The sequence below is a fragment of the Garra rufa genome, chromosome 8 (genome assembly GCF_049309525.1).
Source record: "Garra rufa chromosome 8, GarRuf1.0, whole genome shotgun sequence".
Classification (NCBI taxonomy): Eukaryota; Metazoa; Chordata; class Actinopteri; order Cypriniformes; family Cyprinidae; genus Garra; species Garra rufa.
In genome coordinates this window covers 41,691,014-41,835,192 of record NC_133368.1, presented here as the reverse complement: position 1 = coordinate 41,835,192, position 144,179 = coordinate 41,691,014, and the positions used below count along the sequence as shown (strand labels likewise).

The window sequence follows — 144,179 nt, the reverse complement described above, 5'->3', positions numbered from 1 at the left end:
GAATGTATGTGGGTAACCTACTTTAATGGTGACATTTATGTGAAGTCTATAATAATTCAATTTCAAGAAAATGGAAGGAAAACAAACTCTTCAAAAGAAACCGCAGGAGCAAAGAATGCTGCCGAAATGACACTTCAAGATTATTTGCAGTCACATTACGTCAGAAGTGACAGCTTACGTGGACACAATAGACAGAAAATAATGACTACAAAGGGATAATGTTGCACTTTATAACCCTCACAAAATAGTCTGATATTTGCTCTGCTTTATTTCAAAAACTACACACAACTGATACAAACTTGCAATTTTGACTTTTCTCTCGCAATTATGAGTTTATATCTCGCAATTCAGACTTTTTTCTTGCAATTACTTTTCTTGCAAGTTTTATCTCGCAGTTCAGACTTTTTTCTCACAAATGTGAGTTTATATCTCGCAATTCTGACTTTTTTCTTATAATTGATACAACTCTCAATTCTGACTTTTTTCTCTCGCAATTCTGAGAAAAAGTCAGAATTGTGAGTTTATTTCACACAATTCCAAGAAAAAAGTCAGTGTTGTGAGTTTATATCTTACAATTCTGAACTCGCAATTTCAAGAAAAATTCAAAATTTTGATTTTATATCACGCAATACTATTTGCGCAATTCTGACTTTATAACTTCCAATTGCGAGTTTATATCACAATTCTGAGTCAGAAGTCAGAATTGCGAGTTATAAAGTCAAATTTTGAGGGGGAACTGATATGTTCTCAGAATTGCGAGTTTCTTAGATTTTGACCTAATAACTCGTAATTGCATGTTGTAAAGTCAGAATATCGCAATTTCAAGAAAAAAGTCAGAATTGCAAGTTTATTTCACGTAATACTGACTCTATTTCTCAGAACTGCGAGTTTGTCTCACAATTCTGACTTTAATACTCATAATTTAATACTTGTAATTGGTCTCAGAATTATATATTATATATAGTTTATATCTCACAATTCTGACTCAATAACTCACAATTGCGTGTTATAAAGTCAGAATTGCGAGATATAATAGATATAAGTTTGTGTCTCGCAATTCTGACTTTATAACTTGCAAGTTTATATCACAATTCTAAGAAAAAAGTCAGAATTGTGAAATATAAACTCACAATTGCGAGTTATAAAGAAATGGGTCTTTGCAGTGCAGCACGTTTTATAAAGGTAAACATGAATCAAAAACATTTTTTTAATTATATTAACTACATTTATTATGGAGGGTGCAGGTATGTGAATTTAATACTTGTTGAAGATCAGAACTACTCACTTCAATTGCGTCTCGGCAGGGTTAAAGGAAGCCTTTGGCGTGCCTAAGGGAGTGAAGCAGTGAAGGAGAGAGGACTTGGCATCACACCGGCAGAACATAGAGCAACACTGCTTGGCAAGGCGCTGCTCTTTCGGGGGCAATGAAAAATAATTTCCTCCTGAAAAAGCAGCACGAGGGAAGACTTCTTGGACTGGACACGAAGAATATGAGCCATGCCGAAAGAATGCGCGCATGACTGTGACCGCCAGACTTAAATGTCAAAGACAGACGGCAATACTGCACACGCATGCCATGAAATGTTTACTCAACCTTGATTAGCATATGAAGCATTCCTCTTCACCAGCTTGCACACAGAGTCAGTGCATCTCAATGGCTGTCAGCCTGAAATACAGGAAGGATATTAAAAAAAAAAATCTCAGAAATATACCATATATTTATGCATATTTAACCTGTGACCTTCCCTTCCCAAACTACTTATATTTTAAGGAGTTTTGCTAGTGTTTTTGTCTCATATTCTTATCTGGATTGTACGGAAGCCTGTTTCTGCCACTGAATAAAAATAAAAAAGGTAATTGTGACTTTTTTCTCAAAATTGTGAGATATAAATTGGCAACTGCGAGTTATAAAGTCAGAATTTTGAGACAAACTAAAAAAAAAAAAAAAAATCTGAAAAAAAAAACCGATACAAGCTCGCAATTGCGAGAATAAAGTCAAAATTGCAAGTTTTTATCTTGCAATTCTGACTTTATTTCTCATAACTGTAAGTTTATATCAAGCAATTCTAAGAAAAAATTCAATTGCGAGAAAAAATTCAGAAACAAACATACTCGCATTTGCAAAAAGAAGTCAGAACTGCGAGTTTTTATCTTGCAATTCTCTTTATTTCTCAAACTTTTGAGCTTATATCAAGCAATTTTGAGATAAAGTCCGAATTCTGAGAAAAGTCAGAATTGTGAGATACAAACTGGCAATTGTGAGAAAAAAATCTGAATTGCGAGATACAAACTCGTCAGAATGGCGCATTTTTATCTTGAATTATGAGGAAAAAAAGATAAAAACTTGCAATTGCGATAAAGTCAGAATTGCAAGTTGTTTTATCTTGAAATTCTCTTTATTTCTTGCAATTGTTCGTTTATATCAAGCAATTCTGAAAAAAGTCATAATTATGAGAAAAAATGTCAGAATTGCGAGATAAAAACTCGCAATTGCAAAAAGTCAGAATTGCGAGTTTTTATCTTGAAATTCTCTTTTCTCGCAACTGTAAGATTATATCAAGCAATTCAGAGAAAAAGTCAGAATTGAATTGCGAGTTTTTATCTTGAAATTCTCTTTTCTCGCAATTGTAAGATTATATCAAGCAATTCAGAGAAAAAGTCAAAATTATGAGAAAAAAGTCAGAATTGCAAGATAAAAACTTGTAATTGCGATTAAAAAAGTCAGACTGCAAGATACAAACTCGCAATTGCAAATAAGTCAGAATTGCAAGTTTTTATCTTGAAATTCTCTTTATTTCTCTCAATTGTGAGTTTATATCAAGAAATTCTGAGAAAAAGTCAGTATTCCGAGAAAAAACGTCAGAGTTGCGAGATACAAACTCGCAACTGTGAGAAAAAAGTCAGAATTACGAGTTTTAATCTTGCAATTCTGACATTATTTCTCGCAATCGTGAGTTTATATAAAGCAATTCTAAGAAAAAAAGTCAGAATTGTAACTTTATATCTCGCAATTACAAGTTTATATCTCACAATTCTGACTTAACACAATTGTTAGTTTTTATAATTAAAAAGTTGTATCACACAATTCTGAGAAAAAAATGTGCAATTACCTATTTTTTATATAATTACCTATATTTTTAACCTTTGGTCACACTGCATAAGTAAAAAAGTAAAAAAAAATTTTTTTTTAATATTTTTCTTATAATATCTTTTTTTTTTTTTTTTTTTTTTTTTTTTAATAAAACCAGTTAAATAAGGACCAGTTAAATCATTATAGAGGCAGGTTTCTCTATTTTATTCTCTGTTTTAAAGTGACAGATGTAGTTTTCTTTTGGTTAAAAAGTCAGAATTAAACTCAGAATTGTGGGAAAAAAAGTCACAATTGCAAGACATACACTCAAAAATCTTCAGAGTTACATTTCGCAATTTTGACTTTTTTCTTTTTTTCTTAATTCTTGAGTTTAATTCTGACTTTTTGACAAGAAAAATCTAAATTGTGACATATAAACACATAACTGGGAGAATAAAAGTCAGAATTGTGAGATAAAAAAGTGGAAATATGTATTTTTTGTGTTCCACAGGAGAAAAAAATGTCATTTGGAATAACAAAAATTAGATTTTTTTTGGGTGCACTCAGAATTTACATCTTCCGAGTTCCGCAATTCAGACTTATTTTCTCTAAATTATCAGTTTGTGTCTTGTTATTCCGTTTTTTTTTTTCCATTACAGAATAAAAAAGGTATAGTAATTGCAACTTTTTATCTCACAATTCCAACTTTTCTTCTTAGTTTATATATGCAATTCTGACATTATTTCTTGCAATTGTGAGTTTCTCCTGTAGACTTTGTTTTGTATGGAAGCTCATTTCTACCATTTTAGCTCACAATTCTGACTTTATTCTCCCAGTTCTATATTTGTATCTCACAATTCAGATTTTTCCAAGTTTTTTCAATTAAATTCTGACTTTCAATTTTCTGAATTTTGAATTTAAGACATACACTCTGAATTTACATCTTCCGCAATTCTGACTTATTTTCTCTGAATTATCAGTTTGTGTCTTGTTATTCTGTTTTTTTTCTATCACAGAATAAAAAACGGTATAGTAATTGAAACTTTTTAATCTCACAATTCCAACTTTTCTTCTCTATCTTAAAATTCTGACTTTTTCAGAATTGCGAGGAACAAAAATCCAAATTGTAAGACTGCAGAATTTTAAAACTTTTTCCAGTTCTGTATTTTATATCTCACAACTTTAATTTAATTTAATTCTGGTTGCAAAAAGTAAGAATTAAGAAAAAAGTCAAATTTGTGAAATGTAAACTCGGAAGATGTAAACTTTTTGCAAATGTCTTGCAATTGTGACTTTTTTCCACAATTCTGAGTTTAACTCTGACTTTTTGACCAAAAAAACAACAAAAAAAACATACACTTAGAATTTACATCTTCCAGGTAATTCAGTTTTTTTTTCCATCACAGAATAAAAACAACGAATAGTAATTGATTGCAACTTTTCTTCTCAGAACTGTGAGTTTATATCTTAAAATTCTGACTTTATATTTCAGAATTGAAAAAAATCCTAATTGTAAGATATAAACTGCAGAATTGCGAGATAAAAAGACCCACTTTTTCATGGCGGAATCAAGCCTTTGTAATGGTGCAAATCATCCAAACTTCTAGAAAAAACTCCTCCACATGCTTTTGTTCTAGTGTCTTTATTCTTTGGTCTTATATGTAAAAGCTAACGCTTAACTTTAATATCTGGTAATAGTATCTTGCTTTATGTTTCTGAGTTATGCTAGATTTTCCTAGTGTTGAGCAATTGTTATGTTATATAAAACCGCTGCACTCGAGTTCTCCATCTCTGTGCTGGAGCATTACATTACAATCATGTCATCGGTTGTTATTAAGTCAGAGTTGGATCAAAGTCTTTGTATCTTGTCAAGACTAAAAGTTTTTGATGTGAACCATAGGCTTTGGTGCAATCAGCCCATCCAGGAGAAAAGAAGGCACACATTTAAGACAAACACACACACATACACATACACATACACACTCCACCTGAAATTGTCATTTGAGAGTCTTCTGGGAGCTGGGCTGCCCTCACCCACATACAGAAGAATATTAAAAGCATTGACCTCCGCCTGCCCTCCCTTCCCCTTAACATTCAGCAAATGCTGCTTTCTCTCATGTCCTGGGCTTCTTTTGAGGGCCGTATTTCTAACCTAAATGATCTTGTATGGAAATACATCTGTCTGAAGTAGCAGACCTGTCTGTGATGCTAACTGGCTTTGACAGAGCAGATTCGAACGCCTGGTAGAGTCTCAAAAGTTTGCTGCAGTTAAATCAGATGGACCCTTTAATGCCAGAAAATCGTGGAAAGATATTCCGCAACATTTTATAAACGACTCATCCGTGCTCTCTGGAAGGACAGCGGTGTGTCACCAGAGCGTGACTTTGAGAAATTGGAAAAACGGGAAAGCAGATTGTCCTCGTTGATCGTTGACCACGTACGAGCTTTGGTGCGAAAGGACCCTGACCCTACAAAACCAACGCTGTTTCTCAGAACCTGTACAACCACGCAACATTCCCAGACGCTCAAAGCCCGTATAATGTCACAGACTTCAAAAGCGACATGAAAGGTGTAGATATCTTCTCAACTGCAGTCCCTGCCAGGATAGAGGGAAAACGGGGCAATCTGGTTCGTATTATTTGATAAGCATCCCATTTTCAGAGGTATTTTAATAGCTGAGAACTATTTCTTTTCAAGGCTGGGATGTTAACTCCATACGGCTGCAAAGGGGGCCCCGGCACGGCAAAGTTTGCAGGGGTCACTGTATCTTTTATTATGTAACGACACCACTCAGCAGGAAACCTGGTTGACGCTTTGTGCCACTGCCATGGCTAGGCAGGTTCAGCTTTTTTTCCTATAGTATTGCTGGTGTTCATTACACCGTCTCCTTTCAGCACTCTGTTAGGAGGTCAGTGACAAATACACAAGTCTGAAATGAAAGTCTGAAACCAGATTTTTTATGTTTTTTTAAAGAAGACTCTCCTGCTCACCAAGCCTTCATTTATTTGATCTAAAGTACAGCAAAAACAGTAAAATTCTGAAATATTTGTACTATTTAAAATATTTTTTTCTATTTGAATATATTTTAAAATGTAATTTCTTTCTGAGGTTTCAAAGCTGAATTTTTAGCATCATTACTCCAGTCACATGATCCTTCAGAAACTATTCTAATATTCTGATTTGCTGCTCAAAAAACAATTATTTTGATTATTATGTTGAAAACAGCTGAGTAGAATTTTTCAGGTCTCTTTGATTAATAAAAATAATAAAAATAGAAACATTTTGTAACATATATGTCTTTATCATCCCCTTTGATCGATTTAAAGCATCCTTGCTAAATACAAAATGTATACTGACTCCAAGCTAAGTGTATAATGTTACAAAAGCTATTTATTTCAGATAAATGTTGACCCATGGATCCTTCTATTCATCAAAGACTCCTGAAAAAAAAAATACTTAACTGTTTTAAAATAATTAAAAAACACTGGAGTAATAATGCTGAAAATTTTGCTTTGATCACAGGAATAAATTACATTCTAAAATATATTAAAACAGAAAGAAGTTATTTTAAATAGTAAAAATATTTCACAATATTACTGCTTTTGCTGTATTTTGGATTAAAAAAATGCAGGCTTGATGAGCAGAAGAGACTTCTTTAAAAACATTTAAAATTGTACTGTTCAAACACTTTTGATATGTATATTTATATATATTAAAAATGTTGAAATGTAATATCTATAAAGTAAAAAACAGTATCTAAAATGATGAAAAATTCAGTTAAATGTAATCTTAAAAAAATAAAAATCTTAAAATATATATATATATAACATGAATATCATTACTTTTTGGGTGATTATTTAACATTTGAACAAAAAGTCACATTTTCTGGAAAAAAAAGCACTGACCTTGACATAGATAAAGAGGGTCTTCTTTATTATGTAATTATTAACAAATAAGAACAAAAATGCTTCCTGCACACACAATTTGTTGATGTTTTTATATAGAATATGTAATATTTAATATGATGTAAAAATATTACAATATTTAATAATAATAATAATAATTATTATTCTATTAAATTTAACACAAAATAATTACAATTTAGAATAACTTTTTTCTATTTTTATATATTTTAAAATATAATTTATTCCTGTGATGCAAAGCTGAATTTTCAGCATCATTACTCCAGTCTTCAGTGTCAAATGATCCTTCAGAAATCATTCTAATATGCTGATTTGCTGCTCAAAAACATTATTAAATGCTAAAAAAGTTGTGCTTTTTATAGAAATCAAGAATTGCTATGATGAATCAAAAATTCAAAAGTTGTCAATTTATTTGAAATCATTTTTTTTTGTAACATTACAAATGTATTTATTGCCACTTTAACACATAACTGCTGAATAAAAGTAATGATTTCTTTCTAAATAAAATAAATAAAACAAACCCTGATTGTCAATCATTCAGTGAATTCTCATTCAGTGCTAAAAATAGTTATTTTAAATTGTAATAATTTTTCACATTTCACTCAGATTTGTACTGCATTTTTGATTAAATAAATGCATCCTTTGGGAGCATAAGAGAATGTTTCTTTCAAGAACATTACGAGAAACATTTCATCTGTAGTGTACATGCAATATGATGAGCAAACTAGCATAATAATGCCTATTAAAAACAGTAGTAGACATTCTACAGTGCTGAGTTTTCAGTAAGTAGTATAAAATGAGGCTGTGAAGTAGAAGCTGTAATATGAAGCCTTTTCTGAACCCCTGCACTCTGTGTGTTTAGTCAATGGAGGATCTGCGCAACCAAGATCCATCATCACATTGTGGCAACACCGATCAAAATATATCAGCATCAACCACGCCACTCTGACAATGGCCCATCTTTATTACCGGCCTACTATTTCAATGAAACGCCTGGCTTTTCTCATCCACTTTGATGCACAAGGCCTCTTTGAGCATGTACTGTCACAACAGGTCAAACTAGGCGCTGTTGTGCTCAGGGACAAACCACAAACCAAACGCCCGCTTTATTTTTTGCCCCAAATCATAAGTCTTTGGATCATTTACCGACATCAGAGTTTGTTTGCCGGATGAGTTATTGACTTACCCCACGGGTATGTCCTTTGTGGTAATTACAAAGTCTTTGTGTGTGGAAACTGTCGCACAGTGCCTCTTTTGTGTTTCGGCAGCAATCGAGGGCTTGGGAAATAAACTTGTGTCAATTCTCAGCTCGTACGAAGTCAAACAATCAGTCGAGTTTACAATACGACAACTCTGGAATATGTATCGCCCATTACGTTAATGTGTTTTTGTTGAACGGAGGGTTCGGAGATTCATTGTCCTCTTTGGGGAAAGTTAGTCATCGTGCGGTTTAGGAGAAAAAAAAAATAAAAACCTGATATCTTTGATCCTGTGTAAAATAAATCTAAAGCTATCCGTGTCTAGCTACGCTTAATCTGTCGGATTTTCGCTTTTTCTTCTTCTACAAAGACGATCTGTTGTGAAACTCTGTCAATCGAGTGTAAAACGACAGCGCTTTGCGAATTACGAGCACAGATGCATCACCCTGCAAGTATGCGCTGCGTGCAAAGTGCAGCTCCGGTCCAGATTTACCCAGAATCCTCTGACGACGCGTGGCGGATGTCTATGATGGAAAAGACCTCACCCTTCGGTAGGATAACGGCTGTCTGCTCAGCTGTGAGGCTAAATGAAGCAGGTTATGTCAGTCCCTCGCGCTCTTTCGCAGCTGCGCTGAAGGATAGCCTCGCAATGGTCACCAAATGTTCTTGCCCGGGCTGCGACGCCTTGAGAGCATTACCGACTTCCTGGTGGCCTGGGCTTTATAATCGTTTATACGTCCGTGCCAACATCTGTCTTCGAGACCCCCATCTATACATGCATAAACACACACATACGTATTTCCCTAAAGGCTTGATAACAGCGAGTTATGAAAACGGCCCCATGCACGTTCGCTCCGTAGGAAAGAGCGCAGAGGCGCGAGGCGAGGCCTGCCAACAGCGTCCGCTCCATCAATCCGGCGCAGGCACGCGTTTGCCAGTGATCCGTTCCATGAGATATGTAGTCGGGATGTGGGATTTCTTTTCATTTTTTTTTTTTTATGAAAGGCTCTTTACCCAGAAGGAATGGATTTGCAGGCCTGCTTTGATCCCTCCTTTATGATTCTTTTATTTGTTTTAGCCACATCCCCTCTCTAAGCCGCACTTGGTGAAATGTGCTTTGAATTAGGAGTTGGGGGAAGCGGGGCGTGCAGCATTTTCACTCCGCCGCAGGAGGCAATGTGGTGGGCTGGGGTGCAACTGATCGCCACGCTAGACTGATCAACTACATATTAAATTAAAAAAAAGTTATTAATATGTGATATTTTATATTTTTAATGCTGGCACTATATATATATATATATATATATATATATATATATATATATATATATATATATATATATAATATATATTTTTTTATATCCTTCGTTTTAGGCATAAATATTGACAAATAATTTTTGGGGGGATTTTCCAACATCTGAAAAAAATTTCTGGGAAAAAAAAAAACAAAACAAAAAAAACACTGACCTTGACACAAGATCAAGAGGGTCTTCTTGGCAATGTAATTTCCTGTTTTTTGGTTTTATTAACAAATTAGAACAAAAAGGTTTCCTGCACACAGAATTGTTGATTGTTGATTTTTTTTGTTGTTGAAATGATATAAAATATTATAAAATGTTCATCAGTGAGAAATATATTTTTAATGTTTGGATTTTATATTTAAAATATATTAAATAATTCTATAGACAGTTGAGGTCAAAACATACACCTTGCAGAATCTGCAAAATGTTGATTATTTGACCAAATTAAGAGGGATCATGCAAAATGCATGTTACTTTTTTATTTAGTACTGACCTGAATAAAATACTTCACATAAAGACATTAACATATAGTACACAAGAGAAAATAAAAGCTGAATTTAGAAAAATGACCCCGTTCAAAAGTTTACATACACTTGATTCTTAATACCATGTTGTTACCTTTTTTGTCCCTTGTTTATCCTTAAACTGCCCACTGTTCTTCAGAAAATTCTTTCAGGTCCCAAACTGCTTTTTCAACATTTTTGTGTATTTGAACCCAACAATGACTATATGATTTTAAGATCCATCTTTTCACGCTGAGAACAGCTGAGGGACTCATATGCAACTATTGCAGGAGGTTTAAACACTCATCGATGCTCCAGAAGTAAAAACGATGCTATGCTGGGGTTGTAAACTTTTGAACAAAATTAAGATGTGTTCATTTTTCTTATTTTGACTTTTTATTTTTATTTTTATTTAGTAGTGCCCTTCTGAAGCTACAGAAGACACTTACATGTTTCACAGAAGACAAAATAAGTTACACTTACCCTGATCTTCAAATTCAAAAAGTTTTCACCCCCGGCTCTTAATGCATCATTTGTTTATTTATTTTTTTCTTCTGGAGCATCAGTGAGCATTTGAACCTTCTGTAATAGTTGCATATGAGTCCCTCAGTTGTCCTCAAAAACCAAATGCTGAAAAACCAAAGAATTTGTGAGACCTAAAGGATTTTTCTGAAGAACGGTGGGCAGTTTTACTGTTTAGGACAAACAAGGGGCTCATGAACAACTATCACTAAACAAACAAAAAAAAAAAAAAAACAGCTGTGGATCATTCAGGTATAACACAGTATTAAGAATCAAGTGTATGTAAGTGTATGTAAACTTTTGAACAGGGTCATTTATATGAATTCAACTATTATTTTCTCCTGTGGACTATATGTAGTCATCTTTTATGAGAAATATCTTATTCAGGTCAGTACTAAATAAAAAATATCACGTATTTTGTATGATCGTTCAGAAATCATTCCAATTTGCTGTTCAAGAAACATTTTTTATTATTATCAATATGAGTTGAGTACATTTTTTCAGGATTCTTTGATGAATAAAAGATCCAAAGATCAGCATTTATCTGAAATTAAAAAGCTTTTGTAACATTATACACTATACCAGGGGTGCCCAACCCTGTTCCTGGAGATCTACCTTTCTGCTCCAACCCTGATCAATTACATTTTAAAATACATTCATATAGAAAAATATAAAATATTTCAGAATTTTACTATTTTGCTGTACTTTGGATCAAATAAATGCAGGCTTGGTGAGCAGAAGAGACTTCTTCAAAAAAACATAAAAGATCTTAGTGTCCAAAATTTTTTGACTGGTAGTGTAGATGAACTTGACTTGAAAACAAAAAGGAAAACTTATTTGCAATTAAACATTCTGTACTGTCTTTACTGTCAATTTAATGCACAATTGCTGTTTAAAAGTAATGCTTAAAAAAATATACATTTTTAAAAGGTACATCAAAATGATTTTTAAAAACAGTAAATCATCTCTTTAGGATGAATTACTTGTGCATTCAAGTTTCTAATAAATTATTGTAAATATAAATAAAAATGATAAATTTATTAAAATGTCAAACATGAGTTTGATCCTGGGTTGATCCTATTTATTTTATTTTAAAAAGAAAATATATTTCTTATTTTACAGTATTTCCCAGATTTTCTAGTCAAAACATCTATTTTTAAATATACAAAAATATATAAATGTATCAATAATATATATTTACTATGTGTATTTTTTCAAAAGAAGTCAATTTATTAATGTCTTTACTGTCACTTTAATGCACATTTGCTGAAAATGAATGAATGAATGAATGAATAAATAAATAATAAATAAATAAATAAACCTTACAGTGCACAAACTTTTGACTGCTAGTGTAGATGAACTTGACTTGAAAACAAAAATAAAAACTTATTTACAATGAAACACTCTGTAACACTTCAACACTGTTCCTTTCTAAGAAAAACAAGTTAAAAAGGACCACATTTCAGCTTTGTTATTGATGAATTTGTACTTGAGCCACACTGATGGATCTGTGGGCATACAAGGTTGGAAAACACTTCATTAAAAAAAAAAAAAAAAAGCCTAGCAGCTAGCTGGTGTTCAGTTCATGCCCCTGTTTGACACGTGTCAGGCCTTTCTGTAATCGCTCCCATCTTAGGAAGTGGTTTGCCATCAGAGAGAGCGGCGTGTTTGCCTGTGCATGTGTGTGTTTACTTCAAAACTGCCCTGTAAACAAAATCATTTCTCAGCGGAAGTGAGCCTCTGGTGGATACTGTACAGACTAAAGAAGTAAATAAACAAACTGCGTGTATACACAGACCAAGAAAATAAACCTTACCAAAGAAACACACCGCATCACAACATCTGCCCTTTGTCTCCGGCTGGCGTCCAGACTGTTGGGGTAAATGGGAGCATGTTGGATGTCACTCCTGGGAGGAAGCCAAGGCCTCCATCGCTCGTCTATGGTTTCCACCGTCTACACCGGGAGAGCTATGAAGTCAGAAAAAGACAAAATGTCATGAGATGATGCTTTTATCATGGCCTGCTGGGCTTCCAGGCTTTGATGAAGCTGTGCTTTATGACACTGTCAGTACGCCACATTCTCCAGTGACTAAAATGGAAGAGTTTTAGAACTGGAGGTAAAGCACTTCAGTGGTTTTTGGCAGGACGTAAATATCAGTTTAAGTAGGTACTGTTATCCATTGTGGTTCTACGCTCAGCGGTACGTAAGCATGGCAAGTTCAAATTACGTCATTCAATATTACATCCTGATTATATCAGTCAGCTATAACCTTAACCATCTACATTTAAAGGGGTCATCGGATGCCCATTTTCCACAAGTTCATATTATTCTTTAGGGTCTTAATGGAAAGTCTATATTATACTTTGGTTAAAAATTCTCAATAGCAGTGTAAAAAACACCCTTTCACCTTGTCAAAATCAGCTCTGTAAAACCTCATTTTATTGCATGGTCCCTTTAAATGCAAATGAGCTCTGCTTGCCCTGCCCCTCTCTGTCTGGGATGATGAGCCGTAATGTTTACTTTGGCCGCATTAAGTCGCATTTAGCATCGAAACTTGCCAACAAACACATTATTAAAGGGGTCATCGGATGCCCATTTTCCACAAGTTCATATGATTCTTTAGGGTCTTAATGGAAAGTCTATATAATATACTTTGGTATAAAATTCTTAATAGCAGTGTAAAAAACACCCTTTTACCTTGTCAAAATCAGCTTTGCAAAAACTCAACTAATTTTATTGCATTGTCCCTTTAAATGCAAATGAGCTCTGCTCACCCCACCTCTCTCTGCCTGGGATGATGAGCCGTAATGTTTACTTTAGCCATATTAAGTTGCATTTAGCATCGAAACCTGCCAACAAGCACATTATTAAAGGGGTCATTGGATGCCCATTTTCCACAAGTTTATATGATTCTTTAGGGTCTCAATAAAAAGTCTATAATATACTTTGGTATAAAATTCTTAATAGCAGTGTAAAAAACACCCTTTTACCTTGTCAAAATCAGCTTTGCAAAAACTCAACTCATTTTATTGCATGGTCCCTTTAAATGCAAATAAGCTCTGCTCACCCCACCCCTCTCTGCCTGGGATGATGAGCCGTAATGTTTACTTTAGCCATATTAAGTTGCATTTAGCATCGAAACCTGCCAACAAGCACATTATTAAAGGGGTCATTGGATGCCCATTTTCCACAAGTTTATATGATTCTTTAGGGTCTTAATGAAAAGTTTCTAATATACTTTGGTTAAAAATTCTCAATAGTAGTTTAAAAAAAACACCCTTTTACCTTGTCAAAATCAGCTCTGCAAAAACTCAACTCATTTTATGGTCCCTTTAAATGCAAATGAGCTCTGCTTGCCCCGCCCATCTCTGCCTGGAATGATGAGCAGTAATGTTTACTTTAGCCACATTTAGCATCAAAACCTGCCAACAAGCACACTATTAAGAAAGGCCATTTGCAAAGATGCATAAAAAACCCTTATACTTATTTCTGCTGTGGGTGAAGCTGCATCAGGAACGATTCGCACGAACATAGACGCATATGTAGATCGGGATCGGCGCTTCTCTTTCAAAAACGAAAGTAACGTAATCTTCTGCGTCTTCAGCGGCTCAGATGTCGGGAGTAAATGACTACTGCTATGTTCATTATTACATCCGACAACAGATCGGAGCCGGACTGTTTCAGCTCGGTGAGGGCGGGTCTAAGGTAAGACGCTCATGTCAATCAACTATCGTGGGAGCGGCCTCTGTTGGTGAGCCTGTGCCCTCACAATGACAAGAAGCTGAGAATGATCTGATTTTAAAAAGGGGATATTACTTTAAAAGATGGGTGGATTTTTATCATTGTAGGGTGGATGTGTACACAAACTGCCAACACACATTAATGTTCAAACAACATGTAAAAGTGAGTTTGGCATCCGAAGACCCCTTTAAGATGTAGAAACATTCTCTATGAAGAACAGACTGATTTAGCAGATGCTGATATATGAATAAATCTAATAATTAAAGCCAAATCTTACCTCATGACGTTCCTGATGGAGCTGAAAGGAAAAAGGACACAGCTGCAGCAATTATTCCATTAAGGTGAAATGACGATCTCTTCAATTGGGAAGTATGTGTAAACACTGACAAATTAAAACTTGGGAAATTCTTGTTAACTTCAGAGAAGAGCTTATTTGTGGCTTCTAAACCTGAAATGAGGTCTCTGTTCATCAAGGCTGTTTATTTAAACATGTAAAAACAGTAAAATTGTGAAATATTAATACAATTTTAAATTACATTAAATTTTAAAATGAAATTTATTCTTGTGATCATCTTGGCATCATTACTTGTCTTCAGATTTGATGCTTCAGAAATCATTTTAATATAGTGATTTGCTGTTCGAGAAACATTTATTATTATCAAATGTTGAAAAAGTTGTGCTTTTTATGGAAATGTGATATATTTTTTAAGAGTTTGTCCAATTAAACATTCAAAAGAAGCCAATTAATTTAAAAAAATTGTAACATTATTAATGGCTTTATTGTCACTTTAATGCATCAAACACGAGTTTGACATATTAATATTTTGTATTTATTATTACTATCTTACCCTTTTTGTCTTAAATTTCCTTCTTTATTATGCTATAAATAAAAAGAATAATGTATTTGTTTTTTACAGTACTTTCCAGGTTTCCAGTCAATTTATTTAAAAATATTTTTTGTAACATTATTAATGTCTTTACTGTCAGTTTAATGCACCATTGCTGTTTAAAAGTTATGATTTCTTTAAAAAATAAAAATAAAAAATAAAAATAAACTTTTAAAAGGAACATTAAAATGATCTCGGGAGTAAAAACATTAAAACGTCTCTTTAGGATGAATCACTTGTGCATTCAAGTTGCTAATAGATTATTGTAAATATAAATAGAAATTATACATTTATTAAAATGTCAAACATGAGTTTAATCCTGGGTTGCAACTTGTAATTTATTTATTTTTGTTTAATTATTTATTTATTATTTTTAACTCTTTATTTTCTACAATTTCCTTCTCTGCTATGCTATAAATAAAAATAATAATGTATTTATTTTTTACAGTATTTTCAAGTCAAAATATCTTTTTTAAATATATAAAAATATATAAATGTCAAGAATCAAGAAGCCAATTTATTAAAAAACAACAACATTTTTTATAACATTATTAATGTGTTTACTGTCACTTCAATGCACCAGTGCTGAATAAAAATAATAATTTCTTTCAAAAATAAAATAAATAAATAATCTTACTGACTTTTAAAAGATACATTAAAATGATCTGGGGAGTTTTAAAAACATTAAAACATCTCTTTAGGATGAATCACTTGTGCATTCAAGTTGCTAATAAATTTATGTAAATATAAATATAAATGATAAAATTATTAAATGTAAAACACGAGTTTGATCCTGGGTTTGCAACATTAATTTTTTTTGCTGCACTTTTTTCCCTGCAATTTCCTTCTTTACTTTTCTATAAACAAAAAGAATAATGTATTTATTTTTTACAGTATTTCCCAGGTTTTCCAGTAAAAATATATTTTTAAATATACAAAAATATATAACTGTATCAATAATATATATTTAATTTTTTTTGCAACATTCTTAATGTCGTTACTTATTTTTAAAATAATATATATATTTTTTTTAAATAAATAAATAAATAAATAAAATAATATATATACTTTATTTATTAATATTTGTACTTTTCCCCTACAATTTCCTTCTTTACTATACTATAAATAAAAATTAGAATGTATTTATTTTTTTTACAGTATTTTCCAGAATATATTTTTTAAATATACAAAAATATATAAAAATATAATTTTAATGTTCTTATTGTCATATATATATATATACATACATAAGAAATTGCATAAAATAATATATAAATAAGCAATATATATGCACATAAAAAGTATGCTTTAAAAATCTTAATTTTTTATTTATTTTTATTTATTATTTTTACTCTTTATTTCTACAATTTCCTTCTATACTATGCTATAAATAAAAAGAATAATGTATTTAGTTTTTTATTTGTTTTCATTTTCTATCATCTATCTATCTTTCTATCTATTTATAAGTATATGGGTTTAAAAGCAACATGAGGGAGAGTAAATAATGACAGAATTTTCATCTTTGCATGAATTATTCCTTTAAAACTCTGTCACTTTTTTCTCTACAATTTCCTTCTTTACTATGCTATAAATAAAAAGAATAATGTATTTATTTTTTAAAAGTATTTCCAGTCAAAATATCTTTTTTAAATATACAAAAATATATAAATGATCAATAATATATATATATATTTTTTAATTTGCAACATTATTTATGTCTTTACTTATTTTTTAAATGATGATTTCTTTAAAAATTAAATAAATAAATAAAATAATATTTTTATTTATTTATTATTATTTGTACTTTTTCCCCTACAATTTCCTTCTTCACAATACTATAAATAAAAATAATAATGTATTTATTTTTTACAGTATTTTCCAGAATATCGTTTTTAAATATACAAAAATATATAAATGTATTTTTTCCTTTTTTTAATTTTCTTATTGTCATATATATAAATAACATATATAAATATAAGAAATTGCATAAAATAATATATAAATAAACAATATACATGCACATAAAAAAGTATGCTTTAAAAATCTTAATTTTTATTTATTTTTATTTATTATTTGTACTCTTTATTTCTACAATTTCCTTCTATACTATGCTATAAATAAAAAGAATAATATATTTATTTTTATTTATTTTCTCTATCTATCTATCTATCTATCTATCTATCTATCTATCTATCTATCTATCTATCTATCTATCTATCTATCTATCTATCTAAAGTATATGGGTTTAATAGCAATATGAGGGAGAGTAAATAATGACAGAATTTTCATCTTGAATGAATCATTCCTTTAAAAGTCAGTCAATTCTATATTTAAAGCATATTGTTTAGTTTTTAACTGTTGTACACAACTGACGCCCACATACACAATCCCACTCTACCTTAAAATAGCACTATCACCACCGAAGCGGATGATGCATGAACTTCCCTAGAGCCTGTCCATATAAATCACACTGGGATCTCCATTAGCTCCCTGGCACAGAGCTGTCCACTTAGCTTTTGTGTATCAAAATAAATCCATACTGAACTAATGAATGAAAGCTGGTTGGAAATGGTCTGTAAAAGTACTTGAGCACCACAAAGCAGGTGCAGCGCACTGGCGAGGAGGAGTGAGACAGGCTGATTACTCCTGTCTGCCATCAGGATGCTCTCCGCGAGAGAGAAAGAGACGGAGCCCAAGCAGACCTGAGCCTACATGTGGTACGCATTTGACACTATAAACACACACACGAGCTCTCTGGCAAAGCTCCCACCCATCAAACACCGAGAGAAGAATAACAGTGCAGAGTGGCCTGTTGCATGCAAAGCACACCCCACCTACACCCCGGCCCTCTTTCTCGCCCACTCGCTTTTATCAAAGCAACATGCCGCTCATTCGCAGAGGATGTGGAAGTGCGCTGCGATAAATAAAACGGCATCAGGGGTTGAAATGTTTATGCACAGAGTTTGGCTAGTTTAGATGGGCCAGACCACAGTTAACGCTTCACCAAACTGTCAGCTCTGACAAAGAAAAAAGAAAGAAATAACACACAAAAGCTCCAATAGGTCAAGAAAATGAACACAATGCTCCAGTTAAAAAAAATAAAAATCATACAAAATAAAAAAAGTTTGGAATTGAATAATATATTAAAACCCTGTTTCATATATATATATATAGTACTATGTGAAATTAAATGCATTAGGCAGAAACAAACATTTAACAATAGTACGCTTTATATTGTCACATGAAATAATTATATGTGAAATAATGCATGTGAAATAATTTATATTGTCACATTTTATTTTTATTCTTTTTTCTCTCTAAATACTATGAAATTAAATGCATTAAGCAGTAACAAACATTTAACAATAGTACGCTTTATATTGTCACAAGAAATAATTATAAATTAAAATTGTAAATTAATTAAATAAAATTTTAATTATTTAATTAAAAAATGGTGAAAAACAGACTAAAATTTACAAAAATTTTAAATAAAAAAAATACAAAAACTTTAAATTTTAATACAATTTTTGTCTTTAAAAAATCTTTTAAAAGATACATTAAAATGATTTGGGGAGTTTTAAAAACATTAAATCATCTCTTTAGAATGAATCATTGGTGCATTCAAGTTGCTAATAAATTAATGTAAATATAAATAAAAATGATAAAATAATTAAATTTAAACAACAAGTTTGATCCTGGGTTGCAAAATGTAACTTATTTATTTATTAATATTTGTACTTTTTTCCCTAAAATTTCCTTCTTTACTGTGTTATAAATAAAAAGAATAATGTCTTTATTTTTTACAGTATTTCCCAGGTTTTTCAGTCAAAACATCTTTTTTTAAATATACAAAAATATATAAATGTATAAAGAAGCCATTTTATTTAAAAATAAATTTTATAACATTATTAATGTCTTTACTGTCACTTTAATGCACCATCTAAAGTAGAAAAGAGACATGAAAGATTGCAGTGAAGAATTCTGTCTTTATTGTTTGATGGTTCAACAAGAAAACAAACTACAGATGAGACACATCTGCAAACTTTCATGTCGCTTTTCTACTTTAGAATAGGGAACATAATCTGAAGTAATACTGAATGTATTAGTGAGAAATTTGCCTGTTAGCTATAAATAAATTCAGGGAATGGGGAATATTTAGTTTTTAAATCATTTGTTAGTATGGAACAACTGCTAGAAAGACTGCTTTTGTGTAAAAGCGTTTTTCTGTTATTTGAAATGTCTGTGATGAAATGCCTACTCTATATTTATTTTATACTTATAAGCTACACATTCACATAGTGTATTGAGAACTTATAAAGTGTGTAATTCACACAATACAAGCTATTAATTTGTTTTATGTTTAGCTAATTAGTACACTGTTAGGACAGAAACAAGTATAAAGGGTCTATAAGACAAAAAAAGACCAATAAAGGCCTTATAAATAGCTTGTAATGGTATACAAGTCCATAACTAGTCACTTACAAATGCAGTTATTAGTCATTAATTACTGTCTAATTCCTGATCCTTAAAATAAAGTGTTACCAGTAGTTTTAATTTTAGTAACAATTTTCATTTTTTTTTTTTACACAAAACAGTTTTACGTTTTTATGAAATATGAGCTGGTCAAAACCTGACCTAAAAATTGGTGAAAAAATTACTACAAATGTTTTTTAACAGCAAATCAGAATATTAGAATGATTTCTGAAGGATCACATGGCTGAAGTAATAATGTAATAATTCAGCTTTGAAATCACAGGAATAAATTACATTTTAAAAGATATTCAAATAGGAAACAGTTATTTTAAATAGTAAAAATATTTAAACATTTTACTGTTTTTGCTGTTCTTTGATCAAATAAATACAGGCTTGGTGAGCAAAAGAGACTTCTTTAAAAGACATTAAAAATCTTACTGTTCAATCTGAAAACCACAGGGAACCCCATTTTAAAACCTGAGCCACATATGAGTTACAATATTGTTTTGTCCACTGAATGGCTCTCCGCTCTCATTATGCCCCATAAAGCAGCTCTGCAAATACACAAAAACACATAAAGTCAAGCTTGAGTGGATACAACTTTATAAAAGGTCTGCATGATGTGAGCTGTTTGGACTTGCTCCTGATCATCAGCTTGATTTAGTGATGAGCGAAAAGTCAGATGCTGTTTCGCCACGTCAAGGGACGTCCATCGTGCGAATGAGATCACAGGCCTGTGACCAGCTGTTTCTCTAGTTCCTGAAGAGCTGTCTTCACTTCCTGCTGGAGCCTGTAATGCACAGAGCAGACGGCCCACAGCTTCAGCAAGGCTGCGTTGAAAACAAGCAAACAAACACATCAAATATCAGATCCTCCTGAGGGGTAATCAGAGGAAGTCCCGTCAATCAATTCACATTTGCTGCGCACTGCTGACATCCTCCTGACGCTCAGGCCATCACTCAGCCTCAAAAGACTTTCAATAAGGAATGCATGGTCTGAAACAATTACTTTTGAGAATGTAGGCACTATCTTTGCTGACAAAAATGCAGTTTTTCCCTTTTTTTTTACACTTACTGCCATAGACAAAAGAAAAGCTGATCAGAAATGTTATTTAATAGGTCTCATGAAATATGAGCTAGTCGAAACCTGACCTAAAATTGTGTGTTATATATTTATATATGTATATATATGTATATGTATACTTATATATATTTATTTATTTTTTTTTATTTTTTTTTGCTTTGTCACATGGTCACAAAAATAAAAAATAAAATATAGCACAAAATAGTAATATAATTATTACAAATAAAATAAAATGACATTTTAAAATAAAATACTTCATACATTTATTTTAAGTAGCCAAACAGACAAAAATATTATAATATAAAAAATTATATTATAAACAAATTATTATTATTATAAATCAAAATGAATCATTCTTTTTGCTTACTGCCTCAGACAAAATAAGAGATTACCTAAAAAAGTTTTCATTTGATAATTCTCATGAAATATGAGCTAGTCAAATCCTCACCTAAAATTGTGTATTATACAAATGTTATATAACTAAAATCTGTATAATATAATATTTGTTTTGTGACATGCTCAATACTTTTTAATACTTTTTATTTTATTTTAAGTAGCCAAACAAGCAAAAATATTATCGAATTATTACATATTGTATAAACAAATTATTATTATTCAAAATGTATCATTCTTTACTTACTACCATAGACAAAATAACAGATGACAATTTTTTTTTTTTATCAAAGTCATTTTTTTTCAGTCAGGTCTTAAGGTTCATGATGGCAAATAGATGCAGACAGAATTTAATTTTATTGAAGATGATGTAGAGGCATGACTCAACTGGCAACAGGCAATAGTCATGCTAATTGGTGTAATTACGAAAGACAAAAAAGTTTTAAACGCTGCATTCGAAATCCACTTTTTTGACTTAAAAGTTTAAATAGACATGAATCTCCTGGATGAGAATGAGTTAAATGATAGTTTATGATAGTTTATAGTTTGGTTTTAGACGAGGCCATTTTCAGGCCATCCCGACACCTGTCATCTTTTGTTGAAAGTTCAAGAAGTTTACACACATTGCCAATAAAATACAAGCCAGGAGATGACAAGCAAAACCAGCTCAGTTAAGCCGTGGATGCTGCCCTCTTGATGAGCAAATTACAGAGGATGTGGATACTAATGAGAGTATGAGCTTTTGACGAGAGGGAGGCGCAAATCAGGGATGAAACATTAGAGGTTTGGCGCGACCAAGTCATAAAAAAGTGGTTGTTAGTCTCTCCATGTGCAACTGCCTAGGGCATTCAGGCGAGATACTCATCCACAACCAATCAGGGTGAGTTGGTTCTTCATTAATCATACGCTACGGAGTTTCCCTCACCACTTTGGCTGGGCTCTATGCTTACTTTTCTGTTTAGAAGCACTTGTGTTCCTAACTTAAAAAAAATTTAGCAGCACAGTCAAAATTTCAGGAGAACCTTCTAATCAATAATCAAAAAATCTGATCAAAAATTTGCCTTCCCATTATGTGGTGATATTTGACTCAAAGTGAATTAAAGCAGAATTTAGTTTTTACCTTTGTAATGGCATTTTTGGCAACTTTATTAAAAGTATTTTAATCACCTTTTATGTCATCGGATTTTCCACAAGTTGATATGATTCTTTAAGGTCTTAGCGAAAAGTCTATAGCATACTTTGGTTAAAATTTCTCAATGGTGGTGTAAAAAACACTCTTTTTACCTTGTCAAAATCAGTTCTTTTTAGAGCAAGCTATTCTCTTGCATGTTCCTTTAAATGCTAATGAGCTCTGCTCGCCCCACCCCTCTCTGCCGTGGGATGATGAGCCGTAATGTTTACTTTAGCCGCATTTAGCTGTGAAACTTGCTAACTAGCACATTATTAAGAAAGGCCATTTGCAAAGATGTGTAAAAATCCTTATACTCACTTCTGCTGTGGGTGATCACGAATGATTCGCAGGAACATAGACGCATATGTAGATCGGGATCGGCACTTTCCTTTCAAAAAACGGACAAGAAGCTGAGAATGACCTGATTTTAAAAAGGGGATATTATTTTTAAAGATTAAAAATACCACTGGGTGGATTTTTATCATTGTAGGGTGGTTGTGTACACAAATTGCAAACACACATTAATGTTCAAACAACATGTAAAAGTGTGTTTTGCATCCGATGACCCCTTTTTTAAATTTCCAAGTAGAATAATAATAAGTTACCAATCAAATTTGATCAGTATTAACCAAATGTATTTGTACTAGAGGTGGTGCAGAAGAACACAAAAGTGGCTTGTAGGTGTATTTTCATATGATTAATGAGACTCAGAGGTTGCATGCATGCAATCAAATTCATAAATTCATGTTGAGATTAATTAATTGACAAAAATTTTGAATACAGAAATATTAAATGGTTTAAATAAATGAAAAGATACTTTAAAAATCAAACTAAATCTGCCAGTAGGTGGCGGCAAGTCACTGATGTAATTTCTTATAATTTTTTCCTCTTGCAACATGTCTTGGAAACAGATTTTTGAGGGATTTTGGCTATATTTAATCAAATGTGACCTGTAAATACAGAAAAAAAAACATTTCCATTGCTGCTTTGCGAAATATTCCTTTTTGGAATTGCCTGAAAAACCACCTCATGCGAGCATAAAAACTTTTTTGCGATATATGGGAGTTTTTGTGCAATTGACACGTTTCCATTAGGCGTATTTTCAGTTCGGGTCAGTCCCACATGGTCCTCCTAAATATTTTTTCAAAGTCGCAAATGCAACTGAAAAGGTTGCACTGTAGAGCCCTGTTTGGCCCAAGCCCAATGAAGCTGAATTAAAGTCAAATTCTGCTGTGTAAAAAAAAATGATTATTTCACAAAACTGCGATGGAAACATTTTTTTTTCGAATTTACAGGTCACAGGCGTATATAAAAAGTCATATGATCATTCTTCAATGTACTATAACCTCCAAGAAACTCTTCTTACATGGCTGCTTTCAAAAAATTACGTTTTAGCCACATTACAGCGGTTAATGGAAACGCCGTCATTTCGCACAAAAAAAAAAAACTTTTTAATCGACATTTATAACATAGCGCCAAGTTTTGAACAAATCTGTAATGCTCAGATTGAGGTGTTCTGTTGTTGGATATAATAATGAACATAGCATTAGTCATTTACTCCTGTCATCTGAGTTGCTGAAGACGCAAATGTTATTTTCGCTTTTAAAAAGGAAAGCGCCGATCCCGGTCTACATATGCGTCTTTGTTTGTGTGAATCATTCCTGATGCAGCTTCGCCCACAGCAGAAGTGAGTATAAGGTTTTTGTATGCATCTTTGCAAACAGCCTTTCTTAATCATGTGCTTGTTGGCAAGTTTCGCCACTAAACACGGCTAAATGCGGCTAAAGTAAACATTACGGCTCATAATCCCACAGCAGAGAGGGGCATTTAAAGGGACCATGCAATAAAATGAGTTGATTTTTTGCAGAGCTGATTTTGACAAGGTAAAAGGGTGTTTTTTTTACACTACTGTTGAGGAAATTTAACCAAAGTATATTATAGACTTTTCATTAAGACCCTAAAGAATCATATGAACTTGTGGAAAATGGGTATCCGATGAACCCTTTAAAAATTCAAAAGATTCCCTTTAAAAGCTGTCACTCATCTTAGTTTATCGCGATCTCACAAAGTTCCATTATAATCAGCGAAGCTCTCAAAGCTGCACAATGAATAACTTATTTACAATCTCCCTACACTTTGTTTTATAAAAAGATCAGTGAGATATGTCCATGATACATTACATAATGTTGAAAAAACACATAGAAACCTATTAATCTCCCTTGAGCGCAAACACAAATATGCTGATCGGGTCAATCCCACATGGTCCTCCTAAATATTTTTTCATAGTCGCAAATGCAACTGAAATGGTCGCACTGTAGAGCCCTGTTTGGCCAAAGCCCAATGAAGCTGAATTAAAGTCAAATTCTGTTGTGATTATAACAGCACAACCTTTATAGACCCAAAAGCTTTGTTGAAGACTCAACGCGCCCATTTCTACAGGAAGCATTCATGTCGAATGGACTTGGAACGCTGGGTCTGTCTCAGCGGAGAGTCATTGTGAAGGATGACATCTGAGATTATAAATCAACAAGCCTCACCATGACTTCAGAAAGCATCTGAAACCACAAGAGCAATATACTTCATGATGGAATCCACCAAGGACCGGATCCTCACTGCGCTGTCACGCGATGCTGACGAGATCCAGCGAGAGATTGCGAGCGGTCTTAACACACCTAGCAATCACTGCTGCAAATAAACATTCCATGTGGAAATTCATGCAACTACTACATTCAACCGTCACGGGCTCTGCACTTCGTAGTTTAGCACAGCCACCCAAGATAAATGTACCCTGCACTGTTTCAAAACAGGAATGTCAGGTATCTCCTGATTAAACTGGACGTGTTTAGCCAAAAAATGAGCCTTGTGATAATATTTGGGTGTCAGGTAAAAGCGGCATCAGGCACACACCTGTCTCTTCTGCTTAATGTCAGAAAAAACTAGAAGCAGGCAGGAAATGCATGATCCTGACAGGAAGCTAAAGGGGTAAGGGCAGTCAGAGGCCTTTAGAGATGGAACCGAGGTAAACGAGTGTGCCTGAACCGGGCCTCCGCTCCGCTCTGGGAGTATCGGGTTCTGCCACTCGGGTCAGCTAAGTCGAGTTGTGTGTACCTTTCTTTTCATGTGCTGACTCTTCACATTTAGAGGTTCGTCACGGCTATCGATCCGATCCATCTGAGTTTACTCGCAGGCTCCTGGGTCTTAGGATGCATCCAATTGCTTCTCTGGAAAAAGCGAGTGCATCTGGTTAAAAAACAAGCACAAGCATGACATAGACTCTTAAAAATAAAGTTGTTTTTTTTCGCAGTGATGTCATTGAAGGACCATTTTTGGTTCTACAAGAACCTTTAAGTTTCACTGTTTTTAAAATGACCAAACTAACCATCATTTTTTCTTTTATGCCAAAAAGCATTAGGATATTAAGTAAAGATCATGTTTCATGAACATATTTTGTAAATTTCCTACCGTAAATATATCAAAACTTTATTTCTGATTAGTAATATGCATTTGCCTTTAAAGTTGTCATTTGGACAACTTTCCATTATAAAGAACCTTTTGTGGAATGAAAAGATTCCATGAATGTTAAATGTTTTCATGACGAACACAACATGTAAGAATCGTAAACATTTGTTGGTCACAGAGCTTATTTTCTGCAATAATAATTCAAAAGACAATAGAAAAAAATCCTACTGGGTTTTATGGGTTGGCCAGCGCATATAATTAATTTCTTTTTAGTCAATCAAAAACATGCAGTGTCACCAAAGTTGAAGTCTCGCGTAGCCAGACCTTCAGACTGACGGCTGAAGGTCTGGAATTCATGGCAGCTTTCATTTGCCAAGGCCCGCCCATAAGACCGTTTGATCGACATGTCAAACAACCAATCACAGTTCGTTTCGTTCAGCGTCACGTTTCGGCGCGTGGCAACGCCCCCACAACAACAGACTGGCGTGCAACAAGTCAGTCATGGAAATAACCAGCATTGAAAGATAACGAAGAAGAGGGAGAACAAGCAGTAAGTCAGTAATTTGTTCACGAACATCACAAATGTGTATAACAACAATGGCGTCTGCATAAGCACCTTTTAGCAAAATGCCCAGTAAATCAGTCTGTGCTTTGTTTCCCGGTCTGTGCATCTTACTAATCAAAAATTAAGTATTGATATATTTAGAGTAGGAAATTTACAAAATCTTCATGGAACAAGATTTTTTGTTATTATCCTAATGATTTTTGGAATAAAAGAAAAATTGCTACAGATACACCCGTGCTACTTAAGACTGGGTTTGAGGTCCAGGCTCACAAATAGTTTTAATCAGTAACATGGTGGACATTATAACTGAAACATACCAAATTAAATTTGTAATCATATTGAACCTGACAATTCCCTGACAAGTCAAAAACCACTCTTGTAAATGAAGACGGCTGAAGCATTTGTGTCAGATTTGGATGAACGCCTCTCGATGCTGAAGACGAAACACGAGAGGCCTTAGTGGGAAGGAACAACGGTGGCCAAAATCATCCTCCACCAGGATTGATCTTCTCAACATCTCTCTTCCTCCTTATTGGAGATCTGGGAAGCTCGTCTGAGCCATCTTATCATGGGAGGAAATGGTTGATTTGATGTGGCGTTGGGCCGTGGGCTTGGATCCTTTCCCACCCTCTGTCAGAAGGGTCACACTAAGAGGAAGAGCCAAGGGAATCGCTGCAATGAGACACCCCGTATCTTCCTTCCACACTCCGAATCGCAGAAAGCGACACCCCCTGTGTCTGTGAATGTGCTCAGAGTTACGTAACAGCATGATTCAGAAATCTAAAAGCATGCGGTGGATTTGGGTTTGGGATTTAGGGGGTTTCGTGACACATGATGATGCAATCCCGTGACTCGACCCGTTCTCAGCATGCATGGCGTCCACAGGCCTCTGGGAAGGCCGCTTTCCACTCGTTTCTGTGCCTGCAGGTTTAACTGTGGGATTCCGGACTGCAGGAAAACACATTTTACTGCATTCCCATAGTGGTCGTGGAATTGTTATTTTCCTCTTCTTTTCCAGGGTTCCTGCTGATGCTGTTGTCTGATGGCGGTTTGTCAGTCGAGTGACAATTCCTGCTTAATTTCCAGAGGAAGCCCGAATGCCCTCAAACATGTCTGCTGATCGCTTTGTTCCTTGGCCAAGAGCAAACCGTTCAGCTCAGCTGTGGAGCTGCTCCCTAGAGCCAAAAGCTTCACAGAAGCAATTAACCATGGGTAGTTTGGCTTAATGAATACTATCAATTACAAAGCCTCTGTACTTACAGAGCTGGAAAAACTCTGGGACTGTGTGGTATTTCAGAGGAGGAAAAAAACGCATGTAAAACATTCATATCGAGATTATTTTTAGGAGTTTTGTGTGCCTCGAGATTGATGCCTAGTAATAAAACAGCAATCTACAGCTAATCTCTAAGGTTAATGAGCACAAACCCAAGGCTGTTGACCTGCAAAACGAGTTGGCAAGTTCTCTCAAAGATGTTTTCTGTTTGTTTAGTTTGCTTTTTGATTAGTTTCAGATCGAGTCTGGAACATTCATTTGCGATTCTATCTTCCGCTGTTCGCCGCAATTCACAACTGCCGGTGCTGTTGGGAAAAAAAAGTCAAATTAAGTGGCATTAAGCAATTTTGGTTTCCTAATTAAAACTGATTTATTGGTAAATTTTCTCCATTCAATATTTCCTGTCTTAAACCAAGCCTCTGAGATCAGACACGCAAATGGACGTTTGAGGAGAGCTGCACCGGAAATACTTTAGTAATTGATTTTGCATGTGTATGACACAGAAATGAAAAATTACCAATATTTATTTAATCGCTACCCTTCATGTTATATTGACCTGACGCGAAACGAGCAAAAACACTGTTTTACTTGGACTGCATATCAATAGCATATCAATTTAGTCTAGCGTGTTTTTCTGGCATGGCTTAAATGATACCTGATCTAAATCACATGTGATACACAAATCAGAAAAGCAAAAATGCGTTCTCTCTTTCCTTTATATGAAATACCCCGCAGTATGAGAGGAAAAGAGCTATGAGATCAGCGTTCCAAAAAAATGCAATTAAAGAGGGAAAATAAAATAAGAGCGCAAGTGCAAATTAGTCTGATAGAAGAGGAGATGCGAGATTAAAATGAACTAAACAACATGCAGCTGTTACTCAATTTAAACAAAAAGGGAAAAAGTAATTTTATACCCGACACAAGCACACATGCGCTTTTATAAGCTCATATAAAGTCTTAAGATGCAGTTAATTGCATTTCCGTTAAAACCAAAATTAAATGCATGAGGAAATTGTCTGTTTGGTTGGAAACTTGAGATGTTGACAAGAATGCAATTAGTGGCATCATAAAACAACAGAAAAACTACAACTACAGCTGATCGCTTTGGAGGAAAAACTATTAAAAATAACAGGAAATAAATCAAACAACACTTTCAAATATCTGACTGATTCTGTTGTGTCTGCTAATGTACAAAACTGCTGTAATATCAGCACAGAAACTTACATTTGGAAATTGGCAATGCAAAAGAGAGCTGAGGCATTGAGCCCTATAGCTAAATAAAAAGACTAAATATGTCAGAAAATAACCAAATAAATAAATACAATCAACAGCCATGAGTAAATGTTTGTTGTAAATTCTTTTTGGTCTCTGTGGAGAGAACAAAGTCATGAGATGGTGAGGCTTCACATGAAGATAGTGCCATCTAGAGCCATCCTTCAGACAGCACTGAATCAATACAAATCCATTAAACTGAAAGTACTACAGACAAACAGAGCAGACATCATGTTAGGACGTGTGCAGTGCAGTTTAATCTTGACTGTACAAGTAAAAAGTCTGGATTTAACATCACTATACACCAAATGTCACAAAACCAGTCATTATTTTCTGCAATAATAATTCAAAAGACAATGGAAAAAATACTTCTGGGTTTTATATGTTTGGCCAATGCATATGATTTAATTCTTTTTAGTCAATCAAAAACATGCAGTGTCACCAAAGTTGACAATTCCCAACAAGTTGTTTTCATAAATGTGACCCTGATCCACAAAACATCAAATATGTGGACCACACATTTTTTTTTTAAATGTATACTTAAATCTATTGATGTATAGCTTTCCATTGATGTATGGTTTGTTAGGATAGGACAATATTTGGTCGAGATACAACTGTTTGAAAATCTGAGGGTACAAAAAAATAAAAAATACTGAGAAAACAACAAGTTTCCAAATGAAGTTCTTAGCAATGCATATTAATAATCAAAAATTAAGTTTTGATATATTTATGGTAGGAAATGTATAAAATATTTCTCGGTTTGCTGACAACACCCTCCGATTCGGAGAAATCTAGCATTACATCACTTGCACACCACTGCAGTGAATGGGTGCCGTCAGAATAAGAGTCCAAACAGCTGATAAAAACATCACAGTAATCCACAAAACTCCAGTCCATCAGTTTAAGTCTACGAAGTGAAAGGTTGTGTCGCTTCTGGACAAAATAGCAATTCATATCCATAATAACTCTTCCTCCAGTAAAGAAGTCCATACTCTGTTGTCCTCTCACATCAAAATCCACTGAAATATTTGTTTAGAAAAGTTTTGGACTGTAAATGGAGCTTGACCTGTGCATATTTCTCTCCTGATTCAGACTACAGTACATTATCACTGGAGAAAGCAATATTATGGATGGAGGACTTTCAATATTTTTATTAATTGATGGAGTCTTGTGTATTATTGTTTTATCAGCTGTTCCTGTCTCTGCCTTGGGAGATGTCCAATCACAGATTAGACTTTTGAGCTGACACCTGGACTGGCCAATCAAACTTAAGTGATTTAGTACCCACCCATCTGGACACTCATCCTACTCTTGGAGTTCTGGGGTTGCTAAGTGGCCTCCTTCCAAATCCACTGTTGAAAACAATCGGAAAAAGATGACAGTCAAGATCTGCTGCTGACATATTGACATTAAACACAGGGAGCTTTGATCAAAGTTTCGATGGCAGCGTAACAGCTAAAAATTACATTATTACAGGGTACCCACGAACAAGAGTGCACATAGTAGTGTGTGAACCCACCTTTCCCCCAGATGCAGATAGAGGGACTGCAGTTCTCTATGAGTCCACTGGCGATTCGCTGGCAGAGTCCGGCCTTTCCCAGGCTTTGCTTTTTCCACAGTTTGTGGTTTTCAACAAGATGTGGTTTTAATGTCACAGCACACTAAAGTCTGACAAGGAAAAAAGGCAGTTGTACCCAGAGAGTGATCCTGATGGATGAAGCCTGGGAAATCTGCGATATGGTTGAAAACCTCAGTGGAATCAGTGCACATCAGGGGCTATTATATGATGGTGAGATCTGATAGCTTAACATGATATCTACTAAGATCCCTGAGAAACCTGTGGGCAGGGCCTCTGTGAAGACAAGCTCAGTCTTACAGGAAGTATAAATCACTTCCTGCGCTGAATGATAATTAGGTTTTTTTAATCGTGAGCTTTAGCAATAATTTAAATGCTGAGAGTGAAAAACAACAATGACCCCTTAGGGTAAAGAAAAAAACATACAGCTAAATACAAACAATAAAGCCAATGGGAAGAGCTGTGTGCAATATGGCTTTCCCATATCAGCATTTATAAATAAAAGATACCACATCAATAAATTACTTAGGTTATATTTTAATGAATGAATTTTACTTAAAGGAGAAGTTCACTTCCAGGATGAAAATTTCCTGATGATTTACTCACCCCCATGTCATCCAGGATGTTCATGTCTTTCTTTAATCAACAAGAAATTAAGGTTTTTGAGGAAAACCTTCCAGGATTTTTCTCTTTTCTTTTTTTAAGAAAATGACATTGTTTCACTAGATAAGACCCTTATGTAGAGCCCTTTGAAGCTGCATTGAAACTGCAATTTGGACCTTCAACCTGTTGGCTCCCATTGAAGTCCACTATTTGGACAAAAATTCTGGAATGTTTTCCTCAAAAACCTTAATTTCTTACTCTGAAGAAAGAAAGACATGAACATCTTGGATGAGATGGGGGTAAGTTAATTTTCAGGAAATTTTCATTCTGGAAGTAAACTGCTCCTTCAAGTAAAACATAATAATATATATATATATATATATATATATATATATATATATTTTAAATTGTACACAATGAAATGAAAAAGTAAAAATGTAAATCAATTTAAATAAATAAATATTTTTATTGAGCAAGGATGCATTAAATTGACTTAAAGTAACTGAAGATGTTTGTAACATTTCTAAATATTTCTATTTCTCCACTCTTCACACTTCTTTAAATAATGAAAACATTTTAATCAGGGTTATTAATATCAAGACAATCAGAATCGATTAAAGAAAAAACTATTTATCTGGAAAAAAATTTGAAGCGAGGTAAACAAAAAAGTTGCAACAAACCGAAATATTCAAGGAAAGTCTAAGCTACTTCAATAAAGTACAGAAATACACATTCTTTACACTGTCAATATTGCAAAAAATATATTCAGAGAATATGTAAGGCAACTTTCAGCAATATAATCAAATGTAGGTGATATAAGAACATATCACCAATAACATATCTATCATAACTAATAATATTAAATAGTCTGTATATTACTGTAGTGCTGTAACAGCTGTTTGCACAAGCTAACATAACAAAAAAAAGTTTAAAATTAAGATCTCAATATAAGTGGTGTTCAATATTGACCTCCTTTAAAGCAATAAGCCACAAAAGGCAGTGCGTTACAGTGATTTTACTACAGGTAAGCATGTTCTTTGGCACAGTGCAAACTAAAATCTTAAACTGGCAGCAGCAGCGCATATATTAAACATTTTTGCTAATATGCTTACGTATTCTACTCACAATAAGTGTGCAGTACTCTCAGCTTCATTCCACAGATTTCCCCCCAAAATCAACACAAAAAAACCATTACCTTGCCTTCACAGCTTCCAGTCTTGTGGAAGTCATTGGTTTCTATGTAAGTAGTGTTAGATAGTGAGTGGCCACTCGCAACTTTAAGTTAACTTTGAGTTACATGCAGAAGCAGAGTTGCGTCAGTCCTTGTGAAACATAAATTTTATGACCGTTTCAGGCAGCGGAAGGGAAGAGATACACGATAGACGCTTCTTGCCCATGATTTTCCGGATCGTAATGCGGCACAGTTTCATCAGTCTCCTCGGGTTTTCTGTGTTGGAAAACAAAATTAGCGAGCACAGGTCAGGCCTCAAAGAAAGTCATGAAAAGATCATTTTTGAAGTTATACCGAACAATCAACCCAACTAATTTGATGTGCTTTTGCCATTTTGACAGTAATAGTTGCCATTTTGTTATACCAGTCAAAAGATTTTTAATGTTTTTTAAAGAATTCCCTTTTGCTCGCCAAGCCTGCATTCATTTGATCCAAAATACAGCATAATCAGTAATATTATGAAATATTTTTACTATTTAAAAAATAACTGCTTTCTATTTGAATATATTTTCAAATGTAATTTATTCCTGTGATCAAAACTGAATTTTCAGCATCATTAATCCAGTCTTCAGTGTCACATGATCCTTCAGAAATCATTCTAATACGCTGATTTGCTGTTCAAGAAACATTTTTATTGTTAAATTATTATTATTATTATTATTATTATTATCAATATTTGAAACAGTAATTTTTTTCAGGATTCTTTGATGAATAGAAAGATCCAAAGATCCACATTTATCTTAAATAAAAAGCTTTTGTAGTGTTATACACTATACCATCCAAAAGCTAGAAGTCAATACATATTTTTTGGGGAAAGAGATAGAAAATAATAGTTTTATTTAGCAAGGAGGCTTTAAATTGATTAAAAGTGATGATAAAGATTTACAATGTTACAAAAGATTTCTATTTCAGATAAATGCTGTTCTTTTGAACTTTCTATTTTTTAAAGAAACCTAAAAAAAATTGTACTCAGCTGTTTTCAACATAATAATAATAAAGCAAATCAGAATATTAGAATGATTTCTGAACAATCATGTGACACTACAGACTGGAGTAACGATGTTAAAAACTTGCTAAAAAAGCTTTAAAATCACAGGAATAAATTACATTTTAAAATATATAATTAAATAGAAACCAGTTATTTTAAATAGTAATTTAAAAAAAAAAAATACTGTTTTTGCTTGTACTTTGGATCTAAAACATGCAAGCTTGGTGAGCAGAAGTGATTCTTTAAAAAACATTAAAAATCTCACTGTTCAAAAACTTTTGACTGGAAGTGTAAATTTTTTTCCCAGTTTTAAATGTAATTATTTCTACAAACTTATTTCAAATTTTTTTTTTTTTTTTTTTTTTTACATTTAAGTTTTTCCTTTAATATTTATTTATTTAATTTAATTTTATCTTTATTTAAATTACCAAAAACTAACATTAACAACATCGTTTCAAAGAATTTGAATAAAGAAATAAAAGATTAATTAATAAAAAAAAGTTTAATAAACTTCCAGAATTAAAAGTGAACAGCATATGACTAAAATCCACTGAACATGTAAAATGTTCACCTACCTCTGATACTGAAAAACGAACTTTCCGTGTTTAAAAATTGTGAGCTTGTTTCTTTGTTATAAAACCTTCCATGTATTTCCAGGTTTTGATGAAAAAAGATATATATTTTTGGAATTTTCACTATAAAAAACATTTGCACTGCATAATAGAAGTGACCCAATAACATCATGACATCAAGAACACCTTACTTTTGGCCTCCTGGTAAACATGAAGAGCTTCAGCGTTGACCCTTATGCGAACCATGGTGTCAGGATCAAGCTCGTCCCAGGTGACCAGATACGGGTCAGCTCCGTGATCCAGCAGCAAGCTAACGAAAGCCGGTTCACATCCGAGTTTCAGAACTGCATCCAGCATACAGGAGGCTCGGCCCTTGAGCAGCACTTCCATGTTTATGGGGCCATTGTAGTTGTAGTTGGGGTTGGCACCGGCATTCAGAATCATCCGGAAGCAGGGGAGGTGGTGATATGCAGCGCTGATGAAAAGCGGACAGGGTGCCAGAGTTGTCAAAGTGCGGGCGCCGAACATAGACCTCTGATCCAGCCGGTGGTCAATATCAATGTCAGCATTGAACCTGTGTGTATTTCAGGGGAATCAGCGTTATCATAACACACAAACACGGCAGTCAAAAGTCTGAAATAATTCATATAATTTTGTATTATTTTATGTACAGCTGAGGTCAAAAGTTTACATACACCTTGTGGAATCTGCAAAATGTTAATTCCTTTTACAAAATATGCATGCTATTTTTTATTTAGTATGACCTGAATAAGATATTTCACATAAGAGATTTACATAAAATCCACAAGAGAAAATAATAGTGGAATTTATCAAAATTACCCTGTTCAAAAGTACATGCACTTGATTCCTAATACTGCTGTTACCAGAATTATCCACAGCTGTTTTTTTTTTGTTTAGTGATAGTTGTTCATGAGTCCCTTTTGTGTCCTGAACTGCCCGCTGTTCTTCAGAAAAGTCCCACAAATTCTTTGTTTTTTCAGCATTTTTGCATATTTGAACCCTTTCCAACAATGACTGTATGATTTTGAGAACCATCTTTTCACACTGAGGACAACTGAGGGACTCATATGCAACTATTACAGAAGGTTTAACACTCACTGAAGCTTCAGAAGGAAACACAATGCATTAAGGGGTGAAAACTTTTTGAATTTGAAGATTAGGGTAAATTATACTTATTTTGTCTTCTGGGAAACATGTATGTATGTTCTGTAGCTTCTGAAGGGTAGTACTAAATGAAAAAAAAAAAAAGATTTTTAGGCAAAATAAAAAAGTACACATCTTCATTCTGTTCAAAAGTTTTCACCCCCCAGATCTTAATGCATCGTTTTTCCTTCTGAAGCATCAGTGAGCGTTTGAACCTTCTGTAATAGTTAGTAATGTCCTCAGTGTGAAAAGATGGATCTCAAAATCATACAGTCATTGTTGGAAAGGGTTCAAATACACAAAAATGCGGTAAAACCAAAGAATCTGTGGGACCTGAAGGATTTTTCAGTTTGAACTGTTCAGGAGAAACAAGAGACTTTTTGACTAAACAACAAAAAATCATAGCTTTGGATCCTTCAGGAAAGAACACAGTATTAAGAACTTTTGAACAGGGTAATTTTTTTATAAATTCAACTATTATTTTCTCTTGTGGACTATATAGTATGTTAACATCCTTTATGTGAACTGTCTTATTCAGGTCAGTACTAAATAAAAAACAACATGCATTTTGTATGATCCCTCTTATTGCGGTAAAATAATTCTGCAAGATGTATGTAAACTTTTTTTTAGAGATATCCCCACCTGATCAGCTCTTGTATAATGTCTACTCGGCCCACTTGTGCAGCATGGTATATTGGGGTGCTCCGGTGATGAAAGCTGCCGTTTGGATCAGCACCGGCTTTCAGGAGGATCTTCACACAGTCCAGGTGTCCATTAACCACAGCCATGTATAGAGCAGTCTGACCCTTCACATCCACCAGGTCCACTGCAGCTCCCTGAGAGATCAAGTACTCCACACACTCTCTGTGGCCCATCATGGCAGCAATACGCAGTGGCGTGCACGGCAGCAAACCACAGGACCAAATCAACTTCTCATTGATCCGCCTAAAAATAATACAATGTTACACACTGAAAAAAGATGTATGATATTTTTTTTATTAAACAGTACAAGGTCAAAAAATATATATGCATGGATGAAATGGTTACAATATAATCTATTCACCTTATTATTGCCGTAAGAACGGGCACAACCATTTGTAAATTTTATGGGTCTAGCTTCCAGTCTCATCCGCATCCAGCTATTTTTAGCTTTACAAAACTGCTTGTTTTGCTGCTTGATACTGCAAATTGGTATGTCTTACCATGTTATTTTAATGTATTATCTTAATTCTAAACACACTTCTATAATGAAAAGGAAGTCTAGCCCATAAGCTTACTTCTACGTTTAAGAATAAAGGTGGATAACATGCATTTAGAAAACAGGCCAATGTTAATGAATCATTCAGAGAAAAACCCTCACAGTTTGAAGCCGTCTTCTTGCAGGAGGGTCTTAAGAGTGTCTAGATCTCCTACATGGGCAGCATTATGTAGACTCATGTCCTCACACGGTTCCAGAGGCTTGTCACCGAACTGCTCCTGAAGCCATCCTCTCAGGTTACGGCCTAACAGAGAGACACAGACCAGATCAAGTCAATTACATAATCAATGTTTGATGCTTGTGAGAACAAGATTCATCAGGCATGTGATTGGCTAAGGACAAAAAAGCAGGAAAATATACTAAGACAACCCCCCGCCCCCCATATAATGATTTGCGGTTGTCGGTTGGGAAAATTAACCGAAATGAGCATCCCTAATAGCTAGCAAATACAAGTAAGTTAATGTTAATGCAGCTTAAACATCCTGCCATAGTGGAAAATCACTCAAAACAATTATATATAAAAAACTTTTTTTTTTTTTTTTTTTGCGAGACCAGGGTATCTGCAGCATATTTTATCTTAAATTCTAGACATTTAAATACTTTTTTAAAGACCTGAACAAAATTTAATTAATAAATAAATAAATTATTAAAATGACTGTAAAAAGCATGATTTACAATTGAGATGCAGATTTCACAAAACAAAAAAGATTTCTTAAATTATAAAATTCACATTCCAGCCTTCAAGAGTAAAAAGTATCAATTCTTATATTAATTTAAACAATTATTGTCAATCAAGTATTATATTAATTAACATATATTTTATTGCCTTAATTGTTTAAATTTGTATAACACATGATCTTGTCGATCCATCAGATAACATTTACAACTCTACGTGTTTGGTGCTTAAAACCATGGACTGATTTGTTTACATTGGTCTTTTTGACAACAGCCGACGTACGAGCTGATTAAAAATGTCAGATCATTCTCTTCCAGCAGGAGGCGCTATCAGAATGATACACAAAACAAGCTCCGCAGCTGACTTTGAAAAGCGCAGCGCTCATATTTATTCAATGGATAACCTTATAAAGTTTCATCGCAATTATTGCCTTTTAGTCCCCACATTTAAGACCACCGGAAATAATTAAGTCTTTCTTAACCCTTAATAACACTACAGTAATCAATAAAAATTAAGAGCTTTATTTCAAGAACCGACTTTCAAAAACAATTAGCCTACACAAAATACGTTTCTTTTTATTTTGCACAAGAGAAATATTAGGTAAGTAAATTAATATCAGCATATGAAGTATATTCGTCTATCATTGTCTCTTAGAGAATGTGCACATTAGATGCTGAAAGCGCTGTTTTTACTTTCACTTTAACATATGCAATTTTCACGTTGCTTGTGTGATATCCATTGGCTCACCGTCGTGGTTTAAAATATAAATATGTATAAAAATACAGTATAAAAAGATATATTTACAATATTTTGCGACGTAACCCCAAAATAATGCATTTCCCATCAACGTTTTTCTACATCTACATCTGTCTGCCGATCTTTGCTCTCCTCACAGCACGGAAGATTGCACCCAAACGCTGAACCTAGTGTGCTTGAAATGTATTTATTAGAAATAGCGTTTGGCATTTTTTTTTTATTATGTCAAAAGCTTTCACGGTCCGCATGGACGCATCTTGCGGTCCGGAATCATACTTCGCCATCCGCCATTTGCGAACGGTCGCAAATAAGTGACATAGAGGTCACATTTTCAGGTCGAAAAATCCGGAATTCCGGATTAATCCGGAAAAATCACATCCCTGATTCATATTTATGCACTTAGAGACACCATAGAGGTACATTGCTGAAACTAAATCCACACAGTTGTATCTAAACGTGTCTTAAATGGTTAGTTCACCCAGATATAAAATTTCTATCATTGATTATTCACCCTCATGTTGTTCCAAGCCCATAAGACTTTTGTTCATATTCGAAACACAAATTAAGATTTTTTGAATGAAATACAAGAGCTTTCTGACCTTGCATAGAAAACAATGCAACTGAAATGTTCAAACAACCTAGTAAAGACATCATTAATATAGTCCATGTGACATCAGTGGTTGAAACTTAATGTCATGATGCTACGTGAACACTTTATTTATTTTATTCAACAATTTCTTCTCTTATGCGTCAGTCTCTCCTGCCATTCATGGGAGTACCAAGACGCACCTTCTGAATATGAATGTCTTGTGGGTTTGGAATGACATGAGGGTAATGAGTAATTAATGACAGAATTTTAATTTTTGGGTAAACTGTAATCTGTAGGCGTCAAAGCTCTCATAGGGTAAACACACAAGCCACTACTAGTGGTGAACTGTCTTGTTCCAAAGTATAAGACTCTTTTGGTCAGTCTGTTTTCTCTGTGAAGGGGCCAGAACTTTGGAATGCCTTACCTACGAATTTAAAATGAGAAAACCATGGGAATACTTTTAATAGAGGACTCAAACAATGGTTAAAAACAAAACAGCAATGCTTAGTACATAAACAGTCTATTATTAGGTTATTGGTTGATCATGTTGCCTTTGCTTTACAGCTTGTGTATGTAAATATAATTTTTCTGTTTGTGTTGCTATTAATATTTGTATTGTTATTTTTATTTTTCATAATTATTATTATTGGGTTTTTTTTTGTTTGTTTTGTTTTTTAACAACTAGCCTCCCTTGGACAGGTGTTGAAAATTAGCATGTGTGCCTAAACACTTAAGCAAATACATATGGTTTGTCCAATGTAATTGTGATATCCATGCCAAATAATAATAATAACTATCCATTTAAGATACATAACTTCCGACTTTTCTCATATTGAGTGTTTTCACAACGTGTTATCGATCGGCCTTGTTGGCGGCACTGACTGTAAACAATGCCACTAAACTGAAGGAAATTTGAATAATTTGCCGATTAATGCTACTGAAAATGATAAATTATTGTCATGTTTTGGCTGTACTAATCAGTCAGACCAGGAAAAACACTTGGAGTACTATAGACTGCCAGAAGTTATAACAAATCAAGGAGAAAATTGCAAAAAACTGTCTAAGAAACAAAAGGTGTTTGTGGTTGGCCAAACTCAACCAGGATTTCCAGGGCAAGAATCGTGACAACATTCATGTTTGTTCTAATCATTTCTGGTCAGGTAGGTGAAATATTAGGCTAATATCTTTATTAATACCGCTCACACTTATTTTTACCACCTATTAACTTTAGTTGGTCAAAATATTGCACCCTTTCCGTCCTTCTCTATACGATTTAGCTACTTTCACACGTTTTTTCCATGGTTTAGACAACATCAATTATCAGAGCAACATATTCAGTAGTAGCTACATTAACCGAGCAAACCTTGCTGTTGTTTACATCCGAGTATCGCCAATATGGCCGCGCATCCGGGTAACTAACCAGACCGTTCTATAAAGATATTTCCGACATCAACTACTATTTTCTTAATAAAATGTTTGAAAAAGATTACCATTTTTGCACGTGATAACCAGAAACACTTTTCCTAGGTTGTGCAGCTACAGTGCCTGTATGTGCAAGAATAAAATTAATAACAAGCCTAACTAAAAACAAGTCTTATTTTCATAATTGCTTTTGCGTTTTGCGAGAAACTACTCGCAAAACTTTTACGCAAAAACGCTAACGTTCTGTGAGAGCCGACAAGTTTAGATAATAAATTTAGTTTCAGTAATTTAAGTGTTTTGAATATGAATCTCTAGCTAGTGTTTAAGATGTTTTATATGGTTTACAGAGTCCCTAATTGATCTGCATCTGGCTTTGAAACCTGATATGAATGTTTTCCGGCCATTCAGATCACACAGGTATAATGACATAACATACCAGCTGCAGTAGTGTTTGGGAGCTGTGGTTCAGGGACCGATGGGACTTCATCAGCATCCCCTTCAAAAACATCCTCACCATCAGCCATCATGTCTTGTAAGCCTACTTTGAATAAAAGTCTGCCCCAGGTGTGATAAACCACACTAAATCACCGAAACTACTACTACAAAAAGTATCTGTGTTGTTATCTTAATGTTGTTTTTAGCAGCGGCATGGACTCTGGGCTGCATGACTGTATGAGCCGCTCTGATTGGCTGACTGGCAGTTGTCTATGACAGCCTCATCTGGATTTAAGGTGGACTGAGACAAGACAAGTTAAGGTGATTTTCTAAGTGTGGATAAGTGCATTCTAACATGCTTCTTTGATCCCAAGTGATTTACAAATTATAATAAAACAACCAGAAGTAATTTATTAAAGGGGATACCAATGAAAAGATGTCTGAATGGTGAAAGTGTGGATTTGTGCACATTTCTTTTGTAAGTTTTGGAATATTTGTCCTCTCCCTAAATGTGTCAACTACTGAAACACAGCGATATACAACTTAATAAGAAGGGTTATACTTACCTATAAAGATTTTGGGTCCCACTTTACATTAGGTCGCCTTCACTACTATGTGCTTACATTTTAATTCATCATTTGATACACTGGACTTATTGTGTAAATACATGTTTTTACATTGTACTTATCCTTTTTAATAAACGTATATGTAATTACATTTGTAATTAATTTCCGTAATTACCACTGTTGACCCATCCCTTACACCCTAACCCATACCACCAAGCCTGTCCCTAACCTTACCCATATCCCACCTTAAAGCAACACTAAGTAACTTTTCCCTCAACGCTCCCTCTACAGGTTGGAAGCGGAATTGTCAACACTAAAGAGTTGTTTTTACCTTAAAATAATGTTTCCGAACTCGTGTCAGTGGTTCATCAACTCATAACAGGGTGAAACGGCACTTCCGTATTCGCTTAGCGACCCTCTATCGGCCATAACTGCACTATGTAAGTTTGGGTCGTCGGGTCGCGGTTATGTAGTTCAAATGAGACTACAAATGCGACTTGCTTTACGGCAGGCTTCACAAAAGGTTTTCATACTTTTATAAAGTCATACAACATACTCTACCTTGTCACTGGACATCGTTATTTCCAAAGCCGGTCCTGGATAGCCTCCAAACAAATAACGTGCATGTGACGCGACGGTAGGCTAAATTATTTACGACAGCGGTAATGGACAATTCCGCTTCCAACCTGTAGGGGAGCGTTGAGGGAAAAGTTACTTAGTGTTGCTTTAATAGAAGCAAATGTGTTTTGCAATGCAATATGACCACATTAAGTACATTTCACTTATTTTTTTGATGTAAGTACTGTGGCCGGGCGGGGAACAGCACGACAAGACAAGACTTTTAGTTGAGCCCCGGAGGGTGAGTTTATTGAACAGACTTAAGTGAAACGGTGAAGTGGCAGGTGAATGTGCGTCGGTGCTCCGTGAGAGGTGAAGTCCTTGTCGTGCAGAATTCCCCAGGAAGGTGCAAGCAAACGGGTAGGTGCTTGAAGGTGAGTTCGCGGTGGTGGCGGTGTCCAGAAGTGACGGTGGCCAATCGTTCACGGCGAATCTGTAGGGGGAAATGAGAGCAGAGAGCAGGTAAGCTTCAACCTCATCGGAGATAGTTTCTCAGTGATCTGTGGTGAGCAACCGGCTTTTGTAGGGGCGGCGTCCGTGAACGATTGGTCCGTGGTGATGAGGTCCAGGTGTTTGGCGTGAGTTGCCAGGGCGACGCTGATTGTGCCTCGGGACTCCCGCCACACTCCCCCCCCCAAGCGACGTCCTGGTCCTGGTGGCAGAAACAAAAGGGGAGACAGGGGGTGGGAGGGGAATGACCCCTGACAGACCTGCATACGCTGCCCAAGACCGAGAGAGTCCGTCAGCGTTGGAGTTGCTGGATCCGGCCCGGTGGCGCACATCGAAGTGGAAGTCCTGGAGCGAGAGGAACCACCTCGTGACCCGGGCGTTAGTGTCTTTGGCCCGGGCCATCCACTGTAGCGGTGCATGATCTGTAAACAGTGTAAAATGTCGACCTAATAAATAGTACCTCAGCTCCAGGACTGCCCACTTGATGGCGAGAGCTTCTTTCTCTACCGCGGCGTAGTTGCGCTCGGCCTTGGACAGCTTCCGGCTGATGTACACAATCGGATGCTCCTCTCCCTCCTGGACCTGGGAGAGCACGGCCCCCAATCCCGTGTCGGAGGCATCCGTTTGGAGCAGGAAGGGACAGTTGAAGTCTGGGGCACGCAGGACGGGCTCGGTGGTCAGGGCCTCCTTGATGCGCCGGAAGGCCTCCTCGGTTTCCCCAGACCAACGGATCCGCTCTGGCTGTCCCTTCCTGGTCAGGTCTGTCAGAGGGGCGGCTATAGAGGAAAAGCCGGGGATAAAGCACCGATAATAACCCGCCAACCCCAAGAAGGCACGTACCTGCGACTTGGTGGATGGCTTAGGGGCATCCATAATGGCTTTGACCTTGTCCTCCTGAGGCCGGATGAGTCCTCTTCCCACTTTGAAGCCGAGGTACCTGCCTTCGTTCATGGCTAGGTGGCATTTGCGGGGGTTGGCGGTTAGTCCAGCCCGGCGAAGCTCCAACAGCACCCTGCGCAGCCGCTCCAGGTGGTCTTCCCACGCCTCCGAGTGGATGACCACGTCGTCGAGGTACGCTGCGGCATAGGCCTGATGGGGACGGAGGATTACATCCATTAGTCGTTGAAAGGTGGCGGGGGCCCCATGCAGGCCAAAGGGGAGAACCCGGTACTGCCAGTGCCCCGAGGGCGTCGAGAAGGCCGTTTTGGGCTTGGCGTCGGCCGAGAGGGGGACTTGCCAGTAGCCTTTGGTGAGGTCGAGTGTTGTGATGTACCGAGCCCTCCCCAACCGTTCCAGGAGCTCATCCACTCGGGGCATGGGGTAGCTGTCAAAGTCGGAGACGTCGTTTAGGCGTCGGTAGTCATTACAGAACCTCAGGGTGCCGTCGGGCTTCGGGACCAGGACAATCGGGCTGGACCACGGGCTCCGTGATGGTTCTATTACCCCCAGCTTGAGCATCTTTTGGACTTCCGCCTCTATAGCCTGCCGGCGGGCCTCTGGGACTCGGTAGGGCCGTTGCCGGACGAGGACGCCCGGAGGGGTGCAGATGTCGTGGCTTAGGACATTAGTCTGGCCGGGGCTGTCGGAGAAGACGTCCAGGAACTGACCGACCAGGTGCCGCAGCTCCGTCTTCTGTGTGGCTGACAGGTTGGGATTGACATCTACAACCGCGGGATCTTGGGAGGCGAGGGCGGCGAGCTGGTCCCGGTCCCCGATCCACTTCTTCAACAGGTTAACGTGATATAATTGGTTTACTCTTCTTCGGCCGGGTTGTCTTACCCGGTAGTTAACTGGGCCCACTCGCTCCTCAACCGTGTAGGGCCCCTGCCACTGGGCCAAGAACTTGCAGGCTGCGTTGGGGACCAGGACCATCACCCTATCTCCAGGTTGGAACTCCCGCGGTTGGGCCGCCCGGTTGTAGAGACGTTGCTGGGCCTGTTGGGATTTCACCAGGTGTTCCCGGACTAACGGCATGACCCGGTCGATCTTCTCCCGCATGTCTCGGACGTGCTCGACGACGGTCCGGTAGACTGCCGGCTGCTGCTCCCAGGCTTCTCGGGCTACGTCGAGGAGGCCACGGGGTTGCCGGCCGAAGAGGAGTTCGAAGGGAGTGAACCCTGTGGAGGCCTGTGGTACCTCCCGGATGCCGAACAGCACATAAGGCAAGAGCAGATCCCAGTCCTTTTTGTCTTCGGCGGCCACCCGTCGCAACATCTGTTTTAAGGTCTGGTTGAACCTCTCGACGAGCCCGTCGGTCTGGGGGTGGTAGACCGAGGTCCTCACTTGCTTTACCTTCAGCAGCCGGCAGAGGTCAGCCATTAGCCGGGACATAAAGGGGGTTCCCTGGTCGGTCAGTATCTCCGACGGTAGACCCACCCGGCTGGAGAGCAGGAACAGCTCGCGAGCGATGGCTTTGGCGGTGGCTTGGCGGAGGGGGACTGCTTCTGGGTACCGGGTGGCGTAGTCCACGATAACGAGGATGTGCTCGTGTCCCCGGCCAGACCTCGGCAACGGCCCCACGATGTCCATCCCGATTCGCTCAAAGGGCACCCCGATGATGGGTAATGGAATCAGCGGGCTGGGGGGAGGTTTTCTGGGTGACGTGCGCTGGCACGTAGGGCAGGCCTGGCAAAACCTCCTGACCTCGGCCTCCAGGCCGGGCCAGTGGAATCGATCCCGAATCCGTTGCGTCGTGTTTTGGGCTCCCAGGTGACCAGCCATGGGGTGCGAATGTGCCAACTCTAGGACCAGCTCCGTCTTGGTCTTTGGGACGACCAGCAGGTGTTTGACCTCCCCCCGTCGCTCCGCGACGCAGTATAGCAGACCGTTCTGGACGACGAAATATGGGAGAGGGTGAGGTGCCGGGAGGACTTCCTTTCCCTCCAGGATGCGGACCTGTCGCCAACAGTGCTTCAGCCGGTCGTCCTCCTTCTGGGCGCGGCCAAAGTCTCCCCCGCCCGTAACCTGCCGGAAGACATCATGGAAGAGGTTAGTATTACGGGAGGGGGACTCACCATCTCTCCCACTGTCGGTTGTCAACAGGTTGGTATGGCCTCGAGATCCCCGCGACGGCGGCCGATGCTGGTGGTGCCGAGGACGAGGGGACCGGGCAGCTTCGGCGAGGGCAGCCTCCAACCCCGGCCAGTCGCGCCCCAACAGCAATGGGACCGGCAGGTCGCTTACGACTCCGACTTCCAGGGTCCAGGCTTTTCCATCCCTACGAAAGGTAAGTAGACTTGTAGGTACCTGACGGGTGTCACCGTGGACACACGTGATAGGCATCGTTGACTTGGGGGCTGGCCGGGGTTCTAGGGGTCCGGGCCTGGCGAGGGAGACTGAACTTCCGGAGTCGAGGAGGGCCCGATACCGTCGTCCTCGAATCATGACGAAGGTCGTGGGGGCTCCTGGTGGCGTTTCCCGGTGCACCACGCAGCCGGTCATCCAGGCTTTGGGGGTCGGTGATGGTGGATCGGTGGGCATTGGCTCGTCGCGGGGACTGGGCGGTCTGTATACTGCGCGGGGGTGCGCCTCTGGCGTGCGTCGCTCCTGGTTCACCCTCCGGGGGAAAGGCGGCGCTCGCTCCCCGGCCTCCCGGTGGAAGGCTGCGTCCGCCAGCTCCACGGCGTCAACCAGCTCGGCTAGAGTTCTTGGACCCTTCATCCCGGCCGCCTGCTTCATTGAACGCGGTAGCGCTCTCAGCACCCGGTCGACTACTACTTTCTCGACTACCTGGGCCGGAGATGGCGAGTTCTCTAGTAACCAATGCTCTGCTAACCGCATCAGATCGGCTATTTGAGCGCGAATTGGCAACCGTGCTTTAAACTCCCAGTCATGAAAACGCTGTGCAGCCGCAACGGCTGAAAGCCCCAAACGCCCTAAAATTTCTCTCTTTAATTCACTATAGTTATTTTGTGCTGCTGCTGGCAATGAAAAATACGCCCGTTGGGCCTCACCAGAAAGCAGCGGTGCCAATATCTCCGCCCAAATTCCTCTCGCCCAACCCTCTGTGCGAGCGACAGACTCAAACATTTTGAGGTAAGCCTCAATATCATCATCTGCGGTCAGTTTAGGTAGTAGTCGAGCGGCGGCGGCGCGGGGGTCCGGCAGCGGGACGGTGTGAGCAGCCGGGGCACGTAGTTCTGCCAAATATCCTTGAATCTGTCCATGTTGCTCCGTCAACAGTTCAAAGCATTGCTGCTGGCGGACGCTAACCTCGGTGAGTTGTTTGACCAGTTCTTCCATGATCTCGGGGAGCGGCGCGCCCTGAAAAAAACAGAACCGGAAGTGAATGGGGGCAAGATGGCGGTGTAAACAAACAGTGAGTCTTGCTCGTCGGTGTTCTCAGGCCCGGAAACTTGCCCGCATTCTCCACCACCTTGTGGCCGGGCGGGGAACAGCACGACAAGACAAGACTTTTAGTTGAGCCCCGGAGGGTGAGTTTATTGAACAGACTTAAGTGAAACGGTGAAGTGGCAGGTGAATGTGCGTCGGTGCTCCGTGAGAGGTGAAGTCCTTGTCGTGCAGAATTCCCCAGGAAGGTGCAAGCAAACGGGTAGGTGCTTGAAGGTGAGTTCGCGGTGGTGGCGGTGTCCAGAAGTGACGGTGGCCAATCGTTCACGGCGAATCTGTAGGGGGAAATGAGAGCAGAGAGCAGGTAAGCTTCAACCTCATCGGAGATAGTTTCTCAGTGATCTGTGGTGAGCAACCGGCTTTTGTAGGGGCGGCGTCCGTGAACGATTGGTCCGTGGTGATGAGGTCCAGGTGTTTGGCGTGAGTTGCCAGGGCGACGCTGATTGTGCCTCGGGACTCCCGCCACAGTACATAATAGTTAAGGCCACCTAATATAAAGTGTGACCAGACTTTGTTTACATCCAACTTGTAAATATATAGTTTTTCTATTTCATTTTAATTTTTTAGAGGTAAATCAATAACAATTACAATTTTAACAATATTTCAAGAGTGATTTACAAGATTTGCTCTGTTTGTAAATCCATATTTTCTTTGTAAAAGGCATAATTTATACTGAACCAAACACTATCATAACATCTTAGGTGATATACTTTATTTTTGAAAAAACATCCCATGTTTCGGTCGTGTTTGTAGCTATGAGATCAGGAATATTTCCTGATCATAAATGTAGGGGTTTAGTTAAAACCAGTCTTAGCCAATGGACTAAACATACACTGTTTTGGAAGTAACATGATGGGACACTTTTTTTTTTTTTTACCTAAAGTTTCATGATATACAAAGAAAATTATTTTAAAGTTTAAATTTAGGGTTTATGGTTCAGGACAGCCACCTCCCAATTGAAAGTACCCATTAAATGATGGTTTTATATATATTAAGCTTACTGATATAAGCTCAGTATATCAGTATAATAGAAGGATCTTAGTCATCTAAGAGTTGCATACCTAAACGCTTTTTAAATGTGTTTTTTGGTTGTGGGACAGCAGTTTGCACCAATTCTGTAGAAAGGCAGAGATTATGCATTTTAGGTTTAGAAGTGGGATAGCTGAACATAAAACATGAACACACTTTTGACAGTTTTCCTGTGTTGCATCCATATACTCACAGACCTTCTGCTCGTTCATTCAGAGACACGAGGAGCCCCAGAGCAAAGCAGATGAGTGTAGAACTCAGTCCAGTACAGCCTCTTGTGGTTGAAGACAAAGCTTGAATGTCTTTAACTGTGGTAGGTGACTTAAGTCTGTCATTGTTGGAAGTTTATACTGAAGAGCCGCAGACGCATGCCTTATTGCTGCCTGACGACAGCTGAACCATGAACACTGGCCTACAGGCCTGAAAAATAAACAGCGAGCCTGACGACCTCATGTGTCTCTGAAGAGAAAGGGACCGCAGGGAGATACAACACTCAACTCTCTAAAAAGTGACTTTAACAATATGTTTTGGGTGATTTTTAACATGTACAGTTAAAGTCAAATCTTGCGGAATCCCCAAAATGTTAATTATTTTTACCAAAATAAAAGAGATCATACAAAATGCATGTTAGTTTTTATTTAGTACTGACCCGAATAAGATACTTCACATAAAAGACATTTACGTAAGGTCCACAAAAGAAAATAGTAGTTGAATTTATAAAAATGACCTTGTTCTAAAGTTTACATACACTTGATTCTTAATACTGTGTTGTTACCTGAATCATCCACTGTGATTTTTTGTTTAGTGATAGTTGTTCATAAGTCCCTTGTTTGTCCTGAACAGTTAAACTGCCCACTGTTCTTCAGAAAAATCCTTTAGGTCCCACAAATTTGGCATTTTGTGTATTTGAATCCTTTCCATCAATGACTGTATGATTTAGAGATCCATCTTTTCACACTGAGGACAACTGAGGGACTCATATGCAACTATTACAGAAGATTCAAATGCTTAGTGATTCTCCAGAAGGAATCACGATGCATTAAGAGCCAAGGGGTGAAAACTTTTGAACAGAATGAATATGTGCACATTTTTCTTATTTTGCCTAAATATCATATTTATTTCATTTAGTACTGCCCCTCAGAAGCTACTTACAAGTTTCCCAGAAGACAAAATAAGTTACATTTACCCTGATCTTCAAATTCAAAGTTTTCACCTCCCGGCTCTTAATGCATTGTGTTTCTTTCTAAAGCATCAGTGAGTGTTTGAACCTTCTGTAATAGTTGCATTTGAGTCCCTGAGTGTTGAAAGATGGATCTCAAAATCATACAGTCATTGTTGGAAAGGGTTCAAACGCACAAAAATGCTGGAAAACCAAAGAATTTGTGCGACCTGAAGGATTATTTTTAGGAACAGCAGGCAGTTTAACTGTTCAGGACAAACAAGGGAACAACTATCACTAATCACACTGCAAAAAAAGCATTTCTTACTTAGATTTTTTGGTCTTGTTTTCAGCCAAAATATCTAAACATTCTTAAATCAAGAAGGGTTTTCTAGTGGAGTAAAAATTATAGCAAAATAGCAAAATAATCTGCCAATGGGGTAAGAAAAAAAATGTTATTTCAAACAGAAAACAAGATTATTTTTCTTACCCCATTGGCAGATTATTTTGCTTGTTTCAAGCAAAAACACACTTAATTTTGACTTGTTTTTTTCTGAAACAAGAATAGTTTTTACTCGTCCTTTTTTATTTAAGAATTTTTGGGAACAATGTCTGGAAACAATACAACAAATCTAAGTAAGAAAAGCATTTTTTGCAGTACAAAAAATCATTTAGGTAACAAAACAGTATTAAGAATCAAGTGCATGTAAATTTTTGAACTATTATTTTCTCCAGTTGGCTATATGTCAGTACTAAATATAAAAAAACAACATGCATTTTGTATGATCTCTCTTATTTTGCTAAAAACATTTAGCAGATTCCGCAAGGTGTATGTAAACTTTTGACTTCAACTGTAGCTTGGTCTGCCAAGTCAGTGATAACTTAAAAGTAACATCACACCTCTTTTGAACATGCTGAGTTGCATGCCAAAGCTTAATACTTTTGGTTAGTGGTTTGTTTAAACATAGTAATAATGAATTGAGGTTTACTTTTCAGAATGATCCTTTGTTAATAGCATTTTAATGATGGACTGGCTTTTCCTGGAGGTCAATCACTGTAGCGTTTCCCTTGCTGGTTATGGTGCATTGAGTTCCTTTTGACCATAAGCCCCATTAATAAGGCATAAAATCAAAAAAGGACTTATTTCGATGTAGGAAACCAAAGAACACGAGTTCCACCTGTTCGCTGGTCTTCTAGCTAAAGCGGCACAATGATGTCTGACAGTCCCAAGGACCCTCCGGCTGGGGTTTTCTCCAGAGCCCACAGCAGGAGAGCACTTGGATAAAAGAGCCCCGCAGGGCACGCGGCCTGTTCGCTCTGACCTAATCCAAACGTTCGCTCAGGGATCTCAGGCAGGTGCCCAGGTTTTCAAGGGTTTCCAAATCTTGATCTTAAACGGCCCGGTCGACTGTTACTCAATAGCGCTGGAGTGTGTGCGTGTGAGCCTGCGGTGCAGCTGTTTCAAGCTCTGCCAGAATCAAAATCAAAACTGATGTGCCGATACAGGACTTTAAAATGTTTTTCAATGTTTGCGCTGCGTCCCACCGGGTCAGCTTTCCAGAGCGCGGCGTGTGACACGTTAAACACGTCCAGGCTTCATCAGAAACATTCACTTGGCATGTTTATCGCTGCTCTGAAATGCAATTCAAAACAGTCATTAAAATGTCGCAATGTTTACTCAATGGTGACGTGTGTAATTTTTGTGTCGCTGGCGCCACCAAACAAAATAGGAAAAATAATGACTGTGTTTTAACAGAAATGTAACTGTTTATTAGACTTCACTACAAAATTAATATTCATTTGTGAGCTATGATACAAACAACATATACACAAAATGTACAGCAAGAACAGTGTAAATGGTCGGCTCTTTTACAAAGTAAATGGAAATATATTTTAGCGACGTTTAAGTTGTTTGGTCTTTAAATAAATAGCATGTATTTTGTGTCATGGTGCACAGCTGATAATACTGATATAAGCTGTATATCGAAGTCTGATTCTACTGACATTCACGCTGTGTGGTTTAGATGTGAAGTTCATCTAAACACTGGTACTGGATATACATGCTGAAGATTTTCTAAACGTTGTGCTTGACCAGCGGATCAACTTTGCTTGTTATTGCTTCATCTAACACAGTTTTTCCTGTCAACCTTATCAAAATAGAAATTTTCTATGTAACAATTGCTTCACGGATCTCATTTCGCAGTAGAAAACTTCAACAGCCCTCTAAAAAGTGTCTTAGAAAGTTTTTCAGTCCTGTTTTCTCAAATGAAATATCATTATTGATATGAATTTGAAACATACACATATACATTTCTTGATTTTTGTACATTAAATTGACTTAAAAGACATTTATGTAATCTCATCTCGTTTCTTTGAACATATATTAAGCTAAGCGAGAGGTTTTTGATGTGTACTGGTAAATGACGTGCCGTTTTACAGTCTCGTTCATCAAAGTGCAGAGGTGCGCGTGTAGTGTGTCTCCAATTTTTGGCAATTCTAATGCTCATCTGTAAATTCTATTGCATACTAACAGCTTTAGAACGTTGCATTAAAATATATTTATATATTTTGTATTGATATATGTCATAGTATATTTCTATGAAAGCTTGTTTTTGTTACAGCATAAATAAAGAAAAAAATAAATGTGACTTTTTATTTCAAATTTGAGAATTTTGAGAATTGTATTTTGAGAATTGTTCAGAATTTAGACTTTTTATCTGAATTTTAAACGTTTTTTAGATTTTTTTTTCCAAAGGCAATGACTTCAAAGTTCAAAGTTCAAACTGTGGCATAAAAAAATTATTACACTATCAGTTAAAGGTTTTTGAACAGTAAGATTTTTAATGTTTTTTAAAAGTTCTTTTACTCACCAAGCCTGCATTTATTTGATCCAAAGTATGGCAAAAACAGTAAAATTTTGAAACATTTTTACTATTTAAAATAACTGTTTTCTATTTGAATATATGTTAAAATGTCATTTATTCTTGTGATTTCAATGCTGAATTTTAGCATCATTACTCCAGTCACATGATCCTACAGAAATCATTCTAATATTCTGATTTGCTGCTCAAAAAACATTATTATTATATGTGACCCTGGACCACAAAACCAGTCATAAGGTTAAATTTGACAAAACTGAGATGTATACATCATATGAAAGCTCAATAAATAAGCTTTCTATTGATGTATGGTTTGTTAGGATAGGACAATATTTGGCTGAGATACATCTATTTGAAATCAGAAATCTGAGGATGCAAAAAAATCAAAAAGACTGAGAAAATCACCTTTAAAGTTGTCCAAATTAGGTTCTTAACAATGCAAATTACAAATCAAAAATTACATTTTGATATGTTTACAGTAGGAATTTTACAAAAAATCTTCATGGAACATGAACTTTACTTAATTTCTTAATGATTTTTGGCATAAAAGAAAAATCTAAATTTTTGACCCATGCAATGTATTTTTGGCTATTACTACAAATATACCCCAGCGACTTAAGACTGGTTTTGTGGTCCAGGGTCACATATGTTAAAAACAGTTCAGTAGAATTTTTCAGGTTTCTTCAATGAATAGAAAGATTCAAATATCAGCATTTATCCGAAATAAAAAGCTACTGTAACATTATCCACTCTTGGACACTATACCATAAAAAGCTTGGAGTCAGTATTTTCTTTTTTGTAAAAGAAAATTATAGAAACTAATACTTTTATTTAGCAAAGATGCTTTAAATTGATCAAAATTGATGATAGAGACATTTATAATATTACTTTCTATTTCTATTTCAGAAAAATGCTGTTCTATTGAACTTTCTATTAATCAAAGAAACCTGAAATTGTCAACTTAACAATAATAATAATAATAATAATAATAATAATAATAATAAATAATAATAAATGTTTTTTGAGCAGCAAATCTGGACATTAGAATGATTTCTGAAGGATCATGTGACTAGAGAAATGGTGCTAAAAACAGAGCTTTGATAAATTACATTTTGAAATATATTTAAACAGAAAACAGATATTTTAAATAGTAAATATATTTCAGAATTGTACTGTTTTTGCTGTACTTTGGATCAAATAAATGCAGGCTTGGTGAGCAGAAGAGACTTTAAAAAACTTAAACATCTTACACTGACTGGTAGTGTATGTCATAGTATATTTCTATAAAAGCTTGTTTCTGCCATAGCATAAATAAATAAAAAAATATGACTTTTTAATCTCACAATTTGGAGAATTGTAAAATAAAAATCTAGATTTCTGAATTTCTTTTTTTTTTCACCAGTCTGAGTTTACTTGGCTTTCAGAATTCTGACTTTTTAATCTGAATTCTAAATTTATAATTTGCAACTGATCTAAATAAAAAAGAAAATTGTGACATTTTTGCACAATTCAGATTTTTTTTCTTGCAATTGCAAGTTTACATCTCACATTCTGACTTCCCATCTTAGAATTTGATCAAAAAAGTCCAAACTGTGAGATAAAAAGTCATGATTAACTTTTTATTATTTAATCCCAGAAATAAAAAAGGCAGAAACAAGCTTCCATAGTTTTCTATGCACATATACATAAATATTTAAATATTATATATACATAGATGATATATTGCCAATGTTCTTTTGTGAGACCAAAACACCTGTCAGTCTGAATGGAAAAAATTAAAATAAAATAAAATAAACCAGTAAGTCAGTTTTCCTAAGAGAACATGGAGATCAATAGAAGTCCTATTTGAAAAATACAGGACACATCAGAATGGTGACCACACACATTTATCTTTCAAGCAAGTGACGAGTGCAAATCTACCGCGGCGTATGAGTGAGTTTGAGAATCCCGACGGACCAGCGCAAACAGATCCTGGGTCTTACAGAAGGCACCTTACATGAAGGGGGCTTGAGGAGAGTGACTCCTGACTGTACCTGCACCTTCTGAATTCTCTCAGTGCTGCTCAAAGACATCAGGTCTGTTAAACAGGAGCTCTCCCTGCCGCTCAGTGCTTCAGGTTTCTTTTGGGATGTGCTGGTATTCACGTCTGCGAGGAGAAGCTAATGCTGGACACCATCTTCTGGATCTTCTCCTCGTTCTTTAGGATGTTGGACTTGACTGTGCAGATCTTGTCCTGCTGGTCTTTGATTAACTGCTCCAGTTCAGTGAGCTCAACCTTTAGAGGTTCCACAACGCTGTCTGTGATTCTGAGATATAGACAGAAACAGCTTAATGCATGAAGAAAGCAGCTAGAAACCTTATTCATAGCTTCATAAAATTAAGGTTAAACCACTGATGTCACATGGACCATTTTATCAATGTCCTTACTACCTTTCTTGGCCTTAAATGGAGGGTCAGAAAGCTCTCAGATTTCATCAAAAATAACTTAATTTGTGCTCTGGAGATGAATGAAGGTCTTACAGGTTTGGAATGACATGAGGGTGAGTAATTAATGACAGAATTTTCATTTTTGGGTGAACTATCTCTTTAAGATGTGTCACTTCAGCTAGGATGCTGTGTTGGCAGCATACAGTAAGGCAGGTCAAAAGTTTACATCCCCCTCAGAATCTGCAAAATGTTAATTACTGTTCCTAAATAAGAGGGATCATACAAAATGCATGTAATTATTATTTAGTACTGACCTGAATAAGATAGTTCACATAAAATATTTTTACATATAGTTCACAACACAAAATAATAGCTGACTTTATAAAAATGACCATGTCCAAAAGTTTACATACACTTGATTCTTAATACTGTGTTGTTACCTGAATGATCCACAGCTGTGTTTTTCTGTTTAGTGATAATCCTTCAGGTCCCACAAATTCTTTGGTTTTCTACCTTTTTTGTGGATTTGAACCCTTTCCAACAATGACTGTAAGATTTTGAGATCCATCCTTTCATTGAGGACAATTGAGGGACTCAAATGCAACTATTACAGAAGGTTAAAATGCTCACTGATGCTCTAGAAGGAAAAACCATGTATTAAAAGACAGGGTGACAGCTTTTTGAATTGAATTTGAAGATCAGGGTAAATTTAACTTATTTTGTCTTCCGGTAAACATGTAACTATCGTCTGTAGCCTCTGAAGGGTTAAGTATGAATGGAATGGAGAATTCTAAATGGAAAAGTATGATATTTAGGCAAAATAAGGAACACATCTTCAATCTGTTCGAAAGTTTTCACCACTGTCTCTTAATGCATTGTTTTCTGCCTTCTGGAGCATCAGTGAGCGTTTAAACCTTCTGTAATAGTTGCATATAAGTCCTTCAGTTGTCCTCTGTGTGAAAAGATGGATCTCAAAATCATACAGTCATTGTTGGAAAGGGTTCAAATACACAGAAATGCTGGAAAACCAAAGAATTTGTGGGACCTGAAGGATTATCACTAAACAGAAAAACACAGCTGTGGATCATTCAGTTTGTGGGACCTGAAAGATTTTTCTGAACAGTGGGCAGTTTAACTGTTCAGGACAAACAAAGGACTCATGAACAACTATCAGTGAACAAACTAAAAAAACAACTAGAAGAAACAAGTGTTAAGTAAACTTTTGAACGGGGTCAAACTAACTCTTCTTGTGGAATATATGTAAACATCTTTTATGTGAAATATCTTTTTCAAGTCAGTACTAAATGAAAAATAACATGCATTTTGTTTGATCCCTCTTATTGTGGTAAAATTAACATTTTGCATATTTTAATAGGGGGGTGTAAACTTTTGACCTCAACTGTACTAGGCTTAGAGACAGAGCTAAAATGCAAGTGGCACCTTTGTTCCTGTAGCAGAGCCTGTGCATTCTCCTTGTTCTCTTTGCGCCAGGTCTGCAGTTCGTTCTGCATTGAGTCCATATCCTCCTGAATGTAGTCCATGATCTTGCCCAGAGGCAGAGCACTGCGACACACCGTCTGTATGGACGAACGCAGGCGCTCGATTTCCTTCGCCACTAACTCGCGTTCCTTTTTACGAGACGCCTCCGACACCAGCGACCGATCCTGCAGAGAGAGACAGAACCAGACGAAACAGATCAATTCTAGCGGTCTCAAAACAATGTCACAGTTCTTAAAAAAAAAAAAAGCTTTTACTGAAATCGTCTGTTGGAGATCTGTCAGAGTCTCCTATGAATGGAAAAAAGGGGTGACAGCCTAAACAACTGCCTAATTTCTCTTCAATCCATTGTCATTTATGGCCCATTTTAGCAAAGTTTCAACATGAAGTTGTAATTATGTATTTGTAGGATAAGCTGTTACTGGGGAGGTACATTTTCAAAAGGTACACTTTTGTTCTTTTTTTTTTACCCATAAAGGGTGCATATTAGTACCTTAAAGGGATAGTTCACCTAAAAATGAAAATTACCCAATGATTTACTCACCCTCAAACCATCCTAGGTGTATATGACTTTCTTCTTTCAGATGAATACAATCTGAGTTATATTAAAAATGTCCTGGCTTATCCCATCTTTATAATGGCAGTGAATGGGCATTTTTGAAGCCCAAAAAAACAGTGTCCATGGCACATGGCTCCTGGGTGTTAATAAAGGCCTCCTGAAGTGCAAGAAAGTCATATACACCAAGGATGGCTTGAGTAAATGGGTACATACAGTGCCTTGCTAAAGTACTCATACTCCATTTTATTTCTTCACGTTTTGTAATGTTGCTGCCTTATGTTAAACTGCTTAAAATTACTTTTTTCTTATATCAGTCTACACTCCATACACCATAACGACAAAGCAAAAAACATCTTTGCAAATGTATTAAAATTTAAAAACCTAAACGATTTAATTGCATAAGTATTCATACCCTTATCTGGGACAGTTGAAATTTAGCTCAAGAGCATTCATATTGCTTGATGTTACTACACTTTGAGTGAAGTTAACCTCTGGCAAATTCAATTGAAATGGGTATGATTTGGAAAGGCACACACATCCTAATAAAAGGACAGAGACAGGATTGCATCAAGCCACACATCTGGGGAAGGGTTTAGAAAAAAATCTGTTGCATTGGTTCACAGAAGCATGTAGTCTCTATTACCCTTAATGAAGTTTGAAACAACCACAATTCTTCCTAGAGCTGGCCTCCTGGCCAAACTGAGCAATTGAGGAGGGCATTGGCTAGAGTGGTGACTGAGAGCCTGATGGTCACTGTAGTTGAGCTCCATGATCATATATGCAGATGGGAGAAACTTACAGAAGGACAAACATCACTGCAGCATTTCACTGATCTGGGCTTTATGGTGATTTGGCAAGTCTCAATCCTCTCCTCAGTGAAGACACATGAAAACACACTTGGAAATTGCAAAAACTATTTCAAGGACCCTCAGATTCTGTGAAACAAGATTGAATGGTCTGATGCACCTCACTTTCAAGTAGGGTTGGGTCGATAGACGATGCCATCGTCCATCGTCGATGGCCAATAGACATCACGATGCTGAGCCGGCATCGCGATCCTCCGCCCCGCCCCCGCACCGCCCCGCCCCTGCCGCAGCAGCAACCCGCTCACGAAAAACACACACTAAATCCCTATATAGCCAAATGAAATGCATGCTTTCAGTTTCTGCATCTTTTCTTATTTTATTATTATTATTATGAGGAAATAATAACAAGGAAGTTGTTAGTGATCACAATATAAATTACAGTGAACTCCTAACGAATTACATGAAAGTTCGTTTACATTAATAAATGAGGCATACAAAAACAGCAGAAAAAAAAAAATCAAAATAATTTTAATTAAATTAGATTAAATAAACTACACCAAATATGCCAGAGCTTGGAACAAAAACAAGAGTATATCTTTTTTTCCATCGAAATACGAATGTACAATACAAAGCCTAGTTGGAACACTTGGATTTGTGCCGAAAAACAGAGGTGCGTGAGCCCAACGCGCTATTTTTAGTTTCGCTTTGTTTTAGTTTCTTAACTTTATATATTTTGTTTCATTTCTGTTCTGTTCTGAATACCTCTACATTTAAATCATTCGTTTTGGAGTCAGGGTAACTAACGTATAGCTATGTTTATAGTGTTTATAATGTTAATACATAATATTTCGCTTGATTTGGTATTATTTCTGATACTTTCTCTCTAAACATTCCGCTGCTCATTAAATGCGTTTGGAGAGAGTGTGTTAAGCAGTAAGCAAATAATGAGAGCGTTATTGAACTTAAAAAAGCTGACTGGTCAAAAATATGTTAAGGACCAACACACATCCTCCAAATGCATTTATATAAACCTGCGCTTGATCTTGTCTCGTCTGCACGCACGCACTGTCATGATCTAATGCACTTGTTAATTCCGGATCTTTAAAAACATACCGGAACGCAAAAATCCAAAATCGGACATTTTCCAGAACAGGATCCGGCTCAAATTAAGCACTCGTGGACATGGTAGGCTACAATTAATTAATTCGTTATGAATAAATTATTTAACAACAACCATCCCTCACCCCCTCCCCCCGCAGACGATGCCATCGTCCATCGCGATGTTTCACATTAGACATCGTACGATGCCAAATTGGTCGACATCGCCCAACCCTACTTTCAAGCATCATGTTTGAAGGAAACCAGGCCCTGCTCATCAGCTGCAGAGTACCAAAAGTAAAGTGTGGTGGTAGCAACCTCATGCTGTGGGGCTGTTTTTCAGTGGCACTGAGGGACTCGTCAAGAGTAGAAGAAAAACTCAATGCACCAAATTATTGAGATGAAAACCCAGTCCAGAGCATTCAGAACCTCAGACTGGGCAGAAGGTTCACCTTCCGACAGAACAATGACCCTAAGCACACAGCAAGTGGCTTATAGACAACTCTGCGAATGTCCTTGAGTGGTCCAGCCAGAGCCTGGGCCTGAACTCAATCAAACATTTCTGGAGAAACCTGAAAATGTCTGACAGACCCCATCCAAGCTGACAGAGCTTGAGAGGTGAAGAGGTGAGGCAAAGAATGGCAGATAATTGCCAAATGCTGATGTGCAAATCTTGTTGCATCATACTTAAAAAGACTTGAGGCTGTAAAGGTGCTTCAGCTACTGAGTTAAGGATATGAATACTTATGCAATGTACTTATTTATTTATTTATTTATTATTATTTTTTTTTAAAATAAATGTATGAAATGACAATTCTGTTTTTGCTTTGTCATGATGGTGCATGCAGCGTAGATCGATGTGGAAAAAAAAGGAATTTAACACAGTTTAACATAAGGCATAAAACGTGAAAAAATAAAGGAGAATGAATACTTTCGCAAGACACTGTATTAGTACCTTTCGAAAGGGTCCCACCCCAGTGACAGCTTTTGTACCTTTTTTTAGTGGGTATACAACAATTAGCCTTTGAATACATGGCTTTGAACTTAGATGAGCATGATATACTTAGCCTTTCTTCTGTAGTACACAAGAAGAAGATATTTTAAAAAATGTCTCAGTTTTTTTTTTTTGTCAATGGGGTCCAATGTTGTTGTTTTGGACCCCACTGACTTTCACCGTTTACACAAAAACAGTTGACATGTTTGTCATAATATCTTCTTTTGCATGTCACAGGTCAAATACACATTTGGAACGACATAAGGGTTGAGTAAATGTCAAAATGTTCATTTGTGGATGAACTTTTCCGCTTTTAGCTTAGGGGTAAAACGTTATTTGAAATAACCTGTCTCAGTGTCACTTTCAATTAAAATCACAACTTCATTTCTACTACAAAGCAGCTTTTTAGTGCGTTCATGTTTATACTCATGTCTGACCTCAACGGAACAAACAAACTAACCGAACTGTAGAAGATTTCCACGTCAAAAATGGTGCACGTGGACCAATGGTAGTTTAAAGGTGCTTACCAGTGTGAAAACACTTCTGGAAAGTTTGCTTTGGCAATCTGTTTTGAACTCATGAAACAAATTCCAAACAAACTTCATTTTGGAGATTTGGAAAACCTGATTTTCTCCAAAACTACATTGCGTCAGTTCGTTCTTCAATTTCGCTTGAAGTACATTAGCCCTTACAAAAATTAACCTTGGTTTTATTGTAGTAAAACCATTTGTATAACCACAGATGTACTACAAATGCCATGGTTAAACTATGGTTAGTATTGCAAAACCAAAAGCCATAAGTCTAGAGTTGAATCGCAAGGGCTGTTAATGTCCAATCGTGTCCTCTGATTGTCAAACAACTAAGTAAATGAAGCTTACGATTGGAAAATGCTGAAAAATGACTATAGTGGGAAGTCACTCCCATGAGGGAGCACTTCAGATGAATGCTATAAATGAGGTTAGAGGAAATCTATACCTACCAACAATATACTTTAGGGAAAAAAGGCAGCAGGGAGAAGTCTGCATTTAGTGGTTTTCAATGTCAAGGCTACAAATGTTTAGAATTTCAAGGCAGGAATTATACAAACCTTGCAATGTATATAAAGATCAAAACGAAAGAGACATGGGATCCATAATGTGAGTGAATGGTTAGTGAAGGCCTCCTCTGTATGCGGTGTGGTTGGGGGGTCCTGGTCTGCCCCAGTCACCCTTCAGCCTGAGCGCAAAAGGCCCCCCCCCGGCACACAGGGCCCGTGTCTATTTACTCAGCTGGGGCCACAGGCTGTGTGTGGCACTAGGCCAACAGGCTTTACTCTTACTGCCTCCGTCCCACTCAGACACACACACACCCTCATGCAAGACATGACTTTGTTTATTTTAGTAACAGGCTATGGCAGTGAAGTTATTTTACAACAGTATTCGGTAACAACTACTTCACATTTACCTCGTTTCAAGCTGAACTCATGTCATTCTGGCCATAAACACCAACATCTTCCTTTCTAAGGTGGGAAGCATCAAACTTGAGCTACATGACAACACAATAACCAGAAACTTTCTTTTCAAAATAGGCTGAGTGTTACATGAATTTAACACTGTGTTAAATGTAATCGAAATGTTTAAAATATATTCACAACTTTTTTCTGAAGATGTGTCACTGAACAAAATTGCAAATATCTTGATGATTTTAATGAACTTCTTATTTGGCAATTAAGCATTATTAGACTTGTATTGGAATCCCTGTGTCTCAGCTTGTAAGTATGACAGCGCTAAGGTCAGTAAAAATGTTGTTAGAGAGCTGAAAGTTTGGTTAATTTTATGATTCAAATTCTCCACTTCCACGAATTGATTCATAATTCAATTCACTCTATATATTTTCAGCACTAAAAATACAAACATCAATTTACAGCTGAGGTCAAAAGTTTACATACACCTTGCAGAATCTGCTAAATTGAATTTTTTTTACTAATATAAGAGAAATCATACAAAATGAATAAGATATTTCCCATAAAATATGCTTGAATTGTGCATTTGAACCCCAACAATGACTGTATGATTTTGAGATCCATCTTTTCACACTGAGGACAACTGACGGACTCACATGCAACTATTATAGAAGGTTCAAATGTTCACTGATGCTTCAGAAGGAAACAAAATGCATTAAGAGCAGGGGTGAAAACTTTTGAACAGAATGAAGATGAGTACTTTTTTATTATTATTATTTAGTACTACGCTATAGAAGCTACAGAAGATACATGTTTTCCAGAAGAAAAAATAAGTTAAATTTACCTTGATCTTCCAATTGAAAAACTTTTCACCCCCGCTCTTAATGCAACAACAATCACTAAACAAAAAAACACAGCTGTGGATCATTCAGGTAACAATAAAGTGTATGTCAACTTTTGAACAGGGTCATTTTTATAAATTCAACTATTATTTTCTCTTGTGGACTATATGTAAATGTATGATCCCTCTTATTTTGGTAAAATAATTCACATTTAGCAGATTCTACGTAAACTTTTGACTTCAACTGTATGTTATTTTTTTTATATAACTATTACTTATTTAATATTATTTTATTTATATAATATACAAAACTTGCACACCTAGTCCTACACAGATATGCAGTTGGTCAAACGCTATTAGGATTTGAAATCTGAAAATATTTTCATAAAGAGTCGGCCTCTAATCATCTCTGTTCGGTAACTATATTACAAACACATCAAAGGTTAACTATGCCACTTTGCTCTAGAACTCTAACAAACGTGAGAAGAAAGACTAACTCAATTTTTTCCCCCCTCTCTCTCTCTCTGTGGTTTACAAGAGTGTTCGGATTGAAACGTCTAATAGTTGTCTGCAATGTGGGTGGTTTCCCTGGCCCCTAAACACCCCCTCTACACAAACACCGGCCAGCACATTCGGCCCACTGTTCGTGGAGCGCGAAGGCCTGGCCGTATTCGCTCTGTTTGCCGTCCTCCTGCACCTCACCCCGCAGTCGAAAAGAAAAGAAAAACTCCAGCTTTCTGTCTCAGAGGACATAAATCAATCGTTTATAGGGGCTCTCATTTTCCCCTCTCTTCTCTGGACCCAAGAAAAATATTTGTTTTGCACGAGGCAGCTGAGGACAGGTTTTCCCATTATCTCAGACAGTGACACAAGTGGGACGTGGAGCCGGTGTGCCTGGGGCAGGTGGCTTCCAGAGACACTGATGCATCAGGCCGAAGCCTCTTGCACCACCACGACGCCTCATTACTTCGCTATGTGGATCTGTGCCTTCAGCTGCAAGCCCAATTTGCTTAATGAAGAAATGCATGCAAAATGCATGATTTATAGAGTGCTAATAAAGAACTAGGAAAAGAAGCAGAGCAGTGCTGTTCAAATTAGAGCTCTGGCAAGGAAAATCAGAGTCTTGCAGTGCTCCTGAGAATGATAAACTTGAGAAACATCCACTTTGCCGCTGTGGTGTTGTGTCACGGTTCTGTGGATCTGAGATGTTCAGTTCAAACATGATTCATGAGATAAGCTGGACTTACATTAGTACAAACTTGAAGTTTTTCCTTGTTAATTTGTGGTTAGAACAAGTATTGCAAACTTTAAAAATGAATGAGTCACTTACTCGCCATTAGCAGCATCAAATAGAATTGGACAAATAATGATGAACATTCTGCTCATCCATCACTGCTTGGACAGACAGGTAGTTTTTTCACTAAACTCACTGCTTAAAACATACTGCAGTTTAGTTAGGTGCTTCTAATGGCACAGAAATCACACACGTCATCTTCAAGAAGCGAAAACTGACATGGTTTTCATTAGGATATGGGGCGATAAACAAAAAGTAATACCACAATATTTGTCAAATACCTATACATTTTTAATCACAACATACATTTTTATTCTAAAGAAATGGCTATTAAAAATGTCCTAGATTAAATTTTTTTGGAATAGTTTTGAATAGTCAAGAACACTGCAAAGAGACACCTTCATAAATAAATGCATACGGTTTCATATGCCTTTAGCAAAAATTTGCTTAATTTCGAAACGGATATCACTGAAAGGAACAATAACTTGCAGTTACGCGAGTCAAATGTTGATTTAGTAACTGTTTTAATGAATTCAGTTATTTGTCATAGTAATTCAAACCCGCAACATGAGTGAAAACGATTTAAAAGAAACTGCTTAAATTAACGATTTGTTTATGAATTAGACTACACTAACATTGCATTTGTTTTAGCGTGCAGCCCGAGAGGACACATGGATTAAAGCAAAAAAAAAAAAAAATCTTCTGACTGAAAATTTTTCCTCCAAAAAATCTTTACCAAACACCATTCTACAGCCATACCTGTCACACACCCACTTTATTAGCAGTTTTTTTCCTTCTTATAGTGCGTGTCCTACTAATTTAAAACATGTTGAAGCATCTTCTGATCAATAATAAAAAATTCTGATAAAAAATTAACCTTGAGGTGATAATTGACTCAATAATGTGATTTACAGTGGCAGTTTCTTTTTACCTTTGTAATGGTATTGTTTTAATTTTTATTAAATGTCATTATCTGTCAAATTAAAAAAAGTATTTATTATATTTTATTTTTTAAATTTCTAATTAAAACAATATAATAGCAGAATAAGACAACTAAATTACCAATCATATAAAATTAGTATGAATAAAAAATACTACAGAGGGGGCACAAAGGAACACAAAAGTGGCTTGTAGCAAAGTCCCTTTAAGGCTATTAAAGGCCTTTAAGGGTATTCTATAGTCTTTGATTGTAGGTGCAATTTCAGACATTAAATGAGGCTCAGAGGTGGCATAATAAATTCATGTTGAGATAAATGTTTTAAATATACATTTTTAATATAGAAATATTACGTTTTAAATAACTAAGTATACGTTACAATGACACTAAATCCACCAGCAGGTGGCAGTAAGACAAATGATTCGTTTGAACGGCTGATTCATTCTGGAACGAAGCAAGTGACTGTCTTTGTGGATAATCATGAACTTAAGATTAGTTCAAAACGCGCTTTCATTCATGAATGAAACACCGCTGTTTTGCTTTTAGAGATGCGCAGCGGCTGAGCTGTTACTTATTTAGAAATATTTTCATTTAAAGAAATAGAGTAAAATCAGGCAATAGAGATATAGTCAGACAACGCAAGTCATTTTATATTTTCTTGTTATTGAACTGTTGTATTAAATCAATATTACATTTGCTTACTCCCTTAATAATTGTTTAAATCTGTCACTCTCCTTTTCGCGTTCTGTGGGTGCACAGACAATGATCTATAAGAGAGCGCGCAAATGAGTCTCTCTTTCACTTTTAATAAGCAGGACTCAAAAGCACGTGCAAATGATAGATTCCAATGTGTATTAATACCCGCGCCGAAATTCTAGTTCTGCTCTGTTTTCTGCTAAATAACTAACTGTGAATGATGTCAGCGGCGTCACTATGTTGTCACTGAGAAGCTGCAGCCGCGGCCGAGATGATTTTTTGGTTTGCCGTCAGAACAACGTATACGTTTATATATGCACGTTTCTTTTCCCCTCATATTCTCTACTGACGGAAATCCGTCATAGACTTGTTGCAGGTAACGGAAATCCGTCGCAGCGACGGAGAACTTTAATCCATGAGGACAACTCAGTAGACAGAAACAACATTCGAAATTCCAGTTTATAATTTTAAATGGTAGAAATTATATTCAGAACCAATATTCGCAAACATACCATATTTTCACCAGTTTGTGGTTTTAACTAATCGAAACAATACTCAGAACCGATAATCAAAATTGTACCATATTTCCAACAGTTTATTGTTTTAACAGGTAAAAACGATTTTTGAAAATGTACCATTTTTTTTTTTTACCAATTTATCATTTTAATGGGCAGAAATGGTATTCAGAGCTGATATTTGAAAAAGTACCATATTTTTAGCAGTTTATCATTTTAATGGACAGAAACGATATTCAAAACTGATATTCATCAGGGTACCATATTTTTACCAGTTTATTGTTTTAATGGGTAGAAACGATATTTAAAACTGATATTCGAAAACGTACCATATTTCTACCAGTTATTCTATTTAACAGGCAGAAACGATATTCAGAACTGATATTCGAAAATTTTACATTTTTACCAGTTTATGGTTTTAACTGGTAGAAGCAATATTTAGAACCGATATTTGAAAAAGTAACATATTTCTACTAGTTTTTTTTTTTTTTTTAAAAGGGATAGTTTACCCAAAAATGAAAATTTTATGTTTATCTGCTTACCCCCAGGGCATCCAAGATGTAGGTGATTTTGTTTCTTCAGCAGAACACAAACAAAGATTTTTGCCGAAAACCGGTGCAGTCTGCCAGCCAAATAATGGCAGTGGATGGGCACCAGACCTTTAAAAGTAAAAAAATCTTTGTTTGTGTGCTGCTGAAGAAACAAAGTCACCTACATCTTGGATGCCCTGGAGGTAAGCAGATAAACATCAAATTTTTATTTTTGGGTGAACTATCCCTTTAACTGGTAGTAAAAATATTCAGAACCAATATTCGAAAATGTACCATTTGTCTACCAATTTTTCAATTTAATGGGCAGAAACGATATTCAGAAGCTATATTTGAAAAATTACCATATTTCTACTAGTTTATTTTAACTGGTAGAAACAATATTCAGAACCGATATTCAAAAATGTACCATGTTTCTACCAGTTTATGGTTTTAACTGGTAGAAATGATATTCAAAAATGTACCAAATTTCCATCAGTTTATCATTTTAACTGGTAGAAATGATATTCAGAACCGATATTCGAAAATGTACCATATTTTAACCAGTTTATGGTTTCAACTGGTAAACTGATATTCAAAAATGCACCACATTACCAACCAGTTCATAGTTTTAATTGGTAAAAATGATATTCAGAACCAATATTCAAAAATGCAACATTTCGACCAGTTTGTCGTTTTCACTCCTATTTTGCATTCATAAACCTTTTGATCAGTCTTTAGTTGGGAAGGAAATGACTACCTGATCACCTGAAAGTGACATCAATAAACAATTAAAAAAAAACTTTGGACTGGTTACAATGGTATGTTGGCTTGTACCCTACATTCTGATTGGCTACAGTTTTTTACACCTTTATAAATATTCCACATGTGAATCAAAACTAACTTTTAACTTCACATGCTAAAAATGCTGTTGCATTCATCAGCTTAAAACGTCCAAAATGCACAAATATTCTTTACAGAAAAACTACATGGTTAAAAAATTAAACCTGGCCAGTGGCTTCAGTGTCCTTTTTAGACAGCCTGCTACTGGTATAATAAAACACCATGGTGGGTCTTTGAGTCCAACACTGACTCAAAGGGTAAAGATTAATTGTTTAGCAATGTTTAAGGGTTTCCTCCTTGGGGAAAACATGGGCCCCATCCAGCAACATCATAAAAATAGCTGGGATGAAGTGAAGTGCAGAGAGGCAGAGTCATGTACACAGGATGGAAGGGTCAGTTCGGCCCCGTGGGGGTCACCGCTGAGATCACCGTCCTGCACTTGCGTGCTAAGCGGATCACCACAGAACCGCAATGTATGACAGTTCGGCTTATGAGAACCAGACAGCGGTAGGACTGAAATAATAGGTTAAAACGCAACCAATTATGCTATCAGACTTCAGAGACCCATACCGTGGTATTTCACCGTAACCTCGGGGGTCATTCCACAGAGATGTCAATCGTCTCTCGGTGAGGGCAAAATGTTGAGAATGCAACAAGAGTCATTTCCTTTACATTTCCAACAAAAAGGTAGATGTTTACAAAGACACGGGCCTGAAGGGATGACTATTTATTTTCCTGCCTGTTCTGCAGAGCGCGAGCTGGCGTGGCGTTCACTCAACAACCATCCATTTGTGTGCCATGGGGTTTATTTATACATTGCAAACCTTCATCAGGCTAATTTGATGGCGCAAAAGAGGGAAAAGGAAAGGGGGAAAAAATGCTTATGAAAACGCAGCTGCTGTCAGGGGCCAATACTCTCAAAACAAAAAAAGACGCCCTACAAGAAGTATCTTAGAATAACATACACGTGATCTGAAGGGTCACAACAAAGGTCAGCTGCAAAATGTACAGCAAATTCTTCAGCAAAATGCACCGTGATGGTGAAACGGCCCCTCGTAATATATAAAACAACGGTCTAGCAGATTTTAATAAATGAAGTTCTGTCGACCCTGGCGAGGTAAATCTTTTCTTACGAAGCGGAACGGAAAGCTCAAGCTAATAAAGCCACAGAATGAGTCACAGGCTCAGTTTCACCTTTGAAATGACTAAATAGTCAAAACTCTAAATTCTGTGGTCGTTCCGAGGAGATTAAGTCATACGTACTTGATGTGGGGATCTCCGTAAACTCAAAATCCTGTAGAGATCTGAGAGCGAAAGCTCATATTTGTAGAATGAGTTATGAGCGCTGTAACTTCAAACCTATCGGGGAGGACAAGGAAGCTCAATATTTACATTTTTAACCCTGGATGTTACACCGTGATTACAGGAGAGCAGCCGCTTTATTGCACCGACCTTCACCCCCCTTTCATGTCAGGAAGGAAGTCATTACAGATTTTTTTTTTTTTCAAATACAGCTGACTAGACAGGAGAGGTGCAGTGTGCCGGGTTAACATGTATTGCCCTGAAAACACACCCATTTCATACACCGCAATTAAGATGGAGAATTTAGAGAGCTGATGAGGCTAAATTAAGTCAATTAGGAGAGCGCGGCCAGCAGCGCTCAGATTCCAGTCCGGAGTTGGCCTGCGTTTGATGGGGGAAATCTAATTTGATTATTTGGGATTGAAAGGAAATCCAGTCTGATTGTTTTGAAATCAAGAACACAGGAGGGAGAAGCGCTGGCTGTAAGGGCCAGCTGGGAGCAGCTCACTGTGTGCGGCTAAGGTTAAACACCAATCGGGATCGCGCCAGCACCGAAGCACACAGAGCTCATGCTCTATGAAAGAGAAAACTGCAACTGAATGATACTTTTATGAACATTTCATGTCATTTCAAACCTGTATCGCTTTCTTTCTTCCGTGCAACACATACGGAGAAAAGCTTAAGATTGCTCTATTCCATATAATGCTCCAAAAAGATGTGCCTCTTCAGTTTCAACATCAAACCTACTTGACATTGCTCATTACTTTCATCATATAGAGAAGAAATTACATATATAAGAACTTCTCATTTTTAATTTAAACTTTTGAATTAATATGAGGTAATAAAACCTTCATATCCTGTACAAAAGTGTTAGAAATTTCAGATTCGGTAGGATTTTGTAATGTTTTTGTTAAATAGGCCCATTATGCTCACCAAGGCTGCATTAATTTAATAAAAAATACAGTAATATTTTGAAATAATATTAAAATTTAAAAATCACTGTTTTCTATTTTAATTTATTTTAAAAAGTATTTCATTTCTGTGATGCAAAGCTGAATTTTCAGCATCACTGATCCAGTCTTCAGTGTCACATGATCCTTCAGAAATCATTCTAATACGCTGATTAGCTGCTCAAGATACATTTCTTATTATTAAAGTTGCAAACAGTTGTGCCACATAACGGTTTTTGTGGAAATCATCTTTTTTTCATGATTCTTTTTTAAATAGAAAGTACAAAAGAACAGCATTTATTTGCATTACAATGCATTACTTTTAAATGTTCAACAAAATATCTCCTTTACTTTCTCAAAGAAGTAATGCCAGTTACATGGTTTTGCCATTTATTCACTGTCATCTGTCTTGTTCCTGTGTTAAGAGTTTTTTAACATACCCTAACTATATTGACCCGGATTACACAGACTACGCATGCAAATCGCAGAGATGAGAGAGGATGAGCATTTGAGATTAAAAAGTATAACAAATTGTCAGTTTGTTTAGAAATTAAACGACTGTTTTGCTAGATAAGACCCTTCTTCCTCAGCTGGGATCATTTAGAGACCCTTAAAGTTGTATTTAAACTACATTTTGGATTTTCAAATTTGGGGGCGCCATACATATCTATTATATTGAGAGAAATCCTAAAAGGTTTTCCTCAAAAAAAACATACCCGTAAATCCCCTAACACAGGCCCGGGCCTTTATTTTACTCAAGCGCATCGCGGTCCAGGCCTTTATTAGAAGGAGGCCAGAATTAGAGGCAGGCCTCAATTTCTATTTGAGCAAAACAAACTACCAGTAGAATAAAAAAAAAATGAGATTTTGTGTCTATTTGAACCTATAAAATACTCGGCGCATTTAATAATCACTCCAGCTCAGCTCCGGGTTCATAATTTCCCGCTCCCGCTCCACACCTCGCTCACTGATATCAGAAACACCGCTCCGCGTCAAAAAAAAGAAATAATGTTTGAAATATAACGGTCCCATATTAAAATAAAAAATACAAAAATAAAGTAACAGGAGAGTTTGGTGTTTAGTGTGCAAAGTTTGTTCCTACCAAATTCAAAGCTAATAACATTGTCAGCATTAAAAGAGTATAACTGCTGCTTTATGCCGTGCAAATAGAGCTGGGCGGTATGACCAAAAATTTATATCACGGTATTTTTCAAAATTATACGGTATCACGGTATATGACGGTTTTTTTTTTTTTTCATGCATGACTTGGTGTTAACCACATTTCCTAATAAATTAGAGAATAATTACTGCAGTATATTGGCTTACATTGACCGGACTAGTATTAACCCAGGTTTGATTGGTCTCACAAAATGCTGCTGTTCACAAAGAAGTGACAGTGGCACTCATAATTGTAATGAGGTGAAGAAATCAGAATTCATGATTTGCAGTCAAAATACACAACACTTTATTGTGCATTGTTCACAAGTTCACATTTACAAGTCTACGCGTTTCTCTTCCAGCAGGAGGCGCTGTCAGAATGGTAGTATACAAAGTAGCGCAACAAATGATTTTGAAACGTGCAGCGCTCATATTTATTCAATGGATAGCCTTTTGAAGTTTCATCGCAATTCTTGTCTTTCAGTCCCCACATTTTAGACCACCTGAAATCATAATTATGACTTTCATAACCCCCTAATAACACTGCAGTCATCAATGAAAATTAAGAGCTTTATTTAAGGCTTTCAAAAACAAACCTTACACAAAATACGTTTCTTTTTTATTTTTTTTCCCACCATGTTCGGGGCACAAGAAAAATATTAAGGGACTAAATTAATATCAGCATATGAAGTATAATCGTCTCTCATTGTCTGAAAGAATGCACATCAGATGCTGAAAGTCAGTTTTTACTTTCACTTTAACATATTGATCAGTTTCCACGTTGCATTGGCTTTAAAACATAAATATTAATAAAAATACAGTATATAGAAAAGACATATCTTTAAAATATTGCGACGTAACACCAACGTAAAGCCATTGTTTTTCTCTCACTGAAAGCTACATCTGTCTGCGCACAATGCGCCGATCTCTGCTCTCATCACTGCAGACGCACCCCCTCTTGAAATTTCGGCATTACAAGTTTTACAAATCGCTAACCCTGGGTCTTTCTCAGATATACTGAAATACGTCCACACCTCAGATGTGTTGCTTCAGACAAGCACGTGCAAGCTGCGGTTTCTGTTTGCGTCAACATACGTGTTCCCAGCGCTTTGTACGCACACACTCACCGGTATTGGGGTATATGAAAAATGAATATCATTAAAAAAAAAAACACCGGTATTCGGTATGAAAAGGTATACCGCCCAGCCCTACGTGCAAAGTTTGTAATGAAAATAAAAATACATTTTCGTCAGTTATTTTACTTATGGATCGCTGCATTTCTTACAGATGTCTGTTTATTCTAAATCAGATACCATTACATTTGCTTTAATGCATTATCGACAGAGCGATTACGTGTGAATAAGTGTTGTACCTGTTTAAATCATGCTTTCACCTGAAAATATTCATTATCTAGAAGGAACAAACTAATTCCTTGTGAACTATAATTTACCGCTCATGTCCATTGCCGTCATCACAGCCTTCACATTATTTCTGATTTGAGTGATCCATCTCTATCAAGCTAGCTAAACATGTTTAACATATGAATTCTTGCTTATTATGCAGTTATATTACGGACCGTTGGTATGAATTGTACTCGTGATGGAGCGGTGGTGGAGCGCTCTTGGAGCAGTGAAAACCACGACGCTCCTACTTTTCAAAAATCCGCTCCTCCCTCCATTCAAAATTACACCGCTCCGCTCACATACTCTGCTGCCCAGACAAACGTTGTTTCTAATAATAGCCCCGGCCGCTATTAGAGACCGGCCATTATTTACCTCAGCTGACAGCAAGACCGGCCAATGTTGGAGACCGGGCCGCTAATGGAATACAGGCCAATATTAGAGGATTTACGGTAATTTCTTTACGACTGAAGAAAGAAAGACATCTTGGATGACAAGGGAGTGAGTACATTATCTGTACTTTTTTGTTCTGAAAGTGAACTAATCCTTTAATGACAGAATTTTCATTTTTGGGTGAACTTTCCCTTTAATATAATTATAATTTTTTATTGTTGTTGTTGGAAGTCTGAAATTTTATTTAGAAACAAAGACAAAGACTAAGAAAAGTATGAAATAAAAATTAAATATTTTCTGCCTCAAATCATTTAATGAATCACTAACAAACTAGAATTGTTACAAGAAATCTCAATATGTCTTACAATTCCCATCCCTATTTGTCCCCACTTGCCGACTCACTCTTTAAGCATTATGTGACTAAGGTAGGAAGTCGAGGTGAAAGGATGGGGGTTCTGCATGAAGGCCACCACCAAACACTGCATCCATCAGGCCTACAGCCAGTGACGGACAGATAGACCGGAGCATCCGTTCCGGCTAATGTGGACCACCCAGTGCAGATGGCCACTTGCACCAGGACATGGACAGGATGCCTTCAAAACTCAAAATCAAACCAATTTTGATTTGAAACTCAGCTTTAATGGCTCACATACAGCCCAATTCAACCAAAACAATATGGGAAGACATCGCTAAAGTGCCACCTTGGATTGACATTCATATTTCAGCAGTCCTGAAAAATCGTCCCACAAATGTTTTGGCCAGAGAAGGAACGTACATTGTATAAAGTACACTGAAACTGTGCCCGAAGAGTGAAATTGGTTTTATTGCTTTTTGGAAATGAAAGACTATCTTAATAATAATACATATTCCATTGATGAATCTGTATACCCTCATGGGCCAAAGGATCAAGGCCATCAGATAAAATCCCCCAAAAATTTTAACCGTAAAACAACTCAGAGCTAAAACTAATTCACAAGCAAGCTCTAACTCCAAGCCACTAAAACCAACAAAATTCACAAATAAACAGGCCACAGTAGTTACCTGTGTTAAATATCACAACAGCATGAATGGTGCCATCATGCTTGTTTTGCCCTAATTATTTAAGCTCCGTTGAAGAAAATTACACTTCAGTGGCTCTGAGGGACCGCAATTACATTTCTCCACTCCATTTGCAAAGTTGCTTTCTTTAGTAAACTGATGGTGCATTGGGTCAGGCGTCCCTGAGGTATTGTAGAGCACAAAAGAATGCTGATTCCCTTGATGAAGAGATTTTGAAACGCTTTTACTCATGTTACTGGAATTTTGTTGTGAAAAACAAAAAGTGGCCCTGTAAGATGGAATAGCACTGCCACCTAGCGGTAATAATGTGAACACAAGATAGTATCATACCTGGTCTTTAGACTTTGTGGATGGAGATGATTCATAGTCTTTCTTTGTCTCTAGGATTTTTTTCACAAGTCCACCTATGAACAAATAATTAAATGATTAATTCACATAGTTCATCATTTATACCAGAATTTCCATTTCAGAATGAATTATTAAAGCACATGGCTCACCATGTTTCTCATTCCCTTGCAGTTCAAGTGAATTACGCTGTAATGAAACACAAGTCAATTAGTCCAAATCATGCTGTTTTTTTAATCTGAATACTACATATGCATATAGTGCATCTACACTACCTCAATTTCAGGTATGTCAGGCTGAGGAACAGCTGCCTCCTCCACCACAAATTGCCCATCTTCATCATCCTCATCTTCAGAGAGCTTCTTACCATCCAAAATGACAGTCGCAGGGGTCTTGCCACTGCCAAGCCTGAGAAAAACCCAGTTATGCTTAAATACATCTTTTTACAATTACTTTTTACTGAACAATGATATCTTTTAAAGGATTAGTTCACTTCCAGAATAGAAATCTCCTGATAATTTACTTACCCCCATGTAATCCAAGATGCTCATGTCTTTCTTTCTTCAGTCAAAAAGAAATTAAGGTTTTTGAGGAAAACATTCCAGGATTTTACTTCATATTGTGGACTTCAAAGGGAGACAACAGGTTGAAGGCCCAAATTGCAGTTTCATTGCAGCTTCAAAAGGCTATTCACAATTCCAGCTGAGGAATAAGGGTCTTATGTAGCGAAACGACCTGTCATTTTCTTAAAAAATGAAATATATATATATACTTCCACAACCACAAGTACTGGTCTTGCCCTAGCATTTGTGGTACTGACCCAGTGTTTACAAAGCGAACGGCAAACAAAGTCAAATGCCCTTCACCAAAAAACGGAAAACAACGTTGCTGGATGATTTTAGAAGTTGGAGGAGAAAATGAGATGGAGTATTTCGCTTTACCCTAAACTTTTTAAACTGGAGTACACAGTCACGGACGCGCATCACAGAGCTAGTACAAGATAAGCATTTGTAGTTAAAAATAAATTAATTTGTATTTTTTATTTTTTTTTAAATGACTGATCGTTTTGCTTAGGGCTGCCCCCTAATAGTTGATGAGAAGAGACCTGATTGAACAAAAACTAAAACTAAAACTAAAAAACGAATTGCACAGGAAGTGGCAAAGTCACGCAGTCCGCGACAGACAGATCGTTGATGGCTGGTCTATGTTGTAATATAGTACATCGGGCAGGATATCCAAATGCTCATTTGTCATTCAATCGCCCTCAAATATGGCTTTTCATCTGAAATATGTAAGTAGTAGCAATTTTACATGGCCGCTCAATCTAATATTAACCTAGAAAAATGTGCGCTATTTAAGCTTCTGTACTCACCGCATGACAGATGGAGGCGCCGGTGTGATCACTTGCTCTTAAAATACTCAATTTTTGGTCATATATATACAGAAAGTAATTCATCCTTTGAATCTGTTAAGACTAAGGTTATTTGTGTGCACTCATAATGACAACGAAACGTTGTGCTTTTGTAAAATAATGAAAGCAAACAGGATGTGCTTTCTGCCGTCTCTGCCTCTGTTAACTTATGCGTGAAACTTCAAAACTGTATACTTGCCTTACAGACATGAAAAGTCTTTATAGAGTGAAATGCACTGTGGGAAGCTTTTTTGCGTGAGTTTGAGCGCTTATTAGGCTATGTAGACAGTTAAATGCTCATTATTATGATTTATGTGGTTTATTAAAAAACGTGCGACTAATAATCGACTAATGCTTAAAAAGAACAACTACTAGTTGAGCAGATAAATCTTTAGTCGATGACAGCGCTAGTTTTGCTAGATAAGACTCTTCTTCCTCGGGTGGGATCATGTTTAGCCCTTTGAAGCTGCATTGTAACTGCAATTTGGACCTTCAACCCGTTGACTCTCATTGAAGTCCACTATATGGAGAAAAATCCTGGAATGTTTTCCTCAAAAAACCTTAATTTCTTTTTCACTAAAGAAAAAGACATGAACATCTTGGATGCCATGGGGGTGAATAATTATCAGAATATTTTGTATTCTGGAAGTGAACTGATCGCTTAAGCAGCACAACTGTTTTCAACATTGAAAATACTAAGAAATTAAAACTGAATTACTCATTTAAAAAATTCATTTTAAAAAATGATTCCTGTAGGATCGTGCGACATTGAAAACATAATTATTTTAAATTGTAATAATATTTCACAATATTACAGTTATAACTGTATTTTTGATCAAATAAATCAAGCCTGGGTGAAAATAAGAGACTTCTTTCTAAAACATAGAAAATTTTTACCATGCCCAAACTCTGAATGGTAATGTATATCCTTAGCACAAACTGTAACACAGCCTACTTGTGGCTTACTCCTTCAATATAAAGTGAGAAACTGAGAGCCTGATGAGCAAGATCTCTCACCTCTCTGCTGGAGTCACATCAGCGTAGCTCTCCTGTCGTTTAACGCGGGGGGCTGCCGGTCGAGCGCTGCTGGGCCGTGGTAATCGTCTACTCACATAAACATTCAAACAAAAGAAGAACAAATACGTTCACACAGGAAATACCCAGGCACTTTTTGTAAAGTATGCATGCGATTTTATGCGTGGGGAGTTTAAGTAACAGAAAGTTCCTATATGGACAAATGCTTACAAAAACACTCTTGAGAACTAAGAGTAATGATCTGGATGAGAGTGATATCTTGTGGTTAGATCTTGCGGTACAGTGCAGAGAAAGCAAGGGATTTGCATCAGTGGCTTCCACTGCCAGGCAATCTCTCATGGGGGCATATATGATACACTCCATCCACCCACAAACACCTCAGCACATTATCACAATGGCTTACTTTGTTATCATTGGACAGAAACGTAGCCATTTTTCTATCTTTGAATCAACACACTTATGGGATCATTACCACTAATTAAGAGAGAAAAAATAAAGAAAGCACAAACCTGTGTGTTGTTTGAGGTGGCACAGAATCCGTTGTGTCTCCATTCTCAATGAGGACTGCTTTCTCTGCTGAAGGGGCTTCCCCTTCTGGAAGAAATAAAATTACTGGAATAGATGTATACAGAAATACATTTTTGAATCAAGGAAATCCTATATATTTAGCTGTTTTTTTCCTGCCAACAGTAGAGGTGTTCCTGATCATTTACTAACCCCTATGTCATCCACGATGTTCATGTCTTTCTTTCTTCAGTAAAAAAGAAATTAAGGTTTTTGAGGAAAACATTCCAGGATTTTTCTCCATATAGTGGACTTCAATGGGAACCAACGGGTTGAAGGTCCAAATTGCAGTTTCACTGCAGCTTCAAAGGGCTCTACACAATCCCAGCTGAGGAATAAGGGTCTTAGCAAAACCATCTGACATTTTCTATAAAACAAACAAACAAAAAAAAAAAAAAAAAAATTATATACTTTTTAACCTTAAATGCTCAGCATGTGCGTCTTCTCGCATTGCGTAATCACGTTGAAAAAGTCACGCACGGTTAGTTCTTCGTCTGTATACTTCAGTTCAAAAAGTTAGGGTAGGCCAAAAAACTCTGTCTCATTTTCTCCTCCAACTTCAAAACTGTCTGACATCGTTGTCTTATCTTTTTTTGTAAAGGGCGTCTGACTTTCTTTGCATGTTCGCTTTGTAAACACTGGGTCGGTACTTCCACCTACGTCACGTGTGCATGATTTTGCAATGCTTGAGATTTAGCTAGTGCAAGATGAGCATCAGTGGTTAAAAAAAATATAAAATTTTTATTTTTTTTAAATGGTTGATCGTTTCACTAGATTAAAAAACGTGCAACTAATAGTCGCCTAATACTTTAAATGAACGAATACTAGTCGACCAGATAAATCTTTAGTTGAGGGCATCTCTTGTTTTGCAAGATAAGACCCTTGTTCCTTGGCTGGGATCGTGTAGAGCCCTTTAAAGCTGCACTGAAACTGAAATTTGGACCTTCAACCCATTGGGCACCATTGAAGCCCACTATATGGAGAAAAATCCTTGAATGTTTTCCTCAAAAACCTTAATTTCTTTTTGACTGAAGAAAAAAAGACATGGGGGTGAGAAAATTATGAGGACATTTTTTATTCTGGAAGCAGTGTTGTTTTCGTCGACGATGACGAAATCATTTCGTTGACGCCACTTTTTTCCATGACGATAACAAGACGTTGACGAGATAAAAATGGCTCGTTGATGACTAAAACATGACGAGACGTGTGTGAGTTTTCGTTGATGAGACGAGAATAGACGAAAATGTTAGTGGGTGGTCCGTCAGGCGTTTAAAATGCATGACATTTCTGCTTATTGTGCATGCCAATTAAAACCGAAAAATATCTGCCGCTATGGCAAGCCGTTTTAGCATTAAATACTCTTTGCCATACTACTATGGCAAGCCGTTTTAGCATTCCATCCTTGTTTGTCTTTTATGTTTTAAAACATTCCTTCATTATTGGAAGTTAACTAATTCTTTAACACTCTGCAAACACCAAATGCGAGAAAAAATAGCACTGGTGAATATATAAAATAATGTTACTTGCCAGTTTGTAGGAAATTCTTTAATATGCAATTCTAACAATGCACAGTTATGACAACACAATTCAAGTTTAATTATCAAATTGCAAATAGTTTAAAAATACCTATGGATAGTACATTTTCACTAACCATTGGCAGGTGTAGCAAAAACTAAATTTTGGATCTTCTAAGGGGTGTTTACTGAAGAGAACAACACTCACCTCCTTCACTGTCAGTCTCGTCTGAAAGAGAGATAAACAATTCATGTAATCATTTAAGGCTAATCACATTAAATCTGCTGTGCTGCTAGTAACAACTAAACAGATTAAGATGGACATGCAAAATGCATTACTGCACAGAACATCAATAATTAATAGTCTGTTAAGAAAGACACGTTCAGCACCTTGACCTCCTGTTTTGGGCCACCGCCGCTGTCCTTTAGCCGATGAGGGCCTTGGGATCCGAGAAGGACTCTCAGCCTGAAAGGAATGAGGAAAGACATTAGTTTCCATGTATTTTCACTAGGAGTTCCTCTCCTGTGGAGCACTTAAATTGACATTAGTCAAGAAACACGCAAACCCTCTTCTGGGTTGTTGTTGCACACATATGGTGAAATATCACCATTGAGTGGGACAATAAAAAAAATTCAGGAGAAAACAGATTTGCTTGGGACAAACAGGAATTACCTGGATTTCAGAGAGATCTGTAGGCTGAATGAAGACAAAACAAAAGGCAACAAAGAGCCTTAAGACTTTAACATTTATATTTATAGTACACTTACAGCCACCAGCCAAATCCAAAAAGCTCACTACTTTAAATCTAAGCTACTGAAGCTTCAAAGACGCATGGACATGAAGTGACAAAACTACAGTATAGTCAGGAAATAATACATGAAGCTACAATTTCAGACAGTCAGAGGGTATTGTAAGGGCACTTGCTAAAGCAAAACACTTAGGCTTGGGAATTTTGAACAAACCCTTAAAACAGACAAAAAAAAAAAAAAAAAAAAAAACTGTGAGAAGCCAGGTAACCAAAGATGTTCATCTGACTTAAAAAAAAAAAAAAAAAAAAATAGCAGGATTATGTAAGCAAGCATCTTGCTTTCTATTGCCTATGCACAAAAAGTTCCACATAAGTTAACATCTTTTAGAAATGCAATATCCCAGTAAGTGATGCATTGTTTTCTGTGGTTATTTTTATTTACAGTGTTTTACAACAAAATATAAATGCACAAATACTGCCTCTTATGACATAAAACATCTGTTTTTGTGTATAAACGCTGTTTTTCCATATACTTTAATTTTGAACACTTTGTTCCACTAGACACATCAAATGTAGCTTCTGTGTACAAAATGCTGGAGGTCCAGAAGTTTTGTGAATTTATGCTTGATAATGGTCCTGTGAATAGTTATACTGACACTTCATTTGTCTATAAAAATGTCTATTTAAAATGTACTTGCTTCTCATATCCACTCCTATTCAAATGTCTACTATTAAAAATGTAATACTTTCATTCAGGAAGGATGTGTTAATTTGATAAAAAATAAAAGAGTAAAGACTTATATTGTTAGAAAAGAATTCTATTTGTTCTTTTTAATATTTTATTCATCAAATATTCAACTTAACATATTAGAATGATTTCTGATCATGTGACACCTAAGACTGGAGTACGGTCTGATAAAAATTCAGCTTTGCATCACAGGCATAAATTATAACATTACAAGTCTTACTGATTCCAAACTTCTGAATGGCAGTGTATCTTAAGCACCAAACCAGCATATTAAAATGATTTCTGAAGGATCATGTAATACTGAAGTACTGACTCCAAACATAAGAACAGTAGTGTATTTTGACACTTAAAACTTTTTCAAATAAAAATTTTTTACATTTCATCTCAGGACCAGAGAAAATGTTACTACGGCAGGTAAAATTCTTAACTAATGTCTCAACCTGGGTGTCAGAGCTAAATCCTAATTGTTGAGACGTGATAAGACAACCTCCACCATCAAGTCTGTCCTTGCGCAACACCAAATATGCAAAACACCCATTATTCTACAGCCAAGCAAAGCAGGCACTAACATCACAACAGACTCGTACCTCCAGTTCACCGCCCTCGGCCTCCAATTCAAAGGAACAAAGAAAAGAACAATAACTATGAAGATTACGTCAACAAACCTTCATGATGGCCCATACCTGCAGATCAAACATTAAGGGCGTAAACAGAGGTTTTGAGAGAAATCAATCTCACCTCATTTGCTTCGGCTTCATGTGTTTTACTCGCAACCTCTGGGTAAGGCTTTGACTTGCTGATCTCCTCTGCTGCCTTAATCTATGGAAGAAGACAAGCTGTTATTAAAGGGGCCATATGATGTTGCTAAAAAGAACAATATTTTGTATTTGGTTCAGTGCAATGTGTTCACAAACTTATTTTCCACATACTGTACATTATTGTTGCTCCTCCTGCCCCGCCTTTCTGAAACACGCACATTTTTATAAAACTCATTCTCTGATTAGTCAGTTATCCGGTGCGTTGTGATTGGCCGAATACCTCAAGTGTGTGATGGAAATGTTATGCCCATTACCATGTTGTGATGGCGTGTCTCAACACGATGAGACAAAAACAATAAAACCCATTATAAATTAGGCATTTGTTGCATCCAGTGAGGACATAGTTACTACTAATTATAATGACTCATACTAGGGCTGCTCGATTTTGGCAAAAATCATAATCACGATTATTTTGGTCAATATTGTAATCACGATTATTTAAACGATTATGACAGGCTCCAAAACTTTACACAGTGATTAATTTAAAGATAGCAATACAGCTAGAAAAAGATACAAATAAAACAAACAGTGCTTTAAAAATACTGAATACTGAATAAAGTAGTCTAACAATACTACAGAAATTGAATTTGAATGTAAAATAAAACAATGTCTTCACTCTTCATTTTTACGTTTTATTCATATTAGGCACTGAGACACCAAAAGGAATATTATGTGTTGCCACTTTAACCACACGGACCCAATTATACTGTTACGCACGGATTTTCATTCTCAACTGTTTATGTTCATTTAAGACATAACTGACAAGAGTTTACATGAATAATCACCAAGCCCCTCATTTTGAAATATTTTTGCATGTATTTGACCGTTTAGGTGCGCACTTTGAGCTAAAAGATAACTTTCATGTCTGTGTTCCGCTCCGTCTCTGAGCACATTAACAAAGGACAGCGCAAGTTTTCTTACGTGCTATTAAAAACACAACATCAAAGAAACATTAATAAATCAACCACGTCCCATTTTATGAAAGCCACCTTACATGATTTAGCTGATTTGCATGTGAAATATGGCTTTTATGGAGGAGCGAAAGCGCACCACTGGTAAAACGGCAGAATGGGGCGCAATAATCGTTTCATCTCGATTACTGCATTTTCATGATCGTTTGAAGCAGAAATCGAAATCGAAACCGAATTTCGATTAATTGCACAGCCCTAACTCATACTGTCATTTTACGCATTGAGTTGCACCGTGTAAACATAACACCACCCTGCATTTGTGATCGTAGAAACGACAAACAAGCAGCACTACTATACACTGCTCAAAACTCGCATTTGAATAGCCGGTATATGAAAACCTACTTACGAGCAGTGTTGTTTTTGACAACCATCTTAGATTTAGTCTTAGTCTTAGTCTTTTGGAGTAAAATGCTTATTAGTTTTAGTCAAATTTTAGTCACTTCTATATGTGATAGTATTAGTCCAATTTTAGTCGACGAAAAGTCAAAAAGGTTTTAGTCTAGTTTTAGTCAAAAAAAAGGGGAAAAAAGTCTTTTAACAAATTAATGTAGGTCAGTAAGTATTTTGCTGTTGGGTAGTGTCACTTATAAGTTGTGAAAATAGCAGATCTATAGTTCAACACAATGTGAGCTTCCGGATCGACTATTTTCACCAATAATTACAATAATGAAGGAATGGTTTTAGACATAAAAGACATATATTTGACCCATAGGTCCTCTCACCGTTTGTGACCACCCTGTGTGCAAACTGCCGCCATCATGGTTAATCGTCTGTCTGTCTGAGTGACAACAATGTGACGTGTTGAGCGTAACCAAACAAGGACAGAATGCTAAAACGGCTTGCCATACTAGTATGGCAAAGAGTATTTAATGCTAAAACGGCTTGCCATAGTGGCAGATACTTTTTCGGTTTTAATTGGCATGCACAATAAGCAGAAATGTCATGCATTTTAAACATCTGACGGACCACCCACTAACATTTTCGTCTATTCTCATCTCGTCAACGAAAACTCACACACGTCTCGTCATGTTTTAGTCATCAACGAGCCATTTTTATCTCGTCATCGTCTCATTATCGTCATGAAAAAAAAGTGGCGTCAACAAAATGATTTCTACGAGGCTGTGAGCCAGATGAGCCAGACTGTCCCTGCAAGGTTGGAATTGCCCCACTTTATAGTGTGCACAGCCAGCTTTGTAGGCTACTCTTCCAGGTACAGGAAACTAGAGTTGTGACGTTCGCGAACGAACCGATTCTTTTGAACGGCTCATAAACATGAACGATGGGAGCCGAGTCGCGGCTGGGGGGGAGCCGTTCTTTCTGTCGTTCTTTTTTCCTATGCGTGTTTCACACAGATGCACACAAATTATTCCCGGATGGTCTACTACTTAACTTAAGAATTCGAAGTGCGGATCAATGCACGCTCTAACGGCTAATATTGCCCACAACACATTGCGCGGTGAACGAGAATCCGATTAGAACTACAAACACGCATAAAAATTGTTTAAAAAAACTACAAACATGGCGGATACGCGCTACCAGGGACAGGTAGAGAAAGGGGTTTTTGAGATAACTAATCAATGTGTAACCTAATAAATAATATTTAAATAATGTTATCCATGGTATATTTCATGTGCAGCAACATTATGAACTTTTATAATGATAGGTTTGGTCATTAACTTTTAAATGCATCATTATGCAAACACGAGCAAAGTTCTCGGCATAAAAGACTAGTATAAGAATGTGCCTCTTCATTTTTCTCTAATACGGTAGGAAATCAAATTAAACGAAATGTAGATGATATTAACTGACAAGGCAGTTTAAACAGTGACAGGATTTAGGTAACTAAGCAACAGACGAAGTAGTATGTCCCAAAGCTTGCCTACTTTTCTGCTACATACTCAAAAGTATGTACTTTTTCTTCACAAAAAGAGTACATACTTTAAAGGCATAGTATAAGTATGCGAATTGGGACGCAGCAACATACTTTGTACTAAAGGTAAATCCAAAATAGTGATGCCACTGTCTAAGCAGAGGGATGTTGTGCAACCCTATGAAATATAGTGCACACATAACAAATGAAATAATAATAAATATTTCAGAATAATTCAAACTCAGATATTGGTGTGTGATATCTGAGTTTTAATTATTTGACTACAAATCTCACCTCATAATTCCTCCCAGTGATTATTTCCAGGATAAACTGAGATGCCCCCAAACTGGCTTCTTAAAACTGACTAAATATTTAAAAAGAGCCAAAAGAGCCGTTCTTTTGAACGGCTCTTTGAAAGGAACGGATCGCCAAGATCCGGATCCCCTCAAAGAGCCATAAATCCCATCACTACAGGAAACAGTCCTCCATAAAATGGGATGCACATACTCAAATATTTGCATTGTAATTCTTCTGGAATTGTGTTGTAAATACAGCTTAACCACTGATTTCTAGTTGTGTACTTATTAGGAAGACCAAACAAAGTACTTTCACTTTCGCAATGAAACATGGTTGCGGCTGCAACATTACTACAGAACATAAGTTAGGCTTTTTTCCTTTGCGTATACATTTGGGAGGAGTTATGCAAATCGCCATGCGGGGGCGTGTGTGAAAGAGCCGTTTTAGTAAGGCATGGCTGAGACTTTTATAAAGATTATCTCTTTGGGTTTGAGATTTTTAACTTCACAACTTTACAGATCTTAGGCTGTATCCGAAATCGCCCCCTATACCCTCATTCACTATTCCCTACATTAGTCCACTCATTCAGTCCACTTGAAGGAGTGAGTGAAAACGAGTGAGTGAATTCGGACACTGAGTGCACCGGAAGGACTGCCGCTTTTGCATCTATTGCTTACTGTTTAACACTCATTTAAAACGGACAGTTCGAGTAGTAAGATTGAAGGATTTATCTTGAACTATGTCAAGGAGTTTACATATAAACCCTGGTTAAACAATTTAATAATCAATTTACAACGAATTTGTACCCGTGTTGTATGCTGTATTACGCAGTGGACAAGCGAATGGATGGATGATTCAGCTGCGGGCGCCATCGTCTGGCGAGACGCGGGAATTCAGTCAGCGCGCGACTCTCACAGTGCATTTTGGGTTATCTCTAGCTGTTGAGCGTACATCGGTTGTACACTCGTTTTTGCGGTGCATTGTGGGATTGAATGAGTGCACTCGGGAACGTTCACTTTGGTTTCGAACACCACTTAAAATGGCTGTCCCCTCAAATAGTGCACTATTTGAGGGTATAGGGGGCGATTTCGGATACAGCCTTATAGACCATTTCAAGCGCTATTCTGCGGCTTAAGGAAATGACGTCGTTGGTCCCAGGACGTTTCCGGTTAGTGGTCCAGCGCATTCAAAACAATGGCGAGAAGCGCTTTATGAACAGTGGGATTGCGGTCATATATATACAAACATCCTGCTTAAATGTCTAAATTAAAATTAGATCCTTGTCGTTCGGTGGTTGTGTGCTCCCTCTGGGGCGGTACTAACATTCTGAGACGTGTTTAACGGTAGATTTCCGCGAAACGTACCCGTGTTGCGGCAGTGAAGGAGAAGGCTGGATAACAACAAGCAACTCTAGGATATACAGCGCACATTTCGATTCAGGCAAGTAAATATCGTTTTTAATTAATCAGTTTATTTGTATATCTTTACGTTAACTCTTCAAGTATGATGCCGTATAATTTAAAGTAGCATTTTGTCATTGTTTACATATGCATCTAGCTTTCGTGTGTAACGTTAATGAAAAAAGGCAAGTTTTTTTATTTCTGTTTTATTGCTAAGTGTTATGTGGGTTAAATTCATATTAGTCGTCTAGTTATTTTGTCAGTTGACAAATGCAGTGAGTAACATGAAAGTACGTGAATGTCGTATTGTGTAACAGTTAACGGCAGTAGTTTACAAAACGTAATGTTTATGGTAAATATTATTTTCCATCACATAAGCTTTGGTAATGTTAATTCCAAGATGTACTGACGTATTAAGCAATAATAGCATTTTTTTTTTTTTTTATATTGTGCATTAGATTAAATAATTGTTTTTCTACTTTTATCCTTATATAATGTAAACAAAATGTATACAGGTGATTTCTAATATCATTTGTTTCTTAGTCAAGGAAGCATTTTGATGTAAGCAGTTGTAAATATGCAGCAGGGTCACTAAATCTGACAATACAGTGTAATACTGAAATTTGTTAGCTCCCTGTAATTCCCATAGAATTGGTTAAATGTTATATACATTTTCATAATGATGGCTAATATCCTTTGTTTTGTTTTCTAGAAAGTATTCTAAATTGATGTAAACAGTTGCAGAAATACAGAGGGTCACCAAATCTGAGAAGGCAGTGTAAGGAGAGCCATCATCTGTAGACACCCAAGGACAGCTGATCATCCTGCAGTGACAAACCACATCTGACCATATCAACACCCAGATGTGATTGAGAACTTGAGTGTAGTATTCAGTAATTTAGTGTAGTACTTAAAGCGACTGATGACCAGGCCGGATACAGACTGCTGCTTTTGACATTTGTTCCCCCTTTGTACTCCGTTTCAGTTGTTGTTGTTTCATTTGTTGAAGCATTTTATGTTCATACAAATATTTACATATCAATACATGTGCTGGAAATAAAAACAGTTGAAAGTGAGAGAATGCTTTTTGTTTATATACAGTACTGGTCAAAAGTTTGGACAAAGTATTTTTTTTATGTTTTTGAAATAAGTATTTTATGTTTATTAACATGATTAATTATTTAAATGATTTCTATTATAAAAAATGTTGTGCAAAGCTGAATTAGCATCAGCCTTTACATTACACCAGTATTCATTTTCACATGAATATATATATATATATATATATATATATATATATATATATATATATATATATAAAATTTGTGTGGGTGTGAACAGTAAATACGTGCATAAAAACATATATGAATGCTTTATGTGTGTTTGTGTGTGCATTTATTAATCTGCAGATATACAGGTTTATGTAAAACACGTTAGCCAGCATTGAATTGCGACGATCTTGTTTATTTGTGATCACATGATGACTCGGAGCATTCATACCCTCCACTTGCACTGTTCCACAGCAACAAACTTGACCAAACTAACGTTGAACACATGTTGAAATGAATTCAACACGTAATAATAGCATCGAGCGCTTAGTTTTAATAGCATACATTTAGCGTTGTTTGGAACGATATGTATTGTGAAAAGTAATGTACTAATGAAAACAAATATTTAAACAGAAATACAGACTGACCACGCAATGCAAGTAAATTAATCACGAACAACCTCCGGATATCTTGGGAACAAAACATGAAGTAAGTTGCACTGCTTGCTTCAGACTGATGACATCCATTGTACGAATAAATGTTCACAATATTTCCGTTCATGTGATATGCTTTTAGCAATCTCCCGTGTACACGCACGCAGCATCGATTAGTTAATGAGCAGCTTTTTTACCTTAACTAGCTTTTTCGCTAGATTTTAAAAGAATGTGTTCGTATTGACAGATCGGAGAAATAGCGCTACCGGAAATGTTTCAGGACCGGACATGCGCAGTAACGTTCCAACGCGCTTGTTATTGTTTACATCCTTGAAATGGTCTATATATGCACAAAAAGATTGCAACACTCCAAAGACAAAGGATTAGGGATGCACCAAACGTTCAGCAACTGAAATTATTCGGCCGAAAATAGCAAAAAAAGCTCTTTCGGTGTTTGGGAAAAGGCTGAACAAATTATACCGAACAATAACGTGACGCAATCAAATAGAGGTGCGCACTAATGCAGCAAACATGTCGGCAGTGTGGAAGCATTTAAAACTGTCCGAGAAATACGGAAAATTTTCTAATACACACAAAGCGCTGTGCAAGCTTGTTAGCCAGGTTTCAAAGTCCAAAGCATGAGGAAAATCTGCGCTGAAACAGCGTAATGAGAATCATTCATAAATCTGTCAGCAGAGGTTTTCTTGCCGATTTCTAACTGTGCGTGATGTTTCCAATGTGATTGTGTAACGTGCAAAGATGCGCATGCAAGCACAACTAGTGCAAGACAAGCATTTGTGGTTCAAAAGTATATAAATTTACTTTTTTTTAGAAAATGGCAATCGTTTCGCTAGATAAGACCCTTATTCCGCAGGTGAGATCATGTAGAGGCCTTTGAAGCTGCACTAAAATGTGAAATATGAAGATGAATATTTTCCTCAAAAACCTTAATTTCTTTTCGCCTGAAGAAAGAAAGTCATGAACATCTTGGATGACATGGGGGAAAGAGTAAATGATAGGGAAATTTTTATTCTGGAAGTGAACTAATCCAATGTTACAGAAATTTGCATTAAGGTCTAGAAATAGTGTGGTTTGTGTTAAATTTTTCACAATTCTAAAACTTTATTTCTGGGTTTAAACAGGATTTTAAATGCAAGAAGTTCACTTCCAGAACAAAAATGTACAGATAATGTACTCACCTCCTTGTCATCCAAGATGTTCATGTCTTTCTTTCTTCAGTCATGAAGAAATTATGTTTTTTAAGGAAAACATTTCAGGATTTTCTCCATACAGTGGACTTCCATGGTGCCCAGAGTATGTACTTCCAAAATGCAGTTTCAATGTGGCTTCAAACGATCCCAAATGCAGTAGTAAACAATCCCAGTCGAGGATGAATGGCCTTATACCTTAAAGGTTTTAACCTTAAACACTCATCTTGTCTTGTTCTGCCTGAACTCTGCTTTTTTTCCCATTTTAAGACAGTTAGAGTATGTCGAAAAACTCCAGTCTTATTTTCTCCCTCAACTGCAAAAATCATTTCAAAATCATCCTACATCACTGCAGAAGTACCGACCCAGTGTTTGCAAAGTGAACATGCAAAGAAGATCAAACACCTTTAACAAAAAAATGTAAAACAGTGATGTAGGACAATTTAAAAGCTGGAGGAGAAAATGACAGGAGAGTTAGTTGACATACCCTAACTGTCTTAAACTGGAAAAAAAAGTTCAGGCAGAGCAAGACAGAATGATCGTTTGAGGTAAAAAAGTATATAAACTGTAATAAAAATTTAAAAAAACTCAGGGCACCATAGAAGTCCACTATATGGAGAAAAATCCTGAATCCTGAAATCCTCAAAAAACGATTTTTGTACGACTTGTTCTGGAAGTGAACTTCTCCTTTAATCTGAGCAAAAGCACTAAAGAACCATAAAATTGTGTGAGCAAACCTTTCTATCGCCTCTGTCCTTTATCTTCTCGTCAGTCTCTCTGTGTCGTTCTTTTTCTTTCTCTCTCTCCCGTCGTTTCTCACGCTCGCGATCTTTCTCCTTGTCTCGTTCTCGGTCTCTGTCTTTGTGAGATTCCCGTTCTCTTTTCTTATCCCTCTCTTTATCTCGTTCTCTCTCCTTTTCCCTGTTGCGGTCCTTATCCTTCTCCTTCTCCCGTTCCTTCTCTCTGGTCTTGTCTTTCTCCCGATCCCGGCTCTTGTCCTTGTCTTTGTCTCTGTCTTTTGTCCGATCTCTTTCGCTCTTTCCCTTGTCAGACCTCTCGGCATCTTGGCGGCGGTCCTTGTCATCTTTCTTGCTCTCTTGATCTTTCGGTTGATCTGGATCTTTCTGCTCTCGGCTCCCGCTGCTTTCCTTGATGCCCTTCCTCTCCTGGACAACAGCCAGAGAATACATCAAATTCTCACTTTTATAACAATAAACCTAATATCTTAAAAATAGATAACATGACTGAAAGTAAAAGGCCCAAGGGGGATAAGTTGATTTAGTGATTAGTGATTTTTGAAACAACAAAAAATTCTGGTGTGACTTAAAATGTCATTAGGTCAAACCCTCAAGCAGGTCTCACCTCACGGTCTCGCTGGCGCTCCCTGCCCTCTCTGTTCTCCTTGTCCTGGGATCTGGAGGTGCTGGGCTTCCCTTTCTGATCATGCTTGTCTCCTGCTAACACTCGCCTAACAGCCTCGTCACTGGAGAGCTGGAACAAGGACAGGACACAATGTTTAACAACAGCTTAGTATAATGAACAAGTCCCAAGCAACCCTCAGTTTGCTCTCAGAGCTAACTAAACTATATTCAGAAACAGATGGGGCAGCATGGTGGTTAATGATCTGGGCTGGTGACCAAAAAAATGTAGGTTGAAATCCCTGAATGAGGCAATCCACAGGGATTCTCCCTGGAATAAATGGACTATGAGTCACTTTGGATAAAAACATCAGCTAAATATGTATGCACAGAGTAAAAAGCTGCTGGGAAATTATGCATATTCTGAAAAGCACTATACAAATAAATTTTACTTTCCCTACTTGACAAATTACTGACAAAATTTCTACATATCCTCGAGAAAACATGGTGGTACTTGATACAAAATTCCCTGTTACTAATGAAGTATTGTGGGTGATTACTTGTTGTAAACTGTAAACTGTTTTAGTATTATTTAGTTATTTTTTCACTGTTACAGTATTTACATTTAACTTTAATTTAGTTTGTTTTATTTATTTTAGTACTTCAACCTGAACTTTTCTGAAATGTTAAAATTTTTTAAATGTTTTTTTAATAAGTTTTTTAAGTTGTAAACTTATTTTAGTATTATTTAGTTATTTTTTCACTACTGCAGTATTAATAGTTTATTCAGCTTTTATTTTTTATTTTCAGTTTGAATCATTTTATGGTTTTAAAATATTTACATTAAACTTTAATTTAAAGTTGAATTAATTTTAGTACTTTAAACTGAACTTTTCTGAAATTTTCTTTCAGAAAACTTTTCTTGAAGTTTTCAAATGTTTAATTTCTAATTTTAATTTCTTAATTTAATTTCTTTTTTAAGTTGTAAACAGTTAATTTAGTATTATTTAGTTATTTTCTCACTATTACAGTATTAATATTTTAATCAGCTTTTATTTCTTTATTTTCAGATTTCATTTTAGTTTGCGTTTTAATAATATGGTTTTAAAACATTTACATTGAACTTTAATTTAAAGTTTTATTAATTTTTAGTACTTCAAACTGAACTTTTCAAAAATTGTAAATGTTTTTAAACTGTTCATTTTTAAGTTGTTTAAGTTGTAAAGTGTTATTTTAGTATTATTTAGTTTCATTTTCATTTTAGTTTATGTCTTAATAATATTATGTTCTAAAGTATTTAACTTTAATTTCGTTTTATTAATTTTAGTACTTCAAACTAAACTTTTCTGAAATTTTAAATGTTTCAGAACGTTTCATTTCCAATTTTCATTTAAGTTTCTTAAGTTAAATTTTTTTTCATCTAATGTTTATATTTTTTGATTTTAGATTTATTTAATTAACAAAAATGATATTTTAGCAGTTTTTAACAGTCTTTAACAGTTTTAGTTAACAAAAACAAACACAATTACAATTCCTAGGGTGTTTATTATTGGCAAAATTCAAAAAGTCAAATACAAATCAATGGCATTTTTTTCTTTCCTTCTTTTTATTTTATTGTCCTCCAGGTTTAAAACTGAAAATGAACAGCACCTCTCCTCAACAAACCATACAATTTATGTACAGTTGTGTTTTTTTTTTTTTTTTCTTATTTTATTAATAAGATGAAGCATATTGACTGTTTTATAATACTTTTATGATAGTTTTCATCCTTTTTGGAGCTTGACAGCCTCTTGTCGTTATGTGGGATAATTGCAACAAAATACATTCTTTTGTGTTCCAAACAGAAAGTGGTGCTACCATTTAAAGCTACCAACAATCCTCCTGGGGCAACACAAAGTCAAATGTTTTGCTCAAAGACTTAAAGGTGACAAAGCAGGATTGTCAATTTTCCAGTACCTAGGTCACCCTGTAATCTAACCATCCGGTTGCTATCACTATTGTGGCACTCTCATGTCATTTTCTCTTGCAACCTATAAAATATCCCAGCAGCATAGCTGTCATTCAGCTCAATGTTTCGCACCTGCTCTTTGCCATGCAGGCATCAGTGGGTTCCCCTGATAACGCTGATGGCGATGTTCCATCACTCCTTAACCTTCAGAAAAGCTCAAGGGTGCAATTAAATGAATATGCCTATAAATTACCCCCTGCTTGGACATCATTAGTCTTGAGTCATTCACTAGTTAAATGGCTTTAAGCGAATCCTGCAGTACAGAAATACAGTAGCTGAGTGATCTTTAATAGCAGGACTGACCTTGTTGAGGCAGCACTTAGCAATGACCTGCAGCAGCTCGTTGGTCTTCTCTGGTTCGTGTCCGGCTACGATTCGAGCGGGTTTGGCGGCCAAGGGTTCTCCGCTAACCAGCATCACCACATCGATGGCCTTCTGAAGGAATGCTATTTTTGAGTCTTTGTCCTGAAGGGTATTTGAAGAGAATAGAGTAATTGAAACAGAATTGCAAGAATAAGTTTTAAACACTGCCTCAGTGTTCCATTGTTCAAACAAACAGATAGTCCCGCCCGAAACACATGCCACTGGATAAGCCAAAGTTGTTACTGCTTGTCCAGTTGGGCCACTTCAACAAACACATTGCAATTCTGCTTGGGGCCACTAAGGCTGCAGAAAACGAACATTGGACAAAGCTTCTATTATTAGAGCATATAATCTGATACATTTAGAATTCTATACATTTTTCTATACATACACTACCAGTCAAAAGTTTTTGAACAGTATTTTTTTTTTTTAAAGAAGTCTCTTCTTCTCCCCAAGCATGCATTTATTTGATCCAAAATACAGCAAAAACTGTAATACTGTAAAATATTTTTACTATTTAAAATAACTGCTTTCTATGTGAATATATTTTTAAGTGTTATTTATTTCTGTGATTTTAAAGGTGATTTTTTAGCATCATTACTCCAGTCACATGATCCTTCAGAAACTATTCTAATATTCTGATTTGCTGCTCATAAACATTTTTTATTATTATGTAGAAAACAGCTGAGGAGATTTTTTTTTTTCAGGTTTCTTTGATGAATAGAAAGAGGAACTACATTTATCTGAAACAGAAATCTTTTGTAACATTATAAATGGCTTTATCATCACATTTGATCAAATTTAAGCATCCTTGCTAAACTGCTTGCTTAATGCTTTTCCCCAAAAAATAAATAAGTAAATTAAAAAAAAAAACTCTGAAGGATCATGTGACACTGAAGACTAGAGAAATGATGCTGAAAATGTAGCTTTGATCACAGGAATAAATTACATTTTAAAATATATATAAATAGAAAGCCGATATTTTAAATAGTAAAAATATTTCACAATATTACTGCTTTTGCTGTATTTTGGATTAAAAAAATGCAGGCTTGGTAAGCAGAAGAGACTTCTTTAAAAAACATTAAAAATATTGACTGGTAGTGTATTTTTAAAGAAAATCTTATGTTTGGGGTCAGTAATATTTATTTATTTATTTTTATTTAAAAAAATGAAAACTTCTATTCAGCATGGATGCATTAAATTGACAAAAAGTGACAATAGAAAGAGGTTTGTAATATTACAAAATATTTCTACTTAAAATAAATGCTGTCCTTTTGAACTTTCTATCAACAATGGAATCCTGAGGAAAATGTATCACAGTTTCCATAAAAATATTAAGCAGCCCAACTGCTGATAATAATAGAAACTGTTTTTTGAGCACCAAATCATCATGATTTCTGAAGTAATGGTTGCTGAAAATTTAGTTTTGATCACTGGAATAAATGACATTTTAAAATATATTCAAATATATAAATATATATAATATATTCATCAATACTGAATGTGTTATTAAGTTTGCATGAATTTGTAAATGCTTTAACAAATAGAATACAACAATTAGCACTACTGAAAAATCAAGATGATCTGTAACTTTATCTTATGTGAATCATTTGTGGTGTCAGTCTCATTCTGTAAATACTTCATAAAACATGCGTGGACTTTCCGACAGAATATCAGTATCAGATTTCCTGATTACGTCAAGAAAACAATATATATTTTTCTAACTGAAATAAACTAAAAGAACAGGAATAGTTTGATCTTTTTTGCTTTTTTATTTTGGTATAGCTTAGTTATTTTAGGCTTAGGCTTAATTGCATTGTACACAGGGGACCTAAAATTATCCTGATGCTTTGAACACAACAGTACATACATCATCACCGGCAGCTTGATGATGCATTCACTCCATTAAACCCTCTTTTTCTGTATTTCTGCTTTGCTGGTTATGATGAAGTGCAACTGTCCGTATTGTCATTTAATGCTTTTATACTTCATGAGGTTCCTAATGAGGTCCCAACGGCAGAGCAACCTGTATGCTGATGTGATCTGTTATGATTTTACACACTCAGCAGTGTTTAATATCCAACTACTGGCTACACAATATCCATGCAATAAGAATGGCGAATCAGGCGGAAAAACATGTTCACATCATATAAATTGCAACATGACATAAAGAAATATATTTTGCATAAAATGAAGCCTGTTTTAGGACCATTAGGATTTTATACAATATGACATTATGACAATTAAGCATGTTTTACATTTTATATATATATATATATATTAAATATTTTGATTTTATATATATATTAATATATTTTAAAATGTAATTTATTCCTGTGATAGCAAAATTACATTTTCAGCATCATTACTCCAGTCTTCAGTGTGACATGCTCCATCAGAAATCATTTTAACATGCAAATTTCATAAAAACACATTCATTACACATGCATTTCAACACAAAACACAAAATGTACATTTTGCATAGAATAAAGCACATTTTAGGACTATTAAGATTTTATGCATTATGACATTAAAGCAAGTTTTCCCTTTGCACTTTCTTTAGCATAATGAGTCCAGACATTATTCTCTTTATTCTCAGTGGTGAAACTCATTTGCTTCTCATTAACGTAATACAATATAATTCACAATTATTCAAGAGTCAGAATCAGAGCCAGAGAGGTAATGCAAAAGTGCAAAAATTATACAATTATTATGATTATAATATATTATAATATGCCATTATAAATATTTTTTTAAATAAGACTCTTCTGCTCACCAAGCCTGCATTTATTTGATTCAAACAAAGTACAGCAAAAACAGTAAAATTTTAAAATATTTTTACTATTTAAAATAATTGCTTTCTATTTGAATAGATTTTAAAATCTAATTTATTCCTGTGATTTTAAAGCAGAATTTTCAGCATCATTACTCCAGTCACATGATCCTTCAGAAATCATTCTAATATGCTGATTTGCTGTTCAAGAAACATTTTTTATTATTATTATTAATATTTAAAACAGTTGAGTACATTTTTCAGGATTCTTTAAAGAATAGAAAGATCCAAAGATCAGCATTTATCTGAAATAAAAAGCTTTTGTAACATTATATACTACACCACTCAAAAGCTTGGAGTCAGTGTATATATATATTTATAATGTTACAAAAGATTTCTATTTTAGATCAATTCTGTTCTTCTGAAGTTTATATTCATCAAAGAAACCTAAAAAAATTCCACTCAGCTGTTTTTGAGCAGCAAATCAGAATATTACAATGATTTCTGAAGGATCATGTGACTGCAGTAATGATGCTAAAAATTCAGCTTTGAAATCACATGAATAAATTATATTTTAAAATATATTCAAATAGAAAGCAGTTATTTTAAATAGTAAAAATATTTCATTTTTTTACTGTTTTTGCTATACTTTGAATGAAATAAATGCAGGCTTGGTGAGAAGAAAAGACTTTACATTAAAGACTTTAAACATTAAAAATCTTACTGTTCAAAAACTTTTGACTGGTAGTGTAATAACTCATAAATTGTCAAGAAAACGTCACAACGCAATGCAAAAAAAAAAAAGAAAAAAAAAATTAAATGGTACCCAAAATAGCCAGTTGTTATGTATAAATGGCTATAACTAAGCTCTCCGTAGATTCCCCTGAAAAGTGTTAAAACTGTGGTGCTATAAAAACATTATAATGTCATGGTATACCATCGGGCCATCCTGCTTCGCACAGGTGTGGGGAGGTCATTTATTATGCATGCTGGGACATCAAAGGCCAGAGCTCTTTCAGACTACCCCACGTTTGGAGAAGGATCAGACGTGAACTCCTCACTTTGCACACAGAGTGCCGTGGTGAGCTAGTAACCTGCATCACTTACCGGGTCACTGATACCGATCCAAGTAAAGCTAGTTAAAGGCACGAAGCTTTTAACAGGGAGATTTATCACACCTCATGACTCACCACGACGTGGGACTCTGGCACGCTAATTAAATGGAGAGTCTTGAGTTACACTTAGTTATCTGATCAATGTCAGCACCTTAACAGCAAAAAACACTGCAGAGTGGAAGTCTGAGATACTGAATGCAAGAACACTTAATGAGGCAGAAGATCAGGCAGATACGAGAGGTCAACTGTAACATGATGTATCACTGCCAAGTAAGCGGATTAATTGGCGGGGAACATTAAACTGTCATATGACTGTAAGGTAGTACTGCAAGAAATAAGTTTGCATGTGTCTTTTGCATATGCACACATAAATATTAAGACTTGTATGACTTAATATAATGTAAATGAAGTCTCTTACTGAAACGTGGTAGAAAACCCATGAAAGATTTACGTAATTTAATAAAATCCACATTGTTTTATACATATTTTCGACTATGGGGGGTGCGATTATTTCAATGATGTGAAATGGTTGCACTCCTTGTTGCTGTTTTTACTGCAACACAACTCCGAAAATAAAACACTGATACATTGACCACAGCTATTAAAAGAGCTTACAGTTGGCAATGGACATAAGCATAGGCTTAAACCAAATGCCGTACCATCAATTTTCCTTACAACTAGTCTAAACGGCCCAGATATCAAGTGAAATCCACGCTGAGGAGCTCCTCCAGTGACTGTGGTGTAATGACAAGCGTCAACATGTTTACATCCTACAAGGATGGCATCTAGCATTTCCTGTCTCTGCTGTTTGTAAGCTCTTTCAGTAGCGGTGGTCTACTAAAAGCTTTAAAGGCATCAGGGCTAAAGTGGAGAGAACAAAGACGTGGGACTTTAGGAAGATTTACTCATCCACAGACATCTTCCCATTCTTTTCTCCTCTTCTTATCGCTAGGAAAAGCAGTGAAGAACTACAGTGAAGGCTTCTCCTTTTGCCCTCTGACTGAAAATTACAACTAAAAGCCGCACAATGCGGTATTTTATCAGTATTTTTATTTTGTATTTCGAGTTGTGTTGCAGTAGAAATAGCAACAAGTAGAGCCAGTATCTTACATAATCCAAAATATGCATTAAACTTTGTGGATTTTTTAAATAACATAAATATTTCATGGGTTTTCTGCTACATATTTGAGTAAAAGACATCATTTTTATGTTATATTTAGTTATACAAGTCTTAATACCTAGTGTTATTACCCATAACATTTTTTTAATTGAGTGTTTTAAAGTAAAGAAGTCTCTTATGCTTACCAACAATGCATATTTATTCAAAATACAGTAAAAGCAGTAATATCGTGAAATATAAATATTCATTTATTTTAAAATATAATTTATTCCTGTGATAGCAAAACTGAATTTTCTAAATTTTTACTCTGATCTTCAGTGTCCCATGATGAAATCCGAAATCATTCTAATATGCTGATTTACTGCTCAAGAAATTATTATTAATGTTTAAAGCATTTTTGCTGTTTAATATGTTTGTTGAAACCACAACATGTTTTTTTCTGTATTCTTTGATGAATGATTCAAGTTAGAAAATATAAATCTTTTGCAACGATATAACATGTTTACTGTCACTTTTGATCAATTTAAGGAATTCTTGATGAATAAAAGCGTTAATTTCTTTAAAAAAACATCTTACCAGCCCCAATACCTTTGAACGGTAGTTTAAGTCAAACACAAGACCACAGGGATGAACAAGAGCCAGCCAAATATAACTTACAAAAATTGCACCTGAACATTCCTATAAAAGTTGAAAAAATTTTATTGGTGATTTACCTTCACATTATCTGACTTCATCTCTGCTTCTCCATAAAGTCCTTTCATAAAGCCTGTGGTACGTATTACCTAAAAAAAGGGGGGGAAACAAGATTTTACAACCAAATTTTTAATCCAAAATATAAAGACACTGTTTCAAAACATAGTTAGCTCCCCTGTTGTCCACTGCCTTCTACGAGTGTCCAAACTGAAACACAACCTCATAAGTGACTGATTTGGAACACTCTACGTAGGCAGCAACAAAGTTATCATCACTTTTGTAAACTGTTCACATTAATGATAACATATAATGATGGAGAAATAATTTACAAAATATATAGTATGAAAACAAAACGTAATTTGACACAACATGGCATTAAGTATGCATACAGTGGACAGACGGTGTGATTCTATCTGTCTAGCTAATCTTAGCTGAGCTTACAACCCTTGGGTCTATCTCTGGATACAAACACACCCACTTCAGCCTTAACTGTCCTGTACCTTTACCTAATAGTGTCTAGAACCAAAACACCTGTACAGTGCTATAACCGTATGACTAAAAGTCTGGACACATGTGACTACAGTTCTGTTGAACACCTTGGTTTTTGATTTGTAGACAAATAGAAATTGTGCATGCATATTCATTTCTGCACAAAACTACAATCTTAAATAAAATATAAACACTACCAGTCAAAAGTTTTTGAACTGTAAGATTTTTAATGTGTTGAAGTGTCTTCTGCTCACCAAGCCTACATTTTATTTGATACGAAATACAGCAAAAGCAGTAATATTGTGAAATAGTTTTACTATATAAAATAACTGCTTTCTATGTGAATATATTTTAAAACTTAATATATTCCTGTGATCAAAGCTAATTTTTCAGCATCATTACTCCATTCAACAGTGTCACATGATACTTCAGAAATCTTGGCTTGGTGAGTAGAAGAGTAGAAGAGACTAAGAGATAAACAAAAATAAAACAACTCAAGCAAATGACATTAAATTACTAATCATCATCACTACTCTACTAAAAATTACATTACATCTCCACTCTACTAAAAATGAAATGAACAACTGTCTTATAATGGTGTTTGCTGGCAACTGTTGCTGTTTATGGAGAAATATACTCTTAATTACAATCAACAGCACAAAAAGTTGCCATACAGTTTGTTTTTTCGATCTTCTGCCATTAGATTGAGAAGTATATCTCTGTTTTATCCCATGGCATGAATATGTCAAGATCTACATGGACACTTAGATTGCAAACCCTTGAGTTTTGTTTGCATAACCATGTGGAGCTATGCCTAGTAACCAGGTAAACAGCTCAACAAGAGCTCTGAATGTCCTGACAGCAAACCTAGACAGAAGAAAGATGATATTGCTAAAACTGTTGTAACAGTTATTGTATTAGTAATATATTAGTATCAAAACACCAACATCATCTAAACCCTGAAACTAAAGCAGAGCTCTAGGGATTCAAATATTAGAGCTAATGAGATATTTACACACCAGGTAAACACATATTGAGATTTCTCCATCATGTTTTGAAGACTATACGCAGGCTACATTAGCCGGCTAACGTTTTGAGATCTATAAACTGGATTTGAAGCGTATAAATGTTAATATGTAAACGGTGAGCGAAATAAAACAGCACTTATGTCATAATAGTACTGTGTTTGATAACTCACCTCACTGAAGATATCGTGCAGGTATCGAAACGGCGGTTTGCTGAGCAGTTTTTCTGTCAGTGGAGGCTTTTTGATCACTTTTCCCAGGGTCTCCTGGGTCTTTTTGGCTACAGATTCGTTCATGGCAACAAACTAACACGGTATTTGGTGTAAAAGATGTTTCTTTAATAATTAAACGCCGTTACTGGTCTGCTAGCAGCAGATTTCCGCTCGCTAAACTCTGCTGTTGCCCTGGCGATAGCTTTCTGTCCCACAATCCTCCGCTCGCTGTGTGGGTTCTGCGCTTGCGCGGAACCTAGGCGGTCGACAAGGGCTACAGGTGTCCATGACAACAACAAACAACAGTAGAACACTGTAGCAGTACAAATTTATGTCAGGTCTTTCTTCGTGGTCTTGTTTCAGACCAACTGGAACAAATAGCATTTTAGAAACAAATACATGATAACTAAAAAAAAAAAAAAAAAAAAAAAAAACATACAGATTAGATTACAGAATCCAGATTAGATTAATATATTGATAACCTTTTTAATGCATTAGTTAAGAAAATAATACATTTTTAAAAGATTATAATTTTAATAGTAAATGTAGCTACTCAAAAACGAACCAAAACAAAAATAAATTAAAATGCAATTAAATTATATGATAATACAATTTAATAATTTATAACGAATAATAATAAAACATTTAAAATAAAAACAATACTTTTAAAATAATAATATTAAAATAAAAACAAAATAAAAAAATAACACTTTTTACTGTATAAGATTTAAAAATCAAATAATAATAATAAATAATGTGTTTAAATTGTACAAATAAATAAATAATTCAAAATAAGAGAAAGAAAAAAGGAAGAAAGAAAGAAATTATAATTATATAGGCCTAACTAAAATAAAAATATAGCTATACAAATTACATTACATAATTAAAAAATGAAAACAATAATTTTCAAATAAAACTACAATTTTAAAATACAACTAATAATAGTAAAATAAAAATAAAATGTAAAAAAGAAACACTTTTTAGAGAAAAATGTATAAAAATGTAAAAATAAATATATAATAAGAAAGAAAAAAGAAAGAAATTATAATTATATAACTAAAATATAAAATATAGAGCTACAAATTACATTACATAATTAAAAAAATAATGTAAAATAGTTTAAAAAGTTAAAAATAAATAAATAATTTAAAATAAGAAAGAAAGAAATATAATTGTATAACTAAAATAGAAAAAAATATAGACCTACAATTTACATTACATAATTAAAAAAATAAAAAAATCTAAGAACAATAATATTAAAATAGCATGTAAAAATAATAAAAATAACGTGTAAAATGAACACTGTATGACATTTTATAAAAAGGTAAAAATAAATAAATAATTAAAAATAAGAAAGAAAGAAAGAAAATAATAAAAAAATGTAAGATTAAAATAAAAAATAAACACTTTTTAGAGTGCATAAAAATGTAAAAATAAATAATTAAAAATATTATTTAAAATTATCATTATATAATTAAAATAAAATATTCTTTTCATTCTTTTCAAACTACATCACAGAAAACATATTATTATTATTACTATTCCAGGAATGAGCTTTGAAATCACATATGGGTTATACAACCTGTATCTATATAATATTATCGTTGTGACGTATTATCAAGTACGGTGACCCATACTCGAAATTGTCCCTCTGCATTTAACCCATCCAAGTGCACACACACAGCAGTGAGAAGTGAACAAACACACACACACTGTGAACACACACACACACACCGGAGAAGTGGGCAGCCATTGCTCCAGTCCCCGGGAGCAACTTGGGGTTCAGTGCCTTCAGTCATGGTATTGAAGGTGGAAAGAGCGCTGTTCATTCCTGCCGGTTACAAGCCCAACTCTCTCACCATTAGGCCACGGCTGCCCCGTTATTGCTATAATAGCATTTTTACCTGCACAAACTGACTAGATAGAAACAAATACATGATAAAAAAAAAAAAAAAAAACATACAGATTAGATTACAGAATCCAGATTTATATTATTTTCGACTAATATATTGATAACTAATATATTGATTTTTAATGCATTAGTTAAAAAATATAATTTAAAAGGATTATAGTTTTAATAGTTAACATTAAAATGTATTAAAAAACGATCCAAAACAAAAATAAATGAAAATGCAATTAAATTATATAATAATAGAATTTAATCATTTATAATAAAGAATTTATAATTTAAGAATTAAAATAATAATATTAAAATTAAAATAACAAATGAACACTTTTTAGAGAATGTAGTTTAAAAATGTAAAATAAATAAATAATTAAAAATAAGAAAGAACATACATTACAGAAAACAGATAAAATAATAAATATATTAATACATGAGTTAAAAATAACAATATGAAGGGATTAACAATTTAATAGTAAATGTACTTAAAAAAAACAGCCAACACAAAATAAATTAAATGACAATAAAATACCTCAAATAAATACATTAAAATATAATAAGAAGAAAGAAAGAAAGAAAGAAAGAAAGATAGAAATGATAATTGTATAACTAAATAAAAGAACTGATAAACAAATCACATTACAGAATACAGATTATATTATTTTAAATTAATTATTTATTAATATATTAGTTAAGACTAACATGAAGGGATTACCATTTTAATAGACAATGTACTTAAAAAACAAAGCAAAATAAATTAAATGACAATAAAATACCTCAAATAAATATAATAATAATAATAATAATAATAATAATAATAATAATAATAATAATAATAATAATAATAATAATAATAATAATAATAATAATAAACAAACACTTTTCTGACTTGGCATTTTAATTTGCTCACAATAGGGCAGGAGTTTTCAAACTGGTGGCCTAAAGGGAGTTCTAGGGGGTCCGTAGAAAAGTTTAGAGAAAAACTGTGTAAAAATTGCTAAATAAATTAAAAATGTTTCAAACATATACCTACCATATACCTTCTTGTATTCTTTTCCTTTCTTCAGAGAGATTAAAATTGTTTATGTACACTCTCAGTCTGATAGCACTAGGCCTCTATTATTAATATCAAATCACAAAAATACAGATACAGGTTAATGATTAGGTATACAGGACTCCACCTAAAACAGGTTGCTGAGCTTGTTGCATAACCATGTGCATATGTGATTTCAAAGCTCATTCCTGGTATAGTAAAAGAGCATGTGGCAAACATTATTTTCTACAATGAAATGACTTAAGAAAGCACAGAGATCTTCAGTTAAAAAAATAAATCTGTTTACATACTACACACTCTACAAAAATGTCCACTGAGGTGCTGTGATTGGCTAAACAAACCTGAGAGGAATTCTGTATTTCCTGCATGCAAAACCTGTTTGGGAGGTTACATATAGCGTGACTATAAAAATGCCTAACACAAAACGTAGTAGCTACTGTCAGCTTAGAGAGAGGGACAATAAATCTGGTTCACCTGTTTCACTCCTGGTAGGTTCACCTTTACTTGCTATTTTGAAACCATTTAAGATTTGATCTGAATCTGAATTAATTATCCACATATAAATACCGGTTTGTTTGTTGGAGCACTTGAGAACTATTTTAATTTCACATCACTCTCATTTGACATGCTTAAGTTTCTCTTTTTCATTTGAAATTTGCCAGCATGAAAGTATGTTGTTTTAGACACTGCTAAACTGTAGTTATTATAAGAATAGCAAGGGAAAGCTTTACTTTCAATTTGTAATTGCATTTTATATATGACAAGGTATGTGTACATTATTTGTAAGTGAAATTACTGATCATACTTTTCATTAAAATCATCAAGTTAAATTATAAAACTGATTATAGATGCTGTTGTAATAGTCAAATGAACATTTGTTACACGTTGCTTTTAGAACAAGGTTTCACAAGCACGTTTGTCCAGTTTGACAGCTCTCGTCATCTTTTTAAGAGTATGTCAAGTAGGTGGACCCAACCTTAAAAACAGTCAACTAAAACAATGCATTAGTCACGTTTGACTTTCTTTTTTATCTTCTATCTTTTTTTCTCAGGTCACATCGCACATACTATAATCATGCAACACGGGATAGTCTGTGTATTACTTTTATTCCTTGTGTTCTGTGATGTCTCTACGCAAAGGAAAAAGAAGACAGTCCAAACTCTCTCAAGAGGTATGAATGAATTTCATATAAGCTCATTTTGATCTATACTACACTAATAAAAATAAAGGTGCTTCACAATGCAAATAAAAGAACCTTTTTTGTCTAAATGGTTCCATAAAGAACCTTTAACTTCTGAGGAACCTTGTTTCACAAAAGGTTCTTTGTGGTGAAAGAAAGGTAAACCTTTGATTGAATGGTTCTTTGTGGAACCAAAAATGATTCTTCTATGGCATCGCTGTGAAGAACCTTTTAAGCACCTTTATTTTTAAGAGTGTATCAAATTGATCATAGAAATTTATTAAATGTGTTTTTTTTCAGGTTGGGGCGATGACATTACCTGGGTTCAGACGTATGAAGAAGGACTGTCTAAAGCGGTCGATAGGTACCGTGAATTATGCAATGAATCACAATAAACAGCTCTCTCACTTGTATGTTAAATATAATGAGATTTTAAATGTCTGTTTTATCACAGTAACAAGCCTCTGATGATCATTCATCATATCGAGGATTGTCCGCACAGTAAAGGTTTGCATCTTTTGCATTCTGCATCAAACAGTTTATATAATCTGTAATTAAATACAAATACAAAATAACGAACTGACGTTGAGTTGCTTCATTAAAAAGCTTATTCTGTATTAAAACCTTGCTATATTATGTGGAGTAGCGTTTAATGTGAGATAGATCGACTGAGCAAATGTGATTACCTGAATCTGATGCAGCATTTATTCTTCAGCTCAATCTCATATTCACAATAAAACATTAGTCTGAATGTCCGCTTAGGAAAGCGTTATCTTTGTCGTAATGTTAATATCTTTTCATCTGTTAAGAGTGATTTCTGATAACAGCGCTGCTCAGTGCATTTGTTAGCTGCATCAAGCTGTTGTTAAAAGTAAAAATAATTTCTGTTTATTAGCATTTATTTTTCCAATATAAAAGTCTTTATTGCTGACTTAGCCAAAACTATTGGCCGAGTGACGTAGTTAATCAAAGTGTGCCGATATACAGCCATATCTCATATCTACGAGTGTGATACTGCATTTATACAACAGTTAGACAGAACTACTTTCTTCCGCCATGGATTCAAATCTCAGTTTTACAGTTTAACAGCTGAGCCCAAGCCTATGTAACTAATTCGAAAACATCACTTTAGAACTAGTAACGAAGGAACGTTGAGTTGCTTCATTAAAAAGCATGTTGTATTACTGTATTAAAAAGCTTGCTATATTATGTGGAGTAGAGTTTAAGTTGAATCTGACACAGCATTTATTCTTCAGCTCAATCTCATATTCACAATAAAACATTAGTCTGAATGTCCGCTTAGGAAAGCGTTATCTTTGTCATAATGTTAATATCTTTTCATCTGTTAAGAGCGATTTCCGATGACAGCACTGCTCAGTGCATTTGTTAGCTGCATCAAGCTGTCGTTAAAAGTAAAAATAACTTCTGTTTATTAGCGTTTATTTTTCCTATTTAAAAGTCTTGATTGCTGACTCAGCCAAAACTATTTGCTTTGGAACAAATAGATTAATGAGACCATGACTGCCCGTTAGATTTACCCAAAACAGATTATATCATGTTTAACCACTATAGAGACCTCAGAGCCAGTGGTAAATAAAGATCTGATGGGTTCATGAGCGCTGAATGGCTGCTGAGGCCCTGGAGCTCACTTGTCCAAAAACGGTGATACAAATTTTTAAATAGACATTATATTTATTAACAAACTGCAAATTTGAACTATAAAATATACAGTGCATTTTTACCTGATAACCTCTTAAAACTACATTCTGTGACACAAAAACAGTAATATTTATGTAGCGGATTTGGGCGTCCGCTGTGAGAAGTACCACAAGCAGACTAATACAATTACAAACAGTGAAACGGCTGTGTGTAGTTCGGTTGGATTCTAATATCACACTCTTATTAGCCAATCAGATTCGAGGCCCAGAAAGAACTGTCGTATGAATAAATACACAACAGTTCTTTCCGGTCCTCCAATCTGATTGGCTGAGAGGAGTGCTATATTTTGATGATATTGGAACTACAACCATTTCACTGTTTGTATCACTCCGCTTGCAGTATTTCTCACAGCGAGTGTAATGGTGGCCGTCCAAATCCACTATAATAGTATAAATTATATAAGAATGTACTTGTTTGACTTCAGATATGTAGAGCAAATAGTTTTAACTGAGAGAAAAATCTGATCATGTTATATTTTTTGTAAATTTAATGCTGTATATCAGAGCACTGCCTTTGTACTTTTAACTGAACTGCCTAACACTTTTTATGATGGCTGTTTATTAAATATTATTATTCAAATTTAATAATAGTATTTTAGTATTGGGAAATGCTGTGTGTGTTCGTGATGGTGATTTTGTTACATTATTCCGGCATAATATGGCGACAGAGACTGTTTTAATGAGTGAGTCAGCCGTGAATACTGAAGCGGTCGTAGACAAGGAAGTTATTTTTACTTTAAACAACACCTTGTAAGATGCAACTAACAAATGCACAGGGTGTTAACATTAGGACAAAGATAACACTTTCCTCAGCGGACATTCAAACTAAAGTTTAATTGTGAATATGAGATTGAGCTGAAGAATGAATGCTGTATCACATGCAGGTAATCACACTCGCCCAGTCCATCTCTCTCTCATAATACTCTACATAACACAATGAGCTTTTATTGCAGTAATATAAGTTTTCAACTCAACAATCATTAGCTGCTAGTTCTAAAGTGACGTTTTGGAATTAGTAACGGAGGCTTGGTTTCAGCCGTTAGACTGGCAACTGAGATTTGAATCCATGGTGGAAGGAAGTAGTTCTGCACAAAAGAAGGTTTCTTATGTATTTACACACTCATGCCATCAAATTGTTGTATAAAGGCAATATTACATGAATAGCAGTGCGATATGTCTGTATATCAGCACACTGTGATTACCTGCAGCACTAGTCCTGCAGCCTCGTCTGATATTGCTCATATATATTTCATTTAAAATTCATCAATTTATTAATTATTTATTTATTTTTACATTTCTTTTTACATGTTTTTGAACCCTAGTTTGAAAACCCCTCATTTAAATCACAATCTGAAAGCAACAAGTGTTTCACCTGAATTGCATTTGGTACAAAATGCTATTGCATGTCAATGTATTAATCTCTTTCTGCACTCCATTTGCTTCTTTTTAGCTCTGAAAAAGGCTTTTTCTGAACATCAATCTATTCAAAGGATGGCCAAAGCAGATTTCGTCATGCTCAATTTAGTGGTAAAGTACAAATATTGTCAAATACTCAACAAACATTGGAAGGAGTAATAAATGCATCTGAAACTGCAAGAATAAGCTACTGATCCCAATGACTGTGATTTTCAGCATGAGACCACTGATGCCAACTTGGCTCCTGATGGTTTCTATGTGCCCAGGATCTTGTTTGTTGGTGAGTTTTCACATAATATTTCCTATAAAACGGTTCAATGTAATGACTTACACAGTTGAGATCATCTGATAATCATTATTCTGTAATTAATTTAATTGCAAAAGTGATAAATATGTTTGTGTCATAGATCAGTGCACAGTCACTGGTGGAGCAAAAACAACATACACTGGTGGTCAAAAGTCTGAAATAATTCAAATTTGTATTGTTTGTTGAAGAAAGGGTAACACTTTACAAGAAGGCGTCAAGACTAATTTGTTAACATTATTAACAAAGTTATGTAATGTATTATTTAACATAAATGAAAAATGAATCCTTTTATGTTAGTTAATAAAAATACAGTTGTTTATTGTTAGTTCACAGTGCATTAACTAATGTTAACAAACAACTTTTGAGTTTAATAATGCATTAGTAAATGCTAAAATTAACTAAGATTAATAAATGCTGTAGAAGTATTGTTCATTCTTAGTTCATGTTAACTAATGTAGTTAATTAATGTTAACTAATGATCCTTATTGTTGTAAAGTGTTACCGAAGCTGCATTTATTTGATCAAAAATATAGCAAACGGTAATATTGCAAAAGATTATTACAATTTAAAATCTTTCCTTTTTAATAAATTATTTTAAAGTGTAATTTATTCCTAGGATGGCAACACTGAATTTTCATCAATCATTACTCCAGTCTTCAGTCTCAAATGAAAGAAATTTATATTTTTATTCAACAAGGACACATTAAATTGATCCAAAGAGGGAACTCATGAATTATTATAATTGCATTAGCCAACATTAATTGACAATGAACAATACACTGTTACAGTATATTTATTCATCTTTGTTAACATTAGTTAATAAAATACAACTGTTCATTGTTAGTCTATGTTAGTTCAGGTCCATTAAATAACAGGGTAACACTTTATAATAAGGATAATTGGTTAACTTTAGTTACCTACATTAGTTATGAACTAATGTAGTTAACTAAAATGTAGGAATCAACAATAATAATAAATGCTATATGAGTATTTTAATTGTTAATGGTATTTTAATGTTAACTAATGAACCTTATTGTAAAGTGTTACTAATTTTTATTTATGATAAAAGTTGAAAAAAAAAATGCATCATTGTTTGAACAAAAATATTAAGCACCACAACTGTTTTCAACATTAATAATAATTCAACATTGATTAGAATGATTTCTGAAGGATCATGTAACACTGAAGACTGGAGAATTGATGCTGAAAATTCAGCTTTGCATCACAGGAATAAATTATTATTGAAAATATATTCAGAATATAAAATGGTTCTTTTTAATTGCAATAATATTTCACAATTTTACTGTTTTTACTGTATTTTTTATCAAATAAATGCAGCCTTGGTGAGCATAAGTGACTTTTTTCAAAAACAATAAATCTTAATTATGCCAAACTTTGACCTTGACTGTAACTAGTATTATATTATATTATATTATTTCTAAATGTTTACATTTTAAAGTGTTTATGTATCATATGTGACCCTGGAGCACAAAACCAGTTCTAAGTAGCATGGGTATATTTGTAACAATAGCCAAAAATACATTGTATGGTTCAAAACGATCAATTTTTCTTTTATGCCAAAAAATCATTAGGATATTAAATAAAGGTATTTTGTAAATGTCCTACCGAAAATATGTCAAAAATATAAATTTTAATACGTTTGCCAAGAACTTCATTTGGACAAATTTAAAGGTGATTTTCTCAATATTTTGATTTTTTTTGCACCCTCAGATTTTCAAATAGTTATATCTCAGTCAAATAATGTCCTATCCTAACAAACCATACACCAATAGAAACCTTATTTATTCAGCTTTCAATGAAAAAAATGACCCTTATGACTGGTTTTGTGGTCTAGGGTTTATGCAAAATATTTAAATTATTTTTGGCTTTGATTTTGGCCTGCCTATGTTTTCATGAGATTCACTTTTCTCCATCTTCCAGATCCTACACTGACTGTGCGAGCTGACATTGTCGGAAAATACGCCAACCGAATGTACACGTACGAGCCGAACGACATGGACTTCTGTGAGTGTCTTTCTGCTGTCTAATGAGCTCCACTGAGAGACTCCAGCTCTATGCTGTCAATTGCTTTCCGACTCCCAACAGCAGACACCGAGCCGTTCATTTGTTTATTCACACTCATCCGTAACACATTCTTTCCTACTCCATGTGCATGTGAATGTGCTAATGTTGAAAATTAATATTTGATTTACTAAAGTCATTAGTTAATCGTGCATTAATCATATCCCTTGTCTGTATCTTTGTTTGCGCGCAGTGGCAGAGAACATGATGAAAGCCAAGATCCTGCTCAAGGAAGAACACGAGGATCATAGTGATCTGTGATAAATAGACTTGAACACAATATACAGATTTCTTTGTGCAACTAGCAATATTCAACATTGAATAAAGTCTGTTAGTTGTAGTAATGTTTCTGTGTGCATTCCTTTAACAACAGAAAAAATGCAAAGGTAAGAAGGAGGAGGGAAACTATGCAAAACACTCTGGGTTTATTTTGCCTCCGGCTTCATTTGACCTTTAGGCAGAGCAAAGTGAGCTACTTGACTAAGAGCAACAGGAGTAAACAGTTGAAGGTTGAAGGATGCAAAATAAAAATCTATGTGAAAGTCGCAATGAGGAAGAATGCAATCATCGTCTATTATGCAGTGACACAGAGTAAACACTAGATGGCAGAACACACTATGTATAGAAGCCTGTGTCATAAGCATTCATTTAATGCTCTAAATCAGGGGTCTTCAACTAAAACGGCTCGAGGTCCAGTAATGAACCCTGCTCACCAGCCGAGGTCCGGACAATTGTATATAAAAAACTATTTATGTTTTTTGCGAGACCAGAGTTTCTGCAGTATATTTTAGCTTAAATTCTAGACATTTAAATACCTTTTTAAAGACCTGAACAAAAAAAAAAAAAAAATAAATAAATAAATAAAATGACTGTAAAAAGCATGATTTACAATTCAGATGCAGGTTTCACAAAACAAAAAAGATTTCTTAAATTATAAACTTCATATTCCAGGCTTCAAGAGTCAAAAGTATCAATTCGTATATTATTTTAAACAATTATTGTCAATCAAGTATTATATTAATTAACATGTACATATTTTACTGCCTTAATTGTTTAAATTTGTATAACACATGATCTTGTCGATCCATCAGTTCACATTTACAACTCTACGTGTTTGCTGCCTAAAACTAGGACTGATTTTCACATTGGTCTTTTTGTCAACAGAAGATTGATACGAGCTGATTAAAAATGGCAGATCATTCTCTTCCAGCAGGAGGCGCTATAAGAATGGTACGGTGCCCGCCAGGGGACACCTTCGGTTCACTTATGTTTGTCGTGGCCACGAGATATCAATTCGTGGGAACGTAATATTATGTCGTGGCCACGAGATATTAATTCGTGGGAACCTCATATTAACTCGTGGGAACGTCATATTATGTCGTGGCCACGAGATCATTTTGTCGAGGTAACGACATCCTTATGTCGTGGCCACAAGATGCGATGATGAGGGAACGAGATCCATTTCTCGTGGCCACGACTTCTTATGTTGAGGAAACAACATGCATTTCTCGAGGCCACGAGTTTAACACATAAACAAACCTGCGTGACCATAGTAACCCAGGATTATCAGAGTTTATTCATATTTTATTTTTAATTAAGAAATTATTATATTAATTGTTACAGAAATTAATACAATATTAAATTATTATATTAACAATGGGCGAAGCTGTATATGCCAGTGCTGTCTGTGTGCGATGTAGACTATATAGACCTATTTTAAAAAGTTTATCATGAATAAATATTACATAAAGTACATCAAATAAAATAGTCCTACAGGAAACATTTTATCCCACAGTCTTGTCCATTAACTGATCCTCCTCTTTCCGTAATATTTTTATTATTCGTTTATATTCGTTATTTTCCCCTTCATTTCGATCTCCTTAACGTTATGAATGTAGGTTCTATGACTGGGATTTTTACAGTTCAAAGGCTGAATTTAACATTATATACTGTATTTTATTTAGTCTAATTAATAGACAAATATAGTGTTTCAGTGAAGAGTGAATTATTCACGTAGTTTCATTTGGAAATCATATATCGTCACACCATAAAATAGGCCTACATGACATTCCTTCTATTAACTGATCGTCTTTTTTCCGTATTTGTATTATTATTATCGTCATCATTATTATAATTATTATTAATTATTATAATTAGCCTATTATTGTAGGCCTATATATTTTTTTATTTTCGTTTATATTCGTTTTCCCCCTTCATTTTCATCTCTTTACTTAACGTATATGGAAATGATACTGTAAATGCTTGACATGCTATGACTGATTTTGACTGGAATGTGTCACGTGGGAAAGGGGAGGTCTGGGTCCAGATGCAGGTAAGTAAAGATTTTAATGAAAATAACAAAACAAACAAAGCAAAGGCCAACACGGCACAAAACTAATAGACTTTAAACACAAAAACTGAACAAAACAAGAAACACGATCAAGAGCACGGGTCAGGATAATCAAGAACACAGAGACAGACATCCAGAGACATAAGACAATGCAGCCAGAATGAGTAGTGGGAAATGAGAGTTCTTATAGACCAGATAATTGTGAGCAGGTGTGAGTGTAATCAGTGCTAATGACAAGACAGGAGTGTACAATTAGGTTAAGTGCAGTGGAGGGAAGGGAAAACAGCGACCTCAGGAGGCTGAGGGAAACCCCACAGCCCAGATCATGACAGAATGTAGTTTAAAGGTTGGATTAAACATATTTTTATTTTGTTTCATCTAATAGACTAGACTATATAATACTGTTCACTGACGAATGAATCATTCACGTAGTGAAACGAATATAAATGAAAATAAAAATATATACAATAATAATAATAATAATAATAATAATAATGACGATAATAATAATAATACTAATACGGAAAAAAAACGATCAGTTAATAGAAGGAATGTCATGTAGGCCTATTTTATGGTGTGACGATAAATGATTTCCAAATGAAACTATGTGAATAATTCACTCTCACTGAAACACTATATTTGTCTATTAATTAGACTAAATAAAATACAATATATGTTCAATTCAGCCTTTGAACTGCATTCCAGTAAAAAATCCCAGGTATAGAACCTACATTCAGAACGTTGTTAAGAGATCGAAATGAATGGGAAAATAACGAATATAAACTAATAATAGCCTACAAATATTACAGAAAGAGGAGATAATGGATAAGACTGGGATGCATAAAATGTCTACATGGCGCACAGACAGCATCAGTATTTGCATATACAGCTTCGCCCATTGTTAATATAATAATTTAATATTGTAACAATTTCTGTAACAATTAATATAATAATTTCTTAATTAAAAATAAAATATGAATAAACCTATCTCTGATAGGCTAATCCTGGGTTACTATGGTCACGCAGGTTTGTTTAAGTATTAAACTCGTGGCCTCGAGAAATGCATGTTGTTTCCTCAACATAAGAAGTCGTGGCCACGAGAAATGGATCTTGTTCCCTCATCATCGCATCTTGTGGCCACGACATAAGGATGTCGTTACCTCGACAAAATGATCTCGTGGCCACGACATAATATGACGTTCCCACGAGTTAATATGACGTTCCCACGAATTAATATCTCGTGGCCACGACATAATATCACGTTCCCACGAATTAATATCTCGTGGCCACGACAAACATAAGTGAACCGAAGGTGTCCCCTGGCGGGCACCGTAGAATGGTACACAAAGCAGCGCCGCAGCTGACTTTGAAACGTGCAGTGCTCATATTTATTCAATGGATAGCCTTATAAAGTTTCATCGCAATTCTTGCCTTTTAGTCCCCACATTTAAGACAACCTGAAATCATAATTAAGACTTTCTTAACCCCTAATAATACTGCAGTCATCAATGAAAATTAATTATTTTAAACACAGACTTTTAAAAACAACCCTTAGCCTACACAAAATACGTTCTTTTTATTTTTTCCCCACTGTGTTCGGCGCACAAGAGAAATATTAGGGAAGTAAATTAATATCAGCATATTAAGTATATTCGTCTATCATTGTCTCATTGAAAGAATGTGCACGTCAGTTACTGAAAGCACTGTTTTTACTTTCACTTTAACATATTGCGTAGCTGAATAACAGTGAAAGCTACATCTGTCTGTATGCAGTGTGCCGATCTCTGCTCTCATGACTGCACGGAAGATTGCACCCAAACGCTGACCCTGGTGTGCTTGATATAAATTTATTTATTAGAAATTAGCGTTTGGCATTTTTTTATTTAAATATGTCAAAAGCTTTCACGGTCCGCATGGACGCATATAAAATAAAATAAAATAAAATAAATAATAAAATAAAATAAAATAAAATAAAATAAAATAAAATAAAATAAAATAAAATAAAATAAAATAAAATAAAATAAAATAAAATAAAATAAAATAAAATAAAATAAAATAAAATAAAATAAAATAAAATAAAATAAAATAAAATAAAAATAAAATTATAAATAAAAATCAACTAAAAATAAAATAAATAGTAAATAAACCTGTAAAATGAATTTATAATAAATGATTACAAAAATTCAAACTGTGGCTGCCTTATTTCTAAAAATAAATAAATAAATAAATAAAATAAAATAAAATGTGAGTTTTTATGAGTGAATAAACCCATAACTTGAATTACTTTTAATTATTATTAAATGATTATGAACATTCAAATCGCAGCTGCCTTATTTCTGGAAAAATAAAATAAAATAAAACTAAAAATAACATGAAATAAAATAAAATAAAATAAAAAAGTGTGAGTTTTATAAGTGAACAAACTTATATGTAGAATTATTACAAATGATTATGAACATTTGAGTCACAGCTGCCTTAATTTTGGATAAAAATAAAATAATATAAAATAATATAAAATAAAATAAAATAAAACAACCCATAACTTGAATTATTACAAATGATTACGAAAACATTTGAGTTGCAGCTGCCTTATTTTTGAAATAAAAAAAAATAAAAAAATAAAAAAATAAAATAAAATAAAATAAGGATAGTTTTTTGTGACCGTATGAACCCATAACTTGAATTATTATAAATGAAATTTGAATTGCATCTGCCTTATTTCTGGAACAATAAATCAAATAAAACAAAATAATAAAATAAAATAAAAAACTGTGAGTTTTATAAATAAACAAAATCATAACATGAAATTGCAGCTGCCTTTTTTTGGATCAAATAATAATAATAATAAAAATCAAATGAAATAAATAATATTAAAATAAATAGTGAGTTTTTATGAGTGAATGAACCCATAAATTATTATAAATGACTAAGAAAATTTGAATTGCATCTGCCTTATTTCTGGAACAATAAAAATAATAATAATAATAATAATAATAATAAAATAAATAAACTGAGTTTTTATGAGTGAACAAACTCATAACATGAATTATTATAAATGATTATAAACATTGAAATTGCATCTGCCTTATTTCTGGAAAAAAATAAAAAAATAAAATCAAACAATAAAATAAAATAAAAAAAAACTGTGAGTTTTATAAATAAACGAACTCATAACATGAAATTGCAGCTGCCTTTTTTTGGATCAAATAATAATAATAAAAAAAAAAATCAAATGAAATAAATAATATTAAAATAAATAGTGAGTTTTTATGAGTGAATGAACCCATAACTTAAATTATTATAAATGACTACGAAAATTTGAATTGCATCTGCCTTATTTCTGGAAAAGTAAATAAAAAAAAAAAATAAAAAAAATAAAAAAATAATAATATTAAAATAAATAGTCAGTTTTTATGAGTGAATGAACCCATAACTTGAATTATTCTAAATGATTAAGAAAACTTTAATTGCGTCTGCCTTATTTCTGGAAAAGTAAAGTGAAGTAAAGTAAAGTAAAGTAAAGTAAAGTAAAGTAAAGTAAAGTAAAGTAAAGTAAAGTAAAGTAAAGTAAAGTAAAGTAAAATAAAATAAAATAAAATAAAATAAAATAAAAAGTGAGTTTTCTGCGAGTGAACAAACTCATAACATGAATTGTCATAAATGAATGGCAGCTGCCTTATTTCTGGAAAACCAAATAGTCAGTTTTTATTTTAATTTAATTTAATTTATGAACCCATAAATTATTATGAATTATTAAGAACATTTGAATTGCATCTGCCTTACTTCTGGTAAAAAAAATTAAATAGAATAAAATAAAAGTGAGTGTTTATGAGTAAACAAACCCGGAACAAGAATTACTATAAATGATTACAAAAATTCAAATGAAATATATACTTAAAAATACATTATTTTATAAGATACCACAAGTGCATTTCTAAAATATTTAAACAAACAGACAATAAAAAAAGAAAAGAAAAATAACATCCTATGGAAGCATATATCATCACTTAACAACCACAATTAGTCACTAAAAATCTATTGCTTTATGTTGAAAAATAATTGCAATTTATTTTCTTTATGATCGGCACTGTATTTTTTAACATAACCCTTCACAAACAAACTGTACAGTAACTGTACATGTGGGTCATGGTGTCTAAATAGGTTCAAAAGTCTGGAAATGTTAGACTGTAAATATAATTATTTTGGAGCATTTATTAGCACCTTGAACAGTAGAGCATGGTGTTAAAAACACCAAGATCTGCGAAAAGAGGCATCTGCCAAATGCATTGATGCATTGCAGTCTGTCTGCAAGAGGTTTTGCTAAAGAGATGGCCTGAAGCTCAGAAAGCACTGGAAAAATTTCAACAAGATTTGAAAAAGCAGCTTTATGACTATGAGTCAGGAGTTGCTGAGTGTGCTGAATGAAGGGGAGGTGAGGTGACAGACTTTAATCCCGCGGCCATCCTCCTCCGGCCCAGGGTCACAGAGAGTAATGGAGCGGAGCAGGATGGTCATTCCTCCGTCGACAGAGTGAATTAATGCTGTACGCCTGGTTACGGCTCTGACTGACAGACGCACGCTGCTCACACACAGGCGCAGGAACAGTCTTATTAACGCCACAGATGAGCACACCCTCTCACCTCACCAATAAGACTGCCGCTGTCAATACACACACACACACACACACACACACACACACACACACACACACACACACACACACACGCAGAGTAAGCCCTTGACAAAGGACAGCAAGGATGGTCACCGTCAAACCAAAGAAATATGTACTAATAATAATGTGTTCAGAGCTTACTTTCTGAAGCAACACACACATGCAAATACGTAGAGAGACTCTAGTTGAAATAAAATGTTTACTTTAAAATGATTACTTTACAAAATGTTTTGTAAGAAAAAAATTATTACTTTTATTCAGGAGGGATACATTTCATTTATTAAAAAGTGACATTAAAGACATTTATAATTAATATATAATAAAAGAATATTATATATTATATATATTATATTTCATTCACTTCTTTCATAAACATTAAAGACCCCAAACTTTTGAATAGTGAAAAAATAAAAAAATAAAATAAAATAAAATAAAATAAAACTTTTCTTAGACAAAAAATGTGGGTAAGTCATGAATATTTTTAGTCTGTTATCCCAAAAAATGGCAAATTTTTAATGTCTTAATATAGAATAATAAAAAACTTTAATCTTTACAAAAAAATGTTAAAATAACAAAGAAAAAAAAAAAAGAATTGACCAAAATAAAATAAAATTTTTATTAGACAAAAATGTGGGTTAGTTATGAATATTTTTAGTCTGTTGTCCCAGAAGATGGTACATTTTAAATGTCTTAATTTAGAGTAAAAAAAAATAAATTCAATTAAAATAATTTCAAATTCTTATTATACAAGTCATGAATATTTTTAGTCTGTTATCCAAGAAGATGGTACATTTTAAATGTCTTAATTTAGAATAAATTAAATTAAATTAAATTAAACTGAAAAGAAAAGAAAAGAAAAGAAAAGAAGAAAAGAAAAAAGAAAAGAAAATCTTTAAAAATGTAAAAAATTATAAAATCTGAAAAATGAAGTTTTAAACAAAAAAAAATATATTATTTTAAAATTTAAAATGATCATACCGTTTTGTTTTGTAAGAAATAGATTATTACTTTTATTCAGGAGGGACACATTTCATTTATCAAAAAATGATATTAAAGGCATTTATAATATTACAAAATAATATTATATTTTAATATTCTATATTCTATATTTTAATGTTTTATTATATTTTATATTTTATACTTTCCTTCAAAAACATTCAGACCCCAAACTTTTAAACAGTGGCTTAATGGACCAAAAATAAAATAAAATTCTTATTAGACAAAAATGTGGGCTAGTCATGAACATTTTTAGTCTGTTATCCCAGAAGATGGTACATTTTAAATGTCTTAATTTAGAGGGGGAAAAAAATAATTAAATTAAATTAAATTAAAAAAATTAAATATAAAAAATAAATAAAATAAAATATAATATATCATTTATATTAAACAAAAATATGGGTAAGTCTTAAATATTTTGGTCTGTTAACCAAGAAGATGGTACATTTTAAATGTCTTAATTTAGAATTATATTAAATTAAATTAAATTAAATTAAAAAATACAATAAAATTGTTATTAGGCAAAAATGAATATTTTTAGTCTGTTATAACAGAAGACGGTACATTTTTAATGTCTTCATTTAAAAAAGCTAAAAAACATGCACTAAAAGCCATAAAATGGCAATTTTGATGATCTCAAGAAGAGGTATTTAATATTCCCTGATATTTCCAGGTTTTCTTTTAATGTAGGAAACCCCACATTTGTTCCTTAAAGTATCCTGAATGCGCATGAATTAAAATAACAACAAGTGAAACAATAACATGTTAGACAGAGAAAACCCACATTCAGCAAGTCTGCCTTTCTCAAAGCACATCCTCACAGAAATATGATTGATGTTTGTGATACAGTTAGATGTTCTCCTTTCCTCAGTGCCTCATACAAAACACACAGGCTCTTGTGACTTGCCATATGCATCACAACAGAAAGCCACTCTTCAAAAATGAATGTCTCAAACAACAGCACATCCAGCACAGCGCTTCAAGACAAATCCCATTCGTCATATTCTCTGGCAGCTGCTTTCACTCGGCTCCGCTGTGATATCAAGTACAGCACAACTCAGAAAAACTCTTGTATCTACTGTAGAAATATTCTTCCTGAAGGCCATATCATATTATCAATTATCTGCTGTAAACTCTTCATTTCACGGTGAGAGACCAGTATATGCACTGAGAAGAATCAATACCACGCGGTTGCCTATATTAAGTTATTTTAGCGGGCGAATGCAGTGGTCGTGGATTGTGGAGGATGTTTTTGAGAGCTCTGCTGTTACTCAAGGACAGATGTGAGACGGTCATGCACGAAATCTGAAGGCCAGTTTAACATTTCAAAGGCTGAGGGTTTCGAGGGCTTTACACTTACTCAAGGTTGACTTTATTATAATTAAAAAATTATGAGATGGTGTGAAAATATTAATGCAAGAGTTAAAAAATTAATACTAAATAAAATACTTGTATAACAAAAAATAATAAACATAGTAAATGAATAACAATAAATTAAGTTAATGCTAATTACTTATTTTAATCCTTGGATTTATGTATTTATTTATTTTCTTTTGTTTTAAACCAAAAAATATATATATATGTATATATTGTTTTAAAATGATCTTACTGTTTTATTACTGTTTGCTGTTACTGTTTTGTAAGAAATAAATTATTACTTTTATTCAGGAGGGACACATTTCATTTATCAAAAAGTGATATTGAAGACATTTATAAGATATTTAGAATACCCAAACTTTTAAAAAGTGGCTTAATGGACCAAAAATAAAATAAAACAAAATATTTAATATTTTTATTAGACAAAAATGTGGGTAAGTTATGAATATTTATAGTCTGTTATCCCAGAAGATGGTACATTTTAAATGTCTGAATTTAAAATAAAATAAAATTAAATTAAAATCTTTAATCTTTAAAAAATGAAAAAAAAAGGAAAGAGAATGGAATAGAAAAAAAGTGATATTAAAGACATTTATAATATTACACAAGAATATTATGTATTTTTGAACAGTGGCTTAATGGGCCAAAATAATAAAAAAATAAAATAAAATAAAATAAAATAAAATAAAATAAAATAAAATAAAATAAAGTTAGTTTCTTTCACATTTATTTACATTTTTATTTTGTTTTAATAACATTTTTTTATTTTAACTTGTTTATATTTATATATTTGATTATTTATTTGTACATGTATTTTTGTAATTATTAGTTTTATTCTCATTTATTCTTTTCAATTTATTTTACACTTATTTTTACTCTTTATTTTGTTTTATTTATTCTTACATATACTAATTGTTATTATTTCGTACTTTTTTCTTTTTTTACATTAATCCAAGTTATTTATTCTAATTAATCTAATCTCATTGTTTGTTCATGCTAGTTCACACTGCATTAACTAATGTTAACAAGATTTTAATAACGTATTAGTAAATGTTGAAATTAACATTAACAAAGATTAATAAATGCTGTATAAGTGCAGTTCATTATTAGTTCATGTTAACTAATGTGGTTAACTAATGTTAACTAAAAAACCTTATTGTAAAGAGTTACCAAAAATTCTTACTAAACAAAAATGTGAGTCTAATTTTCTACTTGTTTTTCTACATTTTTTATTTATTTATTTTAATCTGTTTTTATGTCTATCTTTTATTATTTATTTTGCATGCATTTATTTATTTTTACATGCATGGCCATTTTGGCGATACTTTGATGTAAACAACAGCATGGATTACACGGTTAATGCACTACTGAAAAAGTTGTTCTGCTAATTTATGCTGTCTGAATTTGCTGAAAAATTTGCTGATTTGCTGGTCTCCCAGCCTAGCCAGGCTGACTTTAGCTGGTGGTCACCCAGACTGACTAGCTGACCAGCCTGGGAAAGTGGCCAAACCCCTCTAAAACCAGCCTGCTGACCTGCAATGACCAGCTAAAACCAGCCAACCAGCCTAGGCTGGTTTTAGCAGTTTTTTTTTTTCAGCAGCTAATCATGTAGAGAAGGACTTAGTAAGCAGGAAAGGGTGCAATATTTTAAAAACTAAAGTTAAAGATAAAGTATGTACGAGCAGTATATTAGCCTATAATATTTCACCTACCTGACCAGAAATTATAAGAACAAACACAAATGTTGTCAAGATTCTCGCCCTAGAAATCCTGGTTCAGTTTAAACCACAAACGCCTGTTGTTCCTCACAGTTTTTTGCACTCTTCTCCTTGATTTGTTATAACTTTTGGCAATCTATACTCCAAATGTTTTTTCCCAGTCTGACCGATTAGTACAGCCCCAAACATGACAATAATTGACCATTTCAGCAGCAGTAATTAGCAAAAGTTTTGTTTGGTTCAGTGGCATTGTTTACTCTCAGTGCGGCCAAAATGGCATCATTAAAACACTCTATGGTACATTTTTGGTGAATTGCAATATTAGGTAGGTAGGTATGAGGAAGCTGCAATAAAGGTGAAATTCTGCACTCCTTTTTGACTTGCTGAAATCTGACAAGGACAAAGACCCATTAGCTGCCATTCCAGCTCCGCTCAGACAATTTAGATATTCAAATATGCCCTCGCTTTGTGGAAACTGTTTGCAATGAGAAGCTGAATAGGTAATGTGACATTAATCTCTCTCTCTCTCTCAGCATTTGTCCTGTAACGCACCTTTGCCAGAGCGAGGTCTGTGATGTCTCTTTGAGTCCACCGTGTGCCCTGGAAAGAAAGGGGCATCCGTGCCATTGAAACAGGAAGGTCAAAATGCTAATTCGCTCTCATTCTTCCTCCACGTCTCCCTCACCCATCAATAGAGGCTGGGTCGATGTTTTTAATTATTCTGTCAGCTTCAAAGAATTCCTCGTCAGAATTTTGCGGCGCTCGCGAAGGTCTGAGCTCTCAGATAACTGTTATCCATTCATGTGACGGCGTCTCTTCGCGGGCTCTCAGGTCGTACCTCAAGAGTAATTACTATAGATCAATATGCTTAGGGTTGGCAGAGGGAACGGGGCCAATTAACTCTCGGGACATTAGCTAAATGCTCGAATGAAGTGAACGGCCATGTAGTGTTTTATTTGACATCAGGAAACAATGTAATCACAGGCCGGCTCAATCTAGCGCACACAAACACCAACAGATCTCTATTGTGAGGTAAGGGCTCTGTTCTCAGCAGCGGTGGAGAAAAACTCACACGGCTGTCTGCAATAGCAAAACATGACAAAGATTTCCAAAAGATCAGAATTTGCATGTAAATACACCACATTAGATTATAACTTTCTCTAAAGAAAATGTTAGAGGTATTTGTTCATAAGAAACTCACTGCTAATCCTAAGGTTTCGTCGGGTTGTCAGATCATGTCAGAATGTTAGTTAAAGCAATAGCTCACCCAAAAATTTAAATTACCACATGATTTACTCACCCTCAAGCCGTTCTAGGTGTATATGACTTTCTTCTTTCAGACGAATACAATTGGAGTTATATTAAAAAATGTCCTGGATCTACCAAGCTTTTTAATGGCAGTGAATGGGTGTTGACATTTTGAAGTCTAATAAAGTGCATCCATCCATCATAAGAAGTGCTCCGCATGGCTCCAGGGGTTAATAAAGGCCTTCAGAAGTGAATCAATGCGTTTATGTAAGAAAATGAGGATTTGTAAAGAAAAATGTTAGCGTAAACAAGTGATTATGGTGTATAAAGTTATAAATATGGATATTTTTCTTACACAAACACATTGATTCACTCTAGAAGGCCTTTATTAACACCCTGGAGCCACAATGAGTACTTTTTATGATGGATGGATGAACTTTATTGGACTTCAAAATCTCAACAGCCATTCACTGCCATTATAAAGCTTGGAAGAGCCAGGACATTTTTAAATATAACTCAGATTGTAATCGTCTAAAAGAAGAAAGTCATATATACCTAGGATGGCTTGAGGGTGAGTAAATCATATGGTAATTTTCTTTTTAGGGTGAACTATCCCTTTAATAGCCAAAAGAGTCCAAAGAAATCTCTGATGAAGTCTCTTCATCAATGTAATTTGTTTAGTCCATATCATCTGCCAGGCTAATATCTTGCTCACTTAAATGAATTAACACATCTCCTCAACAAACTGCATAATTTGAAGTCATATTCACATATGCAACATAATCAAACAAACAAACAAACAAAATAATAATAATACATTATTAAACATTATTAAACATTATAAACATTTGTTCAAAACCATAACCCCTATTAAAATTACGTGCAACAATACAAAGGTTTTCAATCCCATGTAAAATGTAAAGGCTATATAATCTATAAAATTTCTTGTATAAAACCCAATGTATACTGTGAAAAATGAATATTAAATTTGTCTAAATTATTATTATTTGGACAATATTTAGTTTTATAATATTACATCAATACAGTACTGTACTCATTTTAATAGACTTTTTATTTAATGTTGTTTTATTTACTTATTTTAATCTTTATTTTTTTTATTTGCATTATTTTAATCTATTTTTCACTTGTTTTTTTATGTAATTATTTTAATCAGTTTTCCTCCTTATTTTTCTTATTTTTACATGCATGTTTTTTTATATTTACGTACTTAGTTGTTTTATTCTAATTTGTATTTATTTGTTTATTCTAATTTTTACATACATATTACATTTTTATTAATTTATTTTAAGCTTTATTTTAATTTATTTTTTATGATTTAATTTATTTTAATCTAATTTTTTATTTAATTAAACGTTGAAATGTATTTTAAATTTGATCTATTTATTTATTTATTTATTTATTTATTTTTTGCTACCTGAAAATGCACCTTTTTTGCAAGACACAAAATACTTACCAATAAGTACATATCACTGCAGTTTCCAACAGAAATGAACACTAGAGGTGGTAAAACAGCAAGCATTAGTAATTGTTTACACAGTTATGATTACAGCTCCATACTGTATGTTTCGCTTTCTGGAAGTAACAAGCTTTCTGAGTAGCTCAGGCGGCACAGAATTGGACTTAGAATGTGGAATCCTTGGGTACAAATCCTGTGAAAAACATGACTAACGATATAAGAGCTGAAAGATGAAAGATTGAAAAACAAGCTAAAATGGCATGCTTCCAATTGCATTTTTACATCACAATCGCTTTTGTTCATACTATCGGGAAGGTTTAGGTGTAGTGCAGATGGTACGTTGTTTTAAAACGTCACAGAACATTAGAGTTATAACAACACTCAAAGGACATTTCAATTTAGAACTGCGGTGACACGTACAAAACCAATGTCATAAAACAAAAAAAACACTTTTAACACCACTCACATTTCATATTGAATATGTCCCGAAATGTAGATGGCAGTACGTATTTCATGTCTGGCGAAATAGTTCCTACCGGTATGTTTTCGTCATGGGATCAGGTTGATTTTTTTTACTTAGCCTACTTACTTTTTGATTGATAGAATATCTCAACCAACAACCAATAACAACGTTAACCACAAAAATAATGACAACAACTACATATTGTTTGATCACATGTTCATGCAAGCATCAAAACATTCAGAAGTTAGAAAAGCACAGTGACATTTCATCATCTATCCCTGCATTCCTCTCCAGGGGAGAGTGAAAGTAAAGTTTAACCAGCAACTTGAAATGGGGCCCAGATGCAGGGTCCAGACCAAATTGAAGTGTGCTGGATTCAGATAAGTGTAATGTCCTGGGGTTTGCGGGCCGTCTCATAGCGTGCCGCTTCTCTTTGCTCTCGGTGACAGCAGGTGTGGCGTCAGCGCGCGCAGGCAGACAAGGTCACCGGGATTCCAGGCTAATAAATGGTGTGAAGATGGAACGGGCCGGTGGAGAGCGAGGCTGTGGAGCGATTCGCCACATACATCAACTCCACTGAGCAGAAAATTGAAATGGAAATCTGGGCCTTGAATGAGTGCAGATCCCATTGTCCCCAGAATGCAATCTGATGATGTATGATATCTTTTAAGGCGGCCGGTCCTGCTCGCCGCTTCATTTTGAACCACAACTGGACAGGTGAGCTCATGTGAAACTTTGCAGGCGCGTCTGAATGAGCTTCCCCAGACAGAGTATGATGACTCCTCAGTGAAAAGTGGGTAGATACATAAGCGCATTATGGATTCATGAAGATCGAGATGGATGTCTCCGGGGAGTAAACTAATTGCTGTATATATGCGGAGGAATGTGATAAACACTTGAGGTTCGATAGCCATGATGAGAAAAGCAATAAAAGCACATACATAAATCACAGACTCGACTGACACAGCAAATTTCAACACTGGATTTTACATTTAAGTGTAAACCAATGTACAGCGCTTTGCACAGGAAAATAAATCATACCCTAGCTGTGAATGTGAGTTGTTGATGTGATGCAATGCAAGACTTTAAATGCTAATGCTATTGAATTTTGCTAAAAAACAAAGAGACAATGCAGCCAGTGTAGCACGATTCCCGAATGAATGATTCTCAGGAGCCAGTTCTTTTTAATGAATCAAAATCATATAGCATGACCAGTATAGTCCAGTTTTAGAACGAACGACTCTTCAAAGCTGGTCCTTTTTAGTAAATCAAAAACATACAGCGTGCCCAGTGTAGTCTGACTTTTGAGCCGGCTCTTTTTAATGAATCACAATCATACAGTGCAACAAGTATAGTGCAATTCCAGAACGAATGACTCTTCTGAGCTGGTTCTTTTTAGTGAATCAGAAACATACAGTGCTTCCAGTATAGTCCAAATCCACAACGAATTAATCTTATCAGCAAACCTTTTTAGTAAATCAAAAACATACAGCACGCCCAGTGTAGTCTGACTTTTCTGAGCTGGTTCTTTTTAATGAATCACAATCATACAACGCAATAAGTATATTCTAATTCCAGAACTAATGACTCTTGTGAGCTGGTTCTTTTTAGTGAATCAGAAACATACAGTGCTTCCAGTATAGTCCAAATCCACAACGAATAAATCTTCTCAGCGATTCTTTTTAGTAAATCAAAAACATACAGCATGCCCAGTGTAGTCTGACTCTTCTGAGCAGGTTCTTTTTAATAAATCAAAAACATACAGCACAACCAGTGTAGTCTGACTTTTCTGAGCCAGTTCTTTTTAATGAATCACAGTCATACAGTGCAGCAATTATAGTCCAATTCCAGAACGAATGACTCTTCTGAGCCAGTTTTTTTTTTTAGTGAATCTAAAACATACAGTACAGTGTGTTCAGTATAGTTCAAATCCAGAATGAATGACTCTTCTGAGACGGTTCTTTATACTGAATCAACAACAGACAGCATGACCAGTATAGTCCAATTTCAGTATGATTGACTCTTCTGATCCAGTTCTTTTTAATGAATCACAATCATACAGCGCAACAAGTATAGTCCAATTTCAGAGCGATTGACTCTGAGGCAGTTCTTTTTAGTGAATCAAAAACATACAGTGCGACCAGTAAGGTCCATATTCAGAACAAATGAATATTCTGAGTCGGTTCTTTTTAATAAATCAAAAACATACAGTATGTTTTATGTTGGCGAACAACTTCACCCTCAAACCCTACATTTTACTGTCAACTGCTTCTTTAATCTCAGAAAGTTCAATGCAGGATTCACAAAATTCTTGCTCTTGAAAGACTGCGCCATCTGACCAATCAGAGCAGAGTACGCTCATGGAAAGACGGGCTGTATCCAAAATCGCCCCCTATACCCTCAAATAGGGCACTATTTGAGGGGACAGCCATTTTAAGAGGGGTTTGAAACCATAGTGGACGTTCTTGAGTGCACTCATTCAATCCCACATTGCACCGCAAAAACGAGTGTACAAGCGATGTACACTCAACATCTACAGATAACCCATAATGCACTGTGAGAGTCGCGCGCCGATTGAATTTCGGCGTCTCACCAGAAGATGGCGCCTGAAGGTGTGTTCACACCGGACGCGACTTGCGCGAATAAATCGTGCTATTCGCGTGTAGTTGGATGCTTGAACATTTTAAGTTTACTCGCTTCATTCACACGTGACATTTATTTCACAAAAGACACAAATTTGCGTCATGGGAGGGGTGTCTGCCACTCGTCAACAGGAAAGTAGTTGTAAAATAGGTGAATGAGCTCAATTTGCCAGCTTTAGCTTGCTTGTAGTCTCAATATGTATGTAAATGTAGGTCAAATTGAGTAAAAAATTCTACGCCAGAGCACGTTCACATGTCACGATCCGGATGATGAGCTCGTGCTCAGGACAGATGGACGTGGCTGTGTATCAAAGGTAAAAAAATGATATAAATACTGTTCAGTTTCTCACAAAAAAACGATCATTTCGTGTCTTAGGAAATTAATGTATCGTCACGAGCCGCAGGGTGTAATTTGGATTTGTCTGTGCATGTTTTTGTTTACTTTCTAAAGGTTTGGTGCCCAACCACTCATATTATTTGACTGGCAGACTGCACCAGTTTTCGTTAAAAATCTTCGTTTGTGTTCTGCTGAGGAATCAAAGTCACCTAGATCTTGGATGCCCTGGGGGTAAGCAGATAAACATCAAATTTTAATTTTTGGGTGAACTATCCCTTTAATCCCGAAAAAAACTTTCCACTGCATTTCATTGCTGTCATTAAAGGACCTGCTGAGATCATTTCAGTAATCGTCTTGTTAACTCAGGTGAGAATGTTGACAAGCACAAGGCTGGAGATCATTATGTCAGGCTGATTGGGTTAGAATGGCAGACTTGACATGTTAAAAGGAGGGTGATGCTTGAAGTCATTTTTCTTCCATTGTTAACCATGGTGACCTGCAAAGAAACGCGTGCAGCCATCATTGCGTTGCATAAAAATGGCTTCACAGGCAAGGATATTGTGGCTACTAAGATTGCACCTAAATCAACAATTTATAGGATCATCAAGAACTTCAAGGAAAGAGGTTCAATTCTTGTTAAGAAGGCTTCAGGACGTCCAAGAAAGTCCAGCAAGCGCCAGGATCGTCTCCTAAAGAGGATTCAGCTGCGGGATCGGAGTGCCACCAGTGCAGAGCTTGCTCAGGAATGGCAGCAGGCAGGTGTGAGCGCATCTGCACGCACAGTGAGGCCAAGACTTTTGGAAGATGGCATGGTGTCAAGAAGGGCAGCAAAGAAGCCACTTCTCACCAAAAAAAAACATCAGGGACAGATTGATCTTCTGCAAAAAGTATGGCGAATGGACTGCTGAGGACTGGGGCAAAGTCATATTCTCCGATGAAACCTCTTTCCGATTGTTTGGGGCATCTGGAAAAAGGCTTGTCCGGAGAAGAAAAGGTGAGCGCTACCATCAGTCCTGTGTCATGCCAACAGTAAAGCATCCTGAGACCATTCATGTGTGGGGTTGCTTCTCATCCAAGGGAGTGGGCTCACTCACAATTTTGCCCAAAAACACAGCCATGAATAAAGAATGGTACCAAAACACCCTCCAACAGCAACTTCTTCCAACAATCCAACAACAGTTTGGTGAAGAACAATGCATTTTCCAGCACGATGGAGCACCGTGCCATAAGGCAAAAGTGATAACTAAGTGGCTCGGGGACCAAAACATTGAAATTTTGGGACCATGACCTGGAAACTCCCCAGATCTTAATCCCATTGAGAACCTGTAGTCAATCCTCAAGAGGCGGGTGGACAAACAAAAACCTACTAATTCTGAAGTGATTATGAAAGGCCCAGAAGTTGATTGAGAGCATGCCCAGTCGAATTGCAGAGGTCCTGAAAAAGAAGGGCCAACACTGCAAATACTGACTCTTTGCATAAATGTCATGTAATTGTCTATAAAAGCCTTTGAAACGTATGAAGTGCTTGTAATTATATTTCAGTACATCACAGAAACAACTGAAGCAAAGATCTAAAAGCAGTTTAGCAGCAAACTTTGTGAAAACTATTATTTGTGTCATTCTCAAAACTTTTGGCCATGACTGTATATGTAGCTCAAATTGAGTAAAGATTGTTTTTTACAACTGACCAGATTGTCCGACCTCTTCACTCACTTTCTTCCAAGCAAGATCCTTTTTATTCCTGTTGTATCGTACAACTCTGGGTGTCCGCACACAGCAACCATAATTTTCTCCTCCATCTTTGTTAAAAAACACAGGTACAAGTTCGTTGTAAATTGATTATTAAATTAGTTTAACTAGGGGTTATACATAATTTCCATTACAGATTTTAAGAAAAAACTTTAATCTTACTACTGGAACTGCCCATTTTAAATTATTATTACACAGCAAGCAAACCATGCAAAAGTGGCAGTCTTTCCGGTGCTCTTAGTGTCCGAATTCACTCACTCGTTTTCTTTCACTCCTTCAAGTGGACTGTATGAGTGGACTAATGTAGGGAATAGTGAATGAGGGTATAAGGGGCGATTTCGGATACAGCCTGGGTTTAGAGGGACTCAATCTTTGAACTGCTTCGAACGAATCGTTTGAAAATTGCTGGAAAATGAGCTGATAACGCATATATTGGGAAAATGAAAGCGTTGTTTGACCTTTCATAAATGTAACCCTATTCTAGGAGACTCCCAAAGCAATATTAAGAACCTTAAAAATGGCATAACAGTTGTACTTTATTGACCGTTGGTCGTGCTGTATGTTTTTGATTCACTATCAAAAACATAGATCAGAAGAGTCATCCAGAAGAGTCATCCAGTCATGCTGTATGAATTTGATTAATTAAAAATAACCGGCTTCTGAGACTAATTCGTTCAGAAATCGCGCTTGTAGTATTCATAGGTTTTAAAGATTTTCAGATACCTTACCACAACTTTCATGCTGACAGATGAAAAAGGATGGATGAAAGAAACATCAATAAACAAGTAACCCGTTCATATTCATCTATTATATGCCCATACAAACACAAGTGCAGGTGAAAGCTCTCTGCTGGATATCAGTTTAACAAAACTGAGTCAGCAAAGGACAGAGTTCGTCCTAAGGAGACCTGGTCAAGATGGAAGAGATGAGGGCCAGCAACTCCCCAGCTCATAAACTTCTTGACAGCGCTGCTGCCATTTCAAACCAGAGGGAAGGTGAAGGTAATGATGCTTTCAGCTTTGAAAAGAACCAAACACATTTACTTAGTTATGCAAATGAGGACTACTGGGAACGTGCTTTGATGTATGTGAATATTTATGAGTCCTATTTCACCCCAAAATTCAAAAGAAATAAATTATATTTTTATTTTACTAATAATGTATATATAGTTTTGCTTAGATTTAATAATTATGAGGATTACATTTAATAATATAACTCATAATAGAGGGTTTGCACATTTTGTCAGTTACCCGGTTGTGAAGGGCTGAGACCATACTGTATCTAAATGTTTTGAAGTTCCAGTGGCTACAGTGCAAAGTATTATTAAAAAATACAAGACGTTCCGCACTGTGAAAAATCTCAGAGGACGTGCTGTGCTGGCCAGGAGGATAGTGAGAGAGGTAAAAAAGAATCAAAGAATCACCACCAAGGCCATCCTGATGAATCTGGGCTCTGCTGATGGCAACATCTCAAGGCAGACAGTCCAACGGACACTGCACACCACTGGGTTCCACGGACGCAGACCAAGGAGGACACCACTTCTCCAGATAAGGCACACAAAAGCCCACTTGGCCTTTGCAAATGCTCATCTGGACAAAGAAGAAGACTTCTGGTCTTCTGTTTTATGGCCAGATGAAACAAAAATTGAATTGTTTGGCCACAATGATGTAGCCTTCAGTTGGCGTAAAAAAGGAGAAGCCTTCAACCCTAAGAACACCATCCCCACTGTCAAACATGGTGGTGGGAACCTAATGTTTTGGGCGTGTTTTTCAGCCGGTGGACCAGGGAACCTAATCACAGTAAATGGCACCATGGAAAAAGGAGCAATACATCAAAATTCTCAACAACAACATCAGGCAGTCTGCAGAGAAACTTGGCCTTGGGCACCAGTGGACATTTCAGCATGACAACGAATCAAAACACACAGCAAAAGTGGTGAAGAAATGGTTAGCAGACAAAAACATTAACGTTTTGCAGTGGCCCAGCCAAAGTACTGACTTAAATCCAACTGAGAATCTGTTATAGGGAGCTAAAGATCAGGGTGATGGCAAGGATACCCTCCAACCTGAAATTTATCGGTAAAGATGAATGGGCAAAAATACCAGTGGAGACATGCAAAAAGCTGGTCAGCAATTATAGGAAGTGTTTGATTGCTGTAATAGCCAATAAAGGCTTTTCTATTGATTATTGAGAAGGGTATGAATAATTTTGGACATGCCACTTTTTGTTCAAATGTAAATAAAAGCTGAGAAATATTTTTTCCACGATGATGCCTCTTGTACATCGTCTTATTATCTTTTGGGAGAAGCCGGTGTCAGTTCTGGTGAAAAAAGAAAACTTGCTGGCTGAATAAAAGTAACTTTAAGTCAGTATTTGCCAGTGGTATGAATAATTTCGAGCTTGATTGTATATACTGTACATATATATAAATGGGGATGAAATGGGACCTTGACATAATTCCTTGAGATTTTCAAAGTGGGTTTCAGAGGTACCTGTGGTTTTTTACGCATATGCAAGACTACTGCAGCAGTGATGGTAGCAGGTGGAGGTGTTTAGAGGAGAATAACTCCATCTGTTGAGGAACACGGTGTCTGAACCAGCAGCTCTGGCTCCATTAAGCTGATCACTGAAGAAAATCAACAAGCCACCGCAGGGAGAAGCAAACTAATGGCCAAGGTAACTTCATTATGTATGACAAACTCTGTGGCTCTCTTCAGAGAAGTGGAGTGATCTTGAATCTGGATGTACTTTAGTCACCATAAAAGGACATCAAACCTTTAAAACCAATATCGGGCCAATTATTTCAATGACACAGATCATGCTGTTGCGTTACCTGCGTTTGCAGAAGAGAACATGATTAACGCTGTTTCTGGAAATTAGTTGGGGTTCCCACACTTCCATTACAGATGCAATTATCATGAACGACTGGAAGCATCATGGTAAAGATTTTTTTTAGAAATCATTTTTAGATTGCTTTCTCTCTTAAGTAGCAAGCTAAGTATAATTTTCATCATGAGACCATTAGATGCAGGTTTTTGTAATGTACATGGGAAGAGATTTTTCTTATTAAAGGGATAGTTCACCCAAAAATGAAAATTTGATGTTTATCTGCTCACCCCCAGGGCATCCAAGATGTAGGTGACTTTGTTTCTTCAGGAGAACACAAACGAAGATTTTTTTTTAACTCAAACCAGTGCAGTCTGTCAGTCAAATAATGGCAGTGGATGGGAACCAAACCTTTAAAAGTAAAAAAAAAAAAAAACATGCACAGACAAATCCAAAGTACACCCTGCGGATCGTGAGGATACATTGATGTCCTAAGACACAAAACGATAGTTTTTTGTGAGAAATTGAACAGTATTTATATAATTTTTTTACCTTTGTGTGCTCTGGCGTAGTATACACTAACGCCGTAAGGCAGGGGTCACCACACTCAGTCCTGGAGGGCCGGTGTCCTACAGAGTTTAGCTCCAACCCTAATCAGACACACCTGAACCAGCTTATCAAGGTCTTAATAGGTATACTTGAAACTTCTAGGCAGGGGTGTAGAGGCAAGTTGGAGCTAAACTCTGCAGGATCAAGTTTGATGACCCCTGCCGTAAGGGGAAATCGGTGAAAAGTACCGGATGAGTTTGCTTCAGTATTCCTGAAGAAACAAAGTCACCTACATATTGGATGCCCTGGGGGTAAGCAGATAAACATCAAATTTTCCTTTTTGGGTGAACTATCCCTTTAAAGGAAAAGTCACGTTTGTCCTATTACAAGTATTCGGGTATAAAAATATACATCATGTTTTATAGAATTAAAGCAATAAATCAAACCATGTCAATTATTTGTCACATAAGTGGGTGGCCAAATTTCTTTGAAGTTTCTCTGAGTGCTAGTAATGAGAAACCAACCACTCAAAGAAAATGATCAGTGTTTTTTCCCCATGAAGTTATTCATTAGAGATACTTCAGCTTCAGACAAAGGTGTGAGAACTGCTGGGAAGGAATCATGTTTAATATTTCTCTGCAACCTTCATCTAAAGACATTAATTTATAGCAGAAATTTTTTATGGAATAAATGTGGTAGAAATTGTTGGGATAGTTCACCCAAAAATAAAAATTCTTTAATTGAGTCATTAATTACTCACCCTCATGTTCTTTCAAACCCGTAAGACCTTTGTTCATCTTCTGAACACAAATTAGGATATTTTTGATGAAATCTTCGTACTGTACTTTCTGACTCTCCATAGACAGCAATGCAACCGACATGTTCAAGGCCCAGAAACCTAGTAAAGATATCATTAAAATAGTTCATGTGACATCAGTGGTTCAACCATAATTTTATGAAGATACGAAAATACTTTTTGTGTGCAAAGAAAACAAAAATAACGACTTTATTTAACAAATTCTTCTCAATGTCCTTACTACCTTTCTGGGCCTTGAACGTGTCAGTTACGTTGCTGTTTATGCAGGGTCAGAATTTCAGAAAGCTCTTGGATTTTATCAAAAATATCTTAATTTGTGTTCCGAAGATGAACGAAGGTGTTACGGGTTTGGAACGACTTGGGGGTGAGTAATTAATGACAGAATTTTCAGTTTTTGGTGAACTATCTCTTTAAGGTAACTTAAAGAAACTCTTGGTTAGGATTATGCTCCAACTACATATTTTAAATAAATGTTCCTCTTATAAAGCTCTTATAATTCTGAATATTCTCTGACTGGTTTACTGGCATTTTTAACAACGTGTATTGAAATAAGTCTATGTTTCTGTATTAGTTCCAATAATAGATTCATATTTTCTTTCAAAATGTAAAACTTTCACATATTCTAAAACTTTTCAAAGGTGGCCAAGTTGTGTCATTGGACTACTTTTTGAAAAGTCTTATTTCTACATCTGTTATAGATGTTTTTCTATTCCAGTTGATAGACATCCTGAGATATAATTTAGTTTTAGCTCTCTTGTTTCTGCTTAACTAGAGGATTTACATCATCTTTCTGTCATCATTTACTTTCCTGTCATATTGTTGCAAACTTCTGACTTCTTTTCATCTGCAAAACACAAAAGAATAATTCAGCAAGTTGGGGTTCAAACAACACAGGATTCTATACACTTTTATTTTATAAACCCCTTTTATTATATTGTACTGTTCTCTAAGGTCCCCTTATAATGTTATGAAGATTTTTACATAAAAAAAACATCATAATTTAGAAGTAAAAGGCTATTTTCTGTCCTGTTTTTACCCTCTCATCAAAACACTGTTTGAATAGGTGTGGCGGATTGTGGACTCAGAAGTAAACACCCACTGCTATACACATTAAAAACAAAGGTGCCATAGAAGAACCTTTTGGTCTAAATGGTTCTATAAAGGACCGTTAACATCTGAAGAACCTTTCTGTTTCACAAAAGGTTCTTTGTGGCGAAAGAAGGTTCTTCAGATTATAAAAAGGTCAGACAGAGATGGTTTGTTAATGAACCTTTGACTAAATGGTTCTTTGTGGAACCAAAAGTGGTTCTTTTATGGCATCACTGTGAAAAACCTTTCAAAGCACCTTTATTTTTAAGAGTGTAATTGACTAACAGTTGTGTATATTTGACAGCATACATTCCTTATAAATGGACACTGCTGTAATTTAGGTCAAAAGTGCATAAATACTCAGTACATATCAAACAATCTGTAATAAAGGACAAAGCAATAGTGACCACGTAATAAAAACAGTTACTCACACTTGTGTGTTGCGACATTACTGTAGTCGGCACAGCATTGTCTTTTAGTTTCAATCTTTCTGAAAATCCTGCATCGAATTGTTGCTTGTTTGTAAAGAATCCGCTGTAAAATGAAGTGAACAAAAGATGAAGTTCTTATTGGCGTGGAACTTCATTAAAAATATAGCTCATCCACTCTTTCCTAATGTTGGGATCAGAAGGAAGCGATCTTTATCATTTGGTTTCTCCGTAGACCTGTATTTGGCTTTTGTTATTTACACTACATCCACAAATCGGTGGGCGGGGCTAAACAGAGCGATGTAGAAGCGGGTTTATATCTTTCCTTTTTCAGGCGTAAAGAAATTATGTTTTTTGAGGAAAACATTTCAGGACCTTTCTTTAAATAGTGGACTTCTATTGTGCTCCAAATTTGAACTTCCAAAATGCAGTTTAAATGTAGCTTTAAACGATCCCTGCCGAGGAAGAAGGGTCTTATCTAGCGAAAAAAACGATTGGTTATTTTTATTTTAATTACAATTTATATACTTTTTAACCTCAAATGCTCAAATGCTTTTCTTGCTCTGCCTGAACCATTTTTTTCTGGTTCAAGACAGTTATGGGATGTCGAAAAAGGGTGTTTGATCTTCTTTGCATGTCCACTTTGCAAACACTGGGTCGGTACTTCTGCAGCGATGTAGTATAATATTGAAATGATTTTTGAAGTTGAGGGAGAACATAAGATGGGAGTTTTTCAACATACCCTAACTGTCCAGAAAAAACTGAATTCAGGCAGAGCAAGACAAGACGAGCTTTGAGGTTAAAAAGTAAACTAATTGTAATTTTTAAAAACAAAATAACCAATTATTTTACTAAATAAGACCATTCATCCTTGGCGGGGATCATTTGAAGCCGCATTTAAACTGCATTTTGGAAGTTCAAACTCGGGCACCAATAAATTCGACTATATGGAGAAAAATCCTGAAATATTTTCCTCAAAAAACAAACAAACATAATTTCTTCATGACTAAAGAAAGAAAGACATGAACATCTTGGATGACAAGGGGGTGAATACATTATCTGTACATTTTTGTTCTGGAAGTGAACTTCTCCTTTAAAGGAACACTCCACTTTTTTTGGAAATAGGCTCATTCTCCAACTCCCCCCGAGTTAATATGTTGATTTTTACCGTTTTGAAATCCATTCAGCCGTTCTCCTGTTCTGGCGATATCACTTTTAGCATAGCTTAGCATAGATCATTGAATCCTATTAGACCAGTAGCATCGCGTTCAAAAATGACCAACGAGTTTCCATATTTGTTGTATTTAAAACTTGATTCTACTGTAGTTATATCGTGTACTAAGACCAGTGGAAATGCAAAGCTGCGAGTTTCTAGGCTGATAAGATTAGGAACTACACTTCCATTCCGGCGTAATAGTCAAGGAAGTTTGCTGCCGTAATATGGCCGAAGCAGGCGGAGTATTATCAGAAATGAGTTCCCAGCTAGTTTAGCATTTGCACATGTGCTGCGTGGTATTACTGCTCCTGCTTCAGCCTTATTACAGCAGCAAACTTCCTTGACTATTACGCCGGAATGGAAGTGTAGTTCCTAATCTTATCAGCCTAGAAAATTGAAGCTTTGCATTTCCACTGGTCTTAGTACACGATATAACTACAGAAGAGTCAAGTTTTAAATAGGACAAATATGGAAACTCGTTGGTCATTTTTGAACGCGATGCTACTGGTCTAATAGGATTCAATGATCTATGCTAAGCTATGCTAAAAGTGATATCGCCAGAACAGGAGAACGGCTGAATGGATTTCAAAATGGTAAAACTCAACTTATTAACTCGGGGGGAGTTGGAGAATGAGCCTATTTCCAAAAAAAGTGGAGTGTTCCTTTAAGATATTAGCATAATATTTTACTTACCTGACCAGAAATAATGACCTGGTTCAGTTTGGCCAACCACAAACGCCTTCACTTGTCTCCTTGATTTGTTTTAACTTTTGGTAGACTATAGTACTCCAAATGTTTTTCCTGGTCTGACCGATTAATACAGCCCAAAACATGACAACAGTTGACCATTTTCAGCAGAAATACTGCCAATATGGCTGATTGATCACACGTTGTGAAAACACTCTATGGTACAATGACCTCTTATACATCAAAATATCATATATTTTGCTTTCTCAGTTCATGACCCCTGTAAAAGTTCTCTTGTGAGTAAGTTTTGCAACTGACACATTTACAGAACAAAGAGAAATATTTAGCCGTGCAATGATGCCAATTTGAAATTTCCCTGGCATTTCTAGGCTTTTCATGAGCGTGGGAACCACTATTGCAGTGAATTTACCTCCTGTTTCTCATCCCATATCAGCTGGTGAATAATTCCCTCTATTAATCCAGATGAAGGTGAAACACCCAGCACGCATGGAAGGGAAGCACGAATCTCAACGTGCTTAAGATCTCAGCAAGAGCCAAAGACTTCAGGGCTTCCCTGGACGACTGTGACTTGAGAGCGAGACCGTCTCCGAACCGAAACATCATAAGCAGATCCCAGTGTTTTTGAGCATGTCTGTGGTTACTGATTCATTATTAATAAGAGCACTATGCGTCTCATAACTCAACCTGTCTCAATATGAGACACAGATGCAGAGTAATTAAAGGGAAAGAACAACATGAGCAACACTCGTGCTGTTTTTGTCGGTTCAAGCATGCACCTAGTTTGATGACCGAAGTTGAATTCCCAGTAAGTCCGCCAGTCGAGGGACAGCTTCCATCCTTCCTAATCAGGAAGAAGTTTTGGAAGAAGTCATCCAGCACCGCTGTCCTCACAGTACCTTAACAAACTTTAGAGAACTGCGAAGGAAGTGACTATGAGGGACTGCTAAACTTGACAGCAGCAGCAGTGGGGCCTGCTCTGTTTCTGCTTGTGCGAGAAATGAAAATAGACTTTGTGCATGGCAGTGCCTACATCTGCAACAAGAGCGAGTGTCAACAGCACTGATCACAGGAAAATCACTTTGAGTTGTTGCTTTACAGTGTACAGGGACAGTTCAATGACACAAAAACACACACTGTTCCAAAACCTCCACTGCGTTCCAGATGGCATAAATGGTGCCTTCACAGGGCACTTCAAAGAGTCTTGTTGAATAGTTGTTCCAAATAGAACACGTTCAAGTACACTGTAAAAAGTTCAAATGTACATTTTTTTTATTAAAGTTGTAAATCAAAGGTTATTGGCGTATATTTTACAAGAAAATATTATTTCAGTCTTTCTACTTCCAAAGTTTACATTTAATTCAGTGTCACTTGCCATTTTTTAAAATTATTATTTGTGACATTTACTAGCAATTTAAGTGTCCGAAAATTTCAGTGCACCTTCAGTGACTTCTTTACAGACTTAGGCTTCTATCTTTTTTCAGTTCGACACAGAACGAAATGTTTCCCATCAAACCCTCTCATCGCCAAAGTGAACTTTGGACCAGTTCTCCTCTCTCCACACAACATGCTCCTCAGCAAAGGTGAACTTAGCCTTTTGATTCTATTTGCTAATGAGAGGTTTGGTCACTGCGGAGCGCACTTTCAGTCTGACTTTTTTTAAACATCCTGAGACAGAACCTTTCCCTGTTCAGCACTGAATTGGAAAGCAATTCCAGCTGCAGTGCTGAACCGATTCCTCACTGAGCGTCTCCGCATTATCCTGTCTTCATGTGCATTTCTCTTATGTTGATGACCAGCCTTTTTGGGGAACTTGAATGATTTAGTGCCATTGTAAACCTGTAATATTTGAGAAATCACGGATTTTAGAATGACCAACTTCTCTTGCAATGGCTGAAGGTGTCAGGCCTTTGGCCTTCATCTGGACAACCTCCTTTCGCAGGGTTTCAGTCACCTCACACTGCAATCTCAGTGAGAATTGGAGGAATGCTGCCAGTTAAACAGGGTTTGTCATATAATAAAGGAAATTAGCACCAGGTGCAAGATTAACACCAATAACTTGGTGGTATCTGTTCTTTTTTTTTTCAGATATCTCATTGAAGTTTTTTTTATACTGTTCTCCAGAATACACAATCAATTCATAAAATATGCTTAAACATCTGCCCTTCCACTCATGTTAGGATAACTTCAAATAGGACTAAGCAGTGTTTTAGAAATAGTATTGAGAATTTTTTTAAATTGAGATTTATACATCATCTGGAAGCTGAATAAATAAGCTTTCTATTGATGTATGGTGTATGGATAGGATACAACATTTGGCGAGATACTACTGAAAATCTGGAATCTGAGGGTGCAAAAAAAATATCTAAATATTGAGAAAATCACCTTTAAAGCCCTCAAAAATTATGTTTTGATATATGTGACCCTGGACCACAAAACCAGTCTTATGTCGCTGGGGTATATTTGTAGAAATAGCCAAAAATACATTGTATGGGTCAAAATTATAGATTTTTCTTTTATGCCAAAAATCATTAGGAAAGTAAGTAAAGATGTTCCTTGAATATTTTTATGTAAAATTCCTACTATAAAAATATCAAAATGTAATTTCTGATTAGTTATATTCATTGTTAAGAACTTAATTTGGACAACTTTAAAGGTGATTTTCTCAGGATTTAGATTTTTTTGCACCCTCAGATTCCAGATTTTCAAATAGATGTATCTCGGCCAAATATTGTCATATCCTAACAAACTATACATCAATAGAAAGCTTATTTATTGAGCTTTCATATGATGTATACATCTCAGTTTTGTAAAATTTAACCTAATGACTGGTTTTGTGGTCCAGGGTCACAAACACACATACATATAATATATATATATATATTTATTTAAGATTTTGCTTACACCTCCTTTTCCTTTCTATTTGAATAAAAAAGTTTCTCAGAGGAAAATCAATAAAACATTTACAATTGTAACAATATTTCAAGTGTAATTTATGAGATTTGTTCTATTTTGAATCCAATTTTCTTTTGTAAAAGGCAAAAAGTTGATCATACCGATTTCAAACTTAAGGATTCATTAGTTTGAATATACATTTATCCAAACACTATCATGACATCTTAGTTAATATTTTATTATACTTTATTTAAACATGCCATGTTTTGGTGACTGCACATTTTCACTAGTGACAGTAATGCTCATACTTTTGAACATATTTACCTCAAAACGATGGGACCCATCTACTCAACCTTGTAGTTATGAGAGACACATAAATATTTCCTGTGTAGTTAAAATCAGTCTCAGCCAACAGACTAAAACATACACTGTTTTGGTAGTGACATTAAAATGCAGGACATTTTTTTTTTTTTTTTTGCATAATGTATATTTTTTAAAACAACAGTGGAATAAAAAAAAAAAAAAATTAAATATCATTTTATATATTCAAGTTGAAATGTAGGGGTTAGGATTCAGGACAGCCACCTCCCAATTGAAAGTACCCACTAAAAGATGATTTTATATATATTAAGCTTACTGATATTTTAAATAGTATTGTGGGTTTCAATAGATAATAAAATGATCTTGGTAAACATCTAAGATTTGAATACTTAAATGCTTTTTTGATTCTGGGACAGCAGTTTGCACCAATTCTGTAGAATGGACCATATAGAATATAAAGCATGATTATGCTGTACATGCTAAATTTCACAAGTAAACCCTCTCTGTGGTGGGCTTTTAACTTATTATGCTGCCTTCTAAGAAAAATTGTTTTAAAATCAAATAAAAAAAAATCATTAAAGTTCAACCTATAATTAAAAATTGACTAGTTTACATAATGTGACATATATTTTAATGCTTAGATTTAACTCCAATGAAATCAATGTTGAGTCGAGTCTCTAATGATAGCAAGGCAGCTTGTTCGGTTTTGGAACAGAGCCACAGAGATGTATAATAGAATTCAGACAGTTTTCAGTGAAGCTCAAACACACAAAGGAAGGAGAAAAAAACGACACCAATATGCAAAGGTAAACTAACATCTTTTTTATTCCTTTCTCACTTTTTTTTGTTTGTTTATGTATATATAGATCTATTTTTTTTTTGTTCCTTTTTCTACATACAAGTCCTTATGTCGTCATGCTGGGTGCAGCTTCGGTGAAGTAGCTCATGCAGGTGACCCATGTGGATATTACGAAGGACAGGCAAAAGACGGGGTGGACCGAGATCGTGTCGAGATCGAGCCGGACCACCGCCGGACTCCACTGTACAGTCACCAAATCACAAGACGTTTAGAAACGGGCTGACCAGGACCAGGAGGACGAAAGTCAGGACTCTTCGCTAAAAAGACGGCTCAGATTCCCAAAAGAACAAATCAACGGGAAAAAATCGTGACATCATCATACTGGCGTCTCACGCCATCATTAAAATCCCCCGCAACAGAAGACGACAGCCGAAGAGAGGGTGAAGACGAAATTAGGATGATGCAAAAGAAAGATTTTTTTTCTTTTTCTTTTTTTTTTGTGTTGAGAAAAAAATCCCACAAGTCTCCCCGTCCTTGAAAAGTGTCACCAGCAGAAAGAGCTACTTTTTGCTGAGCCACATTTATGTAGAACCAACTGTGCTCATTAATTTCGGTCCGTAATCGTTTCCATTAGAGCAAAAGGGAGTCAAAAGTCTACAGTCATTAATCATTACAGTACTGCTCATATGGGTCCGTCAAAAACCGCGGCCTGCAAGGACACGACCGCCCTGGCATTTCCAGACCTTAAAACGAAAATGCATGTTGCGTTTGGAGTGAAAAATTAGTAATACATATGCAAGGAGTCTACTGTAACGGCATCGAAGAGGGTCACAATATATTTACAGCAGTACATCCAGCGTGTACCAGAATACTGAGAATGACGAGCGTGTCCCAAATCCAGTCCTGACTGATCCAACTCAAACACACACATTAAAAAATAAACAAATACATTAGTGAATGAACGGAACAATACAAGGCAAAAACTGTAAAATGCTGGACAATCTTTGCACCAATAACCTTCTGGTCTTAAAAAATAGTCTCCGTTGGTTTAAATGCTTTGAAGGGAAAATAAATTGACATCTTTGGTGAAGATTCCACAGCAATCTCTCAGTCTCGTTGCCATGATGTCTCTGCAGAATGCCAACTGGGCTCAGCAGCAGGTGCACAAACGAACACACTCGGACGGACGGACGGACAAACACGCATACTGCTGGTTTTTTTAAAAGGTTGAAAATCAACAATACCGCTGGAGAAACCTGATGCCACTGAGGGGGAAATGGAATGACTCTGGTGAGGATGAAGCAGGTCTGATTTCATGGAAGAACAGGCTCTGCGATCATGAGGACTTTTAACTGTTTCGAGGATTTGACGAAATAGTTGACCCCCTTAAAATTTCCAGTCTAAACCTGTTTGCTGTTATCTTTTCTTGGGGACAGAAAAGAGCTTTTAAACAACCTTAATACAGCTGTTCATGATCACCAAGCTCTAAAGCTTCAGAAAAACCACCTTCAAAAGGATAGTTTAACCAAAAATGAAAATTTTCCAATTATTTACTCACCCTCAAGCCATCTTTATTCTTTCAGACAAATACAATCGGAGTCATATTAAAAAAAATGTCCTGGATCTTCCAAGCTTTATAATGGCACTGAATGGCTGTTGAGATTTTGAAGTCCAATAAAGTGCATCCATTCATATTAAAAGTGCTCCACACGGCACAGTTTCTGAAGCTTTAAATATGGGTATTTATTTTTCTCACACAAACGCATTGATTTATTTCTGAAGACCTTTATTAATCTCCCAGAGCTGTATGGAGCACTTTTTATGATGGATGGATAAACTTTATTAGACTTCTTATTAGAAACCCTAACCATTCACTGACATTATAAAGCTTGGAAGAGGCAGGAATTTTTTTTATTATAACTAAAGAAGAAAGTCATATACACTTAGGATGGAGTAAATCATGGGGTAATTTTCGTTTTGGGATGAACTCTCTCTTTAAATAGTTAATATTCAATATTTAAGATTTTATTGATTGTAAATCTTCCTTCCTTCCTACCGTTCAAAAGTTTAGGGTCTGTATGATTTTTCTTTTTAAAATAAATGTATACATTTATATATCAAGGATGCATTAAATTGATTAAAACTGACATTAAATGCCTTTATATTGTTACAAAATATTTCTGTTTTAAATCAATCTGTTCTACTGAACTGTTTTCAAAATTCATAATAACAAGAAATGTTTCTTGAGCAGTGCATCAGCATATTAAAATGATTTCTGAAGGATCATGTGATGCTGAAGACTGGACTAATGATGCAGAAAATTCAGCTGTGCATCGCAAGAATAAATTACATTTTAAAATATATGAAAATAGAAATCAGGTATTTTAAATCGTAATAATATTTCACAATTTTTACTTTTTTTTTGGTGTTTTTGATCCAAATAAACAGCCCAAACTTTTGAACGAAGCTGTACAGCATTTTAGACCTCTAAGAAACTTCAACAGCCATGTCACATAATTTAATAACATTAATTCACTTTGGTTGCATCCATAAAACTACTCCATTTTCCAGTTCAAACATCCGTTTGGGAATAAAAGCTTACGTAGCTCTCGAGAAACCATATGCAAAAAAATTTAAGGGCTGAAGACTGGAGAAATGATGCTGAAAATTCAGCATTGTATTGCAGGGATAAATTACATTTTAAAATATATATAATTATAAATCAGGTATTTTAAACTGTAATACTATTTCATAATTTGATTTTGGTATTTTTGACCCAAATAAACAGCCCAAACTTTTGAACGAAGCTGTACAGCATTTAAGACCTCTGAGAAACTTCAGCAGGCAGGACGCATCATTTAATAATCAATTAGAAACCATATGCAAAAAATTCAAGAGGTCTGAAGACTGGAGTAATGATGCTGAAAATTCAGCTTTGCATCGCAAGAATAAATTACATTTTAAAATATACGAAAATAGAAATCAAGTATTTTAAATTGTAATAATATTTCACAATTTTTTTTTGGTATTTTTGACCCAAATAAGCAGCCCAAACGTTTGAACGAAGCTGTACAGCATTTAAGACCTCTAAGAAACTTCAGCAGCCAGGACCCATCATTTAATAATCAATATGAAACCAATTCAAGTTTCCCTCCGAGGTCTGAGGTCTGATATTTCACAATTTTATTTTGGTATTTTTGATCCAAATAAACAGCCCAAACTTTTGAACGAAGCTGTACAGCATATTCCAACATTTAATTCTTTATATTCCAGTCAAATTCTCACACAAAAGCTTCCTAAGATCTGAAATATAGTGTTCGAGTCATATAGAGTAATGCTATGCTGGTTTTATGGTGATGTTTTGTCATTTTTGAGCTTGACTTAACAGCATACAGGTTTGAGGGTGATTAAATCACAGAATTTTAATTTCTGGGTCAACTACTTCTTGATATCAAATACTAATGCAGCCTTGTATCTTTGTAAAATTATGACTGAAATGTTACAAATCCCACCAGGAGTTTATATTATACAGCAACACTCCCGGAATATCTAAAAACCACCAAAGCCTAACTTTAAAAATGAATGATCGGTGCAGGAATACTGCTTCGTAGCTCTCTATAACCTTACCAGTCAAACATGCTGCACTGGATAAGTCATAAATCAAAGGGCGCCGAGCTCCCGGATCAGACCCTCCAACAGAGAGGAAACCTCATCCTCAAGGACACGACTGAATTCAGTCTTACAGAAGCACCTCGGAGGAGGAATGTAGGCATTCGGGTCTATGCAGAAAATAAAAAAAATCCTCAAACGAGACGCAAGGATAAAGTGAAAGTCAGAGTAGCCCCTGCAAAACCCTTGCTTCCGCATGCAGAGATGGCTTTTGTCTATAATAAACGTGCATTTTACAGACCATTCTGCCATCTTGAATAAACTCCCACAATGCCCTGCTCTCAAACCTGCAGTGACTAAATGCAGCATGAGTGTTGAAGGAAGGGCTCATCCAGAAATACTCATCTACATGGTGTTTTAAATGGATGGAAGTCATTTGGATGAACTATTCCTTTAACGTAAGTGTAACTCGAACCCATTAGTAGATCAGGTTCACTGGGAAATCTGCGGTTTGGTTTGAGTGATCCGATGGGCTCCATGCAGCTTAAAGTCAATACAGAGTAGACACCAAAAAAGTAGGGCCTCTAAAATGGTCCATTATAGGCCAGTAAAGTATCGAACCCAGAATAAAGGGCTTTCTTTGAGCCTTGTGTAATTCGCACATGCATTTAAGACCTCTGAGAAATTTCGACAGCCACGACACATCGTTTAATAACATCAATGCACTTTGGTTGCATCCATAAAACTGCTCAATTTTTCCAATTCGAACAACCGTTTGCGAATACAGCTTATGTAGCTCTCAAATGCAAAAAATTCAAGTTTCCCTCCGAGGTCAAATTAAAATCTGAAATCTATTTTGACTAGAAAGACGGTGTACGCTAATTCTACACTAAAGTCCTGACGAAATAAGTTTGTCTATCTAAAGGGACCATGCTGAATAGTTACGATCTACGTGATAGAATTTCTTCCCCTTCTAAAATCCGGAGGGAACGGAATAAAAAATAGAAATATGCTCATGATTTGCATATCAAGGAGAATCATGCTCAAAAAGGTTGAGCCAGCATTTGGGAAGGCTGGACCAGGAAACCTTCAGACCCGGTGTGGTCGACCTCAAGCCACGTTTATGGCATCAAGGCTTTTGTCTTTCTCACGAAACAAATTAAAAAGAACAATTTTTCCAGTTACAAATGACATTACGTCCCATTATCTGCTGAAGGCTAATGCCGCTAACTTCAAAACAAACATACGTTAGGTGACAATCTGCTTCTACATTACAAATTAAAAAGGCAGAGATTCATGATTCACACGAAGAGAGCAAAATGACAGACACTAAAGGGCTCTTGGTTTGTCTGAGAATAAACAGCATCACACGCACACGCACGCACACACACATCCCCGCACATCAAGTGAAGTATTAACAGCTGGTTGTTGTCATGTCCTGGTCTTTTTATGATCCCTCTTCAAGAGTTCAGCGAGAACTGGTCCTGTTCTATGGGCTTTTTCACCCAGGCTCCCAGGCCCGCTTTGTGAAAAGCCTTGATGAGCGTTTGCTTGGCCGAATGGTACTCCACCGCTGCTTGCTTGGCTTCGTGGTATGAGCTGGGCTTGAGCACTTTGATTCGCAGAGTTGGCGAAAGCTGCAGAGATTAAAAAAAGGTTTGTTTTTCCACTGTTTATACACTAGACAAAAGTTTAAAAAATACGATTTTTTTGTTTTTTAAAGAAGTCTCTTCCGCTCACCAAGTCTACATCTATTTGATCCAGCATAGCGATAATATTGTGTGAATAATATTGTGAATATATTTTAAAATGTAATTTATTCCTGTGATTTCAAAGCTCAATTTTCAGCATCATTACTCCAGTATTCAGAGTCACATTATCCTTTATAAATCATTCTAATATTCTGATTTGCTGTTTAAAAACATTTATTACTTATTATTATCAATATTTAAAACAGTTGAGTACATTTTTTCAAGATTCTTTGATGAATAGAAAGATCCAAAGATCAGCATTTATCTGTAATAAAAAGCCTTGGTAACATTATACACTATACCATTCAAAAGCTTGAAGTCAGTTTTTTTGGTAAAGAAATGATAGAAATTAATACTTTTATTTAGCAAGGATGCTTTAAATTGATCAAAGGATGTATAATGTTACAAAAGATTTCTATTTCAGATAAATGCTGTTCTTCGGTACTTTTCATCAAAGAAATCTGAAAAACCTCTACTCAGCTTTTTTCATACAAATAATAATAATAAATTGTTTTCTGAGCAGCAAATCAGAATATTAGAATGATTTCTGAAGGATCATACGACTGGAGTAATGATGCTTAAAATTCAGCTTTGAAATCACAGGAATAAATTACATTTTAAAATATATTCAAATAGAAAAGTTATTTTAAATAGTAAAAAAATATTTCGAAATTTTACTTTTTGCTGTACTTTGGATCGAATAAATGCAGACTTAAAAAAAGCATTAAAAATCATACAGTTCAAAAACGTTTGACTGGTAGTGTGTGTGTATATATATATATATATATATATATATATATATA

General features: G+C 35.4%; 4 protein-coding genes across 5 annotated transcripts in view; 1 reads left to right on the top strand and 3 right to left on the bottom strand.

The window, feature by feature from the left end:
- Positions 1–31,679: 31,679 nt before the first annotated feature.
- Positions 31,680–40,195, bottom strand: LOC141340189 (ankyrin repeat and SOCS box protein 1-like). The gene is made up of 5 exons (XM_073845115.1): positions 40,108–40,195; positions 36,331–36,472; positions 35,613–35,915; positions 33,998–34,380; positions 31,680–32,462 (listed from the first exon to the last, which is right to left on the bottom strand). Exons 1-5 carry the CDS (start codon positions 40,193–40,195, stop codon positions 32,332–32,334), a joined length of 1,047 nt encoding a protein of 348 aa, XP_073701216.1. The 3' UTR covers positions 31,680–32,331.
- Positions 40,196–50,025: 9,830 nt separating this feature from the next.
- On the bottom strand, positions 50,026–97,888 carry traf3ip1 (TNF receptor-associated factor 3 interacting protein 1). Its single transcript, XM_073846243.1, has 15 exons — positions 97,644–97,888; positions 95,977–96,045; positions 90,196–90,357; positions 87,889–88,017; positions 87,264–87,692; positions 78,999–79,079; positions 77,154–77,229; positions 76,972–76,992; positions 75,195–75,279; positions 74,668–74,754; positions 72,515–72,647; positions 72,392–72,428; positions 72,225–72,298; positions 55,025–55,248; positions 50,026–53,463 (listed from the first exon to the last, which is right to left on the bottom strand). Exons 1-15 carry the CDS (start codon positions 97,764–97,766, stop codon positions 53,298–53,300), a joined length of 1,896 nt encoding a protein of 631 aa, XP_073702344.1. The 5' UTR covers positions 97,767–97,888; the 3' UTR covers positions 50,026–53,297.
- A 3,163-nt stretch (positions 97,889–101,051) lies between these two features.
- agr1 (anterior gradient 1) lies at positions 101,052–107,682 on the top strand. 2 transcript variants are annotated; one of them, XM_073846189.1, is made up of 8 exons: positions 101,052–101,127; positions 101,691–101,810; positions 102,120–102,183; positions 102,274–102,326; positions 104,988–105,064; positions 105,170–105,233; positions 107,202–107,285; positions 107,536–107,682. In XM_073846189.1, the coding sequence occupies exons 2-8, from the start codon at positions 101,714–101,716 to the stop codon at positions 107,601–107,603; spliced, it is 507 nt and encodes a 168-aa protein (XP_073702290.1). In that variant the 5' UTR covers positions 101,052–101,127; positions 101,691–101,713; the 3' UTR covers positions 107,604–107,682. The 2 variants fall into 2 exon arrangements, with proteins under 2 accessions (XP_073702290.1, XP_073702288.1); XM_073846187.1 differs by lacking the exon at positions 101,052–101,127 and adding an exon at positions 101,558–101,600.
- Positions 107,683–138,024: 30,342 nt separating this feature from the next.
- adarb1b (adenosine deaminase RNA specific B1b) overlaps positions 138,025–144,179 on the bottom strand; it is a 69,487-nt gene continuing 63,332 nt past the window's right edge. Inside the window, exon 11 of the mRNA XM_073845113.1 lies at positions 138,025–143,262. Within this exon, the coding sequence (XP_073701214.1) occupies positions 143,086–143,262 (177 nt within the window). The 3' untranslated portion in view covers positions 138,025–143,085. The remainder of the gene's footprint in view (positions 143,263–144,179) is intronic.

Coding starts and splice junctions, on each gene's coding strand:
- LOC141340189 (XM_073845115.1), bottom strand. CDS start 40,195: ATGGCTGATGGTGAGGATGTTTTTGAAGGGGATGCTGATGAAGTCCCA. Junction 34,381..35,612: donor ATTATACAAGAGCTGATCAG/GTGGGGATATCT, acceptor AAATACACACAG/GTTCAATGCTGACATTGATA. Junction 32,463..33,997: donor TGTTTACCAGGAGGCCAAAA/GTAAGGTGTTCT, acceptor TTTCCAACACAG/AAAACCCGAGGAGACTGATG.
- traf3ip1 (XM_073846243.1), bottom strand. CDS start 97,766: ATGAACGAATCTGTAGCCAAAAAGACCCAGGAGACCCTGGGAAAAGTG. Junction 87,693..87,888: donor AGCGCCAGCGAGACCGTGAG/GTGAGACCTGCT, acceptor GCTGTTGTCCAG/GAGAGGAAGGGCATCAAGGA. Junction 72,299..72,391: donor GCAAGGGAATGAGAAACATG/GTGAGCCATGTG, acceptor ATTTGTTCATAG/GTGGACTTGTGAAAAAAATC.
- agr1 (XM_073846187.1), top strand. Junction 105,065..105,169: donor TCGTCATGCTCAATTTAGTG/GTAAAGTACAAA, acceptor TGTGATTTTCAG/CATGAGACCACTGATGCCAA. Junction 107,286..107,535: donor GCCGAACGACATGGACTTCT/GTGAGTGTCTTT, acceptor GTTTGCGCGCAG/TGGCAGAGAACATGATGAAA.